Source organism: Opisthorchis viverrini (genome assembly GCF_000715545.1).
Source record: "Opisthorchis viverrini unplaced genomic scaffold opera_v5_40, whole genome shotgun sequence".
NCBI classification, from domain to species: Eukaryota; Metazoa; Platyhelminthes; class Trematoda; order Opisthorchiida; family Opisthorchiidae; genus Opisthorchis; species Opisthorchis viverrini.
This window is the reverse complement of record NW_008751694.1, coordinates 2,187,128-2,331,306: the sequence shown is the minus strand read 5'-3', so window position 1 is coordinate 2,331,306 and position 144,179 is coordinate 2,187,128. Positions and strand designations below refer to the sequence as shown.

The following is a 144,179-nucleotide window of genomic DNA, read 5'->3' as shown; positions in this document are numbered from 1 at the left end:
TCAATACCAAGCATTCGTACGAATGCGGATTAGGGATCAATCAACTAACAGGCACAAAACACACGCGCCGTTTGAAAATATTTTGATCCTCTTCAGTTGGGGTGCACAGTGAAGAAAATCCGATACATATCCATACCAGTGAAAGGAAGAAGACCTTCTGTGCGGAATTATTTATTAGAAAGCGTCAAGTGAACGGTTACAGACCATTGGACAGGGAAGCTAAACTCTCATATGCACCTTGTTTTCAGAAACTGAACATCCATCTTCCCCTTGATCGCGTCTTCCTGAAATTTCCTGGATATTCCTGACTGTTACTCAAATGCAAGCAAATGAGACTCCACAAATTCCGTAATAGATCTCACTTCCCAAGAGACGCGAAGCGGATTTACGGGAAAACACTAGTAGCCACCACAATATAACATAGATGAAATAATCCAAATTTAGGCATAGCACCAGATAAGAAGACTAGCAACGAAACATAATCTTACTTTCAACACAATTTCTGTGCGAACTAATGAACTTAATAAAAGTCGAGGGTTCAATCGGTTCTAGGAATATATGCATTGGTTGTAAGTGATGGTATGGTGTGCCTAGAATGCTTCTGTAGATTACTGGTTCCATGTTCTCATTGTTGATATCTGAGGGGTTTTCAATCCCGGTTTCCTCTGAGATATACACTATCAGCGGGTTCTTATAAGAAAAAAATAATTCCAACACTTCTCTCTTTATTGACCGTCTGCCGGGAAAGTTGTACCGAGACTAACAGAGGACTCCTATAGCGACAGCAATGTGAGTAGCCTTAAACTTTTGCCGGACAGGCGGCTGTGAATGTTCTTGCGTTGTGTCCGATTTGGGAAAATGGAGCGAAACAAACACTCCCACTTATGACATATTTTCAAGCACAGAAGAAGCTAATGTCCTCACATTCCGATAAGGTGTACTGAGTTTTGTAAATAGGACAAAAGCCACCTCCTAATTATGTGTCAACTGGACAGCAACAAGGTTTGAAGTACCCGCCCAAAAGCGTTCCTATTTCAAGTGGCTAGGTCTGGGCGCAGACGGTTAATACAGGTGCATTTTGCTGGTATTACATGGGTTGACGGGTAACAGACATAATCAGACCCTCAGTTTGGCGCACTGGTAAGTGTTGTTACAACGAAGTCGACAAGTGCAATTTTAGTGACAGCTTTCAGTATACTGAAACAGTCTTCAGGGAGCAAGTTGCGCCTAGATAGTTCCGGACATAAATGTATACTGTGGTCGGTGTGTACACCTGTGTGCCAAAATTTATGTTTGTAAGCTCTGGTGACAGTAGGAGTTTTTCAGCTAGAAGCATATTTTAGGCTCTTAGCTTATAAACGTCCATCACTCTGACCGGTACAAGTCTTTACAAGCGTTGGAATGCTCCTTTCAAACTGTCATACTATCACGGTGTGAGTGCATCCCCCATCGTATAGTTCTTCTCAGATTCGTGTCGTTGCAGCATCGATCCAAGATTGAACTGAAACCATTCAACATCGATAGTTATGACTTCCATGACAGGTTCTCTAGATGCCACTGTTCTTCGTACCCACTTCAGAGTTACAACCAAAGATCACCACTGTAAGACCATCCGTGGTATACAAATAGGAATTAAGATTGAATAAAAACGCATAGACAATGCTTTTACAAACTGCAAGGCAGACCTTCGACACTAATCACTGTGCGTTTGGAAATAGTGTTGCTCATAAAGGTAAATCAGTCATCAGTAAACCCCTAGATTTTTGTCCAAATTGTTTCTTGCCGTTATTAGACTTTAGCACGACCCAAGTGTTTGATAGCAGTTGAACCATATTTGACCACATTACCCTGTTTTGTCTTTAATCACGCACAGGTGTGCTCCCTTGTGGTCCTGAATTAACGCCACAACCCCAAACAGTGTAACCATCATAGGAGTGATGTTTACTTTGTTGGACCTCCAGAACCGCCATGCTGACGACAAAGCTAACAATTTCTTTTATTATAATGAGGTCCTAGAATTATTCACAGGATATGCTCTCTACACGCTTGAGATGACGCCAAAGTAGTACAGAAGGGCCCAGATGCATAGTTTAGAATTGTCTGTTGTACTGAAGACTAGTCAAGCCCCAAGCAGAAGCCAGAAATGTGATCATATCCTTCAGGACACATGGGCTTCGGACTTACCAGCTGATGGGTTCCATCAAGATGCAAATCACTTTCTGCATGAGCATATGGAAAGTATACTAGAATGTGTTATAAAACGATCCCCGAAGTTTTCAACTTGAAAAAAGTTGACAATAGCAGGAAAGACACCAGTTGGACGAATATTCGAGGAAAAGATGCGATGTATGCATATCGCGCATGTGAGGTCCACTGCAAAATGTGTCACGGCAAAAAATCATTTTAACTCTTGTAGTACATTTGAATGATTATGTAAGCTCCGGTGAAGCACCATGGGTCGACTGAGATCCTAGTCCAAGGGACATCCAGCTGTTTGTGTATAGTGACCCTTTTAGACCTCAATAAAGCTGCCGAAGGCGATCTCAACGCCAGTATCAACATCCAGGCTTCAGCTTCTGGAGATATGACACTTTTACCTAATAACAATAATAATGATGATCTCATGGCCATTATTTTGGATGGGAAGTCAAAAATATCCACTAGATAAAGATAAATGCGTGAATCAAGGTGTATGAACTATATACATTAGAAGTTTTATCAGAGCAGTCCCGTATAGTGCTTTCTATTATATAATGGTTCTCTCTTTAAATTACTCGAGTAGACCAAAGCAGGGCTTAACTGAACCGCACGCGATAATTCTGCCAAACATAATGGACAAGGAGCACCCACAAGCAATGAGTGCATAATTTGGACTGCAAAGCTTAATGGGAATCGCGAGTGATTTCGTAATACACTGAAACACAGCTACTACGTCATTCCCGCTGGAAAATACGAAAGGAAGTATATAAAATATCACTGGAAGACATATCGCTAAGACGCATTGACGTTCAGGGGTGAATGAGCCACTTGACAAAAAACTTTTTACTACGATAGCGCGATGGCTGATGTTTGTGACACTCGAGCGTATCAGAAAATGTCATCAGGCTGACATACTTATCAGATCCTGCCCGTGAGTTACTAATTTTATTCCTCAAAAAGCACAGAGTCACTTTCAATGAGAAATCGCTTCTCACTGTGTTGACCTATGGATTTTACGAGTGCTCTGTCTGATTTAAATAATGTTATTCTCTGAATTTGGACGAAATTTCTGGGAGGAATCATAAGCGCATCGCACTTTAGAATTTTGATCTTCTGGTCCTGAATTTCCCCTACCGACAAGTTGGTGATGTCTTTTTAGGCGTCTGCCGCATCAAAATTTTGGACTGGTAGATATATGACAGGGACCTTTTCATTCTGTCAGCACCACATCAAGCGATGGATACAAAGTTATTTGATAATAAAACATCATGACTCTGCCATAACTGGATATGCTCGTTACACTCCAGGAAGTGTACACCAGAAACAGTTTTACCGTAGTGCTCGACACCTTTACCAATCTCCCATGTTTCTAATGTGTAGATGGAGAGTTCACATGCAAGATGCGCAAAAACGGTTAATATGTGCCAATATATGCCTACTGCTCGGCGGAATCAAATGTTCCAAATGAAAATTAAGATGTCAAAACGTTAATTCCTTGGGACCTAACTGCGTTTTTAAATGTAAATAAGGAGCAAGCTACATTCTTAGGGCCAATATATCTGAAGGCTAAAATGAAGGTAAACGTGTCCCGAAGGTTATTTTCTATTCAGCATTTGGTGGCTTTGTAGGTTTCCGTTCGTAAATCGAAAAATTCATCTTGCGCTGGAAAAAAGAACGTATTACCCATCTGGGCAGGTTGTTGTTGCTAAAAGTTTGATTTTGTTATCTCAGAATGCCTAGTTGACTAGGCATATAACTGCTGATCTAGGAAGGTTCGTAGAAAATTTTTTGCCACTCGATGTGGCGTCATCACCGGATAGTAGGCCGGCGTTGGAAAGAATCTTAGTGGTGTGTCGATGTATAAGCAGATTAATGTAATATTTTGTTTTTTTGCCTCTATTTATAGACACAAAGTTAACCTGCTACTCATATGTCCGGTCAGTTAATTCGACGACCAATGAGTTGATGCAAAAACATTTAATTACTTGTTCACACCCATTTGTTTATTCAGATCTGCAAATGAAATTAATGTCGTAGTGCCATCAGAATGAAGAGAAAGAGTATGTGTCCTAGCTAGTAACCATTTGGACAATGACAATAAAAATTTGATAAATGCTTGTCGGACGTAGAAAACTATACATAGTTTAAGCGGTTAAAATTTGACGCGGAAGCAAAATATTCCAGCTGAACTAAACATGCTTGGAGTGGCGCTCTTTATCCTGCCTTTCGATGAAGAAAATGCAACGTCGCGACAGAAATACAACAAACGTTATCGTTGATTTCCATGCTAAAATAATTATTCTATTTCTGGACTTCAAGAAGATATATATAAGATATATATATATATATATATATATAGAAGATATATAGTTATATAGATATATATGGTCGTCAAGCTCCCCAAGTCCTATCAGCGTTCTTACGATTCTGACGACTCGGTGCTGGCACCTTTTTTGGCGGAAACAAACTACAGACGACGAATTTTCAGCAGCCGCATGAGTAATGCATTACGAACAGAACTTCCTGTATACGTCATATCTGAGTTATCTGAAGGCTACAGGTCTGTTCTGTTCAACCTTCGTAGAGAATCGCTGGAATATTTTTTGTCATCTACATTTAATTCTGACTGTGATGTCTGTTGTGTTGTTTCTGGTTACCAGACGAGAAGGTCTAGATCCATATTTGCGTAAATACTTTTTTGAGATAAGAACAACTTTTAATGGAATAGTCGTCAGTTGAACTGCACAGAAACGGACGGCGCGCTAGTTAGCTGGCCTTCATCGTGGCGTTAAATCTTCTCTGACTGAATGAGCTTTTAAAATTTTGCGTCATTCTTCGACCTATTTTATGTTCACTGTATTTAGAATTGATCCAATCCATTACTTTTCCCAGTCGATCACAAATTCCATTTTTGCAAGCATTAGTCATCTTAATATAGTGTCACTTCTCAGGGAAAGTGAATGTAGAAAACTAGAATGACATAAGCCGGCAAAATTCGCCAAATCTTCTTGGTTAGACTATCCTCTGACTTACCGCGTCTAACGTTACTTAGAGTTTTGTGAGTCGCACACTGCAGATGATTCACAGTAGCTGCAAATTGGTTCTAGGCTTTCAGCATAGATTGGCTCCATTTACTACTGATGTGCAAATCTGCACACATAACGATAAGTGGAATCATGTCTTCTTATGAGGTTTTTTTGTTGGGTGCTCCATATGTTCCTATCATGGGTTGCGATAGGCGGATGAGCGATTCCGTCATGATACTGCTCTATTCTTTATAATCGCAGATAGATAGGATCCTAAAATTTTATTCGCCAGTAAATTGTTCGGTAGGTTCACAGTTTCAGCTAAATAAATGTCCCTCAAATTTTCCTTGTAGCCTTTAGCAACCTACGCTTATAAGTTGTGCCCCCACACATGAATCTTTGATACCGTTACCGTGAACAGTTTTTACCTAGCAGTTTCGCATTTGCGGTCTACTTCTACGCTGTTGACCTTTTTACAAAAACAATAGTAGTTTGTTATTTGTAAAGCGGATTGCATGCCAATGTAGAGATTTTTCAGTGGATGGTGTTGAAGAAGAACGTTTATTACAATCGGCTTGTCATAATTTATTAGCTTGGGCAAATTGACCATAATGAGTATTCTCAAGTGAACATGAATGGGCAATTTAGCTCTGGTTGTAGTCATTTTCCTAACATACAGGAGACTTGGACAGCCAGGTAAGAAACAGTGACCTAGGGCAATTTTTTCTAGAACAGAATACCACTTTTATCGAACTATGAACATAAAATTCTCAGTCTACACAAACAAAAGGTCATTTTATTGAACTTTGAAATTTACGCAGGTGTGCAGCATGCTCGACGGGAAGCAACAGAAATAAACACGTAAGTTCATGTGTATGTACCGCGATTTTTCCCAGTAATCATGAAAATACCAAACGCATGATGTGTTTGCTGAAAACACGAAAAATGATTCGGCAAAATAGACTCTCCAGTGAGCCGGAAATCACAGAAAAATGTGAAGGCGGTGTATTCTATAAAATACGAATACCATTTATTGCCGCGTCCAAAAGACCTACCTACACAGTCACTGTCGCAGTGCCGCCTTACTGTTGGAAATCGTCTTTGATGGCATTCTGGGTGACTGGCTGGACTTTGACATGAGTAATTGCAAACAATTTTTTGTCAGATGGAGACATGAGTGCAGGAATGCACATAAATAAACGAAGATAGAAAGAACAGNCGCCTTACTGTTGGAAATCGTCTTTGATGGCATTCTGAGTGACTGGCTGGACTTTGACATGAATAATTGCAAACAATTTTTTGTCAGATGGAGACGTGAGTGCAGGAATGTACATAAATAAACGAAGATAGAAAGAACAGAATAATGCTTTACATTTATAAGATCGAATGTTTGATGCATCGTAACATTCATCTTTAGTCACATTTTAAATTTTCTAATTTTCCCGAGTTGGTGCACCAAATGCTCTCTACTACGACGTCATCAAGGGTAAACTTATTGGTTGCCCTCATTTAAGGGGTATGAACAAACTAACGAACGAATGCCAGACAAAGCTACAGGGTCATACAAGGAGAGAGGCAGAAGTCAGAAATATCGAATTGTGACTTCACCTTGTTAATGTACGTTGGGAACGAAAATGATCACATCTGGTATTTATGGCAATAGATACGTCAATATCAGAAATATTTAATCATATCCAAAACCGTTCTGAAAGCTATGATGTGTTCAACGAGAGCCGATGAGTAGTTTGCCCTCTGTGAACAAGCGCGAGTTTTTTGGTGCAAGTTCAAGATTATCTAGCAACTGGTTTTAGTCAGTGTTGAATAGGTGAAACCCAATCAAGTGCCAAACTAACCACCTTACAGACGGAAGACCGTTAGTTCTAGGCTTGGTAAAGTATACTGTACTGTTCAATGATAATGAGTCCCAATAAGAATGAACAGCTAAGCAGTACTTCTTGGTTCTAAGAACGTAATGGCTTCATCCGCAAACTGTAGTAGTGATTTGATCATCAGCGTGATTGCTTTATACTTGACAAAAGAAATTCCAAAGCGCCTTTGAAAGGCAGTTAGAACTTGGCTACTGAGGTTACCCTCTCCAAACTGGTGTGCAGAAATCCATCCCTGATCTAAGTTATCTAAGTCAACGTGATGAGATTTTTGTGGAAGAGACATGTTTCTACAAAAAAAGCACACTGTTATCGATGACGTTACGTTCGTTCTGGTTAACGTTTCATATCTGTGTAACATCCGTATTTGGACCAAACGTTGGACAAATATGTCATAGCTTGTCCGTACGGCATCCTAGTGAAAGCCCCAGTAATGATTAAAAAAATCTGTATACTTACTGTGACGACTCTACCCGGGTGTGCCATACCCGTCGTGTGTGCAATGAAGAAACTTGTCAATAATGATTATCTTCCCATTGCAATCGACTTGATTACCTTCGTACAGCTTTGTTCACATTACTGGATTTCCATCGTGGCTGATCACACCACTTGCAAAATGCACTTCAAAAAATTGACTCTGTTGTATTGGTATGTGAATCTGTAACTGGCATCAAATCATCTGTTCTAGTTCCTTTCGAGGCAGAGATAAACTATTCATTCCCAAACAAGCCAGGAATGCTGCATATGCTTTCTACAAGCAAAAAACCTGCGCAAATTAAATATTTACATTGAATGAGAATTGGGAAGAATTATAATCGTATAGCCCCAAAACGAGGGCGTAAGAAACACGGGTGAACTAAGACCGCTAACTGGGGGGGGGAGTAGTAACATCAATCGTTGTTCTGTCTCCATTAATCAGTACAATTACAGGAAATCGATCGTCTTCTTTTCAGCGTCTGTACGGCCATATTTAAAAATTTTCAAAAGTCTTATAAACCGGGTAAATTTTTGGCAGCATCAGTTGGCCTTTCAAGCCTGCTCAGATAGAAAAAAAGGCATGCAAAATACGAAACTTTTAATGCATAACTGCTTTATTGGAATGAAATACTCAAATCCCGTACTAAAGAAATCCTCCAATAAGGCATTTTTCGAACAGGTTGATATCTTAAATAGATGACATTTATCCTGAAACGAGGTATCCTCGTCCGCAGTTGCAATGACTAGAATTGATGCTTATTTTCAGAACGAAACTCATACTTTTCATTTATAAGCGGGTTTTCGACCCCACATTATATAAGCTGGAAAATTTCAACTGTTGTCTATCCATAAACGATACTCTCAAGAGATCTTTTTCTCAGACAACGCTCCACTTAGATGTTTAGTTGAAGCAAATGCTAGTCGCAAAGCCTTCGTCTAAGTGATTTTATCAGGTCACTATCTTTTCAGTGCTTTTGGGTGACTTTTTGGGAACAAGAAGCAGATCTGTGTTACTATATCCCAAAATTCTCATTGGCGAATTGCTTGTTTACCTAAAACCTAAAGAATATGGCATGTTTGAGGTAATGAATTTATTTCTCCTAAACAGTGATATTGTAAGTCCTTTTCTCTGTGTATTGTTCAATAAACCCTTAGTCGCACTGACCATAATCCGGTAGTTTGTTCCGTAAACAAAGAAAGGTATCCAGATTTATCAACAAGACTGCAAGTGATTTGTCAACGCGAATCCAACTTTATGCGTTAAGGTTCCATCAAGAATAATAGCTGCAATATGAATGCGAGATGGACATTCGCCGTACCATCCGTAGAGTTTGGCGAAAAGCTTTCCTGTCTCTTTTCATAACTGCAACCAAATCGCGGAATCACAACCTTGGAGGTGAACATGGAGTTGATTTAAACTTGAAGGGGTGTCCATCATTGTTGTCATCACTATCAACTGCGAGAACCGGGTACTTTCCGCACAGTGGTTGAAGCTGTTACAGTTTGGTTCACCGGTGATTTGAGGGAGTAGCTGCGCATTGGATGCAATTTCTGCAATAATTAATTCGTAAGTACACTTGCGTCGATGGAATTTTGGTGAAGAGAGTGGAAGAGGAATGTTGCGAGAGGACTACTGGGCTGCTGACTGGAATATGCCTAACAATGACCCTAAGAATTGATGTGTCCCATCTCAGGGTTCCCTTCCATGAAGACGGCAACGAGCAGCACAACTGCGTTGGTTGGTAATGACATTCAAACTTCATTTTCAAGTCAGTTGTTGACAACCTCAGACTTGATTCCACCTTTTGCCTGGTTGTGAGAAAACAGCTCTTTGAGGTAGTTGGTCGACTTGCGTATGAGCACGCGACCAGGCCAGTGTGATCCGTACAGCGTAATCAGTTTATCCACCGTGAATGAGTTTTTCTTCCGCAAAACATCCGATGTAGTTTGTTATTATATATCCCATATTCCTACCAAGCTATGAAGATCCTCCCGAGATATCGATAGTAAAACAGTGAAGATTTTTAACGTCCCAGAAGCGTGACAGCCAAGTTTTTGACCCAAAAATATGGAAAAGAGCGCACCGTAGCAACCCTTGACGCATAAGCTGATGTCACGCATACGCCACAGGCGATGCAGATTCACAAAAGCTGCTCTTGCCTCCTCAATCCGGATGAAAATATCATCTTTCGCAAGACCACCGCTAGTGATAAAGCTGTCAAGGTACATAAAGTTGCCCAGTACCTCAACCGGCACATCAGCAAGCATGAGGTTTGGTTCTGAGCCCACCCAATCTTGCAATAGTACTTTACACTTTGCAGGTATGAAGCGCATGCCGAACCATGAAGCAGAATTATTTAGGTTATTTAACGTTATCTCCATTATACTGACCTCAGATACAAAGAGAGCTACTTCATTTGCATGCTCGATATCCCTAAGCGAATGCCATAAAACATTTCAACCTCACGAGTACTAGAGGCTGGCAGCAAGTGTTTCGTAATCAGGCGATTGAAGAAGTCGAAGAGGAAACGCAAGGGAGAATAGCCTTGCCTGACACCACTTGGTCTAGTAGATTTAATTTAGAGCTTCCCGTAAGCCCTCACACATCCGCGGTAGCAGGCTCGAATCCACTTAAAGACGGTCATGAATTTGCGGAGAACACGTTTACTCTAGAGATACTGCCATAATTTCCGGTAGTCCGCATTGTTAGAGAGGTCTTTAAAGTCAAGGAATACCACCATTGTTAGTTGTCGGTGTTCGAGAATCTGTTGGAAGATGAAAATATGATCATTGCGTCCTCTCGTGTGACAGAAGGCCACTTGGTTTCCGTGGACATGTCTCCTCCTCTGATCAGTCAATTTTAGAGAGATGAGACAAAAGAACCGTTTTGATGCCACAGACAACAGGCTGATGCCACGGCGGTTTAACGCAACATCAACATACCATCGCCCAAGATGGGGATGACTGTCCCATTCTGCAGGCACTTTAGCTGCGTTCCACACTGTGCTAATAAGTTTTGTTAGACAAGTCACAAGTCATTTCAGTCGGCATTTTTACTAGTGTGTCAAGGAGCATCTTCGGCCTTAGCCGCAAAGACTAAATCTAGTTTTGGATAACCAGTGACTGCAAACGAACATTGCAAAACCTTTAGTCTATTTTGTAAAGGTTCAAAAGAGCACATTTTTATGACCTGTTCAGTTAGAAAACTTACAAGAGTTTGTTTTTTGTCTGAGCGAAACAAAACAGAAAATAAAATTAATCGGCTCGTTGATGCCTGAGTTCCCGATTCTTCAAGCTAAATACCGACATGCTGCATCACATAGGTGTGGACAACATAATGATGTAGTTGGTTGTTGAGCGTGTGTTCCAAATAAAAGTGTATATTAGGGTAAATTGAGTTGATGGACCTCGGGACCCTTGCGGAATAGATATTACCTTTTTTATCACGAAAATTTAGTTGATGTAGTGGCAGTTGCATACAAATTATCTGATTACTGAACATAGTGGCCAGGTCTACAGTTGGCGCCTGAATAATTACCCAAGAAAGGCGGGAATTCCGTTGGGATGCTCATTGTTAGACCTAAATTGGACAGTGTAATTCTAGGTTAAGAAAAGTGGTGCCAGAGTTTTCGCCACTATAATTAATCGAGGTGCGTATCTTTCTCCAACGCGTAACGTTTATCGGACTGTCGGTGATGTTGAGGAAGTATTGTTTGGGTAAGTGAAACAAAGTCTAATTTTAATCATAGTTATATGCTGTAAACTTCATTAGATATCTCACAACATCAATATATCTCCAGTTTCATATACGGGGTAATTGACCTGCGCTTCCCGCAAGCTGAGCACAGGTGCATGTCATTCTTTAAAAAACAGTATTTATTTTGCTATTCAGAGCTGTTAGCCCTTTTAAAAACAGATTTTTCTCCACCAAACTCAAATGTGAGTTTCACATATGGCCGTCCAGAAGCTTAAAAAACACGAAATGTTACAATAAACTGTGAATGTCTATATTGTGGATTGTCTGAAGGAGTGGCCTTTGTTCAGACGTTTCTCTCTGTCTGGACCCAACACCCTCCAGAAGGACACAATTTATACTTCTTAATTGAGGCATTCCACTGTGCAAGAAGCACATTATATCCCACCTTATTATTTAGACTGTTGTAGCGGATAATAAAAAAACGAATTCGCAAAGTATTGGTTGACGCAAATGAAGTCTATGGTATGAATTGCGTCATAGAATATGTTGCTTGCAATTGGCAATAAACTGAACTTTGAGCACCTCAACAAAAGTGACATTGTTTTCCCGCCATCCGGTGAATAAGTTGTCATTACTTTATAGTTTCTCTCGCGACATGGCAACATCAAACTGTTTTTGAAAATTTATTACCTAAACGCGACTGTTTACGCTCCAACAGGAAATCAAGTGAAGTAGAAAGGAATGAATACTCAGGGAGGTTAGGATGTGCGTAAACTGTTCACAGTCACTTCATCGGTTTCTTCAAATATTTCCCAATGAATGAATCTTCCCTTTTATCAGAAGTTCTAGGTCTTCTGTATCACTGCACACGAAAAATCCTCAAATATTGTTTGATGTACAAAGAGAGGATTGGCACAGCCATTTTCTGTTTGACTGGCTTGCTAGTACAATAGACCGTCAACGGTGATAATCCGACTGAACACACAGGTCAGATAAAAGCTTGTTGCTGACTGTTGTAGAGTCTGGTGTTTCATCTGTCACATCAGTAATTTCTGGAGCCACAGGGTGGACCACGGATGCACAAAAATACACCGTCAAAGAACATATGAACGACTCGACGTTTCTTTAATGAATTAAAACAGTAAATAACGAACAAATTAAACAGAAAATTTGATGGCATTTTTGGGGGATTTGAAAAGTTTCAATTGAGTTTTTGTCCCTAAGATGAAGCCATTCCTTACTGGAATGCCCAGAAGCACTGTACAGATATTTCGTTTTTAGTGCAAATAATTAGCAGCGCGCACCGCATGAAAATCCAAGAATCCGCGGCGTCCCCGTTTTCAGTTTAATACTTGAACGATTGACTAAAAGCGGCTGATCAGCGTTGTGATTGATTTCAGTTTAGACTGGATAGCAACTCATTCTTCAGTCACTAAATCCACGTCATATGGTCATCTACGGACAGTTCGTCGGATGACATAATGTGGCAAATTACGTTAGGCCCGGAGAATTTCGACCATAAACTTTCGAGCCGACTGATTTGTGCTTGAAACCTCAACCTTTGCGACTTACGTTACCAAGCTCTGGATTATATGTAAGTAGCAAACGCTACACCGCATCCGAAATTAATTTTTGATTATTGTAGTGCAACTGCGTGCTTTGTGCGAAATACTGACAAATCAATCTTAATTTAAAGACGATCTAGGCACCAGGTTAAGTGAGTAAAAACACTGAAAAACATCAATGAGTTTAATTAAGGGTACGTGATGAACTAAGCAACTAAGGCTGAATAGAAGAAAAACGGTTGGCTGTCGGCGCAGTCTAAAGGGCGTTGATGAATTCAATCTGTAGATTCAATTTACATCACCGAGCCAGACAGCATTCGCACGAATCAACTTTGACACCACAGTACTCTGTATGCTGCTTAGTAAGCTTTCAAAAGTGGTCTGTAAATGCACCAAAAAACGATTTTTTAATAAAAAAGAAGCATTAAATAGTCATCTGACTTTTATGTAACAATCTACGGTCTGGGTGAGAAACTCGCACAAGGCTATAGTATCGTTAACCAGGAAAAAACACTGTTTTGGGGGATTCTAACAACTGTCTCTGTTTGTTGTCATTCAAAACAAACCTCAAATTTCAAAGCATACTTGACACAGGATTAAACATCTTCATAATTATCCTTTGTATGTAAGAAATACACTGATATCCCAAACTGAAGCTTGTTTTGTTTCAACCTTTTCTACACATCTAATATCGAGGTTGCAAAGGCCGCGATTATATACCCATAAAAGTACTACAAGATGTAAGGTGTTTTTATTACAGTCCACTACGTTCCTGAACCGCATGTTGTTAAATATATACATAATTACATACATACATACATACATAATACATAATTACTTCCCAACGTCTGCGCGCTTTTTCTCATCCGATAAGAATAGGGAAATTTAGGAACTACAAATAGTTTTGTTTTCTGTGGATTTCTTGGGGATTGCGAACAGCTAATCACAGTTTCCACGCATCCCAAGATAAATTCGAAACCCATAAAATCACAATGCTTTGGTTTCAGCTGTTTCTGGTCGATTTTTATGACCAAGTAGAGAGAATAGTAGAAAATGAATGAATAATTTACTGACTGTTAAGAGTTTGTGTTAAAACGTGAAAAAAGTTGGAAAACATTATCTCAGCACATTTTATTGTACATTCTTGGATTCGAGTACCATTTAGAGATGTCCATTTGTTATTAAAGTGCATCGGTTCATTTCCTAAAATTTGGCATCCACTTATGAAAGTGCTAATGAATTCTGCTTTCTTGAGTCGAATGTGTGCTCGAGGGATAAATCCAACGGGGCAGGCTTAATGGATTAAATGAGGAGGAATTTTAGGACAATGATGGCTAATAAATTACCCGTCAGGCGTAATCGCCCCAATGTCCCCTGACCTGGTTTTTCAACCTAATCGATTCCCCAATCAAATTTCTTTTTAAGTTTTTGCTTTTCAGATTTTTTTGGACATTGATACATGCATTTGAGAAGGTCGCTTGAGGTTTTATTGATCACCCACTACGAAAACTATTATCTATTGATTGGAGGACGTTTCGTCACAACCAATCGTCCATGAGCAATGTATATTCCTGGAGCGGAAGATCTGAAAATTAATTTCGCAAGTTTTGGTGACGACGTGGTAAGTCCTTTGAATGTTTCGAACATGAGTTATAAAGTAACATTTTTAGTTAACTAGGACATCGAGAAAAAGTGCACATCAGCTACCCGAGGCTTTTAAGTAGATTATAAATGTGTTTCATGTGCAATGATATCAAGGATGGTGTTTTCACTGGAATCAAGGGTTTCGTTTTGATAAAAGTTCAACACTTATTAGCTTTTCCATTTGATTTAGGTAGGCGCAGTGCTCTGGAATATAATTTTCCGGAGTATAGTGATTACGATCAGCAAGAGCCACATACTTCATTAACTAGTATGCATGTCTACCGACTTTCCTGGATCGGGGATGCCAATCCAGATGTTGATTACAGCCTACTATTCATTCACTACCCAACGATCAGATCTCTTTTTGTTAGGGACGAGCCGATTTCGCATGACTGCCTGAATGAAACGAACTTACCTACTGGTGCAGCAACGGAGTTTGAACATCGAAAATTCCAGGAAATTATGGAGTATACCGGATGGGCAAATTTATGTCTGCTTGAGTCCTCGATCGCCTTCAGAAAATGCATGAACATACCCAAGAAACCGACCGCCGGAAGAACTCTTAAGGGGATATATTGAAACTGTTGAGATGCTTCGTGAAACTGATTTGTTTTAAAAAAACTAAAGACGAATTGACTGAGATAAATACCACCCACCAAGGACAGTGGAGGTGATTCTATCTTGGTCTACACAGTTCGAAATGTGTTAAATAACACATGGAAAGTCACAAACTTAGAAGATACTTTTGAGTTTACAGACATCGATTTATCAACAGTGAAATTCTTGCGGTTTTTCAGCATGAATTTCACTATAATCTACTAAAATTTGACGGATCCCCCAACGTACTAAGAACACTGAAAAGATAGTCCCACTTATCCTTACAAAGCTTACTGTTGTTTCCTCAGTACATAGTCATTCCAAACGCTAAGGACACTAATAGGTTCCTCAATGTTTTGAAATCTGTCGGCCAATTTTTCTATTTAGCCATCGTTCGTGCCCAAACACTATGAATTCTTTAAGTAGTGTTTTTTCGCCACCGCAGGTGGCCTTGTTCACTGAACCGCAGTACGACGTTTTGAAACCACTCACCTTATCACTCCCGAATGAGTCAAACAAACAGATCAACCAGTATCGGCTTAAGAGTAAATTCTCATTTCACCAAAACGACTGTTTTTGCTCGTTTACCCAAACAACCTTTCAGTCATGAAGGAGATCACTAGGTCAACCACGAAAGCCTTTCATATGCAGTGTAGGTTACGTCAAGCAATTGAATCTAAGCGTGTCCAGTGGCAACATAGCCTAAATGTTTCCACGAATGACCGCCCGATGGCAACCGCTTGCTGTGTTTTGAAAACGTTGAAGTTTTTTTTCGCGTCCGCAAATACGAATTCCACTGTGGCTACAAATGCTACCACTAAATCATAGGCATACTTTCATCGGATGCAGTAGATTGCGAGCTGTTGCACTCCAAACTCTGGCTACAGATCTCAGTATTTTCTTAGTTTTAGCGACATGTTTTGTTCGTATTTATGTGTTTCTTTATGTGGTTTCTTTCTTAGTATTTTGTGCGCCTTATAGACCCCTTTTCCGGTCGTGCTGTTGTTGACATGACTACCCCATGCTCCTGATGTGTCAGTAGGCCCATTTTGTCATTTGATCATGCCGTTTTAATTGTGACACAAACCAACTTGAAGTCCGGGAACTGGTAACTATACTGAGCTCCAGTAGCAACTCGAACCTTTAACTGTTTTTCTTCACAATTCTTTTCACGAAACCAATGACTTTGGAGGTATCACAAAATTTATTATTTCTTTTGTTGCAACCACATTCAACCGGGCAGATCGAACCGACCACCCTTACCCCGGGAAGAGAACAAATGGACATACAAATCGCACACTTGCTAAATGACATCTGTCACCTTAAATTATATCGAGAACTTGTGTAAACTAAAAACTGTCTCGAAAGCAGGCGTCACCATTAGTGCTGTGATATAGGCTAATAAAATGTGAAGTAAGCGAAAACTTTCGAGTTTCATCCTATCGTTTTACGGCTTAAGTTTAATGCGTTCCTGGATAGAATTATATTGCTTACGTAAACACAGCATACCATATCGTCAACTATGCGGACATTTCGGATCACAGAGATCATACATCCTAACCTCAAAAAAGTCCTCAATGTGGAACATCACATTGTTTGTCTTGGAAACAGGCAAAGTTTTGTTCTCCGTTTGTCCACCATCTTGATTTAATTTGTGTTGTCGATCAGGATGTCTGGTTGTCTAGCAGTCTTTGAGAAAGAAGAATCACAAAGGTTGCGACAGCTTACCAAAAGTGTGTCCATTGGAAACATTGAGGAAAAATCAGTACAGTGTATCCATCTACTTCAGAATTGTGACCCGCGTGAACCAGTTAAGTACCAGTCGGCGGGTGGGTTTAGAATATTCGATGCTCTTTGTACGTTTTGCATAAATAATTTGCAAAATATTTCCGATGAGATTTGGAGAACTTTCTCGCGGCTAGTTTCCTGATGAGCGGCCAACTACATAATTTTCTTCGTCTCCTTTTTCCTTGCCTATACAGTCTATGATGTATAGCGGTGAAGCATTGCACATATGTTTGATTATTATTGAGAATCACCACCAGAAAGCGTCTCAAGATCTTCAGGGGAGATGAGAACTCGCTGGTGTGACTTATTCACACCACTAACCAGCCACATATTGTCCAGTGGATTGCCCTCCAACTAAAAGCAGGGCGATTTCGACCGTTACTTTCCATAGATATTTGTGAGATGCAAATGGCTGATGACTATCAACAAGGACAAAACAGCTATACACTGCTTTTCAATATTCCAGTATAGCTTGATCTCATTTACCGAGTGGACGCTCACTTGAGGTGTGTATTGGAAGTAGTTGCTCTAATTTAGGAAGTCTTTGTCGACTAGCTTCCCCAAGAATTGAGTAGGCCCATGTCGCGATCTCCAAGGGGAAATCAGGCAGGTGCAAAAGTGGCTGAATTATATAATAATGATGTCCTTGCTTTACTGCCAAATAACGAGCCTATATCTCATGGATCTTTTTATACAGTAAGTGAATGCTTGATACAGGATGCATAGTCCTCTTTGACGGAGTTTCGAGCCCACTAACCATATAGAATGTCGCTAGCGCACTCTTTCTTCACAAAATGTCATGACAAACTACGATCCTGATAGACCGGTGCTCTTATCGAAAGCTTGCTTTGCCCTGGAAACATCAATATTATCGTAAACAATACAACATAAAATGAGGTTGAAATATTCCAAGAAAGCAGGCTTGGCTTGGATTTGAAGACAATGCCGTATAGCTGGGATTATGGTCTCTTTCGTGCAACAAAGTGAGTTGTGCTGCAATGCACCGGGGGAAAACTTGTGCGGTTCTACATAGTCTTGCTGTGGATGTTCTACGAAATTTAAGGCTTGCTGTAGCCTACACAAAACCTAAGAGCAAATGCTTGTTTGTTTACGATTACACGTGTTTTTGGTAGCATTGGCGAAGTAGGTTTACTGAAATGCTTCCAATGAATGCAATGAGTGAATAATACAGTAACCAGATGATGATCGCTACATGAAACACAAACAACGATGGTCGCTCCTATTGCTGACTGAAAGGTGTGCCAGCTAAGGTAGCGTACTGCTATTTTGTCTGCCCCTTGTATGTAATGCATATGCACATTCCTGATTCTTGCATTTAATGTGTTTATATTGGTTGTATGGGGATTGGTGCCGGATATTGCGTGCCTACAGTCAATTTTTACAAATTCTACTAATATGGCCACCAGAAATGTTCTCAAATGGTAAGAATTTCCCCATGCTGTTACCTCTGGTGAAAATAAGGATGACCGATTCATCCCTTATTAGCCCTGTCAGCTGCTTCGCGTTCTCCCTCTTTCCATGGGAAACCATCTCGGTTGGATCCTATCAGGTAATCTTGATGGATGCGACCCTAAATCAAACGCTTCCAGGAGAGCGAAACATCAAGTTTTTATGATTTTAGACCCAAGAATATGCTTGTTACTTTCGATGCTATTTGCAGAGTGGCAACTACTTGCCCATACTCCTCTTATATTTACAGATTCCATGCTGCGCCTTTCAGGAATTCCTCGATGAAACACTAATTTTCCAATATTTTGCACGCGGGCTGAAAAAATAAGAAACAACCCTGCTGACTCCGAGGTTGCCAACTTCACCGTACGAGTTATTTTTACCGTACACTTCTGAAAGCCACGTCTTCCCCGAGTAAACATTCCTAAGGAAAGTGCACACCCGGCTGTTTCCGTATACCGTAATACACTGATGATCACTTCTGATCGGATTCGTGACGACTGCACTACCCAGGTAACTAACTTGAGACCGGTTCACGGATGAACCCAACCTTTGATGGGTTTTCTAGGTAGCGACATACCGAAACATGTGGTCAATGTCGATTTGCATTAAGTGAACTGGGTGCCAATGAAACCAATAAAACATACATTTAATTATTGCACGTAAGCGGGGTCCACTTAGTTTTGTGTGCAATGTAAAAATAAGTCACCCTTGAAGGAATCTTCATGTTTACAAATCCACTCATAACGCTTAAGTCTCGCCATAAGTATGTGAAAAATGCAATCATTACGACGCGTTCACTAAATGGCTCCTGAAACTGCGAGAAACGCAAAATGACTACCAAACAACGCCATAACGTTATAGGATTTTGATCACACAAAACGGTAGAATACACAAACTGTTTACAAGGGAGAAGGAGAGATACATTTGGTAAACTCAACACAGTCGCGTGCGTCTGACTCCGCAGTCATGTTTGCCTACCAACCACCGTGTTATTACCGGTATGTATGGTTGTTATTTGCCGTTAATTAACAGCAAGACCCTACATGTTCTCCTAAAGAACGAGCAAGTTTACACCTATAGCCTCAATTGCATTAGCATCCTTCGTCTGCATGCATTTGACTGGTGCAGCAGCACATGGCATGTGATTTTCAGAGTGGTTGGGTGGCCAACTTGCCCATCAGTGTCCATGTAGACAATGCTTATCGACCCAATCAGTATGTATTCCTTCATTGCTGCTGTATCAACTCGTGTTGCTTTTCAGTCAGAAAGTCTCAATTTCAAATCTTTTGTAGATGGCACACTCCAAATTTGTGCTCCGAATTTATTGCTGAAGCTTGAATTATCACCTGTCTGAAGGCTGAAAGGATTCATCTTTATCGTTTGTTAACTAGTATCTTTTGGCTCATTCTAGATGATCAAAAACACCTGATAACTTGAATTTATTAGTTTGTAGTTCGCTTATGAAATCTAGGTTGTCGCTCTGCATAAACCCTAGAGTTGGGCTATATTTTTTGCAAGACCGTAGCCCGATTGTGCTTTGCCTAGTGGTTCCTGATTATTTCTTTGTTTAAATAGAGCATACTTGCCTCTATCACAATTCGTCCCACATTTTGTTTCACGCGCCACAATTCTTGGGATTAACATACTGACACCGAAAATGTGCACCATAACTCTGACAGGAATCGGACCAGATGATTTGATGTCTTCATGAGCATGTCGTTTTGTCCCTGATCAGCTTAGGTAAACAGATGCCATATATTTTCCTCATTATACTTTGCTAATGTCATCGAGTGCTCTTTTTCCAGATAAACCACCAGATGGCACGGTTTTGATGCGTGTAACGCTATAATGATTTTGAATATTGAACGACGAGCTGAAATATATGGATTATATTTGATGAGGAATTCCGGAACTGGTAGGCGAATTTGACAACTGAAGTGAAACAAAACCAAATGCTCAGATACCTAGTATACAATAGAGGAGTAGCCCCGGAGTGTAACGATTCTCTCAACCATGTCGAAGTAGTTCTATGTTAAGCCATTAGGCAGACCGGAATTAAGTATGCCGAGATTATTCCACTTGCTGGATGAAAGCTCATTTGACAATTAGATTCAAAAATTTTATCATTAATTTCAGAGGCCTCTTTGTTGCGGTCACGGCAGTATGCTAGTTATGATTACCTCTTGGAAATGCTGCGACCAGAGTTAAATAATCTGCTTTCCCAAGCGTATTACAGTACGACTGTTCAAAGAATAGCCCTATCTAGTACGATCCCTGGGGGGGATATCATCTGATCACGATGGGATATATGAGAAAATCGCTCCATCTCGGTTGATGTTCAGGGAAACCTGGGGTCACATTGATTACGACGAGGTTGCCCTGACAAAATCTATTCTGGTGGAAGTCGGTCGGAAAACAACCGAGGCTGCTCCACCTTCCCGTGAACTATTCCAACCCACATTACCAAAATGGACAATGCATGCAGCCTACCTAGACGAAGCCGTACATCCTATTTTTGGATTTCTTTGATCTGCTTCGGTCTAATCTATAATAATCCCCTCGACTGGGGAGATAAATGGAGCATTGTGTGAAATACGTGTTGTAATATCTCGGGGCCACTAGCGGTTTCAACAGTACCCCGTGCAGCGAAAACGTTTACCAGCCGACTAAAATGCCTCAGCGCAATGTAGAAATACTTAATGAATAACAAACATGAAGATAGATTAACAAAAAAGTACCAGCAGGTCCACTGGAGGTGACTTAAAGAAGAAAGGCGCCTCCATCCACCAACCTTCCAATGTTTTGGCACTGAATACCGGAAAAATGTTCTCCCTGAAATTGCATGAATTAAGCCGTAAAAGAAAAAACCACAGCCAATACACGTTTGCGTATGAGCATGGGTAGGAGTTTGTTTTCATTGCGGCATTTTCGTGAAAACGGCACAACATCATCTTCAACTGAATCATCAAATTTGCAGTAGTATGTAGAATTCAAGGAAGACGAAGAGAAACTCGGTATTTCCAATGTTACTGATGGCATCTAAAGAAAAAAGCATCATGTTTAATGTGTTCATTGCCGTAATAATTTGTTTAAACCTTAGGCCACAAACTATTAATGATGTGGGGAAAAGGAGTCGAAATAAGTAATTTTGGGAGTGCCAGAGAAGAACACTGTAAATAAATAAAGATTTTGTGATTCAAACGTGTAAGTCAGTTAAGAACAAAGATCTCAAAATAGACGTGTGGTATAATTCATCAGTATAGCTATAAACAGATATAAATCAATACAAATAAGTACCCGAATGTTTTAATAAAATTAGCCAATGGTAAAAAAAAACTAAGTGACAAACATTACTAGAATGTTTTCATAAATTTTATTATGCTTAAATAAATACAAAAGTATTAACGCGAAAATATGAATAAATATTCCATCTATTAATACCATTTGAAGAAACAGCCACGCCACATTGGGGTGCCATAAAGAGCGTTGTACCTGGATAATCACTTCTCTTCTCACTATATGATGAAACATACTTATCCCGCTCAATACAAAAAAGCAGAATTGTGAATTCGTAGAAATTGTGTTTATTGTTAGTCTTTGTTGGGACGTAATGGTCTACAAAAACCACTTTCCGCGGCTCAGAAGTCTTTCTTTCAAGTATGCATATTTCGCTTGCGCAATTTTTATGGTTAAGAACTTGTAAGAAAATACTTAAACTTCGTGCCATTTTTCTACTTGCAGTTTCATCGGACTGTTTCACAACTCACACAGTTATATTCGTCAACCCAAATGCGCTCGTCTCAAGGATATGTTCATAAAAGCAGGATAGTAATCAAGATGCACGGAATCTCCCAACAAAACACAATGGGTGCTCTTCTATGAGCACGGAGAGCTATTTGCAATATCTTTTACATTTTGCTTTCAGCGCACTCCTGGATGGGCAATTGCGGATCGCCAGAAAAATCAAAGAACATATTTTGGAGTAGATGGTTTTTATTTATACAATCTGCCCTATTCCCCTCAGGCAGTTTTGCGCAATTAGTGAGATGAAGTCAACAATGAGCATATAAGAAATTTTTCGGCTGCGCTATTTCATGGTGACATCTGCAGGACAGTAAATGTTTTATTCCCTTTATGATAGATACATCTGATTCAAGAAGAGGAGCGGCATTTCCCTGCTTCAGAAAGCAGACATACTAGTCTAATTACCGAGCACATGAATATGGTCATGAGAAGGAGAGAAAACAGCAGTATTCTTGCCATAAGTTATTGTCCGAATGTTGTTTGATGTATTTCCAAACGACTGTTTATGTAGAATGTGGAAATTTGGTTCAGGTTGACTGATCGCGTGTCATTTACAAGCTCTTATGTAAATGACTACTAACAGCAGGAATGACCACTTTTCCATGTGTTTCGTAGTCAGCGAAGATGTTAGCGATACTTCCCTCCAGATATTAGTTTGAAAATCTCACACACAGGTGAGTTTTTTTGGTTTTTGTCCTTCTAACGGTATGAGATTAAAGTGTAATTTTAATAAACAATACGGAGCTGCTTCCTCAATTTTCAAAGTTACCTGAAGTATGCATCTTTACGAGAGCTTGTTAGCTCGCAAAACAATAACTGCCTTTGAACCAAAACATCAACGTCATATCCGTTTTTTTAAGTTTTATCACATACCCCATCTGTTGTGCTGACATCTTCGAGAAACAGAGCCATTAAACAAGCCATGTTGCACTGGACACCGCTAACTCGTCGATATGTTTTTAAAAAATTGCACGGCAACCCAGAAATAAAAATAATGAATCAAATTTTACAAAAGAATCTGTAGACAGGCTCGTGGGCAACTGCGACCTGATGCTCTGTAGCAAATAGCTAAAGCAATATAAGCCTTCGTCCGTTTAACTTGTACTAGATAACCTGCTTGCTGCTATCTTGTTTGTGAGGTGTCCATTGGGCATTCGATCCCATGCTAAGATGTTTGCTCCATATGATCTAAAGAGACTGCCTAGGTATGCCTTTTCTGAATAGCCCCGTTAGCTGCTCTGAACCTAGGCCTTGTAAGTCATGCAGAACAGCTGTTGGGCATCAACATTTATTTGCCACCTTTAGTGCTTACCAAGAGCACCACAACTATCGACTGCTCTATAGTTAATCCGTGATTTTCAATCCGTATGACAAGGGTGATAGGGTCTCATCGGTTGTATCAAGATTCGCGTCATTTCCGGTTACAGTAAGACCTAGAGACGGTGTGCTAAATCCAAACAGCAATTTAAGTCATGGTGACAAGTGGTTACGACAACGTCGCGCAGCAAATACTGGTTAAATTCAAAAGGCACTTCCACGAGATTACTCCTCCTGTGAAGAAAATCAGCCGTTTTCCGAAATAAAACCTGTTTCATGCAATTTAGGTTCAAGTAGGACAAAGTTGGCAGAACCTCAGGTACAGCGCCTATCTGATGGGCCTCAAGAAAGGCAAAACCGGCCGTGGGCCGTCGAAGAGTTTTCAGCAGACTTCTGAGTAGTTCCCTTTATGAAAACAAAACCTGTTTTGTTTTGAGGATCGGCAAATAGAGGCGATTGTTTTTAAAAAGTCGTTCCGTCAACAGAAGAAAACCTTCCCGTACATTTTTGAATAGGATAGTTTTTCCGGCATTTTTGGTATTCCCAAAATATTCATAAAACTCTTCTCAAGACAATATTTTACTGACACATCCATATCTGGTTATTTTTTCTTTCTAAATGCTTTTAAACCCGAATATGATGAACCCTGGCAGTCAGCCAGTTGCACAGGAATTCCGAGATTATTAAGAATGCTTTTTTCACGCATTGTTCCAGTGAGCTGTTTGTATGAGAAAGCCATGTAGAATAAAGTAGACAGCCCTCTTTTTCTGGGTTCGGTTCATGTGAATGTTTGCTGATGAGGAATTATTGTCCAAGGAAACGTCCTTCACATCCATCGAGAAAGTACGTTGCCTTTAAACAGTCCTCTCTGGGTTCGGTTCATGTGAACGTTTGCTGATGAGGAATTATTGTCCAAGGAAACGTCATTCACGTCCATCGAGAAAGTACGTTGCCTTTAAATCGAGCTTATTCACCTGTTGCTATTGGACTAGTTGAAGGAATGCTACCGTAAAACAATGTTTTTAGACAGGGAAGCTGCTGGGTGCTAAAGTTTTCCAAATGGCAACCATGTGATAAACATTGGTGTGCTGTGATGCATGTAAGCTTTGTCCAGCTTTGTGTCTCGCCTACTTGTCTGGCGTGGAAATTTTGTTTTGATCCACTAGACACGTAAAAATGCATGGGTAGAATGTAAATCAGGTGGATGTGTTTTGTGTTCTCTCCGAGGTAGAACTTGTCAGCCGAGGGTAGATGTAAGCTTGCTCACATCCACTCATCAAGCGCATGTCACGTTTATCGACATGGATGATCAACTTTGTCTCACCCCGAACTTCAGTTTATGAATTCACCTTGTCAACCTGAAGTGAGCGGAAAAATCTGATTTCGCTCTGATGATATTTGGCCAACATTTTAACAGCATCCTTCCTCAAAACAGCTTTCAGGACTCGTCAAACACACATTTGCACATCAATCCAGCTTTAGCAGGGAACTAAAATCACTTCCAAGTTAACCTCCCGTTTATTGTTTTCAAGCAGATCATAAGGATGACGCAAAACTGAGGCTATAAATTATATGCGGTGCCTGGAGAAGGGCTAATTTCCTAAATTTTTCTGCAACCGTGAGAGTGACTTCTTTCCAGTTAAATAGCTTGGATAGAGTCGTTTTGGATATCATGATTGTCTTAGATTCCATAGGCAGGGTGATCACTGTACTCAAATTTAGCTGCTTAGTGTGATTTACATTGGCCAATAGAACATCCCGCTTACTACGGTTTTAAACGATAGTTTCTGACAAACTCTGTTCACTCTAGAAGCTTAGAGAGAACTGGTAAAACTCCACGTTTTTATGGTGATATTGTGGTGAAATATGCTCATAGACAGAATGCGTGGAAGAAATGAATATTATTTCAAAGCGCATTAAATAGAATGGTTACGTTTTTTAACGTGGGCCATTCTGTCAGCATCGTATTTCTCTTGCCAACAGAGGTTGGGATCATTTTCACGATGATTGCTATGTTTAGATATGAAGAAGTGCCATCATTACCTGTCCGTTTGGAATGCAGTGTCTTACATAAGGAAGAATATTTGGAAGCTAACTTGCAAACTGATGTTTGAGGACAGAGATCGATTTTGAAGCTTTGATTGCAGTAGAAGCACAAAATTTCTTCAGATACCTATTTCCTGTTTGTGAGCAAAAGATATCGAAGTACGTAATATAGGTTTCACATTCCTTTAGTGATAAAACCTGCAGCAAAGTTTATAACAAAAGTCACTATGAAACATTTCATGTACGTGGAAAATCTGAAGGATGGTTGTGTACCCAACTAAAAAGTGCTGACAGGGGGTCAGTCGACCGATATAATCAAGACATTTTGAGACGCCGAGCAAACCGATCACATTGCTCAAGTTGGAACGCTTCAGGGTTTTCATACTCAATACTCTAATTCAGCTGAGCCTGCGCCGGTGGAGTAACACGCTTGCTTTACATGTAATATGTCCAGAGTTCAAAACCGTGCACGGTCAAGTACATGCATTATTGATTATCTTAAGCGTTCCCTGTGCTTTGTGTGAACTAGATAAAATGACTGCTTCAGGAAATGAGGATTTCACGAACTGGAACGCTATGAAGAACGATTGTGCCGTAGATGACACGGATTCATATGTGCTCACACAATGAGCTCCTAAGTTCTTAAGTACCTCTATGGTGCATAAGGATTCAACATTCAGTGTTTTCCTTCTAGGATACAGACAAATCGATTCCTCCTCAGGTGAAAACATTCTTTTTGGAGAGGACCGACCAAACTATGCTATGACTTTGAGATCCTATTCGAGACCATAAGATTACTCTTTAACTAAGTATTGTAAATTGAGACAAAGTTACCATAAATCCTATTCTCTTCGCCACACTTTGATATTCGTAATGTTATTATTCCTGAAGTTAATCGAACGGCCAAACACGGACAAGACACAACAAGAAGTGAAATGTATCGAAGCGCCATCGGGACCTCAAACTTGGCCTGAGTACGACTTTTAGTGACACTTATCCGGTGACTGGGATAAGATTATCATATATTCATAAACCCAGCCCTTTTGTAAATCGTCCCCAAGCTTTTACCAGTTAGCCTGTTTCCCACCTTATGTAGCAATTAATTTACAGTTCTTTTGGCGCGCGCGCTGGCTGGATAGGTCGGCATCAGCCGGAGCTTTAGACCTCTGTGAGCGTCGCGATAGCAGGCATGCAAGTGCTTAACCTGACTCTTGTCACAGGGAAACACTATGACGGAATGTTAGGCCAGGGTAGGCAATTACCAAGCGTTTTCTCGCACCCACGACAACACGCATTTGCCTTCAAGGATGCGTAGGTGGTCAAAAAGCTTCTAACTAATTTGTGTACACAGAAATTATTGGAGATGTCTCTAGGCCTACCCTGCGCCCGAGCCATCTTTGAGCGTTTATGTGCAAACACCTTTGCATTTCGTCGAGTGTTTCCACTGTTTCTAAGCGTATATAGCTAAAGCGATTTGCATTATGGGCTGATGAAATTAAACCTAATGCTCAACTTTCTGGATTGCATTCTCAGTTTTATTCTTCTCAAACGGATGTGAACTTCATCCTTCTAGGTGTTTATTTCTTATGATGAGCGAAATAATCGCTTTTCTCCCGGTAACATAAGTTTACATGTCGATTACTACCACCTTTATGGTTACAATTACAAAAAAATCAAGTGATCTTCAGCGTCATGTCCTTCTCGTTCCTGTCGCTCTGACTGGATTCGTATGTAGCATGATGGTTAAGGGTGGCCGTCACCAATGGTGACCGAGCTCCAGTGAACTCTGATGAGGCACCGGCGCTGTAGTCGAAACGGCGAATTTGTCACAAAATCTTCCGGTGTAGCGAGACACATGAAGTGGCACAACACGTCAACGAGACGCGAGCGGAGCCTTAAGTCCTGTTACTCCAGTTGATGTAACCGCCCCTACCGTGTAGGCGGACACCATCGCTTACTTGAATGTTGCCGCCGCTGATTTCTCTACACCACTTCAGGTGGATAGTGTAATCTCGTGCTATTCAATCGTTGATATAAGTTTCTGAATGCCAAATGCGCACTATCGTGGCTGAGTGTTGCAAATTTAACAGTAGCCGACAATCCTGCCTAAGGTTAACAATGCAGATAGATACTCAGCATTTTTTATCCCTCACACACCCAGGTACCTGAATGAATGAAAGGTGGGTACACATCTTAGTTATCGTCTCTTTAATCGACTGCTTATATTTTGCTTCAGAATATGCCAAACTTGCTCAGTGCTATTTTTCAAACCATATTTGTCGCAGAGTTGACTAGAAGAGTTACTATTTAATTCTTTTTCGGTTTTGAATGTCACACTAAAAGCTGCTTAGTCGTTGCAAAGTTATGTTGGTCTTGTACATTAATGCTTCACTGAATGTTCACCGCAACTAAGTAGGTTTCACAATACATAGAGTTTATCCCTTCTCTTCCAACCCGCAGTGTCAATAATTGAGGTTCGTGAACTTATCTGCACAATTCAATATTACATTTAGAAAGCGTTTCACCTTCGAATCAGAGTTCATCGCTGTCACATGGAATAAAGCGAATATATCGCCCTTCATGAAAAAAATCAGGGCATCCAGGTAGAAAAAGCATTTAAAAACAAGTTTTGAAGAATATATCACCACATTTCACACTTAGCCCCGAATGACAACAGTCTCATTACCTTTATCTTTTGAATAGCATGGTGTGGGAAACCCTGAAGATGTCCCAAGAGCTCGTTGGGTCAAAATGTACAAACTGTTTCATCACAATAAGGTGAAAATAAATTTCAGACTCTTTTCCCTGAATGTGATGCATCTACTGGTTTTCCATCGAGTGATCGAACGACCTTTTTCAGTGAAAAGCTTGAATACTTCGCCTTCAACCGTAAGCCCGATAACGGCGTTTCTCGGGAAGACAACGATTTAGACTGCTATTAGTTCAGTCGTTTTCCGCGAATTAGACGTAGCATGGAAGCACTATTCAATAAGCTGAAGATTAAAGCAGAGTGCTTGGCTGTGGTAAAAATTGGGAAATTTCAGAATAAAACGTTGCAACATACTCAGCTGACCGGTCTTCTGTCTACCGATCAATCGATGGATAAATTAATGAATCAATGAATCAAACGACTGGCCGATCAATCAATCATTCAATCAGTCAGTAGGCCAGTTAGCCAGCCAATCAGTCAATAAATCATTTAATCAACAACCTATACAAATATATATACATATATACATATATCCATCTATCGGTTTATCTGTCCGATTCAAACCTATCTGCAAAGCATTTTGTTCATATTTCACATTTTCACGTCTTTTTATTCAGGGTGCACTGTAGAAACAATTGTTTATTATCCAGTATACTTTGCTTCAACTCAACATTTCAGGAGCCCCACTCTCTTAAATATATCCGAATCTATATCTATTGGAGGTCCATCCAACCTCAGTGAAATTCGCCAATTGAGCTGACAGACCGACAGATAGCTCGTGCCCGGTAGGCAAAAATCGAAGGTTTGCGGCCCTTAAAAGGGATTTTGTATTTTGTGCGCAGTGAATATGCTTTGGGAGAAAGAATATTGTCGACTCGAGCCATGGAGGTGAGAGTGTGCTTAAAAGTTTGAGCAAGCAAGCCACTACAAGTTCTTCAAGCTTCTACACTGATGACTTCCACCCGATTAAGTTTTCGATATCGCAGTTGCGGCAGCCCTTACCTAGACTGATTTTATCAACTTTGAGTTATTTCTAATACCCAGTCTTGTTTAGTGAAATCCTGGACAAATAGACATCCAGGGTTTTTTTGACATGACTTGCTTGCGAGAAAACAGGATAGTAAATTCGGTACATGTTGTGCAAGGCAAATATGTCACGGCAAATTGAACAGACTGGAAGGAGGTGATCAGTAAGATGTTTTGACATTGTTCTGCAAAAAAGGCCATAACAACTTAATGTGTCTAGTAGAAAACAGACTTATAATTTATGGATGAAAACATTGAATTTCCCGTTTGTCACAGCTCTAGCTGATAAATGAGGCTAGTAATGCTTACTCGAAGTAGTGGACAGTGTTACAGTCTAATACTGTCTTTTGAGCGGATATATTAGTTTATTATAAAGAATGTATGACTAGAAGAAAAAAACGATTGGTGCTCTTGCGATTGAGAAAACCCCGTTAACCTTCCATATTTTTTCTCATTTTAATACTACTTGTGAAGTTGATGGAAACCCTCAAAAAGTCCATTGAGTTTCCATCGTTTGTAAACCTGGTCCTAAACAAGAAATCCCCGAAATTTCACTGGATTTTACTTAAACAACAGATTTTGCTCCTTCACGGTTTAGCATCCACTTGTAAAAACATAAATATTCGATGTTTGGATGAGCATTCACACTAGTTTCTTATTCAGACACGAAACAAACTGAAATAAATTTCGATATCTGGAGCTTTCCAACAAGCCACAAGAAGGGTGAAACTGATGATTTCTTCACGAGCTTCCATCTGTTCTTATTGTTGGTGCCATACCAAATAGAATTGCTCGAATTTTTGACTAGCGCCTCAACTGAAATAGGCACAACCGTGAAATCTTCAAAACTACCGATTTGGCTGACTCTCGCGTAAGTATTATCCAGATTGCTTATGCATACTTATCTTCACACCTGCGGGTTTGTTTGGGGACTCTTTGATGCTTGAAGTTCCTTATCAACCAAAAATTATGCCCTAGAATGTTTTGTGGAGTTGATAACATAACCGTCAGTCTTTCAGCGATGAAGCTAAAAGCTTCATGGTATTAGTTAGAGTGAAAGAGCAGACCATTAGAATGGGGACCCGTAAGGTAAATTAACTTTCCCTTGAAGATAGCTCCAAATGTACGGGGCAGTCTATGTTACGACAAAATTTTAAAGCAAAACCTTTCTATTTTAGGATTGTTCCGTTATTCCTCGCGCCTTGTTTAAGATAGGATGGGCAAAGTTTGGTTCTTGCCGGATGCAAGAAGTGCCGGCAAACCATCAAAGCATGTGCATTCTCTAGTTAATTGACAGTTTCGACAACACTGACCATGTAATGTCTACGCAAGATCCAGTTAGGAAGGGGTACATTGTTGTTGGGGTTTGTGTAGATTGATAAGCAATCGCTCATCAGTCTTTGAATGTGGGAAACGTAGAATGCAAAACATAGGCCTTTCAACGTAAAACAACCAACGCAAATTGAGTCATTTATGGTGTTGCCGAAGTCCGACACTTTTACATTCGTCCTCTCTCAAAGGACGAACTTAACAAGGATACTTCCTTTGTGTTACTTCGACAGAATGGCGAGCGTGTAAGCTTATACACTTCTGAGAGACTAGGTCACCAGTTTTATTGCAGTTTAACAATTAAGCTGTTTCATTTATATCCCCGTCAATAAAAATGCATCCAGATATTAGAAACGTTGGGAGAATAAAGCGCAGAAGCGAAATAACATAACCAAAAGCAAGAACAACTCGAAGAAAGTCATTTTTACGTGGAAGACTGAATGTCACAACAAGCATAATTTTGCTTTACCAAGAAATAGCTACTTTGTTTTATTCACTCCTGTTGTTTGAAAAGGTAGCCATGCAGAAGAACACATACCATTCCATTATGCAACAAGTGCAACAAGTTAGTTATGGCAAACTCTGGTCGAAGTCAGTCTGTAACTGTCTGTGCATGGTCAAATGATTCAGTGCGCGTTTGCAGTTCTTCGTTGTGGGAGTCTAGGTTGTTTTCCATCAAGTGTTTCAACATGATTTTCAGCTTATCAGGTTTCAATTCGGGCTGGAGTATAACGTTTATTTTAACTACAGAAACAAAACAAGAGTGTAAAAGTTATTCTTCAGCTTATGGTGCCCCTGTTGATCCTAGTCAATAGATTAGACACAAATAAAGGACTCATGGAAGCTTGCTTACAAAACTTGATCAGCAACTCTGCCTACGATAGCTCTAAAGCACAATATTTCTATGTAGTTTTGAGAAGTACGGGTTACGCCGCTCAATGAGGGATGACATTTATCAATCCAAAAATAGTAAGGCATTAGAAAATGACAGAATGAGCTATTTGAGTGTATCCTTTTTGAATGTTAAGGGAACGTAAGCAGAACGGATCACTTGCAGTTTGGAGTGTAATTATGCACATGTTCAAAAACAAATGAATTGCTAGAATGTAGTAAACGGATCTTTTCAATGTTAACAACGGTCAAAAGTTTTTCTGAAAGCCCAACACGATTTTCTGCACTAGATTTCTAATTGAACAAAATAGGAATTCCAAGTCACTATCCATCTGGCAAAATTCTTGTCTCGGACAGTCTCAAAGTTGTTTGGCCGAACCTGGTATACGAGCCCTGTCTAAACTCCAGGGGGAAGCTTTTTAGGACTTTCAGGTTCATTTGAATGCGCTACAACGTTCTCTGTACCAGTGTTGAAAAATTGTTAGTGCGAATGATTGGCATAGCTAATATGAATGATAAACTGAGACATCGATAGCCTGATATATCATTATCACAGACAATTAAAATATTCAGTTTCTCTCTTGTCAATGCACACACATTAGGTTAACGAAAAAGCTCTTCGGTGTGATTAACTACATTTCGGAAGCCCATAGAACTGCATGTAGGATATTTGTGTTGGAATGGTACCAAATTTCATTTCAAAGCGTCTTTTTGAACAGAATCTAGTTATCAGTGGTTTGGAAAATATCGTATTTTAACCAGAAAGGTCTATAGGTATATTATTGAACAGCATAGTCATCTCCTAAACCTCCGTCTGCCAAACCAATGAGAAAGAACACGGGTAAAGTTGTGTTACAATAGTTTGTCAACCATGTCACCAGTAATACTGAAAGAAATAGTTTTTGAAGGTCACGAAGGGGAAAGTCACGGAATAAAGGCAACAGTCATCTCAGTAGATCGGTCGCAGTCAAAGTTTATCCCATATTAAAAAGTTCGCCCTTCTGAGAATTCGAACTACGCAGACTGGATATGACCATAGTGGGTTTCATGTTGTATAGGACAACCTAGGACGCTGACGTTCATTTGCTCCATTGGCCTTTAACCTGAATGGGTTTTGCTGTATTCCGTCTTATGGATATGATCATTCTGACTCAGATCCGAGTCAGATCTTTGGACATTCCGTTGGTAAAATCCTTGATTTTCAATTCAACGAAGCAGTAAAAAAACTGAAGTCGAGAACTGAATTCGCAGACTACGACTCGATTTGAACAGGTCGAACAGAAGACCACTCATCACTGTCAACTTAGATTCTGCCTTCCAATAAATGTTGTGTTTCCGAGATTATTTTCACATGGCTTACTAAAACACGATATATCGAGTCCCATATGTTACGATTTAGCTGGGATATCATCTGAGTATTTTCCGGTGTACTGGTTCCCTTGCTAATTTGAGCTGATACCCAATCCTTATTTGAATTACGTTGCGGTCATGAAGGGACACGAGATCTCGCGTCGGGAAAGGGTAGTGAATATCCTAAGATCTAATGATTAGTAGTGTACGCAACAAAATAACACAAGCCAAGTTTCCGCTTAAGCGCACAGGCATGCAGCGATAGTGTCTCCACAAATCTGCCGCTAATTTGGAAGAACCAATCATGGGCCACCTGATTAGTTACTGAAAATGCATTCAAGCCATTCGTTGTTTGAACACATTGCCACAGTTTTGTGTTCCGACTGATTCCAGTCTTCATGGAAACGGAGAGACGAACATCAGTGAGGTGACGCTGTGCCAGTATACAATCAAATAAGGAAGACCCCATTTACCAAAAGGATTACGCCAAAATCGGGAAAACCCTATGTAGGGGTTCATTTTTCACCTAAAGTTTATGATCGATAGTATCCATAGATTTACTATGTTGTCAAATCAGTTGATGTTAATTGTTGGTTTATACAGATGTTAGAAATGCACCAAGCGTCTATCTGTACAGCAGCAAAGGAGATCATAGGTGCTGCTTTTTACCCTTGCTCAACTGTATGAACATCATCACTGCAATGAAACGAGTGTACAGCGTCTGATTAAGCACACGGTGACGAAAGATTTGAAATGTTGTGTGCAGTTGATCAGCCCATCCCGCTTCAAGTGGACGTCCTTACAAATGTTTCATGAAAAGGTGATCATCAAACTGGATGAATAGAAATCCAGGGAGAATAGTGAAGGAAGATGTGAGCGATCACCAGCTACATGCTTTCGCTTTTCCGCTCTACTGCATGCATCTAATAAGCTCAGGCGGCTGATTTCACCATGTAGCTGCTCACTTGCATGTCAGCAGGCAGCCCCACCACAACATGGTCCAGTCTCGTCGTAGTGATACAAGCTATTCGACAGTTGCAATCCACAATTATACGTGCACTATGTACTGTATAGCTAACTATTCCACTAATGTCATGGAGGTAGCAGAATGTCCGATGCTTTTGTTTCTCTCTCAAGAGGTCCATCCGTTCATCTGGCACAAACCTAGCTACTGTATAAAACAAAGCTTAGAGGCAAGTTGTAAGTGACTGATTTTTAATTTGAGGAAGTAAGTAATGTCGCAACATCAGGTAATCGAAAATAACCGCGTTTGAAATTGACGCATGGATGGCCGTATGTCTGACTGTCTGTTAGCACTCCTTGATTGCAATTGCTTCCTTAGTTCGTAGAAATAAAGCTTAAAAACGTTCTGCATTTCGGTCCGCTCGTTGCAGATATATGGTTGTGATGAGAACTGAATACGCTGTCACTACGCTCTTACCACTCCGCTGGCTTCAAAGCACTGTGAACGGGTTCCTAAACTAATTAAGCCCTACTCGTTGAACCGCGACCGGATGCACAAAGTTCAGAACACCCGAGATCTACCAAAGAGCGTCATGCAGGAGGAATCTATTTTGTGTATGTGCCAGTGGGGGAGTATTGCCATCTGATCGATATCAACCTTTAGCACTCCGCTATACGCTTAACATGCTATCGCCTGCTTTTTCTCCAAAATCTATATCAAATTGAGGAAAATAAGGCTTTTATCCATCATCTTATATGTGCCAACAAATATCAGCTAAGTGGATATTGGGTGCATATGGCAAAAATCTTCTGTTGCACTAAAAATACAACTTTATGCAGTGTACCAATGGTCTCGAATTACGGAAACATGTCGACAATGGATATGTACAGCTATCAGCGAATGAACCGTAATTTCCATAATCCTCTCCGAATTTGCTGGAAGGGTAGCCCATTCATCATTATTAGGTTATATTTTCCTATATTTAGTCGTCGTTGGAAGTTGCAATCAAGGCCAAGTTGAAAAATGCTGGTTGAAAAAATCCTGGTCCTCATAACGGGTTGGGCTTCATCTGAAGGAAACCACAAAGGGATGATAGTCTCATATCCTCAGTACAATATCTTGGGGTACCTATAGGTTTGATGGTTATCTGACTGCCAATAAGATCGAATGATGATGATGATGTACACTACTTACTAGGTACGTTTTACTATGAACTGGGTTTGAGAACATTCTAGACCAAAATATACCATAAATGAGTCCAGAACTAGACAACTCAGGGCCGATCGCTTAAATACAGTACTCAGTTGAAATGCATCACTTTAGCGACGCACAATATCGTACTCGATCCGGCTCCCGTTGCCCTGTTGCATCTATCACTTTTCTGCTTATTTATTATGAACTCGCAAGATTGGCAAATCATTCGCCATGGGTGCAACTATTCGTTAATCGCCTTATTCCACACGCGCAGCTGCCATCTATTTTACGCTTGCTAAGGTCCCAACACATATTTTACTCTACGCAAGCATTACGTACTAGGGACCTAACATTATTCCGGTCAGCCGCGAAAATCCAGATTTTCTTTCAAATTATGATAAGCATGTATTTGTTAAAACTCATCTCCCATCTGGCGTAAGGATTATGGCAAAACGTACACCTTCTAAAAAGTCAGACATTCCTAATCAGCCTAATAAAACGATCGCCACTTGATAGCTCTTTGAGTTTGCTCAAAAACAAACCACTGACAATGTCTTCACCGTGACCTACATCACAATGAAAAAGAAAACTTCTTCGAAAATCATAATCTGTGATCGATTATATTCTGTATCGTACCAGTCGTGATCGGTTCAGAGTTATCCGACACATTATATGGAGACTTGATCATGTCGTTTCCCCGTTATCCATCTCACACGGATAAGTGGTAGAGTTCAATATCCACTGGTTGATGGCATACACAAACAGCTTGAATAAGTTGGCGTATAACTGAAGAAGTCATGCTGATGACCTCACAGACATCATAAGAACTGTCGCCCAAAAAAGATGTTCACCTGAATTCGTAAAGTACATATGGGAAGATGGGGACAAAAGGATGGTTACTTTTACCAGTCTTGCTACTTTACAGTCTCAGGAAATTCGAAAATGGAACTATGATTAGAATAGCTGGATGTGAGCCAAACCAGCTGAAAAAATTGAAGGAGTGCTTTGCGTGTTGGCGCAAAGTAACAGAGTGAAGGCCTCTTGGACCAACAGGCACACCATTAAGTCATTACCAAGGGCGATTGTCGGGCGAGATGATATAGCCACAATCGACTGCTTGCCAAGTTACCTTGTCTTTTGTGAGATAAAAGAGATACGGTAGTTCGCAGTACTGCTAGACAAAAATATGAATTCGGATTGTGGTCCCCATATAAAATTGCTGTTGCACCCTTTCTTTTGCCATGCCATCAGAAGGAAAAACAAGGTCTGAGATCCTGCCGAGTTTCTCAAGCCTAAACAGGAGAAATCAAGAGACCGCGGTCGGTCAAACGACAGACCTATCCTGACATTAAATAACGTAGAATGACTTCCCATCCGTGTAGAGAAATCAATCAGGGTTTCACAGTTACTTAGTTTGATTACCCGTCTATACTGATTCGTCGCTGAGCAGCACAAATGTGGTGGTTACTTGCTGAGAATTTTAGGTGGAATTCATCAGAGATTTGAAAGATGAAAAACTCCACGCTAAGACAACTCCTAATCAATGCATTTCGGGAAGGCACCACGAGTCGTAGGGCGAACTACATCACAATAATTTGTGGCATAGGCGAGATCCTCACTCTAAGGAATGGAATGGTTAGCGATTAGGGCTTCGGTGAATACTGCTGTGAAATGGAACGACCGGCTAAGTTTTAATGAGAGGCTTAATTCTAGTTAATTCATGGCGTTAAATTATGGGAGCGTCCCAAATTATTTGGATCATTTGGAGAAAAAACACCAAAATTGACAAGAACATTCATGTTTATATAAAAAACTGCCATTCAAAAACTCAGATCTGAACAGTTTGTTCAGATGCAATTAAATTCTGGTTACTTCAAATTAAAGACTATGAACGACGGGATCAAAACTTGAAACCAACTAAAAATAAAGTGGACATAACAGAATACCAAGTCAGACAAAGCAATCCCAACTTTAAGCATATTTTGTGCTCATATAGCTTATCAAATCCCCCGAAATCCGTCATCGCACTTCACCCAGTGCTTCATACCTGCGAATCTCTTATCAGAGTATTGTTTAGTGGACTAGTATGATTTTCATCCCCGCACATGTTTCCGCTCCAAATCATAGCCTTCGGTGAACAGTTGAATCCCCTGAATGTGCAACAGAGTAAGAGCCACAAACCAGAAAAATATTTTACTTTGAATATATTTTCATAAGTGATTTGCGTGCTATCGTATGGAAGCACATGCTTCACTGGCGGCTGCATCTCACTTAAGGCAAGTGCTATTGCTGAACTGATGAGTTGTTCAAGGTTACGCTCATAATAAAGAGCTAATTTGAAACACTGCGTTTGTTTTGGATAATTGGGTGGCGCATTCCTAAATCGTGATATATATATTAGAAATATTTCATGATCCTCACGTATGACGTTCACATATGAAAGTAAACAACAGGAGAGAGTGATATTGCTGATTGGTCAGATGGCAATACAAAATTTGTAGTTTACTGCAAGAAGTAGGAGAAAGGAGAAACAGTTATTTTCTTCGACTGCGTCTCGCTTAGAAACTGTTTGATAGAGCAACACAATTTTAAGCAAACAACATGATGCTAAATGAAACAGATCTCAGTGTATGCATTGTTTCTGACACCGGCCACAACAATATTCTTTTCAAAGCCAGTTTAAAATTACCTGAACTGAAAGCCTTCAGTCATAAGGTGCCAAAAAGACTGTCTCACAAAGGTGTTCTGAATTGTTCAAATACTTGCTCTAAGGATTGCTGAAGTGTTTCAACATACATTTGACCGGCATCGCCTTTTAGACCTTCCAGGACCTATCGGGTGCTTTATATTCGGATAGAAACCAGATAGAAGACCAAACATCTGTCCAGGCCACCTCTATGTCCATCTAACACTTGGCCTGATCCTGTCAGGATTGCTACTGTCTATAAGAAAGCTCCGTTGTATGAATTTATTAAGATATGCGTCCCTTCTCCTCTGCGGAAATTAGAAAATCTACCGGCAGTACGGTGCGGATAGATCTCCGAGAGACAGGTGGATGCGGCAACAGCAGTTATTGTGGCAGGATTTCACTACGGTGGGCATCACAATTCATGTAGTTAGACTGCGCATCTAAGAAAACTGGAATATACTCCTTTTTTATCAAGTCGTTAGGGATTCCACGTTGTCAGTATCAAGGAAGATGCACCAGAAATACTGCCAGTCATTTCAGGAGCCTCTTGTTTATCATTTAACGAGGCAACCTACCTAAACTATCCGGTCTTTGTAAGACCCTGTGCAATGTTTCCTAATTCTTTGAACAGTTAAGTGTTCGCAGGTTCTGATTTTCAGGCATACACGGAAGAACATATATCGGAAGAATTTGTTCGTCCAAATGCGCTTTCCCTTAAATGAAAGACGGACTATCTGCACAACAGACCAGTCCTGTTTCTCTAGAATTGGGGTATTCGCTTTGACATTCTACGGTATCTAAACGCAGTGTCAGCTGGATGAGAAAATTCACCCGGGAATGTTCATACCAAAAGTTATAGATAAGAAATCGTAGGATGGGAATAAGGTTTACATTTAAACCAAATTTAAGTGATCGGCATTTATTTTATATTTTGTCTTACTACCGTAATTTTGTTGCAAAATGTGGCTTGTAGTGCGCTTTCCTAATTTGTTTTTCCTGCAGCGTTATCGCTAGCTGTGCTCAAAAGACAAAAAGTTAAAATTTGCCTCAAAAAATTACCTAATAAAGGTTTTCTGTTTTCTTACTGTACAACAGTTTCAGCGACTTGGTCCTACCAGGTTCTCACTGGGAATGCAACATTAAATGTTATCTCTCCTGGGGTGATCGTAAGTGACAGACGAGGTTTTCCGTCTCACTGGAAAGACTTCCCTTACTCGCATTGGATTTTGTACCTCAATTACATCAAAATATTTTTTGCAAGCTTTAATTTGCGTTCACTCGGATAACAGTGAGTACCTCAGAAAAAACGAAAACAGATTTCTTTGGATTATTTTTTCTGCATTAAATCCGGATTCAGGAATCATTTATTAGTTTACACTGTGTTTAGGAAGAACGAAACGTCACAAGTAAAAATTCATTGCTTGTTCGTCTCTCCAAACGTTTCTTTTAAATAACGCGAATAACATAGAGTGGAGTCCTCTGCACCATTCACTAATCTCCATATGCTCAAGGCAATTGGCTAGTACTTCCCCTATCCGAACCTAATACTTATCTTATGTACTGGAAACCTTATTTAGCTTGGATGGTTGTCTACCTCCTTGTGAAACAATGTTTGCCCATAGGCCAAACAATCAGGTTAATGTGGTTTTGATTTTGTTCACTGACAATTCGCTAAGGTTACCTTTATAAAGTCCTCTAGGTTGGATCAAGAAAGTTCATTAGAATCTCAGAGCTTTCTTGCATCACGGAAAAATGAGCAGCCCAAACATGTCATGGAGTCACAAATGGCATTGTTTCCAATGATTGTAAAACCACGGAGCAATTCTCATCTGCTGGCATGTACGCGCACCCCAGACTAACAGATGGACCAAGCTTTTCGAAAAATGATTATGGTCAACCGACATAAACGTAGTTTGACGTTCCCGCGAATACAAACGACAGACAGCCAGACAAATGTCAATGAGGATCGGTTCCCATTATGCAAAGCAACCTGTGTAAAAGAGGGGAGGACTGCACAAATGCGTCATGTGTTCTAACGCAGCACCGCACACACGTCCTACGGTCTTGGTTTATTCCATAAGATGAACGGATACGTGCGATCAGCACCTGTTATACCCGTGTAGAGAGGGCAGACCACACAAATAAATAAGCGATCGGCAATCTGATCCTACATAACAGCACACACTAATGGATACAGGTTCGCAGTTCGTTTGACTGGGGAACTTCGTACAGGGGTTTCATCTTGTCACAGGGCGCAACACAACTCAGACCTTAAGGATCTTTTCCGGTCACGTAACACACAAAAAAATGAACAATACTGTTTACGGGATCCGAAAGGGTGCCTTCCACATTTTGTGACCAATACAGCAAAAAAGACTGAGACCAACCCATCGTTTATTTTCAAAACACCCGTGACAAAACACTGTTCTGCAATTTATTGTAAAAGATTGAAACGTACAAGTGAGAAACCTGCTATCAAACAAAAATCTGTCATGCGTTAGAGACTAACTCGGCTTCGAATGGCAACCAACGGTAGGCTCCGTCCAAGCATGAAAAGCTTTCGGATCCTACGTGAAGCTCAGTGGTAAACTCTTGAAGAATGTTGGAAACACCCTTGCAGATATAATATCGTTAAAGTTGCTACACCGTATGTTGCGGATTCTTGCTCCTAAGTCTTAAATCAATGAGGTTAAACCCTAGGACCAGATGATCAGTTGAACCGTGTGGTCTATATATCATCAGATGTTGATTCTGACTACTCAGTGTGCGTGGCTTACTCAATCGATTGGATTGCAATCAATTGAATAAGTGAATAATTTAAGTTCTTTGAAGGGCTACTTGCTTCATGAACGGAAGAAAAAATAAGGAATTGAGCACTGTACAGTTCTACAGGCTGGTGAAACTTTTGTCAGCTTTCGCGTCATAATAACTGATTCGGCTCATCGCCAATGCGAGTTAACATTATGGCAACAGAACGTATGCGGTTTAGGTTGCACCCTACTCTAAACAAAAATCGCCTAACAAACAATGAACATGACAAAATCATTCACTTTCTGTCCCTGAAACTGAGAAACCTTTGGCTTAATAAGCAATTCCTGGAATGCAAGAGTAACTGCTTATCTATTTATAGTTAGCCCGTCAACTAAACAGGGTAGTTAAACAACTGGTGGTTTTATAGTTCGACAGCTTCCCGCTCTTTGACACTTGAACTAAATTCGTTTACACTTCGGGTAGCCAATCACGTCAGAAGATCGCAGATAGCCTTCGAATACTATATAAGCGCACGCAGGCAAGGAAGAAGTACCCACCCAAATGCGCAGTGATGATGTCCCCTCGTATGGTGAAAAAACGTGTGTAAGCCAATTGCCAAGCACGGCGCACAGATGAACAGCCACATCCATTTGAACTTCACCAGAAAAACTGAGTAGTTTACCAAGGTGGTCGAATTTAAATACAGTCGGACAAGCAATCAGCAGGATCTCTTTTGATTAGCACACTGAACCACTGCGAACTGTCAGTTAAAAGTACTTTTCGGTTGTTCCGGATGTTTTAATCTTGCGTTAGACTAGTGGGTATAATTTCAAATAGTTTTGATTGGGTATGGGGCCTTGGTTCACGGCGTTTCAGCTGTTTCTTCCTCTGAGTTTCCACATGTAAATTTTGTCAGTTTGTTCGGGTTTGTAAGTTCTAAGACAAATTGGTGGGATGTAGTTAAGACTACGTAGAAACTTTGGTTGGATTGATTTGCGCACTTCAAATACAAGCTGATGCCGTTGGTGGCCTTATTTAGCTCATGACCGCACCTCACTAAAGAAGCTTTTGGCTTACGTTCATCGGCTCTGGTGTAGAGTTGTGTAACTGTCTCTACTACACATACGTTACTGCAGCCGTTGTATTTGCCTTAGTGTACACTTTCCCTGGTTCTGTTTAGCTAGTGCCGATCCCTAAGATATAAAATTGCGGAGCACCTTTTGAGTGAATTTTGTTGTCCTTGGTTTATGCGGAAAAATAAAAGTTCCCAAAAGTTTCCAGGTACCATGATTCTTCGTAGCTGACACCTAGTCAAACTAGCTGGATATCCGCCGCCCTGAATTTCTCTATTCACATCATTTTGAGCCGTTTTCTGACCAACTTCTGTAAACAAGTACCGTAATCAGCCAAACATTAATGAAGTAGTTCTAGCAAATGTTGACTTAGGATGACCAGCGAGTCAGCTGGCTTCTTACACACTGGATTTTAGTTTTACACCCACCTACGAAGTATAGCACGCCGAAGTTGACTCTGTCTTCATATTTAAAATCATATGAGGATTCAGGTTATTTATAAAGTTATAAAATTTACTGAACTTGTCTCGGTTCCTAAAGACAAAGTGAAAGACCGCACAAAGCCAAACTATCTTGAGTGGGTGCAAAAATCCGGATGGATCGATTCGAAATCATCCAAAGTTATGTGCCAAAATCAGAGATGTTGAAGAGCAAATGTTTAAACTGTGTTCTTGATAGTGAACCAAGGAGTCATATTTTGGTCCTTCTGCGTCCGAATATCACTCCTGCCTTTGTACTACAATTCTTTGAACAGTTTTAACAGACAGGTAAAATTAAACAATGAAATGACCGGAACAGAACTCTACCTTATTGGTTTACTATATTTCCATACACCAACATAACATGGATGTTCTGGTACCACTTGAGCACCCACAAACCTGAATAAGAACAATATCTGTCTATGTACAGAGTAGCTAATCTCCAAAAAGAACAATATTGTTCAAGTCCTTTACCCTAGTTTTACTAATTGTCCACCTCCAGGAAGAATTTGTTCAGAAATAAATAGGTTAAGCAGTTGAGTCAATCTTTCTGGATAGATAGCAGATACACAGATGAAATTCCACAGTGGATATGAGTAAAAAATTAGAAAATCCGTTAATCAAAAATAGGATTTCCCAAAAATGCGCAAATTTTGTGGTTTTAACAAACTCTGGACTACCTCGACAGGTCTTCCCAATACATTACTCGCTGAAGACAGAACTTTCAACAACTGCTGCAAACCATTTTCAGCCCCCTTGAAGCACGAACAAAATTCTGATTACCAGTTTGCTGAGTAACTGGAGAGATACCATGGGAATTGAAGAAAATGAGCTAATCATCAACAACTTACCCTTGTAAACTTATGGTTGCTTGGGCTATGTAAAATTTAGCCAGTCTCATGAAATCTTATTGAGGACATTTAGTTTAAGACAGACGGAAGATTTGTTTATACAGATATTGACTAGTAACTTTATTAGTTTGATTCCTTGCTTCCATTTGTCTACACTGATGGCGGTTTATAAATAGCTCTAGACATCATGAATGTACGTTACTGCGCGTCCAGAGGAAAGCTGCCTTGGATTATCTTGTTTTCGGATAGGTTAGTACCCGTGATTAACTTTGTAGTGTGACAAAGTTATGAGGAAACATGCTTCCTCTTGCAACACAACTGTTTTTTGTTGAAAGCAGCTGTCTCGGAGACCAGCTGCTTTTGAACTGTGTTTCTTTCCTTCTTTGAAAGACTGCATAAGCATTTTCTGTCACCTCTTCCAGTGGGAATCAACCAAACACTCGGAGACGCCCACCTCACTGCGCATTTCAGTATATGAACGAAGTGAGTAACTTTTAATTAAAGTATAGTCTTCTAAATGTTATTTTCATTCTGCTACCAACCGGGTAGAGGAGAAAATGCCTTCCTCTTATCGCGTCTCATGCCGGCATACATCGTCTGAAGGGATTTCTTTCATAGGTCAGCACATCTTCACACGTTATACGCTAAACCATAAATCCAGGCACATCATCAGAAAAGTGCACCTAACGTTTACATAATTTTTATTAACGGGTTGCTCGATAATTTTCCAGAAGCCACGTTTGAGCGTGTGATTTTGGATATTATCTAAACTAATGCCAACTCAGCATGGTGATGGGGACCTGGCATAGGCTTGCGAGAACCTTTGGATACTGGTGTGACTGTGATACTACTGATCGGGAGGCACGCGAGTAGTATGTGTTTTTCGTAGAATTTCGCTTTGCGTCGATTGAAAAAGGGGACTCTGTTGCGGAATTCGTGGGGCCACTTTGTAACATTTGTTTGCATTTGACCGACGAATGAGTGGAGGCAATGAATCTCTAGGAAGACTCGTTCGGGAGAAGATCTGTGTCCAGTTTTCGTAACTAAGATACAGATTAGAGTTTTCCTTCCCTGTTCAACGATCTGTAACCGGTCAGTTGGCGTTTCCGAATGAATAACTCCGCAGCGAAAGCCTTCTTCCTTTCACTGGTACCACTTTACGTTTTGTGATGAATTATTTCGTATTTTTAAGTTGTGTTTTTTATTCGAAAATCTTCGCTACTGCTATTAACATCGGCTAAAAATCTTCTGGATATCGTGCAAATCCTATGTTTTCCTGCCACTGATATCACAGGAAGAGAGTGCCCATCGAAGATTGTTTTTGTTTGTTTGGTATTCCAAGGAACAGTGAGACTTGAGGACTTCAATCTGATAAGTAGCTGGGTTCAGCAAGGCAGTATTACCGAAACAAGTGTGGCAAACTAAGAGCTACAAGCAGTGAAAGAGTCGTGACGCTGGGCTACCTGACTCTCAACTATTAGGCATGAACTCGCCCAAGGATAATACCGATGTTTGCAGATTTTGTACTCATTCGCAAATTGCTTACGTCTGACTGCGCTAGGAATTATCTTTCAAAACTCACCGTGTAGATGATTGGGTCCGGTGGGCCAAAATCACCTGCCTATTCAATTTTTCTAATAAGGTCAACTTGAAACGCGAGTTAAATGATAACATATTAGGTACAGTGAACAGCCGAAGACGGCAGAACCTAATAGAGGTGACCCAGGAAAGAGTTGTTTTGATCGTCATTTTCGGAAACGGATATTACTTATTAGTACATCTTGATATCAACTTCAGTGTAACTACAAGAGAATTCACACTATCCAAATATGTTCCAGAGACATCTGTCCAGTTTTCAGCTCATTTTTATTGAGGTACCCAGTGATCTGGTTAGTGAACTGAAGCCGGTAGGAAAGTTGATTGTGGCTAGCGGCATTGTGTAAAAAATACTGACCCACTCAAACACGAGAGCGACAGATAATAACTTTTCATGCAGAGTACTCAATAATTAATATGAAATGACCCTATTAGGTCTGTTTTATTTAATGGGTTATTTTGTGCGACCAGGCTCTACTTATTATCACTTCAGCATTTTTCTAGTATCTATCACTTGCTTATGTACTCGCGTTTGTTGACAAAATCATATTTGCACTCCTCCAAAAGAATGCCTCTGAAAGACCCAGTTGTTCAGGGCTTAATTAATTGTTTGCTTGTTATTACACTTGCCAAAATCTCCACTCAGGAGCTCGATTTATCCGATACACGTTCTACGTGCACTTTAGGTGTATTTCCATGAGACACTCGCATTTCAAGCTTCTCAGTGCTTGACAAGCTCGCGGAAACCATTTATATTTTGATATATAGGCATTCTCATTTGTGAAATAAAAGTGGACTTCCTTATCTTCTGTTGCCTTTTTATAATTCCCGTTTTATTTTAGTGCTTCGTATTATCCTGATTTCGTGATAAAGTGCTTGTACAGTAAGTATTCGGTTAATCAGCATATGGGGTTGTGTATATTGTCGTTTCTATGGTACCTACTTACAAGTCCTCATTACCACAAGTAGGCCAATGGATTGCTCTGACTTGTACCCGTCCAAACGGTCGTGATTATTACCATGGCGATCATCACTAAACCTGTCCTCTAATTCACTATACTTATTCACTACAGGCGTGCGTTTTATTACGTACCAACACTGGTAGAATGGCGATCTTTATATATATTCGCCCAGGCACTTTGACGAAAAACTAAATCTGGTGAGAGTAAGGGCTATTCAGCACGAGACCCCGTGATGCATACAATTCCACCAATCAGTCAGACATTTGGTATAGAAAGCTGCATCGATGACTCACTAGCTTTCGACACTTTCACCCAGGTGCGGAGTCAATTCATCTTAAATTTCAGATCATATCGGCCGCGACAGAACTGGGCTATCTCCTCACCAAAGGTTTGACTGACCAGATCATTTACAACTCAGGGACTTACAGAAGAAGGTAAGGAGAGCCTAAATGGCCTATTGATCAAGGGCCACAATTAAGTTGACCAAGTTTGAACTCTTCATGGGCGCCCTCAGGTATCCTACCTGCCCAGTCCGGATAAGCTATATGCATTCATTTTAAAGCTCTAAACGTGAAGTATGTCTTCGAACCCCCAATTTTATCTTTCAGCAAATGTAAAGTGTAACACCTTACCTTATACACGTATATACCAATCTTAATCATAACTAGCGCTCTTATTTATTTATTTATTTAAACAAGAGGAATTTTACAGTCAGACAATTTTCTTTTCCTGATACTGATAAAATATCCACAACAGTGACAGTAAAATGCATGACGGTAGGACAATAATAAAAAATGCATCGCTAAGCTGCTTGGAAACTGGATAACACTGTCTGCCTTGTAAAGGCTGTCACGGCGAAATAGTTCTGTAGGCTTTCTTTGAGTGCAGCGATCGCACGCCTGATGGCGAGTGTTGATGCTCTTGTTGAAAGCATTCCGCTTGATGAAATGACTGTGCTGTGCTGCTGTCACTAATGTAAATGAAAGGAGTTTGCTTATCCTCTGGGAAACGTGGGTGGCAGCTTTATGCTCTTCACGGCGTTTGTCATTCCCAAGCAAAAAATAAGACACCTACTAGGAAAAATTGTCGGAACATGTTATCCACTTATATTGTTGATGGACTTGAGCAACATGCTGTAACGTGATATGTCGTTATCTCTTATCTGACATGCGACTAACGAGACCTTGTAACTGTTTTGGCGGACGTCGAGTTCTGGACTGAGGGCTGAAAACCCTCAGTTGTCTGCTGTTTTGACAACGGAACCCTGGGACAAAAATCTGTTCGGTTTTGAATATATATATATATATATGTATATATATACATATATATATATATAGGTTGCCTGGCCTGCATTTAAATCCTTCGGGTACGTGACTAACAGTGGCAAAAATTCTGAAGAACAGACAGAAGTAAAACCTTGGATATTACACAGAATATAAGTTGTGAAAGAATTGTGTACAGAAATATTCTATACGTTATCTGTGGGTTGTAATATGAGAAAGTTATTCATAAAAGGACGCATTACGCCATTTTGCGTACCAGACCCGTTACCTATTATTGGATTCGCCGTAGAACCTTAGATGTAATCAAGAACTGGCTATTGTTCCTCCTCAACATCATCCATGTTCTAACTGTGGGTTGTAATATGAGAAAGTTATTCATAAAAGGACGCATTACGCCATTTTGCGTACCAGACCCGTTACCTATTATTGGATTCACCGTAGAACCTTAGATGTAATCAAGAACTGGCTATTGATCCTCCTCAACATCATCCATGTGCTAATCCTGGTTTTGATTGTCATCAGGATGATCAAGGTCCTCATTCTCCTGAACAAAGTTATCACGTGCATCAACATCACCAGCATTATCACCACCATATTCATCGTTTTATCAACGTCTTCTATAGCAAAAGCACTGATGTATTGGTTTCCCAATCGATGAGATTTGTAAAATGCTTTCAAGTAGCACATTTCGTTTTCGTCTTTGTGTAACAACCGTTGGTTTTGAAAAAAAATTGTAGGCGTTCCCGAGAGATGTGTAATGTTGAACCGTATTGGCAAAGCTACTCACTGTACACGTCGAAATCGTTTACGTTGTCAGACTAACAAATGGGTTTCCTCAATAGAATATTGCACAAACGACGTTAGCGGTGGATACTAGCCACTATGTACTATACTGTCAGTTTTGTTTTGCTTTGTGAAATAATATAGTATGATTTCGTATGCTTGTGACTAGGTTATCGTGGTTCATGGTGCTGCATTCAGAAAACCGTATAACCTCCATTGTCCAGCTCAAGATTGGTTTGATATAATTAACTCGTTGTTCCACCGGGTTCCTACAGCATACAGTACTCGTGTTTGAATTGAAAGGCCAAATGTTTATTAGGTCCTTCGCGTAGGCATTATTGAAACCAGCTGATATCACCATGAGGCTTCATACGACATATACTTCTGGCTTTAGTTATCCGAACGACAAGCGCTTGTACCCACTACCGACCATGTACCTTGTCGTTAAGTTGTACCGCATCACGTTTTTTTCATGATCCTTTAATGCCGACTCGGCCTATGGCAATGCATCAGCTTATTGTCAATGACTCACTTAAATCGTGCGCCAACTTTAGCTCAAGGGCAATACAACTTTATGACTTGTGTACACTTGACTTTCTTTTCTGTGACGCCAAAGGAGCAGGCGGACATGTCACCTCGACTGTCTGTATCACTAGACTACACTGTCAGATTGCCCGAGGGTCTTCAACACACACCAACCTAGTAACTGCCGTTCACCGAGGCCAACAGGGAGATAGCGTGACATTAGCAAACTAGACTCGGTGTGATAAAGCTACTTGTAAGGAAACATAGGAATTGAATATACTTAGGTTGCCGATCACCAATATTATAAATGGGACAACAGAGGTAAGCTGCATTGGAAATGTTCGTTTGCACGAGCGCGAGGCTGAGCAAAAGTTTGTGGATGTGAAGACGATACACCCTACATTAGCAGTTCGCGATCCACTGGTATTCGCATTTTGTGCAGCTAGGAGCCTCTTATTGGAGCTTGCGGTACAGTCAACACACATCAACAACCTGCCTTTACTGATCAAATGAGCTGGACCTTCGATTCGCACTTTCGCAGATATCAAGATTTGTAATGGAATGCTTTGAGTGTAAAATGACAAGACAGATATCTTGTACAGAACTTTAGGTGGGCTGAATGTTTTTTGATGTGCTTTATTGTTAACTAGTATTTACCTACTCCACAATTCAAACTCTCTTCATTCATCAGGTTAGAGGGCTGTGGTTTTGAAATTCCGTAAATTCTCGAACATGCACAACATTAAAAACTGAAAAAATTCTGGTACATAAGTGCCGCAACATATTATGTAAGCACCAGTAGGGGATAAACCCCGAAAGTTGTGCGAGATTCAATTTCATTTGGAACGCATACGAATTCCGTAAATGGTGTAAGTGGGTGGGGTGTAGAGTTCTGGAATCTGTCTCTGGATTTTGCGTCAAAGGCTGGGAAAACTAGTTTCGAATTTCCTCTACAACAGTGCACGTCTTCCACCAATCCGGGCTTTAAACCCCTAATATCTGGCATGTCAGGGGATATGTTACTGCTGCCTGAACACACGCGTTTGACCAACGTGGTACCACGCATATCAGATGTCCGCAATCCATGTCCAGTAGGGTCAGAAATCCACTGCTGAAGGTGAGTCGAACTGATTGCACCCAGACGTTTCATAAGCCATTTTATAACCACCTACCAAGTCAAGGTTGATTGCATCTCTGCTCCCACCACTCTGAACTTGGCGTGGACAACAGTACCGTCTCCAATAAAAGATGGTTTTGCGTAGTTCATAATCTCACCAACCAAGATTCTGGTGTTGGACATTCTTTGATGAAAGTCCCCTCTGCAGAACGGGAAACTCGCTTTCCGACTACTCCTTACGGATTCGCTGACATCAGCCTATATATGCAATAGTTTTGAAATAATGATTGTCGAGCAACTGAAGACTTCTCAGCTCGGCTGCACAAACAGGCCAAGCCTCCCAGATGTATAACAAAACAGCCCGTACTATAGCTTGGTTCACATGCATTGCATTTTGTCCTTCAATTACATAAAAATACATTTTGCACCCTTTAATTTGTGTTCACTCGGATAATGGCAAGTCTCCCGGAAAAAAGTAAAACAGATTTCTTGGGATTGTTTTTTCTACCAGCCACCTGGTTTACGCAACCAGTACGGACCCAAAGAGAGATGTTTGTACTAGTTATACCAACAGCAACTTGAAGGTTGTGCATCTCAGTTTCAAGTTATTATTTCGGTGTTTTAGTAATGTACCGTTGTTTTTGGGAAGCTGTCGTTGTCACCTGTCAAAGCATCACTATCAATTTTATTAGCCTGGCTTTGTAGTTGTCAACCCACCTGCAGCTTCGATAATATACATGCCGGAAGAAATAGTCTACAGAGGGGACGCGAGCCCCAAAATCTGAGTGCACTGTTCGCTGTCTCTAATATAAATTTCAATGATCTGAAAGCCAATTAATTCGTCAACAGGTAGCATCTACTCGGAACAGAAGAGATCTTAACCTATTCTTCACCCACTCTAATAGTGGAAAAATCGATACTTGAGGGATTGCTGCTTAATCTATCCTTGCATATTCTATGTGGGTTAGCAATGAGAGTGGCATATTCTATTATTAGTCAGAGATTTTTCAGCTCCATATGGACCATAACACTAGGTTCACACGAAGAATACCAAACGTACGTTGGGATTCCGTAGAGACTTAAAGAAATTTGGATGTGGATCGCGTTATGCAGTTAGAAGTGTTGTCACAAAAGGTGATGTAAATTGGCTCCAGAGGCCCGTGTCGAATCACGAGAGGAAAGTTTGGGCGAATATCATATAGTTTACTGACAAGAGGATCAACAAAACAGTATCTGAAATTCCAGTGCGTTGAATTCGCAATAAGTTAGGTTTTCACAAGTAGCCCAAAGAATACAGTAGAGGGAGAAGATTTTAATTTGGGAAACATATGCGGTTGTGAAACTCCCTATGAGGTTTCCTGGGTATCCTTATCTGAATAATTAAAAAAACTAGCCATTGAACTTTGGTGCAGACCGTTTGAAACAGAGGGTTATTGATAATTATATCCGCCAGCTTATCACGGTGTTGAATTCTGAAAGGTAAAATCCATTACCAATGAATGGTTGCAAATTACATAGTTTGTCCTCTAAACGCATGTCTAGACAGGAGGTAACGTCATTAAATTTGGGAGAACTGAGGGATAGACACAACTCTCGAAACCGGATAACGACTTGCTTTAAACCCTAATGAGAGTGCGACCAGGACATCCGAGCTCAGTGCTGTCAGGATGTTCACAGTGAATCAGAGATTCGCAAGCAGAAGTGCAGTTTACTTTGAAGAAATGAAAGCATTTGTAGAAAGTTCTTGAAGCACGTCGGTTTCACTGGAGAGGGGGATAGATTTTCGACCAGTGAGTCTCGTGCGTTTCGTCTGGTCGGTGGAGCAGTTCCGAATCCCCCGAATCCTCTCACCAGTGACGAGAGAAGTGCACCCCGTTCACAGTTGTCAAATGCGTTTGTGTAATCCAAAATCAACAGGCGCATAACCGTGACATTTGTGTCCACCAGAAAGGCGACAACCAGCCTACAGCATTACGAACGTTGAACAACCTGACCCGAATGTCCAGCAAGCAGACTAGCTCTTATTCCATTTAAGAATAACTCGAATAGTCTTACGAAACTATACGCTGTCCGTAAGTCTCCATTAGTTCCATAGGACGCCCGCGCACTTCTCAGATAGTTTTAGGTGGTTTGGCTTGCTTGAAAACTGTACATCGGCTGACAATAAGAATAACACATTCAAAAGAGGCCGATGTATTAGGAGCGATGGCTCTACAGTATCTCTTCTCAGCAGGATGACGCAGATTAAAGGAACCAGGCGCATTGAAATAAGCTGAGGGATAAGCTCTTATGCAGGATGCCGAAGTAGACACTTTCAAAAGTATACAACAGCTCGTCAACCGAGGGTTTAGCCCATTAGGTTCACCATCCTCGAGTCAGCCCAAAGTTGAATCTTTCCGATCCACTTGAGAGGGCCCGAGATGCCATCTGGAAAACAAGCGGTCTTTTGAGGTGTCCATTAGTCACAGATTGAAACTGGAAGACAGGTTTTTCCACTGGTTTCACAATCTACCAGGAGGGATCGAATTTGCCGAGTTCTTGTTTTTGAAGGAAATTGGAAACTCGCAGAAAGAGGCCATCTGCCAACGCTTCCCTTCACCGCAGGCAAAATGCTGGGAAATATCTTGCTCAGCTGGTAAGCTGCAACAAAATATCCCTGAAGAATGTCCCCAAAGAGAATGCAGAACACCTAACCCCTGCATCGGATTGGCTGCAGCAGAAATATCATTATTCGACATGTTATTTTTCTTATCACAAACCTGGACTCAAATAACAGCGATACGCTATGAACCATCCAGGTTGTTGTTGAGAAAAGGTGTACCCATTCATTCAATCCTACCCGCAGCCCAGAGTGCAAATTCGTGGAACTAGCCACAATGGACACACAATCGGTGCTTGGGTTATACAACTTTGTATTCTGACTCACTCTGCGGAAATATAGTTTATACAAAAATACTGCATGCTCTCATGTTTGACACTCAGTACCAATTGGGCAGCCGTTCCTACGAATCGAAACTACTCATGATCAAAACAACTTTCAAAATGTCCAACATTCCAGATGGCTTCAGTTTTCCCATTTGCGACAAGATTTTGGCCTGTCTAGCATCTCCCTTAACAGAATTTCCCTCTGCTCCCAATACCATTTCCATAAGACACGTTTATTCAACCAGACTGTCGGAGGTTCACAACAACGGACGCCATGTACTCAATAAATCCTCACCGTATGACACGCTGTGGAGAGGCTTGCCATATCCGCAACACGTGTTTTTCAATGATTATTGAACTATATACCATGATTGTCCAGGCAATTCTGCATGTTTTCGCTTACGCATATGCCTTTGAAGAAATCATGACTTATGCGCAACCACCAGAACCGCGATGTGCCGAGATGCCCTACTGTCCTATGCGGGCAAAAAATACCATACAGACGACGTTGTACCGTACCAGCTGGAGATCATTCAGGTGCGATATGCGGATCAGATGCGTAACAGGATCTTGGTTCAATGGTCCCGGTGTCGTCATGATGCACAAACTGATGATCCCCTAATAGGCTATGTGGAACGATCGGCCGCCCACGCCTGATATACGATCGATTGGAAAATTCTACTCAAATTCGAGAATATTCGAAACTCCTCTATTGTGGATGGCAGTCTTCAATCGGGTTACGAAACTGCACCCTCAGTTTCACATCTCGGAAAAGTGACTTCGTGAGCTGCTGACTGCAAGGGGTCCAGCACATGTCAATGCCGGATCACTAGAGAAGCCTCAATGCGACCGCTTAGATTTCCTCGATTTGTGGACGCCCTTGGCTGAATAGACTGGAACTATTTGTCAATGAAGAATTTGACCCGTAAGTAGAGTCATTCTACGGTGAAATCTTTCCTGCGAAATCTCAAACTGCGAACCAAGTATGGGTAACTTAGAAGAGAAAAATAATAAAGAAAACGAGTGAACACTAGTTTTGTTCGTACTGGAGGAACTTGTCGAAACATGGCTGCGTAGCATGAAACTCGTGAGTAAATGATGATGCTGAAGAGCACGCTGGTTAACAGCGTAGACATTATGTCACCGCTGAAGAAAAAATAGCTTTTCTGAAGCTGCATTTCTTTTGCTGCATTGCTTCCTTGACTTGAATGTCACACTAAGTAACCCATTCGACTTCACCCACTGAACCTTGTACGTACCTTAGGTTAAACGTTACACTGATGACGTAACTCAACTGGAGATAATCATATAGGTCACGTTAAGGTCCAGTTCTTCCGCCTACTTTCTTAAAACAAGATGCCCCGTCCTGTGCAACCAATCTGACTGGTAAGATGAATCATACGCATCGAGAACCATTAGAATCCGTTTAGTGACCAGTCGTCAAAAGGTTATTTTCATGCTAAGTTCAGATAGATTGGCAAACGAAGTGTTTTGAATAACCTCCACTCGACTATGTGTAAACTCTCACCCGACCAAGCCCATCGAGAACAGCACACCTACTGATTTCCAATCGTTTCACACGTTTTAACCCATACATAATGAAGAATACGTCTGGCTTCACCGTCCGGAAGGTCATTTCAGCAGTTCAAATCACGTTACCACAAGTAACCACGATTGGCCCAAATTTGGACCAATAAAAATTGATGCAAGATGACACCACCAAAGAATATCCTGGCTACTGCATTATTGTGTCCTAAAAAATCTAGCTTGGCAGACAAAAATGTCACCAAAACAATACATTACAGAAACCTGGATCTCATAAACTTGGATAACTTTGCACGATGCCCCAAAGGAAAGGCCTTGTTGCACCACAGAACACGTTTTTAGACACGATTGCCACACGTTTTGATGGAACACGTAAGCTTCTTCGAGTGTCCCTGATTTCTATTTACGCTTTTTGACCCTGTCTAAAAGTGACTTTTTTGTCGGTTAAGAAACCAACAGAGTAGTTTGGTTAACCAAAGAAAGGGGTTCAATATTGTGGATCATGCTGCATACTTTAGAGGAATTTTGGTCACATTCCTAGTATGGGCCATTGTGGCAAGAAAGATTGACTACAGTATTACCATCACTCAGTCAGCTGCACTCGGATTGTTGCAAACGCACCATTGGGGACGTTTAAACCTCAGGCCTCCTGGTGGATGCTATCATGCAACTTTATTGAAGGAAAAATACTGGAAGGCGTGCAACCCAAAAAGATGCCAATTCCAGTTAGTGCACTGTTGGCGTGATTTAGCTTCGCGGAGCTCCCACTAAATCGGCAAAGACAGATGAATTATTATTCGGACGAGGAGAGGTAGCTAGTTTGCAGCGAATCACTGCAAGCAAATATAGTTTTCATAGCATTTATTGGAGGAATCGGACTTGTATATTTATTGGGATTTGATATCTAAAGATACCCCTAAACTTCCGAAGGACCTTCAAAGTTGTTGCATGTGAGTTTTAGGATGTCATGACCCACTATGCTTTGCAAATTATTGTAGTGTGACTTTTAATGGCGTTTACTTTGCCTGATTTGCTATTTATTGTCATGTTACAAAACCCACTGAGCTTTGCAAACAAATATATCACATGCTAACGGCTCAGCAAGAATTTAAATATTTCATTATAAAACTGCAATATGTCTGGAAAACTGGTGGGCAACTTGGGGATAGTCAACAGGGACCGAAATAATCGACTAGACTTACAATAATAAAATTGACGCTAACCGACACTTGATTCGGCCATTTATGGTTGTTTACAGGGCCTGTATGTATGGCACTTTTAAAATATGTCTAGACTGTGAGACAGAGGAGAAGAATGAATTATTAATTTCATAGAATTAATCGTCCTTTTTGCCTGTCTGCCAGTGTTCTGTCTGATTCAAAGGTATCCAAACTTATTTTTCGCAATTTTTTTTATTATTATTATTAATACAGTCTACATAAATGCTCACCAAAATGGCTGGCGTTCATGGATGGCCAGCCGTAGGTTTCAAGTTTATCAATCAGACTTCAGCTTGTGAATCGACACTCGTTAGGTATTCATTTGCACACCGATGTACACTCACAAGGTCAGTCTCGTTAGAGACAACTGCGTTTTTCCTAGGAATTTCGCTTATATTCCACACCCCTTCACCGACAACTGTCTGCTAGTTATAAAAGACAGTGTAACACGACATCATCATTTTTGTTGTCTGGGTAAGTGTGCAACAATCTTTCTGGTTGTCCCAAAAAATCCATTCCCTTATGGGAAGCTGACGGAGAAACGCAGCACCACTTCAGAGTGCCGGTCAACTTATAGGTTGAGAGTAGATTAGGATGAATGCATGGGTGATAAGTCCACCATCCTATTTTGCGTAATCCTGGGCACCAGAAGAAAAAAAATTGCACAGTGTCTACCTGCCTCACAGCATAGAGGTGCCTCAGTTATAGGTTAAATTCTAATGTGTACTTTACCAAATCTCTTCAGACGATTATCAGTTCATCATTCTTATGAACCCATTTCTAGCCACCAATAATAATGTTAGTACAATTCTCTATATCTTTATTTTTCCTACTGTCGTCAGGGGAATTAAAATAATCGGCAGAGCCACCTACTATATTGAGAGGGAAAACTAAACCAGTACTAGAATCCGAAACCTCCGAAAGGGAAAATTCATCAGCTTATGCGTGAAAAAGTACAACAACGTTCCTTTATAACATTTGGAAATTGATTTGCTGTAAACCCACTCCCACGGCTGCAATAGTACAGAGAACTAATTTTTCTAACGCAACCCCAGAGGAAGTAGCCTAATTTGTCGGGAAAGCATAAATATCCACGTAGCACGTACGTGGAAAATTGTACTGCACTAAAAAACGTTTTAATTTTTTATCTACCGTTGCGCGGTGTGCGACTGACCTAAAGGGAAGGTTTGATTTTTCCGTGGTACGGGATCACCTTCTGTTGGTACGAGGTCGATTAACGCACGTACATAATAATCAATCAGGAGTAGACTGCTAAACATAGTCGCCACCTTTGACTGAAAGTGTACGAGAGACCTTCACCTGAATTAATTTTTTCGTTACCTCTTTGAGAAATATCGATCACAGAGATCGGAAAGATTGCATTGAACGCAAAATAGTTGTCAGTCATTTCAGATCATTGATTTTACGTTCACAAAAACGGACATTGTCAGTTTGTCCTTGAAGGGATGGAGTTTTATAAACTATGCTAGACTGCAGAAATATCTCTGAGCACGATCTGAGGACCAAAGCAATCCTAATCTTGCAAATCTGAATGTACATCGAACTGCGCGAACCTAGGATTGCTCGCAGTTTCTGAGACAGTTACACTACTACGTTTCTTTTACGGTCGAAATTTGCATGGATGTGTCGGTTGGCCTAAAATTCAACACTACAGTATGAGCATCGTTGAAAGTCTACTAAAGCAGTTGACCTCAAAATTTCAAGTTGTTTTGCAGAATGTGTTGCTTTTTCGGACAGACAAGCAGCACAGAATTAGAGTGCTGCTATTTATTCCTGTTTCCACATATTTTTATGGCATCGCGATATTCTATCTTTATTTAAAACCTGAATTCTACAGAGCTCACCAATACTGATGTACTTTGTCCAGAAAGTGATATTTCGGCACACGTCCCTTTAAACACGCTGTTTACGGTTGAAATGAATTTCATTTGATACGTTACAGCTTTGCACTTCACTACATATTGCATAGAACTACACAAAGGGGCTGTAGAAGTGATTTCTTTTCGTTTTGAAGGATATGCCTCATGTATTTCAAACTGTGCTTTAGTTTATGTGCTAGATGGATAATAAAGGTGGTCCGGCTGACACTTCGAGATAAACTATTCCGAAGTAATATCGGCTAAAGACCAAAAGGCCCGCTTCATTGTTGGATCACAGTAATAAAAGTTCTGATAATCCGTTTTCAGGCTGAGTGCTAACATGGAGTACAAGCATTTGTTAGCGGGAACAAACTTGGAGAATGATGCATCCAGTAGTCATTGAAAGATGTAGACGGACTGCTCGGTGCGCGCGTGTTATTGTGTGAAACAGCCTCGAGTTGCCAACACAATTTTCAAATTCAAGCTGAGGCTTTCAGCTATCAGCCTTTCAGCGAAGATCGTTCACTACCGCAATGAAATATACCGACCCATCAGTGGCACCCAGGCGTTCATCTCATTACGTACTAGAGCAGTTCGATCAGTCGGATACACGTTAAGAAGCTACAAAAAATCTAACGTCTCCAAAACAAAATCGAACGCAGTTTTTTAATGAATGTCCTGACATAGGCTAGTTGTGCAAGTAAGCTATCATAAGCTGACCGTCACTTATACGTGATGAATTGAGGCCGGACCGCTCTTGGTGCTTCCTGGTTGGATCCACCTGGGGAAGATGGCTTCTAAGATAGACCCATCGTCCCACGATGCGACGTAGTTGGGGGCCACAAAATGTGTGTACAGCCATATCTTATAGGACCATATGGTTAACGCATTCACAGTGATAGTATTCTTGCTTCCAACTGACAACCTAATAAAGGGAAAAACAAGAATATTCCCGGCCATTACAAGCATAGGGTCACATCCCATGAACTGATCTGACAGGGTGGCCAAAGCAAGCCATTTTAAAGGACACTGGTCCAACGGAAAAAGCCAGTGGGTACTGATCCTCACTATATTGATAGACTTCTAAAAATGCATTATATTTTTTTACATAAGGTAAACATTGTGTACACTCGCTGTACAGTCACTGGCTCCAGAAATATGGATAAAAAAATTAGAAGCCTCGGTAGCTGGTGAACGATCAAGCCTCACGCAAAACATAACCATAGAAACGAACTATTTTTGTTCGTGTTTGACGTATAAACGCACAACTGAGTGTCAGGGAGGAAATGATTTAGAAAGGACTCACCAATCTGAAACTGGCTGATGAATGATTACATAAGAATTCACCTAGACGGTAGTCTATAAGCCATTCTAGTAGATTCACATGCCATTTTAAAAAAATATGCACTATACAGTCCCTTCAATTGAACGGTATAAACATCTTTAAATCGCCTTTTCGTCGACTGATGGGCTTGCAGCGCTCCATGAAATGGAAGTGACTCGGCAACATAAGATTTCACGGATGTTTGGAGAATAGCATGTTGACAGACCCAGAGTACGTCTGAATACAATATCTTCAAACGTAAATGCTAAGCTGATTTTGGAGTCAGGAAAGTTTGGAACCATTTATTTAGATAATGGTCGGGCGATCTCTCCCTGCTGTTGTGTAAGAAACATCTGGATTATGCTGTTTTTTTCATAATAACAGAATTTCTGCCCACTGTTAACACACGGAAACTGGCAGTGTTGAACTTTCTGCATCTCAAATGATGCATCTCACAAATGACAAGACAGAACCTGAAGGGTAAAAACCGTTACTGGATTGAGGATAAATTTCAGCAGTCTGGTAACTAGTGCTGTGTCGAAAAAGACAACTAGGTATCCCAGACGTCGTGCCAGCTGAAACATGGGACAATTTTGTGGAGCGCATTTCATTGGAAAAGATCATAACCAAAGGATTTACCCATAGTCCCTCAATGACATGCATATACTTTCCAAACAAATATACACGACATTTAATTTAGCACGCAATGGAATTGTATCAAATCAACTTTGATCCTGAGTAGGGGGACTGCTTGCAAACCTCAAAAATCTTTATTGCACACACAGAAGTGCCCTAGCCGTTCGAGCTTTGAAAAACTTCTTTTTATTTATCTATGGCTGTGCATTTGTATCTACAACAAATGGCTTTAGTTACGTTCTGCAGTGTGATAAGTTAGCTGATAGAAACTTCAGAGGTATTCATCCACCCTTTTCCTACCCGTGTTCCCGTGTTTGATTGGTAGGGAATTTTCTTAAGTATGGTCACGTGTTCCTTCCGGTTTTCAGTGTCCTGAACATGCACTTTTAGTGTGCGCTCTAATCCCAACCAAAAATATCCTTCTCATTTTTGGCGTGGTCATACACCTGCTAGAACTTACCTATGTTTTAGATGCAGCGAAGTAGAAGATGTGTTTTCACAACTTGACCAATATTGTTGTCTCCGTCTTTTACTTTGATTTTTAAGTGGTGTAAATCAACTGGTACTTTTTCGCACCCCAAGTTAGCACTGTTATCTTTACCGAACACCTGACTCGTGTGGTTGGTGAAAGCTTTTTGACATTATGAGCAGCATCTTAAAGTAGTAGAGATGCATTCGTCATGAAGGTCTTCGCCGACAGTTGTTCATCTGAATGATCCATATAATAGAGGTAAGGTTTCTATCAACAATTGCGTCCTGAATAAAGCATGTTTCTTACTTCCGGTTTTTACTCTGGCCTAGTCCAACGGGTTTTGTGATCTCCGATATTTATCTGTTTGGGCGTGGAGATAAAATTTGATACCAGCGGAAGACTTCATTAGTGTGAAATGAATAGGAATGTCGTTACTGTCCGACTTTTTCAATTGTCTGCTGCAGAAGTCGGTAGACAGGGCTGAAAAAAATGAACACGTGACACATGACAGAAAGCAACTTGTTTCCAAGTTCGTAATCTGTCAGAAACGATGCAGATGATCGAAGACAAATGTTCTTAGCTATTGGCAGAGGTTGAGAAGACGTCTTTGTGGTACATTCTCTCTGCTTTTCATGCACGACCCTCTCAAGTCCAACAGTCACCACATCAGAGACAAGCTGTTTTTCGGATAATGCTTCACTCTGTCCGTCGTTGTATTTACTCAACCAAACGCAAATGATCACAATATTTGCTAACATCCAGCCATTTGTTTGCTCGTAATTTTTTGCACGTAATATGCCGCTGATTTTTTGAAGAAAAAACTCAGGCGTGTTGTTCTTCTCAGACTGAAAACCTTTACGAAAGGAGTATAACTGTTGAGACACTGATTGATTTCGTACTGGCAAACAGTGAAATGTCATAACAGTGAATGTCATAACTGGGATTGAAATAACAGCCAAAATGTACTTCAAGTCACAGATTATGAAGTGCGCTAACAGGCTTACCATACAAGTATATTGACCTGGGGTGAACTGATTTTTGGATGCCGACTTGATGTGGAAATTACAACACTCCCTCAGTTCATTTACTAAGTTGGTGGTGCACAATCTAGTTGGCAAGACGGATACACGCCCCCTGTCACAGTACGGGTGCGAGATGCCACACTCGTATCTAAATTTTCAACTGAGACTTCGCCGGAAAAGAAACGAGCAAGTCATCACCCCCCGTACACGTCAAGTTACGTTCCTCTATTTGAATATTACTGCAATTAGCTGATGTGATTACACCCGTACCCGAATTAATCAAAGTTCAAATGTTCTGGTACTCACAGTAATTACTGGCGCCATTGACGATGATGGCAAAGCTCATTATGCAAGCCGGAGGTTTGATGTACCCCGTTTCATTTCGTGGTTTGAAGGCACTCAGCTCTTATCAACTGACACGTGCCGGACACCGATAGCCTTCTTAACTGTGAGAGGGGATACTGTTAAAGTCACATGGGTACTTCTCTATGAGTCTTCATTTAACAAACCGTTAAGCATTGAATCGAATGATATGAACCTTGTGGCTATGCGAACGTTGAGACCACATCTGTGGTCAACTAATTGTGTTTAAAGCTTTACAGTCTTGCGCTCAGTACAAACTACTGATCGGTCCTAAACAGATAGCGATCTACACACTCAGTGACATTCACAAACGCCGTTGGTGATTTACAATCATACTGTTATCGATCAAACAACTTTTTAAACAGAACCTCATATTAGTAGTAGTTACAATGATGGGCCAGTTGGTTTACTGAGGAAGTCAAGGTGAGGAGGCATACCAAACTACCGCGGTGAAGATGTTTGGAAACTCGAGGTTCGAGGGCCGATAAAAGTAGTCAAGGTAATCCGAGTTAAACATCCAATTGATCAGAGGACTTTTCTATCTAATGGACTCGAAAATGGTTGTACGGCTTTATCAGTTTGGCGATTCAGCTCTTTTCTACCCACGGTTTTAGGTAATATTATACGTTGTGTAAAATATCCCTGTTAGGAGAAACTAATGTTGGGAAGTAGGTTATTCGCCCCCTGATACGTATGGCTTTTATCTGAGAGTAAACCATAGAAATTGTGGCTAACGGAAAAGCCTATTCTGCCATCTCCAGAATAGAAGGATCTTTGTATGGTTTCTATTGTTGCCAGTCATATTAACCAAGACTTCACCTCGATAACAAGAACTGATTCGCTTATGAATTCAATATTCCCTATGATTCATTTAATAAATCCATGAATATACTTAAAAACCGATCAGTTCTTTATGAGGATTCATGATGAAACCAGTGATATTACATAAGCAAATAGTTCTCCGAAGCAATGGAAGATCGGTATGATGTTTTGATATTCTGACGTCCGTCTGCCCCCCATGCAGAAATGGGTGGTATTTTTGCACTTATTACAACTGGTGGCTACCTATAGCTGATGTGAAGATGGACAGAAATAGTAGTGCCCAAGCATAATTCTTCTGAACTGTGTGGTCTCTAGTACGACTGCATCATTTTCAGTTGAGGAGCAGTAGCATGAAGAAGACTGAAACCTATGCAAGCAGATTCCCTTTTTTAGCATTAACTGACCAGAATAATCGTACCAAGACAGGTGGAGGAATGTTTATCTTCAAGACAAAGTCACATTTAGCCCTGCTTGTAAAGCCTTCGTTTTACGCTCGGAAGAAATTGTTTTCCTTCGATGAGAGACATACAAAATAGACCTATTTACGAGCACGGTGTATGTCCAAGTGACCAAGGAGTAGTTTGGCCATAAAATAGACTTGCATGCATGAACAATGTACAGCGAAATCCAACATTCACAAATGTGGTGCGTTCTGATGATAAAGTCAACGCTATCCACCTAAAATGTGGTGTCTTTGAGGTTTGGAGTCCAAATGCTGTCTTTTTAAGTGACGTAGATTGCATGTCAAGCAATGACACCTCGAGTTCACGAGTTATCCAGAAAATTGTATGTGCTCTCTCTCAACTCAAAAACCAGCGAAGATTTATCCGTTTCCAGCCTACCGTTCTTCAGGTTAACGGTTTGTAATCCCAGGTGTCGCACAATTGTGTCGTAAGTGACAAGCTCATCGTTTTGCTTGGTTAAGTTTCTTAGACATCAAAGACAAAGCCGTGTTTTTTAAAAAAATCACTGTGTTTATGATGTAACCGTGCTGTGTTTACAACAGTCATAAACAGCACTCATCGGAATAAGTAGTGTGCATAAATCACGTCGGGTAATGACACAGTTCCAAGGGGGATGCGTTAAAAACCTACTGGTCGTTAAGCTCAGCTTTCAAAGATTTTGGGCAGTAAACATAGTAATAATAACAAACATAAAACAGCGAAAACCTAGGAACATGGTACCAGTAAACCTAGATTAAAAAGGCATACCCGAAGGGTAAAAATGGAAAGACGTTGTTTTCCATTCTATTTACAAGCGTTCCTATGCGTCGCACAGCAGTGGGAAATGAGGTAAATGACATCTTCCCACTGTGTTCATTAGGACATAATAGATTCTGGTCACGTAACCACGACTTTTCGCCAAATTCGGTCACTTTTGTGCAACTTGAAATTTTGTCTCTAGGATTTTTCCAGAGAAGCCTAAATATAACATCAAACTGAGAAGTGAGTGTAACTTTGGTCCACATACCTTGTAGTCTGCCATTTGTTAAAGCAGCTAAACTGTCGACCTACGCTCTCAATCGCTGGAGGAACTGTGGCAAGCGAAATTGAAGTGATGATTTTTGCTTGCTTTTGAATGTGTGGTAAAACGCGAGAATTTTATTATTTTTTATATTTAATGCTTTACTTACAAAAGTGACACTTTTTCGGAGTGACATATTTAAGAATCAAAATCTTCTTTTTCCTTTCGCAAACATATGAGTTTGCTTCGAGTGGAATTTGCAGGCGGCATATCCAAGTGAAGGAGATTATCAAACATCAGGCCTGAAGTTGGACAGAAGCATGCGTAGAAGGAAAATGGAAGCTAGTACAAGCGATCTATGCAGCCCACATATATTTCGTAATTTCACCTTCAAACGAGGTTGACTTGGCTTCCAGGATAGGAATAATAAACCAAAAAAACAAGGAAACACGATCATCCTGCTGGTTGTTTTAAATGATACCCGATCATCTCATTTATGAGCGTGATACATGCATGGCACTTGCTTGAGAACAAGCAGATAATGAGACGGAAAATCAACACACGACATTACAGCCACACACCCCAAACTGCGTTACGCCAAAGCGATTCAATAGTACTTATGCACCAGTCATTGTTTAGAGATGTTCACTAGGCGAATAGCCAAGACAGAACATGTAAATGAATCGAATGTTCGCTGGACCACACTATAAACTGCACGTTCTAGAGTCAACAGTAGATCATCCGACCACTGGATCAGTATCTTGCTCACCTTTATGCAGATCTGTGGGTATAAGGTAATGGACATTGTTAAGTGATTCTATTGGATGTACACCAGAATGACATCGCACATCGATTGGATTATTCACCTTCAGGGATACATAATTTATTTTCCGATGTGTCGAAAAGCTACACTGGGCGTCACCTTTTCCCGAGTCGATCGAAAATTTCCAACACAAAAGCAGTCAGCGGGAATGAAGGATTTCCATATTGCCCGTATTGTCTAACCTTCTCATACACCTACTTCAGGAGGCACATAAGTCCACCTTCCCGGGAACACTTCACCTGACTGTGACTGATTGTACACCGGAGACCTGCTGTTGCTCGATGTGACCACATACATTTTTCGCGTTTTGTCTGATATGTCCTCCGCTTTGTGGCGTCATCATCCTACATTGTATAAACAGAAACAAAACGGTCACCTCAACCGTTTGAAGTCGGATGCTAACCTGATCTATGCAGATGGTAGATTTCTTGAGAAGCTCAGTGACTGGATAGAAGCATTCGTCGTAGACTCAGCTCTAGTGTCTGCTTTAACAAACCCACAAATGCGGAATTTGAGAACGGTCCGCCAACGACGGACATCGTTCCTGCAGTCTTACCGCAGCACGTTGATAAGGTTGACACCTACTCTTACTTTTTAATTTGTTTACTGGTTGGAGCGCGGTGTACAAAGAACATTTTTTAACACAGTTAAACCAAGTCAGCCCCTATGAGCATCAGCTATCGTTGATTAGAGATTTGTTGTCATCGGTTGACAATAATTCAGACGTCGGCAAATGGTTGAAAAGAGAAAAGACTTGTGACCACTTTCACTCAGATGGGGGATAATCCGCTCAGAATAGGTAGTATGCAATCTGATTCTCACATTCTGAAAATCCAAGAAGCACGCTCATATCTATCTATGCACATGAGCGATTCTGCGTGCGACCATCTGAATCTTTAGTGCGGTGTTGCTTACGGCGATAGCTGAGGATTTGCAATACCGGGTCTATAGCCTGTAATATCATTTTGAAATGCTTTTCTGGGACGCAACCGAAATAAAAGCGGAACAGCGTCAGTGAGAGGATCACCAAAAAGCATCTATATTGGAAATTCTCAAATCCCTTTGCACTTCCAGTAATGAATTTCCGTAGCTGATTAAGGGTAAGGTGAAGTGGGTGAACCGCAAGAAAATACGTTTAGTTTATCCCAGCTATATATTTCGTTCGTTAACAAATGCATTGTAACCGATCACTGAGCATCAGACCTTGCATAAGTGAATTTAAGCTTTCTGATGAAGAAAACATCTGACTTATTCAAAATCAGTGACCATCGGACAGTACACGGCCGCCAACTAAATTTGAATATGGTGCCTATTGCATCACTGTACATTTTGTGAGTCGGTGTTTCCTACACGTTTCCCTCGTGTGTGAGGGTGGGGTTTTCGCAATGGCCATTCCACTTCACAATACAATGCATCACAGCAAACAGCTTTTAATGAAAAGTATCTGAAAACCATTGAGCTTCCTGACAGAAATACCTTACCACTTTGTAATATTCCGGAAAGTACACAGCAATTATACGTATACTGATGTCCAAAAGTTTCTATCGGGATAGTGGACCTGGATGGGTTTATTGATTCTTTACTATAGCAGGCTAAGAATTATGGCCATCGGAATCACCAAAACCCTACCCAAAGCTAACCCGTGGAACAGAACTCGTTCCGCCTCTCCCTGATTTCCGATGCCAAAGTTGGTGAAGGCAATGCTTGTTTATCTTCCTGAGTGGTCATGAAAATCGGCTCACATTCAGATCATCAGTCACACGGAAGAAATTATAAAAATAATTCAGTCTACTGGCCATAGTCACACTTCCCTGAAGCCATGCTGCACATGAGATGAAAATAGCACTGTGTAATGTCTCCGTCGTTATTTTGGTCTGACATACAAAAGCCGTGATAGAAGTGTGATCGTTTCAGAAGGACGTTATGTTGAGTGAGATTTTCATACGTTGAAACGGTTTGATTAAAACTTTTTCAAGTGAAATCAGTTGCAAAAGCTCTAAGCTTCATTTCAGAGTATTATCGTGCACTATATAAGACGGCTGTCTGATTATTCGATAGAACCATGGCCAACATCGGTACACATCGGAAAGAAAAACATTGGAAAAAGTGCAACTCTCGTGACATCTGCATTCCGGCAGTAATTATGAAAAGTCTCATTCGTTTTGAATGGATGTGAGTTGACATTTAAAAACTTTATTCAATTGTGGTTGTGTTCGTAAAGCCAGTTCATTTGAGACAGTATGGGCTTCTAGTAGATCGTTATTTTTCAGAATTCAGGTCTGGTATGATAGGTCACACAACTGAGTCGAAATATTTTTTGTTGCAAGCATTAGCTGGAAGAATGCTACATCCACCCGAAAGCCTCAAGTTAAGCAGATTTTTGTCTGAGTAGGATGGACAAGCTCATATAATATTTACTGACTTCCTACTGACTCAGAGAGCAATTCCTGAGCAAATTCAGCGGACTTTTCAAGATCTTGGAATGAGCGTGGTGTTGGCATTTCACTGTGCCTTCCTTATCTTTTAGGCTTCCTAAGTCAACGTCAAAGCTAAACGTATTGGGATTTCTGTAGACGGATGACTGAAAGCAGTCTAGGATTCTTCGCGTTTGAGAAAGAGGTGTGTGAGCCGCGTAAGAGGTTTTTGCTTGCAATCGGAGACAAAACACAAACACGGAACAAGAAAACGCATTCATTCGTCGAGACAAATGATTCTGTTGGAAAAAATCATTTCGGGCTTCTGAAAAATAAAATCCTAACTACCTACCATTTGCTAGCCCAATTTTCCCCTTTCCTATGAGGCTCTTAATCCTCAATCTATGAGGCACGTGGCATCGTCCGTTTATCTCGGATTCAGGTGACTTAAGAGTCTCATGGACGTTGATAATGTTTGTTTGTGTTTTGTTTCGATCTGTTTATATCTTTTCATTAGATTATTCTGCATCTCATTTAGTGGAAAAAGGTTTGTTCTTGAAGACGCACAATAGTTGTGAGAAATAAATGCTTGTGTAATGGCCAAACAGTGATTTAGATTTTCGCTCGCATCTTTTCTGCGCCAGCCCGTGATCAAGGAAACCACTTACGCTTAGACTGATATCGTTTAGGAGAAACGGATTTGATGCAGGTTTCGTTGTGTAAGTAAAGCCGTTCTACGATAAAAAGCCAAAGAGTGCAAAAATTTCAAAGTATCCTCACCTCCCTCAAATATATATTTCACAAACAGCCTTTGCTTTAAGATGCCTGGTCGTACAGCACTAACATATTTTTAGCAGTACTAGCAAAAGAAGTACAGCTTACAGCATAAACCCCACGTGCAGAGTTGTAGGAAAACCGAATCATTCTAACATCCGTAGACTTAAACGTCATACAAGGACGGGTACAATAAATTCGGTGGAAGTTCCTCTTGACTGGTTCTATGTCCAGTGATAATTAAATATGCAAAATGCTGGGATATAAAGCACCGAAGCTGTAGCGCTGAGAAATATGAAATAGTAATACTCGGAAATTCCAGAAACTCGTGGCCTCCAATGCCTGCCTTAAAGAACGATTCCGATTTGTGACAAACTTCGAGTTTGACAGTTTTTCATAAACCCGTCATTACAGATTGGCATGAGGCCGATAAAGTTAAAAAATCAAGGGTCTTTGTTTCGCCATTTGACTCGAGGATCAATGTTGTCTCTAAAGACATTTTTCGAGAAAACGGGACATATTTTACTTGGAAAAGTGAGCCACTTTTTGTCCACATGGGTAGATTTTTGGTGCTTCTACTTTGGATAAATGAATAAATTAAACCTTAGCAAAATTGTTGCGGTTATATGTAGTGACAGTGAGTAACCATGATGGCTCTGAGGTCCTTTGGAACCATTTTACCTTCTCTATTTCAAAACTGTCTTGCGTATTTTTTACACCACGTAAGTGTACAGCAACGAAACGGAGCTCAAGTTTGGGAAATTCGCTTCCGGAGTTAATGCAACGACTGCCAAAATCTTTTCCACGGACGTGCATTTTAATGGCACAGGGATTTGCAGTCCCGTGAAGTCGTTGTATTTACTTCGAGCTGTCTTATCTGATTACTCAAATGTGATTTACTGCAGGGGGGACACATGCTTTTAGGTTAGCAATATGAACGAACAACATGTTTCTCTCGGCGACTGCAATCTTACGTTTTTGAACACTGATTTTGCCGTAAGTTTTGGCAACGATGTATCATGTTCTTGCAATAAGAAACGTACATGCAAAGTTAACAAAAGTTGGCGAACTAAAGTCAACTAAACAGTTAGGCAGCCGTTGAGAGAGAGATGGATTACTACAACATTGTCCCCTAGAGTCATGCTGAGTAGCGCAACGGTTTCTTCTGACAAGAGAGCCGATAAAGAAACATTTCAAAACATCCACCGCGTGAGTGCGTTTCAATGGCTTAAATTATTTGCGCAGAGGCTCAGTACTTCCCTCACAACAACCGGTAACATACAATGGAAAGAAAAGCCGCCGGGGAAAACCTTCATACCATGGCTAAGCAGTGGTGAGGTCATCAGGGTCATATCATCAAAGACGATCAGTCGATGTTTTTGAAAACTTTGTACTCAAAGCAGATGCCCCCTACTGGTAAAGACTGTCCACTGTTGCAAAGACCAGATCTCATCTGCATATATTACGTGGGAATTGCCAACTGCTTCACTGTCGAACCCACTTAAGCCACTTTTCCTTGATGATTAATTTCAGACAGCAACTTTGTTCTTGGTAACGCTCAAGTTCGTGACCACCCGATTGTCTACTGTTCGGATGGCCTGATTGATTTGACGGGATTCAGCCGTTCACAGATAATGTCCCGCTGCTGTTCGTGCAGTTTTCTTTGGGGAGAGCGGACGACCGAGGAGGCCAAACAACTGATCATGGACGCCCTACACAACAAACGAGAACTACAGATAAAAGTATATTTTCATAAACAAACTGGTAAGTGTGCTTTGGTAGTTTATTAAATTTTGATACAAGGTGTAAAACAATTTTGTGCTTAACTTCTTTAAGGACTATTGCGCAGACTTCTAAACGAGTGTTGAACGCTGTTTCACTACACCGGTTCATCGTTAACTCGAGAGTGGCGACACGCAGCAGGCAGAATTAGATGAGACTCATCGATTGATTCGCGACAGAAAAATGTCGGCGACGTGCGTACGTCGGCTCGATCCGATGTGAACATTTCTATTCCACCTTATGTCACCTTCGAAACTATCATACAGTGCCAAAGGGAATTGAGGGCAAATGATCCGAATCTCTGACGCACGCACAGACTTCAATCCAGCTGATATCTTATTGCTGCGTCACCAACTGAACGAAAGTTTGCGAGGCAGACTATCATGTGTCAGTTGTCGAATCGATTCTAAGATAAACAGAAAACCGGGAAGTTCCGATACGTTGACACTATACGTTTCGGTGAACGTTAGAACTCGAAAATAAGTCACTAATAATCTTCACTCTTGTTTAAAGTTGGAAAACTCTGTCATTTTCTGGTGGTATTTCATACGTCTCCTAGATAAGCAGCTCTATGTTAACTAACGGAAGAATTGAGAGTTGGCGGAATGTCCGATTGACCTGAAAAATATGAGTGATCTGCCAGTGCACATATCGGCTCAGACCATTTGCGAAATCTTAATTAGCTTGTTTACCAAACAGTATGGTGTGCCTTAGGGCTTGTTCGCATCGTGACTATTATCAGTGAAAAGTTGGACTAAATTTTCCGCCATACGGGACGTGGGAATTCCAGGGGAGTGAGCACTGTGAGCGAAAAATTGCACTTAATCGTCAATCGTGGCGCGTAATTTTGGGCCCTATCCAAAAGTCCCGCGGCCTTTACACGCTATGAAGGCTGTATTCATATCACGGGTCTGGAGCAGAACCCACCACATCCATTACATACTCCGGTAGATTTTTTCTTATTACATGCCCTCCTGTTGGTGCATTCCCGACGTGAAGGCTGCATATTCTATCCCGCGTGCACGTGTTTAAAATGTTGCTAAAGGGGACGAACTGGGATTGAGTACACCAAACTCGTATCGTTCATGAAACTAGGTCAATTGCAAATTATTTTGTATCAACCGGGTGCTCACGGAAATTGGTGTGGCTGCGTGTTATTTTAGATGAAACCGTTGAAGGTTGTAGCGACCGGTCACACATTCAAGTTACACCAGTTCAAACCAGCAAAGGAACCATAAGTGCCAGTTCATTTCGAGTCATTATGGAACATCAATCTTTCATGCAACTGATGGACGTGAAGCTGGAATTAGTTGATAACCAGGTAAATTCTTGGTCACGCGATTTTCAGCAGAAAATTGCTAATGCATGTGAGCATGAGATCACAGGAACATAGTAGTTAGCCTGTGAGATGATACGAATTTAATTGGGCCCCCAACTTCCGTCTAGAAAAGTGGAAGACAGCACCTACCAGTATACCTAGAAAAGCTGAGATCATTCCATTAAAACGCTAAAAGGACCGCTTGAATTGACGTTAATGACTAACTTATATACATAGTTATCCAGAAACGGAAACAGTGACTTTAGTGCCTGACGCAAAATCTCACGGTAGCCCGGACTGTAAAGATCAACTAAGGCAACTTCCGGGCTTTTGTGTTTTTTGATAAAACGCGGTTCTTATATTTCAGTGTTCATATTTTTTACCAGACAAAAACACGCAACACACAGCTGCCACGTCTCAGTAAAGGAGTTTAGTCCTGTGAGTTTTTATCAGCTAGAAAACGCGTGAACTTGATAGGGGACACATGTGTGTAAACCTAACGGTTAATCGGGGATAGTTAGAATGCCTAGGATTTATGAACCATGAATTCAGACGTTGCACTATTGCACTAGTCAATATTTTCGCTTTAATTCGCTTCACTCCCCAATGTGTTCAGTGTCTGACAAATTTTACAACGGTTCTCCTCCCATGCAGTTGCGTAAAGCTTCTAAGTTGTAAAAAGTCTGGGTTTATTTTTTCCTCAATTAATCACCTGGCACACCTTGTACTCTACATATGTTCTCCCAACCAAAGTGTGGTAGGTTCCATCTGGAACAAATTACACTGAATTCACGGGCTTAAGTTTTACAACGCTCGTTCCAACACTGTAAGTAGCAGCTGTTACCCTGGACCAGCCCATTACAAGGACACATCTGGATCCGTTGAATTGGAAGTTTGAAAAGAACCACCACCGATTTCGATGACAGATCTATTTTTGTGATGAAATTTCCTGGGAAAGACGAACAGTACGTTTCGGGAGAAAAACACGCTGATGTTCTTCTGACAAAGGAAAATGGACTCTCCTTGAATAAACTTGAAGACAGAACACACCCGCGGTCTAATTTTGTAACCAGACAGGTATTAAAGACTGCGACTAAAAATAAATTTTGCAAGGGGAAACAGACCAATAGAATAAAGGCATCTACAGTAAACGACATAATAACTGTGTAACCTAAATCTGGTTTTGGTTCGCAAATAGCAGAAGGCTCAGCAAATTTCAGGTCTCCGGTCTTTACACTACTGATCACAAAACCAAGTCCCATTACCGGATTGACTCAATGCTCGTTCTGTCGAAGGCGTGAAATGACGCCGGAATGTATCCAAACATCGTGGAATCCTTCGTGATGCGCATATAAGTTATTGTCAGTAGCATGAGGCAGTCATGGTGTTCCAGTTTTCATTCGATGCTGGGAATTTCTGAAGTCACCTTAGTTATATCTCATTTCTCAACAATTTAAAAACACGTACGCCTGTGATTAGGGCCCACAATCTTACCTATAGTACCATAATTCCATCATTTTTCAATTACGTCTTTTATATTCACCACTAAGTCCTACCCTGCTGAGATGTAATTAAGTTCATCAAAGCTGAGATTGCCGCTTATTAAATACGGTCCGTTGAAATTAACTGTGTTAACTTGTATGCGCATCGTACAGCAAGCTGAAAGTGTGTTAAAAGCTACTGAGGCCAAAAATAAAAACATTTCATGGTAACAAAATCCATTCATCGACAGTGCGCAGATACAGGTTTATTCCGGATGGCAAGTTTTATGCTTTAATTTAACTGGTGGTCATAACAGCTGCTCGAAGAATATTCTAAAGTTGCTGGATACCGCGATCTCTGCCAAAAGTTTATCAGAGCGGAATTGCATCAAATTAGTGACAAATAACAAACAAATTGGTTGGATAAAAATCAAGATTTACTAAACTGTATTGTTCGGGATATAAAATACCGAACCCAGAGAAGAGATCTTTAAAAACGAAGGGACGACTACTAAATTCCTCATGTATTTTGGTGGGCGTATTCAAATTGCTGTAAGCATCCAGCGAGTTCGAGGGCCATTTGGTCCTTATCAATTACATCAGCAGCATCTAACTGTGCCAGTTAGATGCAACCATGAGAAAAAAATACAATGATCTACTGGAGGACTCAAGGTAAAAGCTTATGATAATTGAACATGCGTCCTGCATATCCATAGAAAGTAAAAAGTATTTATTGGTGGGTTTCATCAGTGCATTTTCGTTTTCCTTTTTGGGTTAACTTTGTTCCACTTCCTGATAGACGTTGTATGCCAGAAGAATACTTTCTGACTCGGATAAATTACATTTATCAAGTGTTCTAGACATTTTGGATGATGATTGGATTTTCAGGGAAATACACCCCTACCACCGACTGCATTACGTGCAGTCGAACGTTATTCTACGTTATCCACTTATTCAATTGGCCTGCCTATTGAAAACTTAGCGACTATTATGGAGTAAATGTGTTTTTCACTGCCTTTTGCGCTGCCGGGAAATTAATGACGAACAAACTGGAAGAATCAAGAGAACCATTTGGCAAATATCTAGTAACTTAAGGGCAATAAGCTTCACTTATCAAATAAATAGGTGTTTTGTTTTCCCGAGAATTAGAACGTGGTACAACGCTCCTCATATTTCAGCGTTAGGCAGCAAAACCAAAAACACCGTTTTTGCGGACAAACAACCTAAGAACTCTGAAGTTGATTATGTTAGTCTGTTTATTAATACTGCAGTGAATTGCTTTGGAGATATGATATGCGAACAGGTTCGAGATGCTACAAAACATGGAGTTGAATCAACTAGGGCCCAGTGGCTAAAAGTTCGCATATACGGGATTCTGGGATGTGAATTGGAGTTCCATCATCCTACTAATTAATGGCGTCGCGCTCACCTATTTTCGGTATTATGATCGAGTGTAAATTATACGGCAAAATGTTCACGTTTGTTTGCGCTACAGTAAGTTGGATTCGGGTTAATACACAGTAAACTCTTAAGGTATTGAAAATTACATACAAGTGGCCCCAAATGCGCTTTCAGATGCATATTTTCCGCAAAATATCCACTGGATTGAATGTTTACTTTAACTACATAAATTTTACATGTCGTCAGTGGAGTGGTCGAAATTGTGTTTCCTGGCGAATACCCCTTCGAAAGTGGTGACAAATATTAGACATCTAACTTGTACATGGCCTAGTTGGGAACAACGATATGGTTAGTCTCGCCGACCCGCTGCCATCTGCGGGTTTGGGGCAAAATGTTAAAGGCGCAAAACCGGACAATATTAATTTAGCCCCACTACCAAAACTTTGAATCAATGACCAACAAAAATTACAAGATGAGACCCATGAATGTGGATCACTTCTTTGGTGATTCCACAACAAGCGATCATAACATGCCTTTTTAAGTCTTCTTACATGTGGAAAAGCTGTCGTCTTTCTTTCTGAAAAGAGAATTTAACTGGAAGTATGAAAAATAGGCAAAAATGTACAAAGGGTCACATAAAATGGTACAAAATGTTCAGCATCTTGAAACACTCTGCAAACGTTGGTTTAAATTTCAAAGCAAGAAAGACAACATGGCCTGAAAAGCCTCAAATGTTATCACACGACAACGAACAATGTCAAGCTTGACAACCTCTTCCGAGTGCATCTTTGTCCGTGCCATTAGCGTATTTTTTGCTCGCCGCCGGGGAGCCAGGAAATAAGTCAGTGGCCCACGAAATATGGGCACGTTCCTGGGAGAATCCAAGTTTGTAATTGTTTGGTTAAAAACTACATAAAATATTGCTCCAGCAGCCTTGATTGTGCATTGCACTTCAAAATATGGCGATAATATTTTCTGGTCCTATAACGAGGGCAAATACTGCTATTTATTCAATACATTTCTCGGGTTTCCTCGAAGTTATTTCGGATTACTGGGATATAACTCAGAGTAATTGCAAAAGTTTGATAAGCGAAAACCGGAAAACTAGGTGGGTGCAGGTATCATCCGAAAAAAATGCCGTATCAAGCAGATGTTGTTCATCTATTATCGGCGAATTTTGCTTTAGGGCAATGAGCATGGCATTTTCAAATGATGAGATGAATTTAGCGTGAGTTTCTGTTTAACCGCGCCAAAAACACGAACAAACTACTCACTGTAAGTTTTTGCCCGTCATTTCTCACTTAGTTTTGCTGCTCACCAGGCTAGTAAACTCATGTTTGATCAGACCTGTTACCCAAAAATTGAACGGGGAGAATGATCCTCGTTTGTTTTCATGAGCATTTATAGGTGTATATGCAAAATCAGTGGTGGTGTAGGATTATCGGCAGTGTTTTTGGGATAACCGTATTTCCGAATACTGGTGGCACCCGGAGTATACAGTAGTCTGTTGTCTCATCGAAATAAGAAACATACTCATTGGCTTTGTTCATATCGCTTGCTATCAACTGTAATTTTCTAAGTAGCAAATGGTCGCACTTTAGGTGACAAGATTGCGCTGCATACTACCCTTATGAGCGGGTGGGGTTAATCGTGTTTAACTACACATTAAATCACGCAAATTTCTTCCAGTTATCGCAATAATCCACTTTTTCCGCAATCAAGTGAAAAAACTAAGTTTTTTGTGTGGTATGTTTGTCTAAGTCTGTTTATCTTCCTGTGTGAAAATATAGGAGTTTGTGATCCAAGCAAATCTTTGGAATGTCTGAATGTTCGCGTGTACAATTTTTTTAAATTAGAAACAAAGACCAAAGTTGAAACTCATTTGCTCTAGGAGAAGCATAGTACACATATGTTGGGGAGAAATTTCTCTGAAAAACCGCACACGGTTTCTCTACACATGGATCCCTATGTGAAAGCGTAATCTCAGAGATTCCATCAAGCTTATGTTTTACTAAACACCAAGTACGACTTTATGAGGAATTCTACTGAATTCCGTTGTCTTATGAATATCAGGTCTTGTGTGAAAATGATAAAAATTTGAGACACTCACTCTCCCTTCTCGATGGTTTTTTTACGATGCTTGCTGTTCATGAAAAAGAAACTGTTTGGGTCCACCAACACTATTCCTATTTTGGACATACTGCAATCCATTACAATCTAAAGGAGATGGAAAAACATGTTTTCAGGCCACTTCTAGCGTACACAATAACCATACAAAAGGAACAGCTAATAAAGATTGCTTCATATTTGGATTGCCACAGATATTTTCGAGACTTCTCAGGTTCGCTCCTTGAGACAATTCATTTTAAAATGCATCGTCCGTACAGCCAGAACTTTTAATCGCGCAATTCACTACTTAGCCGTGAGATGTTCCATGAGAAATGAACATATTCACATTTCTAATGCACCTGTAATCCTAAAAAAACCAGAGCCATCGCTCAGGTTTGTTCTTGCTTCAAAACCAACTTCGTTCGGTACAGTGATCTGGTCAATGGCCAAACGGTGAAATCGCTGACCCGATGGCTAGATCCGCTTTACCCTACTTTTTGATCTTCTAATAGGAACCGCGTGTAACTGAAATTTTGGGGAACTTACCATACTGTCCGCAACATTAACCGGATGGAATCCTAATTGCACAGTTTTGCGACCCTGGAACTTCGAGAAGGTGAACTCCAGCTAGACAGACACGGTCTGGTTCCACGTTAGTACGTAAACACCCGACTCGTCAGCAAACTAGAAAGACTGATGTTCGTCGAATGAAGCCGACGGAATGGCAGTTCACGTTTAACTAAATTCATATTTACACGTCCAGTAATTCAGCTAGACAGCGATTTGATTTATCACCAACTTGCTATTACAAAAGCACTTGAAGTCGCAGTTTCACCTCAGAGTCACAGGGATAGAACGGCTTCAATGACTTATTGCCCTTGAAGTCGTTCACCTCTCATATCGAGTGGCAACGGAACAAGAAGCTTCAATTGGATTGGAATAAGTCGTTGGTTACTTGAACGAATGTCCACATCCATGTTCGACAAACGGTTCGAACAGTAACTAAAATAAGGGAAAAAATGTCACAGATTAAAGCGTATGAAAGTAAATGTGTAGGCACAGTAACTAAAAAAAGCTTGTAGTTTTCTTCGCCTACCCTCAACTCTTTGTTTTATATGAGACTCGTTACCTATTAACACTATGCAGTTAATTTTCATCTCTGGTGACACCTTAACAGGAGCTCTGATTACCGGATGAGTTTGCTGCCTTCAATGAAGTCGTTTGCGAAATTGGATATGGATTAGAATAGCATCTACATTCTATAATCCGCCGGGTTTCCTTTCGAACGCAGCAAGTTCATTGTTCCCGGAAATAATGCACAAGTCGAACGTCATCTATCGTTGTATTCTGTTCATAAGTTCTCAATCCTGTCTCATAAACTGAGCGAACAACTTCAGTGGCCTTGAAAAATCTAATAACTCAGGAGTTGTGTCCACTGGAAATCATCTCCTCAATCGTACAACCCCTAATTAGCATTTTTTAGTCAAAACAAAAGTTGGCGAGGAGAATCTCACTGTACTCGGAAAGCGTACTCCACTGGGAATAGACATTCTTCAAACGCTTATTAGCGGCGCATATGTATGAACACAGCGTTCCGATATAATGAAGATATTTTGAAAAATATTTATGAAACACGTAAAAAGTTTTCAGGAGTTAGCACACCAATGCTCTTTACTGAGTTATGCTAATTGCAGACGTTGTTAGTTCTAAAAAATAAGAGGAAAGTGTACTTCAACTAATCGCATGTGTGTACTGAGTTTGTTACAAAGATGAGCTTGGAACTGACACCACATGTGATCAAGTATGTTGTATGGGGTATCGTTTTCACTCTCACTAATAATAACGCAGCAGCGGGGGATTAAACACAAGCAATATAAGCTCATTGTTTAACTGTTCCTCTGGGAGCTCCGGCGGTGTGAGGGGTCCCACCGTTTCCTTACGTCAGAGTGTATATCTGTTTCTATTGTAAGTCCTTTTAAATATATCATAATCCATCAACCAGTAAGTGCTGACAATGGCTCAAACGCTGTACAAACGCTCTGTGCCTACGTGTATGGGTATCAGCGTTGATCGTGAACAAGCAAGTACGAAACAAAATGTAAGACCTCATTCATCACATTTTACAACCTTTTCTTTCCATTTTCCACCTCATCAGGCGAGGCGTTTCTTTGCTTGCTGGATATTGTACCAATCAAAAATGATAAGAGTCAGGTGGTACTCTTTCTGGTATCCCATAAGGACATCACATCGGAGCGGCAGGTTAAAGGTACGTTCATTTGTCCGCGTCGTGCTTAAGCACTCTTGAAATACAGTTCTACTGATACAAAGACCCATGGTTCTATTCGTTCTTTACCTGTTGATCATCTTTTGATTTTGAATGCTACCATTGCTATTGGGGATACGGATGTTGCCAGACATATTTTCAAGACAATTCAAAATGGTCGCTACAACTGCAAATTAATGAGTAAGCAAGCGAAATTAGAAAGCAGAAATGCGGAACCAGTTATCAGGCAGCCGAAAATAGGAAGTAGTAATCAGACGAAAGGATTAACTTTTAGTCTTGCTCGGTTGACCAATGCCGAGTTCATTTGGCTCACTAGGTCAGTCCTTGCATATCCAAGGAGTTGGATTCAGTAGTTTGCTATTGATCGATTTGGCAAAGTTGAGCGTCAACTACAGATCAACCGTTTTGGATCGGATAGACGGTGTTAAGTAAGTGGGTCGGATTGACCCGGTGACTTGAGTTTGGGAACGCAATGTATTCTGACTTCTTTCCACTGAGAGATATTTTGATCATGTGTTTTGATTCTGTGTGATACATATTTAATCAACTGACATTCAACAAGGCGAACTAGCAACCATAGCAGAAGCAGGTCACCAGGTCAACACGACCCAGTTACTTAGCACCGTTCATCCGATTCAAAACGGTAGATCCAAATAAAGCTCGGCAATGGACGCTCAACGCGGTCAAAGCGATCAGTATCAAACTACTGAATCTAACGCTAACGACTGATCAGTGATCCCGATTGAACTCGGTATTGGTCGACCAAGCAACACCAAACCTCAGTCCCAATACCTGATTACTGGTTTCGCATTTCTGCAATTCTGATTTCGTCCGTTTATTCATTAATTCGCAGTTGTAAAAATCGTTGAGAATTACCGTAAAATGCTTGCTGAACTCCGTTCTTCTATCTCGTCAGCGGTATTGAGGTATTTTACAATGACACGAAACGGTAATCTGGAATTTCGCATTTGGTGCATGAGTAACCCGAAGGTAGATGCACCTGACTAGAAGCCAGACTACTCATATTAGTACAATTTGGAGGTTCCACAGTTTCTGCTCACATAACATACAGTAATAGTTTATGTGAAAACATGCAGCAACAAAATCTGGAACTTCGAAAACATCGGGTTAAACCGAATATATTGTTGTATATCTTCCGCCTGGAAATGATGGCAAACGTCTCGTGGCTATGAACAATGGGCCTAAACATAAACGTGTTTGCCCACCTGCAAGCTCGTGTCATGTGCCTCAAATATGTGTGGAGGCAACACTGTTGTCGGAGATTTTTAATGAGGAACTGTGAATACTAAAACAGTAGAAATGTGTTCTTTCAGCCCCGGGCCAATTATCTGTTTCATTCAAATGTTCTACCTAATGCGTAGAACTTTTGACTGTGGAATGTAGCTTCAACTTCCGTCATGACATAAAAAGCGATTGCGACATTCTAGTTTAACCAGTAAATCAGAGTCAAATTATTATTTGAACTTATTTTCTCTGTACCTTCACCTATCTTCAAAGGAAATATAGTGTTCTACATGTTTTTGTCAAGGATGAACCGGAAATCAAGGGGAAATCTAAAAAGAACGGCTTTAAGCTGGTCATGTGATGGGTTGGCATTTGCCTCCTGTCAGCCAGTAAATATGCAAAGGGCACGTTCGGTTAAAGATCGGTTGCACAAGTCTATGTTGCTTGCGCAGAACAGAACGACAGCGAACCTTCCTAATGACTTGTTTCAGTTGCAGGATGAGCTGTGCATGTCCCCAAAATTCTTACGCTGGTATTTATAATCAGTCCACAGGTCCGGCGTCGGTTGATTCCATGGTCGAAAATTTGCAATGAAGACTTCAAACATTTATTTAGACGGCTGGTGCTGGTTTTGTACCAGACTGCCTTTGAGCTCGACAGAGCTTGCTCCCTAGATGATCTTCAGTGTTAGACAGTCGATCGGTCCGGTTCATCCAAAAGATTTCGCGCTGTCATTATAGGCAAAGTTTATCGGTCTTGTCGGTCCTATGACAGTTCAATAATCAATGAAGTCCTCGATGTGATATTGTGTGGTTTTCAGTATACTGCAAAACCAGTAGCACTACGCACACTTAAGCATGACACTCTAATCTAGAAAGACTACCACTGTGATAAACGCGGCGAATCACCCGTCTTTCGTCACTAACGAAAGACAGGCAACTATCGCATTCTGGCGCTCAAGTATTAGGTTGTTTGTTGCGAAACTGTTTTGTCTCGAAACTGCTTTGTCAAATTCAGTAGGTTGTAAGTCTTTCTCCCCACACACAAAAGGTCCTTCAAACTGATAGCATGAGTCCAGTGCTGAGCTGCAGCGACTTGTTGGATGCACGGACTTTCACATATTCGTATTCAGAAATAAGTGAGCTCACTGTACCAAAACCCTTCAGTTATGCGAAATGTTGTTTCGAGTGTCTCAAACCCTACTGTAGAACTCTCGGGCATAAGGCAAGTTTATGCACATTGATGGCGCAAAAGCCAGCGTTTTTCAACTCGTCTGTATGAACAAGATGAGCCATAGGTCAACGAAAAGTAGTTAAAACAGTAATTAATAAGTAATTAAAAAGCTTTAAGGTATGGCCACCTATGTGATTATGTCTTCGTGTGATATCACATTTAACGGTTACCAGGGAAGTTGCCTCTATCTATCCGTATCTTGACAAAACGGATGGATAGTTTTTTTGGTAGTTTTCCTTAGTACTGTGATCCTGAGTTTTTCATAAGTATTTCTGTAGGGTTCTGATATACCATGCGGACGAGGATAGTTTTTTGAGGCCCAAAGTCCTACAGAAAATTAGACGGTAATTACAACTACTAAATGAGTTCGGAATTCTCGTTTTTATTGTGGATAAGGAATGGCAAATATGGAGCATTTTACATTCTCGCTTGAAGGCTACCATAATCGAGCTAAGTCAACCAGACAGCAATAGGTTATTTTGGCTGAAGTGTTTCTATCTTGAAGTCAAGCACGGGCCGATAAGGAGCTGTCGAAAATCTGAAATAGAACGTCTGGGTCTGGTAAGAAGACAAGGTGTTTGAAACATGAAAGTCACCGATACTCGTACTTTGAAGTCCATTGGAGTTTATCCATCTGGTAGTTCATTGGCCAACGAGCGACAAATTCTCTTAGTCTCATACTAAGCAAAGAAGTGGGAATTTGAATATTCATGAAACTTACGAAAAAACCGCACAATAGTACAGTGTTTGAGATAAGTTTAGAACGTTTGTACAGAAAGGGAAGTACCCAACTGTAATCTTTTCTCCTCTTAAGAACAGTGTTGCATTATTGGTCGCTACCCAGGACCTATAAAGAAATCGCAAATCGGTCTGAAATTAAAGGGCCGAAAGTTGTCCACGGGATTTGTTTAGGTACGTAACCACGAACAGGTACATTAAAAAGCTTAGGTAGCACAACACAACACGAAAATTTATGACAGACTCCTTCGAATGTGATAAAAATCCGGAACTTGCACTAATGCATTTCAACATTCGACTTACAGGGGCGCTGTCCTGTTCAAGGTAGAATCCCTAAACCTAAACGACCCTTTCAAACTCCATCGATGATGCAGATTGCTTACTTCAAGAGTAAACTTTGAACAGAGGTATTCGAACTAGGATGATTAACAAAACTTCGAACTGCCATCAGTCGTAGGCCTAAGGTATTGTGTGTCAACAAAACACAATGAGGCGATAAGAGTGTGTCCGCATTTTGAAAGATCATTGGACCAGCTGAAAAACGTTAAGTTGACCCCAGAGGGAAAAAGTTTCGGGGGTTATTGGACAATATGATTAAAAAACACAACTTGGTTTTTTTGGTGACTATACACAATTTCACCCAACCTAAAATAATTCGAAAATGCTCGTTCGTTTATTCTACTGGTGGAAATGAAATACGACACTCACTCCGCCGGACTGAGATATTCCCGGTAGATTTGCAGCAGACTGATATGGTTCAGAACGTCCACTGAAAAATTTGCACCTCTTTAAAACAGCTACCTATGACGAGATATTTTAGGAAGTGCGCACTACATGACTCTTCAATACCGGACTCTCTTACATTATTTGTATGCAGCCCATTGAGGTGGTACGACCGCGGCCAGTTATGTGATGTAATAACGGATCCCTGAAGATAAACATGATCAGTCTTCACTGGAGTTACACTAGCTTTTACGATAGGGACTGATTTCATTCAGTCTCCTCGGCAAATTCGATTTGGTGGAAACTCCGCATGGCAGCAAGATGAAAACCAGGCAGAGCATTCGATATTGCCAGGACTATTAAGTAACACTACTACTCGTAAGTACCTATTTCACAATTGTGAGGTTACAAAACAAACCGGTTTTCCACCAGGAGTACCACTAGAACAAATATTTGGTATGTTGCTAATTTTAGTCAAAAATGTGTAGTCCACTTGTACGTACACCAGGAAGGTGTACGCACCCAGGAAGGCGAAATTAATTTTGGGAATCATCAGGCCAGCCTCTGGCGGACAAATAATTATGAATCCATGAACACTACATGTAAAATTTCTTTCGCATATGTGCAGAGTGATATGGGAAAGCCTATACTAGCCTCATGTAGTAAAATAGGCTAAAAGTATCTTCACTCTGAAGCAGAGACGGCAGAATCGGATGTCGTTTTCCTCCTAGAGTCAAGCTGATCAAACAGCATAGTAAGTCACTATTTTCAGGCACCAGGAAGAAATCTGCTTGAACAGAAAAGTATACATATTTCATAAGGTTCGCGTCAACGGGACGGAATGGGGTCTACCTCAATAGACTACACACAACAGCCGTGGTAAAATGGTGGATCAAGAGAAACAACCCCTTAGGTACACGATTCTGAAAACAGGTGCTTCGGATATCAATAGACTGGTGACAACGCTCAGGCTATTCTTGAAGGTCTGCCTACCTGTTTTACTTTTAAGAGGTAATGATGGGTTCACTGGTGTTATTTGCATCTTATGCTTAACAAATTTACAGCGTACCGAAAATGATGTTTGCTGAGGGACCTAAAAATCCCAGTACCAATATATACACTATCCATGTTTCCCAAATTCATCTTCATCAGCCAGTTCACTTTGTCCGCCGGTTTGCGTACACGGAACATATTTTAAAGATTCATGATACAGGACTGGGTAAACACAATCAAGAGTTGCTCCGGTTTGGGTTTTGAGTGAGTCCTCTAAAGGAGTACCCATCGCAGGACGGCTACAATGCAGACATGAAGGTATCCCAAACACAGAAGCAAAATCCACATTTCGGAGGCCTTTAGACCCCACTAAGGAAGCAGTTTCTTCCAGAGCTTGCCTTGTCTCAGTAGCCTCAGGCGTCAAAACATTTGTGCACAAGTGATTTTACACCAAACATGTATCATATTCATCCATAAATGTTAGACAGAGCTCAGTACTGCCTGCAAAATTCACAAAAAACCGCACGGTTGATACTCGTTTGCAGGTTTGAGGAGCTCCATTAGGTAGCTGGCAAACAATTCATTAACAACTTTTTGCAACACGTTAGGTATCTCCCTATACGCTGAAAGTATCTTACTACTTCAAGGTTCATCTGAGTTCCCATCACCATCTTTGAAATGCTCACCATAGTTCATCCGTATTAATTTTAAGTACGCGTCTACCTTTCGTCAGGCTTTGTTGACTGTACACGTCGTGCACTAGATGTTCGTAATCAGATATATTTTGCTCAATTTTTCAAAAGTGGCGTCATCGGTAAATGCACAAGGACCAAGTCATGGGTTACTCCACGGTCTTGGTCTCAAACATTCACTAGTGCCTTCAGGATTCAAAAAGCCAACGAGTTTCCTTACTGCCGGCCTGGCAACCACAATCACTGCAGCTGCATTGGGCACACCGTCGTTTCGGAAAAACAAGTTGCTCGATTACATACATGCACACAAATCCCAAATGCCCACCTCTCTATTCGGATCCGGACCAAATTTCCCCAATACTTTCCAGAGCATGGGCACATCAGACTACAGAAATGAACTGAGGTCTGGCAACCAGTCCCCAAAGAAGCGATTTTCGGCTATACCAGAACTATCATCGTCAACAAATTTACGATCACAGTCTGCGAATCACCGGAAGTTTAGTGCGCCGGAGTTGAGTGAGTGTGAGCAAGCTTTGATAAACAAGGTTGACTCATCTGATAAACCTACGAATTTGGCCGCACAGACTATATATGTCTCAGACTCGGAAGGGGAACAGGAAGAAGAGGAGGAATGCCAAGATTCGGGTGCATCTGACAGGCTGAGTACAGACGAACCATCAACTACGTACAAGTACGAACGGCGGCGTAGTCGGGCAGTACTGTTTCATCTGTCTGGACGGTTTGATCAAAATGCAAAAAGGAAAAACCACTTAAAGAAAGTAAGTCACTTTTCACATTTGAGACACTATAGAGCAAACGACCGTAAACGTGGCAGTCTGAAACAGCCAGCCGAAGGTATCACATCATAACTTATCATGTGACCGCAAGCGAACATCCTTGTGATTTAACATGAGAAAAGCCTCAGCACTTCTGAGGCGATCACAACACTTGACTTTCGCTAGGTTACTTACTGGACGCCTACACCAAGCGTTAGCAAATATATAACAATTTCAAGCACTTTCAACCGCGCACTTTCTCTAGGTTTGTTGACCAGGTTATCTACCGAAAGAGCGCTTTTCGCAGGTCCCAACAACGTTCCGTATATTACTCAATAGGGCTTTTTCGTATGGGTCCTGCACTAGTGGAAAGTATGTGGATACTGCTGCACTTGTGAGTGAACGATGGTCTTTCCGTCTCGAATGTACAAACTGTCGCGTGACCAATACTTGAGTCGACGTTCGATATCAGTCACAATGATTATTAGATATATTTGTTCATAGCCACACCACTCTCGTTTGAACGGCCGTGTTCTTCTTCTGGCGTAATTATTCCGGTGAGTCCACCCCAAAGGGAAGCACTGGCCTCGAGCTTTGTTCTTATTAGAGCTCATCAGCAGTGCAATCGATCGTCACAACCAGGGCAGTTACTGGGTCGTCGTTCAATGAGTCGGGCACACCAATCACATCGCTCAAGTGTGAACACGTTCGCCTGTTCAGATGTGATAATTCAGATCCGTCCAACGTGCGTTGGTGGAGTAGTGGTTATACGCCCGCGTCGCATGTCAGATGTCCGGGGTTCAAATCCCGGCACAGCCATTGTATATGCAAAGCTGATGAGCTCCAATAAGAGCGAGACTCGAGTCCAGTGCTCCCCTTTGGTATGGACTCACCGTAACAGGAATATGGCCGTTCAAACAATAGTGTGGCTATGAACAAACATACCTATCCCGCAAAACCCCCAATTGCAATTATTAGATACAGTGTCCGATATCCTGATTCCTGTTCACGGCTGTTTGACCCGCTCTAAATTTGCCCCTTTACATATGTCATCCATGGAGAAGCAAGAGAAATGCCCTCCAAAAACGGACAAAAGGCTGTTGACAACTCCGGTTTCGTTGCTCTGAAAATGACCATGTTTCGTATGAATTATTATATTGGAAGCGATACGTGGAATAAGTTAATCTTGTTTAGCTACGAAGGATGAGGGTGTCCTGAACATTAGTTACCTACAATCTGTACTCCTGCTGCTGGCAAACGAACTCGCCGCACACTGGTGTGAATTAAAGCCGTGTGCGTAATTCCAGAAATGCTTCCAGAGGTTCGGTTTCTTTCGGTATCTCAGTAAGGGCTGAGGAGGTTTGAGATCCGGCTGGATTTAGTGAACGCGAACAATAACTGCGTTGCTGGTGCGTCTGCAACTACATACAAATGGTTAGTAACTTGCATAGAAGTGTATCGAATGCTTGGTTTAAGCGGCTTCTTTTCATGATAAATATACGGCTTGGCTACACAAAGACTGCCTCTGGAAGCGTTGTTTATCAGAATATCCTTAACACGATGAAGCCTACCGGCCCGCACGCATTAACCGAGATAGTGATAACCTATCAAATGATGCTTACGACGACCGTCCCTATTATCTTTGCTTGGATACGTGAATATTCCGGAGCAGCTGCGAACTTTATTTTTTTAAGTCTCAGCTAATTAGCTGAGATACCCGGAAATTAAGATCCCGAACGGATAAGAAAGGTAGCAAAATGTGAGTGTAGGAACTCAAGCATACATTGGGAAACTTACAGTGTTTGATCGTACGTATAGCAGAAACTGCCATGTCCAGGGTACCTTTCCAGAACAAGCCAGAGCTAGGGGGTCAGAAGAGATACATCGATTTCGCGGGCATTAGAGGCTGGATCTGCGTTATGAAACCTGAGGTAATCGGTGACATAGTAAATAGGATAAAGTATGCATCAACTTACTGGGTTGCTAGGAAGCAAGGCTAAAGTCTCACAACCTACAGTTACAGAAATAGGTTATCCCTAGAAATATTTTTCTTGGTTTCATATCGCAACCAAAGCACTTATGATGTCACTTCGCTTGGTACTGAAACGTCTGCAGTCAGATTGCCCAACTCAGCTGACAAATCGACAACCATCCACACTGCCTGAGTTAACAACATTCTTTTCAATAGCGAACGCTTCCGAATGCTGGGTTGTGGTACTTACATGACTGACTTAATCGCAATTAGTTAGTCTGCCAAAAATGTGAGCTTACAGTGCGCCAAAGCTTTGCACATTATGGGAGAAGTTTTTATTATTTATTAGACAAAGTACTGTTGCAGGTACTTCATTAAAATGTTAACAAAGCAAGGATAAAGCATCTCGACAGAATAAACCCGATATGCAAACGAGTGTATTTGTTGAGATCTATCCATTTTGGCTTCAAGTGAAATGTAGGGTTGACGGGAACTCGAGGACGGCACCTACACGATGAGCTTCAAGGAGGGTGTAACCGGTCGTGGGCTGTCAAAGAGTTTTCGGCAATTTTTTGCCTCTCAATCGGTTCCAGACGTTTTCCAATTGACTGAAATCTTGTGAGCAGTGTTCTATTTGAAAGTAGATTTAAGTTTTCGATGTAGTATCACCCCATTTTCAAGGTTACGCAAGCTAAACACGGAAGGGCTTGGGGCGCACCATCCTTCTGGGATCAGTCCTCAAAGCATGAGGTAATAAGACGGCAAATTAGGGTCACAAAGGAGGAACATTCGACCCACAGATGAAGGATAGGAGTGAGGGAAACTTGAATTAACCATCCTAAATCAAATGAAAGATTACAGGGTGGTCGATAAGAATATGGTTAGGGATGATGTAAACCCAAGCGCATGCGTCAATGTTCTCCTCAAAAACAATTCCAGATCTCGCAGGCTCGATTCTTTCTCGAAAATCGTGAGGTCCGCCTCGCTGATCGTCAATACGAAAGTACCACTGAAACATTCTAAAATATCCTCGAGGTTTTAACCAGCCTCATAATTCTCGAGGAAAATTGTGTGTTGTTCCAAAAGTTTGTTTTACACAACTAAGTTCTATCACAAGGTAGGATTATGCAGATATTAAAAAAACGAGCAGTTAACCCATAGCTTACATGGCTAGCACACATTGGTGCTCTTGAAATAAAGCAGAAGTTACGGTTCCTATGTAGTCCGAGTTGAAATAAGAGTAACCGAGGAGATTTGAATAACAGTCTTCATGAGAATTTGAAAAATTACATTTGCATTATACTCGTAATTAACTTAGCTACACGAAAAAATTATTTCACAACCGTAGGTTCAGTGTGGGAAGAAACCAATCACACTTGATGTTGCCATGGCTGCATCCCGTACGCACCCTCACAGAAACACAATGACACTGGTAAACCGATGTCAAAAAAAACAGAACAAGCGCGCAATAACTGAGCCGCCTAAACCGATCAAAAAAAAAACAAGCACGCAATAACTGAGCCGCCACCTACTTCTCAACTTGAAGTGGCTTCCCGCTGACGTATCATTTCCTGTCCGCACCCAGTGTGGTAACCGTAAATTTACAGTTTTCTGATTTTCTTCACAAAGTGTTGACCAACAATGTGGTTCATGCCAAAGTGATTTTTTGATTTCTGGGTACACAAACGTAGTTGTCATTCACTGGTAGCCGAATTCTACAGCCGCTAACTTTGAAAAACATCGTCTTTCTACTCCCCACGCAGTTCCGGACAATACCCGAATACAAAGTGCAGGACGTTCAAGCATCACGATTCATTCTACTGCATTACAGCATCTTCAAAATCATTTGGGATTGGATGATCTTGATTTGTACTTTTTATATCGCCATCATGGTCCCCTACAACGCGGCGTTTCGTCTCGGGTCTCGTGCAAAGAACTTGCTCATCTGTGATATAATTGTAGAGTTACTCTTTATTATTGGTGAGTTATACAAACAATTGACTCATTTGCATTTTAATTTAGGTACCGAGTAGCCACGTCTCTTTGATTTTTTCACTTCGTGTGATTACTTATTTCGTAGCAATATTACGGGAACAATTTAGATTATAATTCAGATGGAGAGGGTATCGCCAACATGATTTCCACAAAATACACACCCTTGATTATTTTTACGTTAAGAAAGTTTAGGCCTCCTAAAAAATTTTTAGAAATAAGATACATGTAACTCACATTTTTATGTTCAATACATACGACAAGCTGCAAAAGTGTCCCCAAATTGAAATATATAGATGTTGTATGTTGTTTCCGAAGAAGGGCTGTAATAGTCGTGTGAGCTGCATTGGCATGAACTTCGTTTCTTAACCAAGTCAGGAAGGCTGACAGATAGTAGAGGAGCAAATAGAACCAGATCACCGTACGACAGGCATTTCTAGTGCAGAGGGTAGGTGTGCTGCTGATTCTAAACACTGCGTCCCATTTTTACCAAAACGACAGCAGCAGGCATTTGCAGACAGCACTTTCACTATTATTTGTTTGATAGTATAGAAGTGTTACATTGAAAGTCGAAGGGATCGATGGATGAACTCGCTTTTATTTAACAGAATTACTAACCCACCACTGTGCACAACTACGCTCCCCAATAACGCACTGATCATGTCACCTCGATTGGTGATGAAACGTTTGTATTCAAATTGCCCAGCTCAGCGAACAAGCCGACGACCATTTACGCTACCTGAGCTACCGACATTTTCCTCCATAGAAAACTAAGTATGTATGTCTGTTGAGCATATTTACTTGGGTTTGAACTGCCTGAGCCCGCTTAGGTGCAACACCACGTGTGGTTTACTTACTAGCAGCAGGCCTTCAGAAGCTCCGCCGCGGATAATGAACAGACCCGTTTTGTATTCTAGGTGATCCGGAAAAGGGACAGGCGTCCTATAAGCTAGAACAGTTTTGTCCAGCTCATTAGAATTATGTCAGAACTAATGCTCTGTGCGACACAATACCGACAAACGAGAGCCGGCGTGAAGTCTCCTCGTAACGAAAGGCAGGATGTACAAGTTGTTTATGGTATTTTATATTCCTCTATCGTGTGACTGTTTAGCTCAACACATTGGAGACATGTATGTTCCCAAGGCGGTCGAAGGTCTAAAGTATGACTCTTTCTATGCAGGCTCTGTTTACTCACTCCAGAGGCACTGGGTGAGGGGAATGACCAAACCTGGCGCCAGTCGACTGTATCCTATACGTGAACTGAGATACCAAGGGATCAGCCGAAAATGGCCGCATTTTACAAGTGGTTTCCCGTAATCTAGAAGATATATCTGGGATCACTAAATGTAGAATCCAACTTGAGCACCCACACACTGGGGTAACACAATTAATATAATATTTTGAAAATAGTAGTTGCCAATTCACAGTAGTCACGGTACAGTTATCTGCCGTTTGACAAATCACTGCTTAGAGGGATTACCCCTGTTGGCGTCCACGTCATTCCTGACGAGGCCACATTTTAGTCTCTCCAAGCCTGAAACCCATAGTGGGTTTCAATTTTTACCCAAGATATACGAACATCCAAAAACGCTTCTGTTCTCCAGACTACCGTGTCTTCACTACAGTAAAGAGAACTAAGCAACAGCCGTTTGTGGACAAAGCGATGGATTTGGTTTATCGTTGGTCCTAGTTCAGGCCTTCCACTATGAGTGTCGTGTAGCTTGACGCTTGTCTTTCATTAGCATCCAACAGGAATTGTGCGTCGACAGTAAACAAATCACTGGACGCCTGCGCATTGTAGGAAGGCAGCGGTGGTTTGTGCGGAGCCGACTGTGGTGCAACTCGCAAGCATATGCAGATGCTTGAGAGAGAGAGAAGTGCGAACATCCCGGCACCTGTCACAAAACACCAGTCGGCCTAAGCATCAAGTTATAACAATGGGCAGCGCCATTAGCTGTCAGTCTACCGTCGAGGTACACGCCGGAAACTCCCACATACTTGGTATAAGGTATAGCTGAAGTCACCGTGGTTCCAGGTTACAGCAATTAGACGCATCAGCTACGTCAAGGGTTTTGGTAGAGTTGGTCACAGTGGACCGAAAAGATTTCATTCGTTGATTGAATATACGACTATCGTCTCCGTAATGACGAATTCCAAAAACTCCTGCTGACTCCTTTTGTCGGCATGCCCAGTGGATAAATTTATTGGTCTCCAGAATGATTCCTCCAATAGAGTTCTTAGAGTCTTCTGAGACTGTGTGATCCCTTCTCATTTAGCTGTGTCTTCAAGTGCTGATTAATCCAGTCGCCTAGGTTCAGCCCTGTGTGTGCGTAAAGGTTTCACATATAATGATTCCAGTAATTGGGAATCACTTCATCAAGTCAATCGTGATACTCGCTTCTCTTTTTGAGTTGCTCAGTGTTGTACGCAACATTTAATTACAGAAGCTACGTGGGGTACTATTCGACATTTCTTTTTTTAATGGTGTCTCGTTTTGTTTCCAACTGGGCGTTGCCGGAATCTCTGAAAACGGAAGCAGTATTAAATTTACACACAAAAGTTTACACATTTTACCTGAGTTGCCGTATAAGCCGTTTTTATGCAGCGTGCGTTGTTTTTTTTGCACTATTCCGGCAAGATTTGAACCACGCCGCTTCAGGTCCTTCTAAGGCAGATAGTTTGCGCGAGGCTCCCCAAACTGATGACCACATACAATGAAAAGTGTTGTTCTTGGAACTCCTTTTGTTTAAATGTTTTTTTAAACTATATGCAATAAAGACAAACTGGGTTCTTATGGTTTCCAGCTAGCAGTTGATCGAACTACACCAACAAACCTTCAATGAATATCTGTGGAGAAAGTTTTATGGTTAAGTTCCAGCGTACATTTCATTGGTACCGACAATGGCTTATTCACTTTAAAAAACAAAGACCAGGAACTGTATGCATCATCTTAAGCTGGATATTTATTAGCGGTTGGATAATTTTTTTGTTCACATATAATACTGAAGTGAGCCATTTGGACATCGAAAGAAATATTTCTATGTACCAATGCGTGCACGCACTTTGCGGCTGATAGTGCTTTTGAAAACGAGCTAGTGCATTAGAACCGGAGGCCGTTCGGCAACACGTAGATGGATCCATTTAATTTACCGTTCCAAGGAGACCAAAGTGAAGTTTGTACAGAAAAATCCAAGTTGATACCGCATTAGTCGACATCAAGCTCGGTGTTCACTTATGGCTTGAGTTTAACGGGCATTTTCGGTCGAACGACTCGTTACTGAAATCTCCAATACCGTTCAAAAATTTGCGGAGATTACTCTGTCGAAATGAGGGGCTGACTAGAGGTAGTTTAATTCAGTCTTAGGTTTGTTGGGGAAGTCAAAAGTAGTTTTTCGGACTGACATTTGTGTCCTGTGTACCTTTTTCTTTTGATGGCTATTCGGCAAGAACTGCCTTTCAGCCAACACATCATGGTCCCACGTCATCAGATTATTCGTGCTAAAATTTTCCATTATCACTTTAGTTATAACATTGACGAGCACATCTAAGAGGACGCCTGATTTGTTTGGATATTCTTACCGCAATTTTCAGATATCCTGCTCAATTTCGCTACAACATATGTGAGTAAGAGTGGACAGGTAGTTTATCAAATTAGAGAGATCGCAATCCATTACCTTCGCGGCTGGTTCTTCCTCGATCTGATTGCAGCAATTCCATTTGATTTCATCGACACCGTGGACGTTCGAGAGAGTGATGGATTTCGAAATGGTGTGGTGAGTTAAATCGTGGAAATTGTGCAAAACAACGTTAATGTCTGTCTTTTGATGTAAACATCTCTCTGGGTAGGGTCCTGGTTTTGGAAAAATATGGTTCGTTTATTGATCACATTGTACATTTAGGTGTTTCCGCTCACATCAGTTGACTTCGAAACAAGCAGTTCCTCTCCGTCCATTTAACTGAACTCTTTGTGGGCATACAAATGTGATCTACGATGTACGAAGCCGAAAAGTATTTCTCAGGAGGATGGTTCCGTAAGCACCATTTAAATGCAGCTCTTTTAATTTGCCCCACGTTGTTATTTTTGTAAAGGCGTAGAATCATGAAAGTGGATTTGAATGCAAGTGAACATAAATTTGCTCGTAACAAATACGCTTGAAACGACTGCGTCCGAAACTGCGGAATAACCAGAGCAGCTCTAATGAAAGCAAGTCCTACAGTTCAGGTCGATATTTAGTAGGGTGAATGATATGCAACCAGGACGCTATAGTGATAATCCTGCCTCCGTAGACATAAGAAAACAAAGAGTTCGTAAACGGTGAAAGAAGAACAGGATAAATAGCTAAAACGGTTCAGAAACCTGCAGGTTTTCACGAGCCATATTATTATTGACAATGCATTGTACCCAGGGGAAAGCGTCCTTTGGACAACGTATTTCCTGAAGAATAAAGTGATCTACAAGATACCACTTTATCCTTTTGCTGTGATGGTGACTATTTTTTACTTAAACCCTGTTTACTCACTGCTTTATTAAGCGCTGGCTGGAATTTCCCATTAATTCTAAATGAATGTGCCAGATATTCAATAATATCGCGAATCCGTCATACACACTCGCTAACGCAGCTAAGGAACTTAAAGTCACTTGCCCCAGTCATCGTAATCATCTAGAAATAGTGGTTTTTCCCCAAAGCTAAACTTGAATAGTGACAATGCATTATGTTATGGAATAACACCAGCTGTAGCAGGTTCGTGGTTCTGCTGTAAATATAATGAACTAATGAGCTGGATCAATAGTATAGGCCAGTTCCCTGGAGTGTCTCCGACTGTGCGGCAAATAGTCAATTTGAGGAATAAGAATTTATTTGTTCCAGAATTCAAGTGGACTTATCTCACCAAGCAGAGATGGTTAAGGAACTGGCTCTCCACGTTTGGAAGGGTAATGCCTCTACTTCGAGCCTTTTTTCGACACTGGTTTCTTTTGAGCTACATGCTTAGTTTTACATACTTCATCGGTTCACCGTAGCAATTTAAAATCGTCAAGGATAAAGACTCCATAAAATTTCCAATTGAGCAGTCACAAATTTTTCCTAACAATTCTTAAATTAAGTGTGTCTAAAATAGTTGTAATCTGAGTGCTCCATTTATTTAGCATGTGCTAAATTCGTTTAGTTGCGTTAGTTTACTCACTGTAGTACCGAAATCAGGAGACCTTTTGTAGGAAAAAAGAGACGCAGCTGAAAATTCCTAACTTTGAGCTTGACTTCTCCAATTGAAGCGCACTTTGAAGCCTGACTCCTCAAACTCTATCAATCGATTTATACCGCAGTACATTCTTATAGAATCCCTATTTTCTGAGCCGCGATTATATATTCTGCTCAAAACTGTCTGCTTTGAACAGTAGAGCATTTGAATAATAGTTGCAAATAATCGTTTAGTTCAGGAAAACTAGTTCTAATGAAATTTTCCCAAGGAGCACTTGCAAGTACACAGGCAACCTGTTTGCGCCTATTATCAATTTGTTTCAAAAACTGACACCCAATAGGATAAAACCGATATGCCAAAATACTTTAAAGTGTACACTATGTCGAGGATTTTCCAGTTTCATATCCCCAATGTTAAACTGATGTCGCCGGATGTGCATTAATTTTATGCACGTAGTCTTATCCTGAAAAGCCTTGTTGTACCTCACTGGAATTGACTAAACGTAATGGACTAATGGTGTGCTTTAGAAATAAAATATAAAATTGGTGTGTTTCTTTTCTTCTGCTATGAACTACAAATATAGCAACTCACATTAACAGGTTTCTAAAAATCGAGGTAAGTGGCTTTGAAAACCGTTCATATGTTGAAGACAGAAATGCACAATGCTCTCCTTCCATTGTGTAGCAGTTCGGAGGTGCGTGAAACGAATATTTAAAACCCCAAAAGGTATTTAAATTAACCAGTGAGCAAACTGATGATGGTAAGAAAATATGTTTACTTGAACTAAAATTATGGTTATATTATGCGAATATTGACAACGAAAGTTGTTGTCACGTAGCGCAATTGTAAGTTAGTACAGACAGTTCTTCACTGTCACTAGACCATGGTGAGGGACAAATGGGAAAAAAATTATGATCAACCTTGGTATAAAACGAAGTAATCCATTGCGTGGACATTAGTGGTTAGCTCCCTAAAAACACTTATTCAAGAACCCTTCCTAAGCAGAAGAAACTTTGCCGTCGGAAAATGACCAGACGTATTTGATTAGATGACCAGAACTGTTAAGTCGCAGATGGTCAATGGCTTGTCAATTTCTGGAAGAATAATTTCCAAACAGTCTGAATACACATGTAAACAAGCATTACGCTTGGTAAAAGTAAGCCTGATTTTCTAGATCACTACGGATCCTACCCATAATCCGCTTACAGCATTCGCATGTTTTCTCGCTTTGTGCTTTGTGCAATCAAAGGCATCCTTTGCCACTGGGCATTGGTTTTTCAACTTGTTTTCGTGCCAACTTTTCATCACAGTCCTCATCTCCTTAAAAAGTGTAATTAATAAGAGGTTAGAAACATCTGATTGAGCAATCGAATCTTGTAATTTTAGTTCAGCGCCAAAAAGCTGTAATAGTTGTGAAACACTTCCGGTGACGATAGTCAGGGTCTATAATTAAATGAAAGTTCCGGTGCAACAAGATTGAGGCATTTTGTGAGCAAATTGAGAGGGGATGCTTGTAGGTTGTACTATTTAGTCTTCAAACCTGGTGGGACACGACTAGAGTTAGAAAGTGATAACAAGCTCGTAAGAAATAATCGCATTGTTCCGAAAGGTTGCATAATCGCACCCTTGATGAATTTCTTGAGTTTGTTTCACACACACGATAATTAGTTGCAGCAGCCATTACAGTATTAGCTCCTTTCAAGCAAGCGCATCTAATGTGGTGTCATATGTCGTACACAGTGATAAATAGTATGGATAAAAGAGCGTCCGTATACTATCACCTATGGGTAATCCCTTCTGCTTTATGATGACGTTAGATTTATTCTTCAGATCCGCACACTCAGACGGGCTTTGCAGGTGATTTGACTTTCATCAGTTCTTTGTTACCCTTGAGCACCCATTACTTCTATTTTACATTTCGCACTGCATTTTACAATTAGTCATGTCTCGTAGACACTAGTTTGTCTAAACGTGCAACAGCAGTGGGAAATAAACCGTGTGTTATATCAGCTCCCTGGACAAGTCCAGTGACGTCAGAAATGATTAGTGATACAGTTGCCAATGTCAAGAAAAACTTCGTGATAACTAATTCGGTCAAACCACCCTCCGTAATTTCGACGAATGGTCTCTTACTTGCATCATAATTCTAGCCTATTCACGGAACGTTCTGAAGTGTGAAGTATCTTCCCTCTTCGGCTTCACACTTATACAAATAAATCAATTCTTATACCCCAGGGCAACTTCAACTAGTAAACGGCTGGGATTCAGTAATTCTTTTTAAGTTTTCCAACTTATGAAAGAGGTGAGAATAAATCTAGGAACATTCCATCGCTTAATCTGGTTCCATGTTTTGCAGAACGTGTACGCCAACCTGAATGACATTTGCCTTTCGTAAAACTGATGACCGGATTACTGAAAGGTACCCCATCAGCATGTTCACTGGCCACTACAAATGTTGGTCACTGTTGTGATTCTGAAGCGATATCGCGGTCTTAACAGCGTGCAGTTGCGTCCCTTTATCTTCTGAGAATGGAGCAAACGTACTTAAGCGGTCAATCCCATAAAACGGTATCTGAGTTTTCAGCATATTTCAAGGCTTTCCCATCACTACACGTGCTTCCGTCAATGATGGTTCCTGTGAAGAAAGCTGACATTGTTAGATGCAGGGCTCCAATAGAAATCCGGCCACAACACCAGAAATAAGCGGAACACGGTAGTTCGGTACACTAAGCGGTCCATCAAGAGACCACGAAAAAATAATTCATAGTCTTTCCAGTGACTCGAATTAACTATGCAACCACCCATAATGTCCGGTGTTAACGAATGTTTGTGGCGAACATAATCCTGTTATTAGTCCCATCTTATAACCAGGGTTCCATGGTGTGTTCCATCTCAAATGAGGCTCGGTCACAAGAACAATGCCCAGCAGAATCGAGCTATCTCACTGTTCCAAGAAAAAACGGTTATGCTTGAGGAGCGGTTAGTGTTCATCCGAAGATCCACTACCTTACGATGACCTTACACAACATAACCCCTGACCGAACTGACCTTGATGACTGTCTAGCGGTGCTCAAGAAAATGACTTACTATAGATTATTTATTACTAGAGTCTCTATTGACCCGAGAAAACAACACCGAATAGATTCACAAGCCTCTAAAAACCAAGTATACCACACTGCGCAATGTGCAAATAATGCGGGTATCCTGAGAACGACAACTGTCAACGCAGTCTGTCAGTTCACCACGACACTATTTTTGTCCCAACCTATCGTCACATAACTGTGTATGTGGTCTCCACATTGTTGCTTTAAATTCATCTAGAAATGTTTTCCGCTGGCGGCTGATAAAATAAATTAAACAATAAGACTCACCATTTGCGTCTTCTCATTATACTTGCCAACGAGTTCCCATACCATTCGACTGTACGTTGGTGCACCTAAACGACAGGAGCATGGTTCTTTGTTCATTTACAATGGTATGACCACATTTATGAAAAAGAATATGCCTAGTCTACCGGAAGGAGCCAGGAGTTATAAATGTCCTAAGGTGGCTGTTTTTATAATGGGATATGGGCATTTCTCTTCGTTTTGTAACGCGCGACCCAGTAAGCTATCACAGTGGTTTGGTATAATCTTATGCACGAGTGTTGGCACCCGATATTCTGGTTACTATAGATTATAGGTTAATGTTAGGAATACCGGCTGATTTTGTTGCCTGGTTCATCCAAACTTTATACAAAATAAATACATCCATTTCTTATCAGCTGGAAATTGAATTATATTTTCAGCTGCACACGATTCCGTCCTGGATGTGATTGCAAGTGAATTGTAGTCACTCCTTTCAACATAAGTGTATTCTAATTTTAGTTATGTCACATCTTTTTCCCTGCCGAGCTTAATTTGCTAAAAGGCACTGCTTTGGCTTTCCCCAGCTTCGAAAGCTTTCCTGAGAGTTTTAGTAGGGGCAATCTACCGGTTTCTGATCTAAATTGTGCAAAATCACTTACTGACTTTACAGCGGATCAGTTGGTTGTGCATTCACTGACGGGATTATATAGAAGAACTGACCAGAGAATTTCAATAATGTTGATAAAAGTAAACGAGCGTCCCAAATGCACCAAACTCACCATATCACCAGAAACAATTTGAACAACCCGGCTGTCAAACGCAGTTGGCTGCTTAGTAATATCATCAATGTATATTGAGGTAAGGAGTATTCAACCTCTTCCTTCTGGCGTCTCCCGTCTTCAATTTTCATTAGTTAGGCGCAGCTATCATCCAGTCAACTTATTCAGCAGTAAAAACTGACGAAATTGAGTTTTTTTACAAGCGTCCCAGAGATTCAGTAATTTTAAACATATCATTTTGCAGAGCCTCGACCTAATAACTCCTTCAAATATAAGGTTCCAGTCAGAAAATCGGAATTCACCTTGGCTTATGCTATTGGTTTGCATTTGAGATCAAACAAATATCCTTATAACAAATGGACAACCGACAGAAAACCCACATCCCAAACAACCATTTCAACATTGCTCTCGAACTACACCGTAATCCCATACTCTGAAGGCATAGAAAGATCAAACGAAGTGCTGGCCTATGTAGTTTCCACCTTGAGCAACTACGAGAACTTCGGTCACAAAATTTGTGGTCAGTCGTAAAACGTTAACCTCTGGAACGTTCATTTCCAAGTAGCTTTCCACTATGCAGAATTTAAACGGATATAATATCGCGCTCAGCGCAGAAAAGTTTTGTTTGCCACTTTGCTGATACTCATTTCTGTACCCACTGATATGCTTCGCCAGTATATTGCTAATAAATCGTGTTGTACAAATAATCCTAAAGGTGAAACTGACGAAAAAACACACGACTATTATCATATAATGTATGAAGATACGGCAGCTAAATTATCTTCATTTTTCTAGAGCTGTTGTGTAGACGGACCTGGAATTTCCGAGTAGTCTCTAAGCATTATGGTCCACGAAATCAATCATGTCGTAATACTTAAAAAAGGAGTTAGACTCAAGTCGAACCCGTTCATCCACCAAATTCCTTTAATTCATGCAACGGTATTTGCATTTGTTGAACGAATGGTTTTACCTTGTAATAGCATGGAAAATTTTTTGTTGCTTTTGTCCGTTGCTTGAGGTTACGTGTATTTGACGTCCATCCAATTGTGTGACTTTGAATCATTGTGGCTAGATTGGGTAAAAGGAGCCAGTCATGAGATTATTCCATCCGCCCCGAAACCACTAATATAAATACTGCGTTGCCTGCTCCGTTGTCCTGTGTGCGTCCAGCCTTTGCTCGTCTAAAATCACCCAGCATGTCGCTCACCATAGATGATACAACTCGCCGTTCTATTGCTTAATCCACAACCCCGGTGACTGAAGGCCCTAGCAACCGACACCAAAAATCGTATGCAGGACGTTTCACAGACCCATCTGAAGTGATGGTCTATGAAACAGTGAATACTACGTGCGGCTGACTTGATGTGACTTGTGAACCAGAACCCGCTGGACCAGTGCCAAACAAAAGCAAGAAAAACCAAAATGCTTGATCCTTTTGTTTGGGGCCTCGGCTTATAAGCTGACTTCATTTTATTGGCCCAAAAGCAGTCTTGCGCACGTATTTACAAATTGGTCTTTCTACACATCTGATGCGTGAAATCACGCTGTATCATTTCTGAAATCGAAATCTTGTAGGAGTCAAAGTGAAAAAAGACCATTTTATATAAAACATTTCAATGCAGAAGATCGAGATGTTCGTATTGCTTGTCCTCACAGAGGTAATCAACTATCCGATCGCTTTAGCACTGCTGGGTTGCAGTTAAAGTTTTACGTGCAACCGTAGCGAGGTTAATAAGATCACAACATCCTTGCGGCTTTAGAATGACCAAAATTATGTATGAGTGTTGACGACAACTAAATCTAACACAGTGATCCCTAATACTTTAAGGGCATATGGGCCAAAACCAACGTGAACTGCTTCGTTAGTCAGTGCTATTGCGTACCGATTCTACATGAACTGTAGGAAGAGCCGCGTATTCGTATTCATTATATTACCTAAAGCCCACAAATCTTTGTCGCTAATTTGACTTTTGGCTCACTCGGGGTGTTGTGCGAGCAATTCATGTGTTTCTTCTGGTCTTGCAAAGCCACAGGAAACGTAGCATCATGATTCGTTTCGTTTACTTATATTACGAAGCTTTTCACTAATTTCAAGTACTTGGCACATATACTTACATTTTGTACCTATGTGACCCTTGTTTAGGACGCGAGAATAAACCGAATCTGATCACTGAAGGTCATATTTGCGATCGTATTGAAATGGAGCGATTATACCAAGCAAGAACTGCAGCATAGTTTCCACTAATTAATTCAGTTAGGTGCAAAGAATACTCTCTACTTAAACGAAAATACTTCACGAGGTTTTTCATACTTTCAATAGGATGGAATTTGTGCCAGAAATGTTAGCACTTTATTCATGAGGTGGTACTTTGACTGTTCATGTCATCCAAAGCCTTCATAAGATAAGCTGCATCTTTGGCCGCTTTTTCTCCTCTACAGGGTCAGTGGATCCAATTGCTCAAAATGGCCAGGTTGCTTCGACTGGCACGACTTTTTCAGAAGATTGAACGTTATTCACAGTACAGCACAATTATTCTTGGATTGCTTATGTGCATGTTCTTCCTGATAGCACACTGGTTTGCTTGCGGATGGTACTGGATTGGTCGGTTGGAACAGGAGTCTTCGACTCATAGGGAGCACAGTGAGTATGCTTTTTCACTCATCTCTCTACCAACAAATTATCTAGAATATAATCACAATACGTGTTAGTAAAATATCACAGTAGGCCCACAGAAATTGTTTGGCGCCACGCAAAAACGCACTGGTGTCTCGAAATAATCTCATGAACGGCGTAGGTGCTTCGCAGATTAGATGTAGCTTAAGACGACTGTCTGGTATTCTAAAGAATACTTCGAGACATCCTATGATCTAGAAACATTGAAAGGTGTAGATCTCTGTTCCTTGTGAATACAAACCACACGTGACAACTCCCGATCCACTGAAAGCCTGTAATTTGAAAGTGAAGTGAAATATAATCGCGAGTACTTACGATTGTTCTACTGCCCTCCACATGAGCACAATAATCACGTTTTCCTGCACGGTGAAATGTAGACACGCCACACCGATATGAGACTCAAGATACCCGGAATATACCTAGGTTGGAAACTTTCCTTCTAATAAAATATCAACTACTAACCGATTTTCTCAACCGCATTTAGGACGTGTGCTTAGGACGTTTTATGAGTGCTTGGTCGTGTGTGACGAAACTGGCGAGATTTTTGGTATTTTAATGGTTACTCAACATTTTACATGCCAGGCTGGTTGATGGAGCTCAGCAAACGGATGCACATGGCCAGCATGAATGTTAGTGACCCGCAAGCACAACAGGCCTTTTACGTGTCCAGTTTGTATTTCACAACGACCAGCCTCACTTCCGTTGGATTTGGAAACGTGTCTCCGAACACAGTCAATGAGAAAATATTTTCAATCATCACAATGTTGATTGGAGGTAAGTGGTGCCTGTATCTTGCTTGGCTGGTAAAATTCAATACCACTCACCTACATTGCGCATGTCAGTTGCTCAAACTAAGGCGTCCAGCGCACCATGTTTAGCAGAGTGGTATTTTCTCTTGTTCCGACCAGTAGGCTGCAAATCTGCTGTGCAGCTTTTACCCAAATCAAGCATTTGGCATGCGACGGTTGTGCTACAAAACTTCGCCAATCACAGCACTAACCTGCAAATGGAAAACAAACTATGGTGCTCTGGCGATATTGGTCCCACAGATAAGATTACGAGCTTTAAGTTTCCACTTTTCATGAGTTATTCTAACGTCCTCGCTCCATACAATAATTATTACATAGCTACTATTTCATGCAAGACGAACAGCCAATACACGCCTTCGGTACTGCGTCGGCAAAGTATAGTGAATTCTGACAATTTTTCACAAAAGCGTAGAGGTTCAGAGAACAAACGACCTGAAATTCCTCCAGTTCACCCGCGATAAGTTTACCGTTTTTTTTCAAAGCATGTCAAACCTGTGTTATTCAGGATTCGATAATGGAAGGTTTTTTCATGGAATTTTCTGTTTTCTATCCAACAAATACGTAAATTAAAGTGAATCGAGGAATGCTTGTGAGTTGTATCCAAACCCAACTGAATTCCAACCCAAGTCTGGTATTTTAGGCTGTCTAAACGAAATTGATGAAAAATCATTCCCAATAAATATCAGCTGGCAATTACGTTTATGAATGTAGATGAGACATGGAAAAAATGGAGCTAAGACCACCGTTCAAAATCATCAAAATACGAGTTATTTATATCACTAAAAACGGACTGCTTGTAGAGGAGTAATTACTTGACGAAGGCAACGTCAATGTACTTACATTTTTATATATGTGCATATAATCATATATCCTTTTTTATCGCACATTCACCTCTATTTGCGTGCGCGTTTTTTGAGTAATATGAAATCAGTCCACTCACAAAAAATATTAAATTAATTGACAAATGCAGCACGTTGAGGAAAAATACTGTTAAGTCAAGGTTGCCACTGATGCCGCTCATCACGGCGTTTTTGGTGCCGGTCTCGTAATAAACTGAGCTATTGCCGGAGATGTGCAAAAATGCTTCGCGTTTTTTACTGGTTTTAGTGCGGAGCTGTCCTGGTCACGCCACTGGCCTTCCAAACACTGGGTTGGGGTAATGCGCTAAATGAACATGTTGAAAAGAGTAACTACATTTTTGGCTCCAATAGAAGCAATTTTAGCCCTGAACAGGTTAATTGACGTGCCGGGATATCGACTGCCTGGAAATGTATGCATAACCTCTGAGTGACAGAATCCTGAAGATAGATGAATATTCACAGAGCATCATTACCAGGAATGTTTAATTCAAGATGGATGTTGTGGAGGAGGCCCAATGTTAGTTTTTAATTCCGTTAGGTACGCAAATTTGACAAAAATTATGTTTGTTGCAGACGGCTTTTAAAGGATTGGAGATTCATTCCTTATTTCCATGAAAACCGCTGTGTGTGTGATAGATGAGACGCATAAAATTGTATTTCATCTTTTTTGGGGGAACATCAGAAACTCACGAATCCATGAGATGAGAGACTTTGGGAAGGGTGTGATACATGGATGCATTTCTTGATTCGAATCTCATCTCGTTCGGTCCCAATACACGAAGTAACTGGAAAATACTTGAATAGCACAAATCACATTACTTGAAAAGACAACTAACCAAGGAAGTAAACCGTTCTTATGCGAATACCAACATGGTATTTTGGCAAATTGGCGCACTCCCGCAAACTGGGTTTCAAACGTGATGGGGATTTCAAAGTTTTGAGCCAGTTTGTACCTTACAGCCTATTATGAGACTAGTGCGTCCACTGTCTAATGCAAGTACACTTAACCCTTTATAGAGCGACCACAAAATACGGCTGCAGCATGGACGGAAAGCATTGTAAAGTAGTTTGTATTTCGGCGCACTGGAATTCAAATGGTAGGGAACGCTTACTTTCCATCAACTTGGTGCTATTGTGCGACTTAATTGAAATCCAAATAAGTTATTTATGATATTTTCTAAAGTGAACGCACAAATTTGTATGTATAATACAATAAAAACGTTATGGTATTCAAGTGCGAAATAAGGATGGCTGGCCACACTTGAGCACCGAGTAAAGCGAAAGCGGCTGTGGTTGATCGAGAGTTTTCTTCGGTTTTACGACTAGTATCCTATTAGGAGAAACAACTTGACTGAATTACCATTGCCAATGCGCAGCCGAAGGCATCGTGAATGGGAAATGCAGTTGAATTTTACTTGAGTTCCTTGTCAAGACCAGCTTACTTTGCAAAAGCCTGCAGAACATGCACGTAATGCACTGCTCATAAGGTTACCGAAACCCCTTCGTCTATCCCTTCTTGGTGCCAATCAGGCGGGCGCAGTTCCCGAGAACCTTATGTCCTACTTGAGCCAAAATTGCACACATTTGCTGTTAACGGTAGATTTACCTGGAACCCAGCAGCTGAAAAATATTCTAAACGAGAGATTCAGCTGGGTTCAAGGTGAGTCGCTTGTTATAACAAAATTGGTATGCACATATTAAGTTCTTTAATCTGGTTAGGAGCCCGCCTGGTTATCACCCGCCGTGATTACCCGGTAAAAGCAACTCTTTGCTTGACGTTGGAAATAATACAAGAGCCCCGGTGAGGCACTATAAATCTCGGTCCCAAGGTGAAAAATCCTGAATCAACCGTGACATAAGAATGAGCCATTCCAGGTAATATCAACAAATCTGATATGTAAATCCATCTGTCAGGCTTATGGTGCGGACCTCCATGGTACTAAGCGTTTGATACAGTAGCAAGTAGAAACAATGTAATGAGCAACCCTGCCGTACTTCCTACATAGATCGAGACCGAGTGATTCGCAAGGTTTCACTCTTACATAGACTATGTTTTCGTGGTTAGAATGCCTTATCTAGTTGATGAGCATGGGCAGCGCTCAATCACATAGCGTGTCGAAGCAAAATCAAACACAGAGCAAAATATTTTGACCACGTGCTGTTAGGATGTCGTACACATACAGAGTATGATGGTAGTCAATCCGAAATATCTTGTATCTGGGAGGAGACAGTGGCAGTGATATGGACTGTGGTGTCGCAAATATCTTGATCAGTGTGATTTCACTAGTGTTTGTGTGCTTAAATAAAATGCGCAACTGGTCAAACCCTAGTTCAGATGCAAGGTGATCCGAATTCTAAACTGAGCAAGTTGCATTTTGGATGAACTAATCAACACAGAATCCAAAACCTATTCCATTACTTTCGAAAGTAGCTGCAGCCGTTCAACCGAGTCCCTTGGTTGAATTATAGAATTCGATAGCCTTCAGAGAATTTCAACCGAATCCACCGGACATCTAGTCATATAAATATTGTTTTTACGTTGGTCTTTTCGATAGATCTAGCCTGATAATTGTATAAGTTTACGCTGGTATTACTAATTATTCATGGTCTGACCAGTAGCAAGTCAATAAACATGTCCTCGCTATGAAATTTTCTACTAGACACGCAACAGGGGCCCATAGCTTTGATGAATTCGTCCCAGTCAAAAGAAAAAGGATAGGGTATGTTTCTCGGGGCTGATTGTATCCTGTATTTGAACTTTTTAAAAAATCAATCATAGACCCAATCTGGTTGGATACACATTTTTTCAATTTGATGTACTTGCTTCATTTTTTCTCGGACGCCGGAGAATTCCATGTAGCAGATTTTAGCGTTTTTGTTACCTCCAGCCGCACAAATTATTTCCGAGATTGTCCGACTGTGCACGTGATTAATCAACATTAGGAACCACTTGTGTCATGAAACTGGTTAACATGCAGTTGCCTGCTATTTAGCGTTTTGTGTTCCCGACAAGAGGAACCAGCAATCGATGTCATAGCCACAAGTGCAGACGTTGTGAAAACAGCTATCATTTTGGGGGTTGCTATGCGTTTATAAAAGGAGAGTAGACGAAACTCAGTGATAGAATTGACGGCACTGTAGTTTTTACAATTTCCAGAACAAAGAAATTTCGTTATATCGATCCCAGAAAACACTGTGACATTGAACTAGTGCTCCGTGGGTTGTGAAAAGCTAGTCAATAGCAAGTTATGCGTAGATGCATGCCTAGCACATAACGTCTGAACCCAGCTTACCGTGTAGCAAGGAATAGGAAATCCACTGCGAGAACTTAACAACATGACAGATAGTGTTCAGAGCACAAGCTGTATCAAGTTGCTTCCAGTCAACAAATCTGATACCTAGTCAATTATTCGCATCAGTTAATAAATAACCGATCACGTAACTGCACTGAACAGATGATGTTTCCTGTAATTAACCGTATCCGATGTTCGCAGCTTGCTAACAGTACGCCAAATTACAACGACTTTCTTAAAGTTCATTTGGCTGACATATCTGGTTCGTAATCCCGGCTTGGTTAGTCCCCTTTTTTTATCCTAGTGGATCGCAATTGAAATTGGCTCTTCAGGAAGCCTAAAGGAACGTCAAGGCAACGACAAACATTTTATTCCAACCAGGATGAAATTGTATACAGTCTAATTTGACCACTGGTGCTTTTAATAACGCCAACCTTCAGCTATCTGACATGCTTCTTTTCCGAGCACTTAAATGTGCTGACCTACTATACTTTACACGATCGTCCGTCGTATACTGTTATCAACAAGACTTTCTCAAGATAACTCACCCAAGTATCTTAGCCAATGGAACTCCAAAGTCCGTCGCACCTACATCATCTTCGAAAAAACCGCTCTCACTAACCTGTCATACAGCTAATTCCTTGCTTATTAGAAAAGTGTTGATTAAAATGAATCAGGCCTAACAACCAGGTTGATCGGTCCCGACAACACAACACAATCTCCACCCATGATCATGAAGTACTCACTTCAGAAACAATAAGATTCATCTTAAGCACAAACCATGTCTACCTTGGGCTTGTCAGTTTCATAACATAAAGGTCACAAATTTGCATTCACTTAAAGATGGAAGAATCGGACTACCGGAAACTTTTCTTCCTGAGTACTTTTATTTCAGCTGAACGTCCTTATCTAACCACCGATTTTCTAGATAATTTAATCATTTGAAACAGACTGAAATACTTTTTAAGCCTAAACTATCCAGTTTCGATTCCGCTGCACTAACAATCAAGATATTCTGAGCTGCGATCAATTACTACCCCATTTCATATCCGTTCAAACCTGGAGCTCATTCGAATATTTGCTCGGTTCACCCAGTTTAGTATGAAAATCGATAATGTCTATGTTCGTGAAGGTTGGATGCTCCAATAAACACTGAAGAGAAAATCGTCAAGATCGTACTCGATAAACTCTAGAGAGACATACTGCGCGTTCTGATACAATTAGTCAAGTGATGATATCATTCCACTTCCGGATGTGCACATTTGTAGCATACTAAAGCCTACGGTTATCCATTTGTGCTCTACCTAAGAGTTGTGGTAATCATTTTACTATGCTGGGTTTATTATTTGGAACCGTTTGGTTCCATTCCGAACTATTCCCTAATTGTAAACACGTTTGTCACAGCCTTTCGGCATAATTTATTCAAAACCGTGCATTGCCCCGTACATCCTTAACACTAAAACGTTGCCTATTTGAACTTACCCAAAATGATGAGTTGCTGGTTTTATACACGTTTAGCTTGTTTCCACATCAAGTATCTAATTTAAACTAAGTATGCCTGAAGCGTAGACGGGAGTTGTGCATCTCATTGGGGTTATACTTCAAAACAATTTTAATCTAGCACTTAGATGAAAACGAATATCTGATCGTTGGCCAAAACTGACTGCTATTTTTCAAACGGTTCACCATATGGCGTATAATACGATGTCCCGTAATTTTCGTTAAAAGAGAAGGTGGTGAACTGTGAAGTTTTTCTTTGAAGAGTTCGTGTAAATTTCCGCTTTCTTGTGTGACATAAAATTGATCGACACATAATTAATTCTGACCCGCACCTTTGCGTTATTATAGACTGTTTAGACGAATTTTATCCGACACGTAAACTAGTTAGAAGATTGCTCACTATGCAGTATAAGGTTCCTTTGCTTCAAGAAATATTGGTAAAAAAATACAACATCAACGATTCTCATCGCCTTTGGCTGCCTTCTTTTTTATTCTTGTACCTTATTCCGAAGCAGATTCATAGTTGTCCACTTAACCCAAAGCGACCCATTTGTCTGCGTACTGATGGCAGTTTCAAATGAAGTTTTATCAGAAACTGACATGTAGGTCGGTAACACTGGACTTCACTTTATATATAAATATATATGTATTAGTAGGCACAGTATGAAAAATTACTCTATACGCCATTTTCTGGATGAAGGATGGTAGCTGTATGGACTATGGCACTCAAAAGTCCAAGTGTGTGCTTTCCCTTGTCTAGAGTCATAAGGGTTTTTGTTTGCTTTTATAAAGCATCTCTGGAACAAAGTGGAGATGCGTCGTTTGAAACACATTTTTAGCAATGGGAAGTTAGTTAGGGATAATCTAATTGCTCTAATAAGAGCGAAACTCGAGTCCAGTGCTTCCCTTTAGTGTGGACTCAGCGGAATAATTACGCCCAGAACAGGAACCCGGCCGTTCAAACGGGAGTGGTGCGCTATGAACAAAAATATCTATCCCGCGAAACCCCAGTAGTCAACGAGCTTCCTACGGCTTTTCGAAAACACACCGATCTTGCTAGTTGCACCTTGGTGACGGGCCACAGACAGTACTACCCTCAAAACAACAATATCACATAAACCGTAGTGCTTAATGGTAGACGTTTGAGGCTATTTATATCAGCCTGCGCACTGAAGAAAAGAGATAAAGTCCGCTGTAATGTGAACTCCGCAAGCTACCTTTGTTCTTGAAGAGACGCTACGTAGGAGGTTGCTGCAAACGCCTAGAACAGCTTTCAGCTAATTCTTGAGTATAGTGCTTTTTGAATGAAACTGTTGTATCTCTTCACTTTCCCTGACGCTACTGAGTTATAGTCAGAAGACAAGAAGGCGACCAGAAGTAACTGTGTGTTAACGCAATTACAACTTTCTATATATGTGATTCACTTGTGACCGTATATGATGGTCGATCCACTGTCTACCAACCAGTGTCTCCTGCACGCCCACATCGGTTCTCCGGCGGTTGTTCCTTTGTCTCGGTTGATCACAGATGGCCGTCTGTGTGCTTGTGTACGGGGTGCCTTTGCCTTGGAGTGGGCGTGAACTTTGTGTCCCTTTTTGACCTTTCTCCGGCACATGATCCAATCCGACGTGATTCAGACGTACAGGCGTAATCGCACGGCTCTGTTTCACATGATTGTTCCACTGCGTAGTAGGCTGATGCGCAGCCGTATTAGAAACACATTGTGACATCTCAAAGAACGTCTCCATATTAATAGCACCTGGTGGTTTTGCGACACATTAACTTGAAGGATATCATACACGATATATTCAGAGGCTCTCTATATAAAAATAAACTGGTTTGCAAGGTGGTGTGCCTTGCAAAATTTTCAGCCTGCTGAGGAAAATTCGCAGTTTGTCGATGCATCGAAACATGATTCCCACGCCGATGCCTATCAGTGAGATTGACTACTGGGAATGACATTAAAAATAGTCTGTGGGCCACAGAGAGGATGACCAATAGGTGGGGTCAAGATGGACATGTCTGAGTGAATGACGAATGCCGCGGCCTGATTTGGTGAACCTTGAAATGGCAACGTTAATTACAGAGGGACGATCGTAATCATAAAAATATGTTATGGCTCGACTGAAAAGGTACCGAAAATTCGGGAACAAGCCCACTAGAACCCAAGTCAGTTCAATAAATACGCGTCATTCCACCGCAAATTTATCCAATCTACGTGACATAAACAGGCCTCCTGAAATACATCCCTGATTTTCTCTGCTTTCATCGTGTCAAAAATACTGTGCGATTTGACCGGGATGATTCCACCGTTCGCGTTGAATTTGACAAGGGGGCGTGCTTTCGGTTGGAGGTGGGATTGGTTTCCGGTTGGTAGTGGATTTGGATTTGTGGCTGATGAGCCTGGCAACCCCACGCTTCCGAAACGAAAGCACGAGTCCTCTCCCTGAGTCAGTTGGTAGAACTGAAAATCATGATCGTAACTCACGAGGCATTTTCAAACAACCTGTTGTCGAGCTAACCGCAACATACGCTCGGTGCCTTCTCATTAAAAAAAACCAGAAATATATAAATCGGTTAAACGAATTTACCCTTATCGACTGTGGTTATGGGCCCGTTTTGTGAGTAAAGAAAATCCAGCCACCTGGCTCGTGATTTGAGTACATGCGCCCAACACTATTTTCTCATTTACTTTCGAAAAAAGTGCTTTTTCTTAGGGTGCATATAACAAGGTAAAAAATGTTGACATTTTCCAGTTTGCGCATACTTAGTTTTCTAAAAACGAAATGGGAAGATCCACGTTTTTCGATTTTTAAACGGAATGCAACGAGGTGATATCGCATACGGAAGTAGGCCGAGATGGGAAAAAACCTTATTTGTTACTAAATTTTGAATAAAGGCCGTCTATTCTATTAGTGGGTCCAAAGGATCAAATTTGTCTTCTACAAAACACAATTTTTTTTCATGATGCCAAAGGAAAATGTGACAAATGTGAGGCCTATGTGCGAATTTGTGCAAATATGCTTTTTCTGTTTCCTAATAGTTAAATCCCAAACTCATGGATGCTGCGGTGACACAGCAGTACGCTAACAGTACAGCGATGACTTTGTGGAGAAACCAATGCTCACCCAACAAGCGCACAGAAATGGTCACCTAGCGTGCCAACTGATCAGGTTTTATCACTTATTGTGTGCAGCTTCTTTACCACTCAGTCTCTTCGAGTCGCCCTTTTATTTGTAGGGAACCGCACAAAACGGGTATCACAACATGGTCACATGTAACTCTGTGTTAACCGAATCAGAGTAGTTTCAGAGAGGGGTGAAATGGAGCTTGAAATGTTTGAAATGCACCTAACGTTCTGACAGTCATGGGGAACAAGGACATTTTTGTTAAGTCTTCCCTGATCATTTATAAATGGTGTGTTCACAACTTACCTAACGGCAGCATACAGTTTAGTGGCTGCATCGGGAGGTCACATTATTTCTGGGCTCAAGTGAACTGATCTGAACGGATGCAACTGCAAAGCAAACGGAGCCGCCAATAACAGGCGCACTCATGGACTGTCAATATCACACGTTAGTTTCCGGATCTCCCTCCACGTGCTATGGTAACCGTGACTGTTTGATGTTCGCCATTATAGACAATAACAAGTTATGCTGTCTGTCGATTTCAGCACTTATGCACGCCGCCGTTTTTGGAAATGTCACCACACTGATTCAGCGGATGTATGCCAGACGATCAGCCTATCAGACAAAAAATCAGGATTTAAAAGACTTCACTCGGGCACATCACATTCCAAAACCACTCAAACAAAGAATGCTGGAGTTTTTTCAGGCCATGTGGGCCATCAATCGTGGAATCGACAAAGAAGCAGTGAGTTATTTTATCATGCTATGCTAGTTATAACTGATTTTTTGGCCTCTTCTCATTACATCACAGCCGCAGATCAATTTGGTTAGGCTTAACAATTAAGAAAACACCCATCCAGCATGCACCAATAAGTGTAGATTCGTTACAATACAGATGTACAGTTTAGACCTGAATGACTTCAGCCGAGAGTGTTCTATCATAACCTAGCACAATATGGTTAGATTGTTAACCTCTTCTCTGGGTGATGTGAGAGTAATCCTACCTTTAAGTGTGATGTTTGACTCAGCATTTTATCACATACAAAAAGAGCAACCACATCCTGCCCCAGTAAATCTGATTGTTAATTGCGCATTGTCTACATGGTCAGTATTCCTCAAATGTTTTAAACCATAACACAGTGAAACTTGAAGAATACCTCGGTCTGTTATGCTCTGTCTCCGAATAGTTTTCTGGTGACAGTTGAAAAAAGTCAAAAGTTACCCGGGAAAGCCAGGTAATGTTTGCTGGTTGACAGAAAATGACTGATTGGTTGTGGGATTACACGCCTTCAGCCAGAAATCAACAAGATATCAGACAGACTGGTCTGTTTTTGACAGGCCCAGCTCATCATAACTTTCCTGTTAACTGAGCCGTAGTAACATTACACTTGTGCAAATCTTGCTTCCATTGTGTCATAATACACTTTACGGCAGCAAAACCCAAGCATAAGCGTACTGCTGGTAGTTAATAGATCAAGTAAAAACGAAAAACCTAAAGACCAGAAAACTCATTCCTCTACCTCACCTAGTGTATGTCGGTCTTTCTGATTGCATGGTTCTGGTGGGACAAGATGTTTTTTCATTGCACAATACTTCTTCCTTTCCCGGTGTCAAGACAAACCAGTTAGGGTTTTCGTCATCGTCCATGAACACTCCTTTGGTGTTCAAGTAGAAGAACGGTTGAGAATTTTTGAGAACGATGTCTAAACCCCAAGTAGGGCGAAGCCGACTGCTGCGGAGTTTTCAGCACTCTTATGCGTAGCGTGTTCCTATGTTCCTCCATGTCCCTCATCACTCAACGTTAGATATCCTACTTCACTACTAACCTATTTTGCGTCTGAAAGATCAGGATTTTATCTTTAATTTGGTCTAGTAGTAGTTTTGCCCCATAACACAACGTCGTTAATTCACCCTGAGTTCAGGCCAATTACGATAACGAACAGCATCACTATCTAGAATGACACCATACTATTTGATAAGTTCTTGTGGATTTCCGCGATTTCCGGCTCGTCAGTCTTCCAGCTTGATATCAATTGATGCATGTGATAAACCTTTGACCGAATTTTCCAAGATATCGCCTTATTCAGGGAAAATACATGAGCTAACCTACTAAAGTCTAATTATATATGCAGGGAACAAAAATACGACAATGATAAATTTTGCTGTCTGATGTGCAATTGGTTTTTAAGTCCTGTTAAATGCTATGGGTTATATATGCGCGTTTTCGGTCGATCAGTAGACTATTTGAAGGCGAACATCAAAGTAGTCATGTGATGTTATCACAGTTGCGATTCGAGCGTTCTACAATTATGCGCTACCGAAAAGATTTCGAAACTGAAATGTGAAAGATATATAAATCTTGCAGTGTTTTTTCAGTGTGCTCCTATGAATATTGCTCCAATTGTTCGCAGAACATGTAGCGATAACATATTTTCTTCAGGTTTTATATAATAGGAAAACTGACGGTTGTTGAGTCAAGTTTTGTACAAGTTTCTGATTCTGGACTGTCTGTTGTTTGTGTTATCGAGAAAGTGCAGTTTGACACCTATGTGTATGATCAAAGCACCTGCCCGTATCCAAACTTTGAACACATGATAATGAACTCTTGGTCAATTTTGTCCCCTGAGCATGGCGACGAATACATATCCAACCGACATTCGTTCAAAGTTTTCGGGTGGTTCACTGACAACTGATAACTGATACTGATAACTGATAACTGGTAACTGATACTATCTTTACATACTGCTTCTACTTAAAACATTATACAGCGCAACATTCTGAAAGTCTATGCACCCATAAAATTCGTGTTATCAGATCTACGTAATCAAAACAAGCTGCACAATTAAGCGGACTCAGAAGTAGATATTCCATTCGCTAACGTGGCCAGGTTGTCACCTCAAGTTGCCGTATTTGGACCACGTTTGTCCGACACATTGTCTAAATTTAACGGGAGCTTACTTACCTACACTTCTGTGTGCCCACGTCATCTGCAATGGTAGTCGAATATGCTGCGATGAAAATTCGCCCTCCCTGGAAATCATAAACGGTCCTAATAATTCAGGGTACATTTTTCTTGTGTTTGCACCCCACCACGTAATAGAGATGGTTATGCGCAATCCTGCATTTTAAAAATGGCCAACGGAGTTTCCAGCAAAGAATATTCCTAAACAGTGGTCCAAAATCACACCAGCCAAACCTTTGAACAAAGCACTCCTTCGCACACCGACAATCAATGAGTTTCGTTGACAAACGAAGCGTCTGTCTCTCAAAACTGTCTACAGAGAGGCATAGCATCTAGTGGATTATGTTTCAAATCGGAGATGAGCTTATTTGCACCTTTCCAAAATATAGCGGATTGTCCTTTAGAGGAAAGCCACTGCGATGTATGTTTTCTGGGAACCAGAAGAAAGCATGAGACGATATTAGCATTACAATGAAATTGTTGACCAAACACAAAAGGTTCATTATGAAACGTTTGAAAAAGGAAATCGGAATCCAGACTGGTTGTTAGTTCGCTCAAGATGGTACTCTCCCGGAAGCAGCTAAACTATGAAAAACGTGCCGGCCTTTGTCTCGCCATTCATCGGGGAAAGAAAACTTAGGCTGCTACGTGCATTTTCTAATCCTTAACAAAGTCTGGTTGAAGGAACGTTGTACGGTGTGTTATACACTGACGCCGTTAAGACAGGTAGTAACGTTAACATTGACGTCGCTGTGACTTCTGCTTGAAATCTCTCAGGAAATTAGAAAGGCAAATACTGATCACTCTAAAAGTGCACATTAGATTTTCTTTCATTCTGAAACCAGAGGGATATTCTGTCGCTCTCAACAAGCACACATTCGTTCTTAAAGAGATCATAAAAGATTAAGAATACGAGTTTCAGTACTAAAGTTAAACACACAGTAGATTTATGTCTTCTGGTCTGATAGAGGCTTCGCCACTGTGCTTCAGGCAACAAAACAATGAGCATTTTCTCTGAGCATGCCTTGTTTTGAAAGCAACTCAACCTGAGGGTGTCCCTTCCAATGGTCTCCCGGCAATTTGTAAGTTAGGCACGCTACAAAACGTTAACAAAAAATGCATGAAAAAGGTAAAGTCTCCGCTGAGTTTTGCGACACAAACGTGCTACAGTAAATAATGATTCGCAAATCATATTCCACAAGTAACTTAAAAGTTGAGTAGCTCAGCCAGCTGAGAAACCAGAAATTCACTATGAACTATCGTGAGAAAGTGCATTTTACACTGCCCTTAGAGTAATTGGTGAAATGCAGAAACATTTGTAGAAAAACAACTTGCCGAAATATTCAGTTCCAGTGAATTTTTCTCACTACACTTAGAATTCATCCGATATCCACTACCCAAATCTCTAGACATTATTTCAGAAAATCTGAACAGAAAGTAACAACAAGAGCGACACTGACAACCACATCTTGCGGTGTCTAGAAATATACATAGTGAGGATTAAGCGGACGACATATTGGAAGATAATTCGCCGCGACCCACGCAAATTTCCATACACTTCTGTCATATCAAACATTGGCCACCTCTCTGCTTCCGCCAATCTGAAATGTGCACGGAAAATAAAACACTTTTAGTCAATGGACCATTTGGCATGCATAGCACATAAACTGATTACTGCAGTTTTCGCTGCAATACACAGAGCTCATTCAGAAAGATCGAAAGATCCCAAATCGCTAAGTTTACAGAAGTTGCCTACATTTGCACCACCGGTTTATAGCTTGTCTCACACCAGTTTTTCATCGAGTGTATGAAGATAGTCGTCCATTTCCTTCGATCCAAAATGACCGATACCACAAGTTAGGGTGCGTCATACTATGTGCCTACTGAGTTGTTCATGTCTGAGACCATCAGTAAAGTATTTCATTTAGAAATCCTGGTAGAACCGTATATTTTATAGAACGTGTTGATTTAATTAATTTCCTACGGACCAACCAATCAAACCCAGTCTTGTCATCCAGGAGTTTTTAGTCGGTTTCAACAAACAATCCAGCGAACTCACAAACCGGGTGGGAAATACTAATTTAGGCGACCTCGTTAAAACCAAAACATAACAAGTTACATCTTGGACAAATCAGGAGCGCAAAGTGCACGTAAAAAGGAACCTAACGCAGAATCTTAACACATGGACATTTATCTTGATCCCGATATTTGAAGAATAAGTAAATCAAAATCGTAGCACATGCAAGCTAGAGATAGGGAAGGGAATCTGTGGTGGGGATGATCAACCGGCATGTTGAACTCAATTCAATTTATGCACCGCCGCAGCACTCCAAATGGACAACTCATAAATAGCCGGGCACAGAAACTAAGAAATAGGAAACATCTTGAAGTCACCTTAACGAAGGTCACAAAAACACAAAACCCAGATAGGTCAAGGATGGAGGTCAGTCGAACAATAACTAGTGAACGACAGCAAGGGAAGCCAAGCCGAATGGTCACATTGTCAGTAAACCTCAAAAGACTTTATTGTTGTATTTTGATGGACAAAATTATACACGGATGCATGTTTTAACCAGATTGTTAACTTCCACCATGGTTGCTAATCGCATAATGCAAGTGTTTGTTTTCAACCACGGAGCACTTATCTTACCAGTAAAGGATAATTATTAAAAGGTGGGAACAGCGCACGGTAGGAAAACACAGGTCGCCAAGAAGTGGGCATAATTTTGATCTGGTTTTTTTTAATGTATATGATATCACTATTGGATTTCTTGCTTTGTGAAACTCAAAGCGGTGCATTCTGGTTACTTGAAGATAATTTGTGAAGGACAACCAAGTTGAGTCCTGCTTGGTTTGGGACGTGCCTTTCCAGGTGGCACGTTTTTCAGTAAAAAAGTGATTACAAAAATAAACAAGTTGGAACTGACATGGGAGAACCTTCTCGTATCACTGAAAGTGAAGGAACAGTAAAAGTCCTCTACCGTGCCGGTCCGTGTATTGTTGATGACTTCAGAGTTGTTGTTGACTTCAGAGTGCTTATGAAATGCCAATAAATGATGTAGAGGTGTGGTACCCTCCGCAAAATCAACATCTGCAGAGGAAACTGTCGGTAGCTCACGTAGCCTGGATGGTCGTTGGTTTGTTCGCTGAGCCGATTTAGTGTGCCGCGAGGCAACAACACAGCACCGCAAGCAACACAGCATCCTGTACGTAATCAGTTCCCAATTGAAAATTTCATACTTTTAGTAAATAAGCAAAAAGGAGTCAATTGATAGGTGCGTGAATGATACAAATGATACTGGTGCACAGTCTCATGGGTAAGACCTTAAATCATGTCAAAATTAAAAAGCATTACAACGTTTTTAGCAGCACAGTGACAACAAAACGCTAGACCACTTTGCAGAATCTTCAACAGTCAGAGGTCTTTCGTTATCAATGAAAACAAACTGGCATCCTTGAGTTAATCTTTTGGCTGTCCGTTTAAAGCTGTCGATATGGGAACCATATGACCGCCGGTGGTCCAGGGATTTCAATTTATCGTTAAATTAGCGTGGCCACTTGACCAATATTTAATGATGGAATCACCATCACTTGATAGTCCCTAATCTTTCGGTAGTCTTGGCTATTTCGAATTTTTGGAGTTTGACCTCATGTTCTTTAGTCCTGCGGTTAGTTTCCAAAACGCTTGCTTGTTTGAGGCAAATAAATGTTCTTAGTTCACCTTAGCAGCAGTCAGGCCACTTCTAAATTCTAGTTTCACATGGGATTTCCAATTTTGGGTTTATGCACTGAGCTAAAGCACATTATTTACTGTAGCTGGGACCTCTTAGCATGGACTCTCAAATAGCATGATAGGAAAACAGTACACAGCTGTGTATGTGTTCATTTAAATTTCTATGCAGCGAGTCGGCTACTTTTCATTATCTATAAACGGCTGGTGGAACGTCTCTGGCTATTAATTGGTGAACCTTTTTTTCGGATTTTTAGATTATGCAATCATTTCCGGAGAATGTCAGAGGGGATATTGCTTTGCATTTGAATCGAGAAATGCTATCACTCTCCATGTTCAAAACAGCCAGCCCCGGATGTCGGAAATGTCTAGCCCAACTGATCAAAACCCGATTCGCTACACCAGGCGAATATCTGGTAAATCGTGGGGATCTCCTGCGTCATATTTATCTTGTGTGCAGCGGATCACTGGAAATATTGGATGTACAAGGAACTGTGGTTGGTCTGTTAGGTAGGCTGAATATTTCGTTCTATTTCGCATGACAGCGCCTCCTAAAATCTCCATATAAAATCAACAACATACGACACCGTAATTTTAATGAAGCATAAAATGCCGTCAGCCACAAGGGGTCAAACGACAAACCATACTTTTTACATTCAAATATACTGCTCTGACGGCCACGTATGTCGACGCAGGAGCCCAGCTCCTGTTGAACAGCAACACCAAACCGCGGAGCCTCGTGTTACACTTTAAAAAAATGGCACAATGTAGAGTCAGCGAAAGCCATCTCCTAGTGGTAGTAAAACTAGCCCCCTAGATAGACGATCTAATAATACTGAAGCTTATGGTCAGATAAAAGTAGCACACTGACACGATTTTTGCAACACCTTTGTTTGTGTGAAGCTCCAGCTTTCTCCATGTTTTTATCTGTGGCCAAAATAATTTGATCAATGGTAAGAAATATGCCGTCTTGTGAAATCACCTGGAAATTGTGGTTGCTCAGTGCGTAATATCTTCAACTTAATTTTTAGATAGCTACCTGGAAGTTCGCTCAGTTCTCGTCAGCCATCTCATCCACATTCTAATTACCAATAAAGTTAAGTTCAGCTTTAGAGTACAAGCTAGAAGAATGTCTAGGATGCCTTCTGTAGCGAAACACAATCAAACGTTTTGTGGCCGAAGGCGAGCAGTTGACGGAAGTTTACGTGTGATAAATAAAATGGAGAAGTGATAGGTAAGACATCACTCGTCATGAACACTAAGCAACAGGCTGGACACCTGAGTTATGTTTTTAACACTGCATCAGAACACTTTATCTACTAGCAAATTCCAAAGGTGACAGCAAAGCTTCTTTTTTAAACTCCATTTTATAATTTCCAAATATCAAAACAATTACGTCGTGTCCTGTGTAAGTGAAAGCTGCACACTGTAGACGACGGATGAACTTCAAAACTGTCTATTTCGTTTCACGAGGACCGTGTTGTGGGCCTTGAACTAGACAAATATGCGTATCGGATTTATTCGCGCAAGGAGTATAAGTAGCTCCCAGATGCGCCCTGATCGAATCATAGGAAACGTCCTTTTGAGAGATGAACCGGAGATCCTACGACAGTATCAAAAACTAAATTTATGATCATTTCCTCTAAGTTTGTGCTCATACTTGATAAGTCATCTGGGCCCGGATTTATAATGCAGCAGGATTGCGTGCAAATAAATACACACACCTGTCAAACTGCCAACTTCGGTTTCATGAACGGTTCATCCAGCTTTCAAAGTCGCCTGCAAATCGCTGTGACACATATGGGAAAAGCTGACAAGATGACCTCAAATCAACTCCGCTCAGTAAGTCGATTGCCAGGAATCGGATCGACATTTAACGCACCCTGTCCTATGTAGTCAAAAAAGCCTGAGATTTACTCCGAAACTGCCTTGGACCAATTGGCTTGTTTCGTAATTTTAGAATAAGAATGTAAACTGTGATACCTCATCTCTGTTACTTGTTTTATGGAGGAACAAATCGTGCCCTCCCGTAACTTTGGTGCTCCTTCTCCTTTGCTTATTAGAGGTCTGGGAGCAAATGCTCAACAATTAGATTGATCTTTTCATTGCATACCGAAACAGGAATATTGGTGCTGAAGCATCCTGTGGTTGAAGGATCACCTAGAACAGACAAAACAAAGTTTATGACCTGACGTTTGTGGGTATAGCGACTAAACTTATTTGGCTACACCATGAGGTTGGTGTGAACAGCCACAAGAGTTATGCGTAAACGAAGGAATTTTCGATCCACAGAATCAATCTCTCCATCTCCTGGATAATGCGCCAATTCAACTACTAAGGTCCCGGAAGTCTTGAACTCCGTAGTTCGTGGTACACTGACAAAAGGCGGAATTTCCAACTTAGATGCATGTCATGCAACGAAAGTCTCATTTTTTGTAATTTTTTTCATATTATTCTTTGTAATAATGTCAACTCCATCGTCGTTTTTCCGCATGTTTCGGAAACGTTCCTCGCTTGGAGTTTCCTGGCTTCGGAATTCGATGTGTCGCTCCGCTATCAGGTGACGTTGTTTTGTCAAAGGATATCATATTGCACTGTCACAACCAAGGTTTAGGCGATAAGGCATGGCACCGAAAAATAGCAATTGATCAAAGTGAGGCGGAGATTCTAGCGTGTCGTTAGCGCTTACCACTGAAGGTACTGTCTGCGATCATCCACATTTTCCACAATATCGACCTACACATCACCCACAAAAGTCCAGGTTTAGGCGGCATGGCACCGAAAAATAGCAATTGATCAAAGTGAGGCGGAGATTCTAGCGTGTCGTTAGCGCTTACCACTGAAGGTACTGTCTGCGATCATCCACATTTTCCACAATATCGACCTACACATCACCCACAAAAGTCCACACTAGAATTAATGTGCTGCACCACAGTCCTGCAAACAAACACCTTCAGAGGTTTGGAAGAACAGCGTTGTAGAACACAAATTATACCACAAACGGAGTATTAGACTTTCCAATCTCAATTGGATTTGAATGTAAAAGTGTCTCAGAAATTTCGAGCAGTCCTATATTAATCTCGTAGAACTGAGGCTTACCGTTTAGAAAGTCCGATTAAGCAGTTCTGTGAGTTCAATCCTCCAGAATTCTACGGAAGCAAAGGTTCTCATCGATCTGTGTAGTACTACAAATAACTTCCCTTTGGGAAACCTGACAATCTTTAATAAGAATGCTGGAGAAATGAAGTCGATTCGCAGTGAGAATTTGGGCTACATTCGTTTAACTGAATCCATTCTGCGGTAATTTTTTTTGTACGAAGAATTTCATCACTCTCTTATTTTTTTCCTGTTGGATGCCAGTATAGCTCGCCAAACTGTTCTTCCAAACTTGATTGATCTTACATTGTACTTTGAACAGGAAATCATCTACCGAAAATGGCCACCGCAATAAACATCGACGCGATTTCTCATCAAGTTTTCAAAATAAAAGAGTTGTACACTATTGTGTTCTCTTACAGTTCAGGAAATACAATTTTATTTGACATAAAGCAATTAGACCATTGTTTATATTCTCCCTGGATAACCGTTATTTTAGGAAAATGTGATATATTTGGAACGGATATCGATGAATTTCCAAAAATGGGCTTTTCTGCTTATGATGTCAAATCACTCACTTACTGCGAACTCCAGTGTGTTGCTCTGGACCCACCGTTCCATCAACTCCTTGAACAATATCCAGTATTTCAAAAAGAGTTTGCGGCAGCACTACACACAGAATTGTCTTTCAATATCAGAGAAGGCTACGAGGCTGTGGTAAGTTTCTCCCGATTACTCCTTCGTGATTACCTTGGATGTTGTATCATAATTCTAATTTTTGTACAGAGTAGGCATTTTATTACAATAATATGGCACAATTCCCACCTGAACACAATATTCCGCGATGATCCTATATCCATTTCAGTTTTTTTTTTTTTAAAAGACAGTATTAACATTAAGTGAATCCTCTATGTTGATCAGTTCCTGATTGGCTGTGATCAATATTCCACTACCAGGTATGTGTGAAAATATTCATCTACCCCGGCTTGCAGTCTATTTTTGTGGACTATTCTTACGTCAGTATGTGTCGGTCGATCGTCCTCCGTGATCCTATTCTCCGATCTAGGTATATCCCGCATTGATTACTTTTCCCTGTACAATAATTAGTGTTAGCTTTCCTAATAATCAATGCCTGTGACAGTTTTGCATTGTATGATTGCTCAAAGGCTGTGCGCTTGACTTACATAGGCATTGTACTTTTGTCCAAGAAAAGCATGCTAATTAGCTCGCTTTTTTGCTTGCTCGAGACAATCAAAAGTCCTAGGTAGAACCCAGATTCAAATCATCCAAAGGTGAATTCGTTGCTTGCACTGGCGGTGGGACTAGGTGTTATCCACCTATCCAATCAAACAGTTGCCTTTACTTAGCAGTTTTAAATAGCCTGATACGACGATGGAGCGTAAGAAGCGTTTTAGAATTTCGCATGTATATGATGTCTTTTTTGAATGTAAAACATAATGCAGTTTTCTATGCAGCTTTTTTCTACGTTCTTTTCTATGCAGCAGTGTTCTAATATATCTCAAAAAACAAGCCAACTAACATAATGCAGTAGCTGAATATGTGAACAAACTTCAATGACTATCTCCATCTAGCTGAAACAGGTGGTCTGTCTGGCTTCAGAGATATTAAAAAATCTGCTTGGTTCCTTCTTCACTTAGCAACCGGCCTGTTCAGATGACATTCTTTCCCTACTCACTAAAAACGCCCACCGGTTGCTCAGCATTAGTATGCGAGTGAGGTTTCACAAGAGGATTAGAAAACCTGTATCTGGTAGTGTGCTCTATTTGACCTGTAATCCTGTCCAACCAGATAATTGGCACCTTTAAACTGAGGACAATTAGACACAATAAAATTTGTTCATCCCATTATTTAATCGATCGTTCCAACCGGAGTTATTTCGTGCTTTCCGGATACACCGTCCACCTTGCCAGTTTTGGTGCTGCTGATGTTGTACGCCTTCTGCGATCATTCAAGCCGCACCATCATTGGGAATTCTTCTTTGTGAGAATGGAATGAGTTGGTATGACGACTTATTGTAGGTAGCGGTCAAGTGACAACAGATGGAATAACAGGCGCTGGTTTTCCTTGATATTGGTGACCAACTACCAGACAGTCATTGCACTGTTTATTCTGCTTGAATTAAACGCTAAACGCTGAATCTGCCCATTAGTAGCAAACACACTGGTTCAACGGGTGTACTATTCCTCATCATTCGGCACATTAGAGCTTCATGGATTTTTAACCTAGCCAGACTTGAATGAGACATACTAAACACATCGGGTTATAGTAAACACAAATTCTGAGATAACAACGAAATCAGTGATGACCGCTCATCCAACCTTTTAGCCATACGTCCTCAATTTTGTACATCAAATAAGTGGTTTTATATTCATATCATAACCTACTTTACTGGTCTAGTCAAATCAGGTTGGATTTCGGCAATAAAGGTTGTTGATGCATCCGCTGTGGATATGACAGGCTATCTGGAGTGATAGTCAAACGTGAGGACACTCACTTTAAAGGTAAAACAGGCAACTGGGGTGGGGACAGAATATATCTTGCTTTAGTTTCAATATTAGAAGGAATACTGTACTGGGTAAGATCTCCATGATTCCGGGGGCACAATTGTCTCTAACACTGTCTTTACAGTTTAACACTGCACATCAAATGGCACAACAGTTAGCGACTAAATTACTCATGAGATTCAGTTCTGCTCTCAATCGTTTATTCCTTTTATATTTCAGTCGCCCAGTGAGGTACTCCCCGCAATCACTTTGAAAGCAAACGGGGCAGAGCAACAGGACCACAAATCGGTCGAGTCAACACAGTCTACTGAAATATTTCAGCGACCAATTAGTAGAAAAGGAGCAGAAGGTGTACGTCACTTTGCAAATATGCGCGCTGATTCAGTTTACAGTTCCGGAAACTCCAGCAATCAGAGTCTCACCAGTAAAGGCTTGCGTGATTCGACTAGTGAAACATACCTGCAGCGTTTATCAACTTGCAAAGGATCCCAGGATCAAAACCCACCTACGTGTCGTAGAACAAGTGGAACGTCGGTGTGTGTGGACCCGTTTTATTACAACCCCCATTTATATGAAACTTTAGATTTTATCGATGATACAACTCGTCCACCTGTTTTGCCGACCACCGGAAGTTCGTGGGATGCTTCACAAACATTTGGTATAAATGGACCCAATAACATGCGAAAAACCTACTCCAATAACGCTAAACCCACTGAATTAATTACCACATCCTGTCCGAATCTATATGAAATTTGTGAAACAAACACCTCGGTACCCTCCAGCAGACTACAATCTCTAAATGAGTGAGTTTTGCTTTTGTTAGGCAGGTTGTACAGCAATGAAACTGACCGTAACTTTTACTTGATCAAAATTCGTGCATCAGTGGGTATCGTCTTCTGTCCTGACCAAATGTTTATCATTCTAAGAGATTTCATCTAATGTCGCCAACTATACAAACGGTTCTTGCTGGTCGTCGGCTCGTTCGCTGAGCTGGGCAATTTGATTGCAAACGTTTCATCACCAATCGAGGTGACATGATCAGATGGGGTGCGTAGTTGTGCGTAGCGGTGGGCTAGTGATTGTGCGTTGGGTAGTGTTACGTGTGTGTTGATATACGTGCTTGTAGCCGGGGATGACCTTTGATCGCGACTAGTTGTTCGCTCGGGCGGTTCCATCGGTTGTTCAACAGCAAGAACAAGCCTCTAGGCGGGTAGTCTTACCTTACATCAAGAACATATCAGAACTCACAACCAGATTATTGGCTCAAAAAGGAATCTTCGTGGCCCACAAACCGAATGTTATTCTAAGGAAATTAACCTCTAGACCGAAGGACAACCGGGACAAAACCAAGAGAAACAATTTGATATGCCACCTCAACTGCAGCAACTGCAACAAATTCTATGTTGGACAAACTGGGAGGAGATGATGCACACGAATAAAGGAACACAACGCGGCTGTCAGGAGAAATGACCCCCTGTCAGATAATCTATAAACAGGACCAAGAAGGCGACAAGTTCAATCTGGAAAACTCGAAAATTTTGGCATACGGAGACACGCGACACGGAAAAGAATTTCTGGAAGCATGGTACTCCACGGTAGTCTTGATCAACCGGTGCATCGAACAGGATTCAATTTACGCACCTCTACGTGCAAAAGACCAACATCTCAACCGGAACACTCAAGGAGGACCGAATTTTGGATTCACCAGCAAAGAAACAAGGAACTCCTCGGAGTCAAATCAATAAAGCTCACAAGCCGGAACTCGGATGGAAAAAAGGTCAGTCCAACATCGACCGGACTACGGCGGCGAGGGATGCCAAGCTCAAAGGTCACGAGGGCATTGGGGAATGAGGACATTGGATAACGGAACAACCAATGGAACCGCCCGAGCGAACAACTAGTCGCGATCAAAGGTCATCCCCGGCTACAAGCACGTACATCAACACACACGTAACACTACCCAACGCACAATCACTAACCCACCGCTACGCACAACTACGCTCCCCAATAACGCACTGATCATGTCATCTCGATTGGTGATGAAATGTTTGCAATCAAACTGCCCAGTTTAGTTAACAAGCCGACGACCATCTACGCTACCGACATTTTCCTCCATAGGTTCTTCTGTTATTTGTTTGGCTTTGGTCACAGTACTTCTGCTAACAACATTGCTTTAACTGCTTCCTGCGCACTATTCAGCAGAGATTGAAGTATTATTCCAAATGGTCAATTGAGGACAAACTTTCATGCTCCATATTCGGTGCATACCAATTTATATACTTTTTCATGATAACAAGGTGCATTTTAGCGTTAAAAATCAAGGTGATCAATATTATCAGATTCCTATGGTGTGGACTGCGCTGCCAATGGTCGCACAAAAAACAGGGATTGCATCAAAACAACTGCGAAATGGAGACAAATGAACGGATGATTGATGAACAAATGTCCACGCGTATTTGAAAAGTCCAACGCTGAAGTATTACAGTTCTTCTCGAGGAGCAGATATTCCGTTCCAATCGATTGAGAATATAGATCTACACTAATTATTCTCCGTGTCAGCCCCTTTTTCTGACTAAATGGGTCACTGAATTTGACAGTTTCCTTTTTTATCACTTTATATGATTATTAGAGGACTTGGTGTTTGTTACTGGTCACAATCGTGAAAACGTCACCTCAACTGGAGTTGATATGTTGCGAAATCCTGACCTCATTACCTACCTTCTGTATTTCAGAGTCTCTCCAATCAACGTCAGACGCAATGAAACAAAACGGCAGCTATCTCCTTGGCGCGTCAGTCGAACGCGATGCAGATGGCCGTCAACCAAAATTACTGTTCAGGAGAACGGATTTCTCCCAGATGACGTGACATCGTTCACGAACTTCCTGTGGCATATACAACGAGAACTTCGATTACTGCAGCTTGAGGTGCGACATCTCTCACACAACCTAACAAAATGTCAGACAGATTTAGGACACACTCACAAGAATAAAAACGACAAAAGTACCACTGTCGAATTTCCAACCGAACCAAACTACAATAACTCCAGTACCCGTTCTGAGATAAGCTCTCATCAGACGCACAGTCTGCCTTCAGTCAAATGCTCAACTTACACAGAATTATACAAGCCTGCTCACAACTATGTGACCTCCCCTGTTGGCTTTGCAGAAAAAGTTAGCTCTCCCAAGGGACCAAACGAACATCGTGTAGTTAAGTTCAGTCTGCCACCTCAAAAGCCCACACTGAAGCGTCAGTTTGGAAGCGAAATGGGAGTATCAACAAATAAATCCATAAAGAGCTATGCAAGAAGACGAAATGTAACCCAGGTCTCCACAGAATCTGGTCTCACATCACCACAAGCTGAAATCAAACATGCAGATACAAATTCCTGTTTTTGTTTTCCTCAAATGGAGGATGTATAAATTATTTCACAGTTATTTTCTTGTAAAAATAGTTACTTAAACATTTTGCATGATATTCTTGATTCTAAATATCATAGGTTCTTCTGTTATTTGTTTGGCTTTGGTCACAGTACTTCTGCTAACAACATTGCTTTAACTGCTTCCTGCGCACTATTCAGCAGAGATTGAAGTATTATTCCAAATGGTCAATTGAGGACAAACTTTCATGCTCCATATTCGGTGCATACCAATTTATATACTTTTTCATGATAACAAGGTGCATTTTAGCGTTAAAAATCAAGGTGATCAATATTATCAGATTCCTATGGTGTGGACTGCGCTGCCAATGGTCGCACAAAAAACAGGGATTGCATCAAAACAACTGCGAAATGGAGACAAATGAACGGATGATTGATGAACAAATGTCCACGCGTATTTGAAAAGTCCAACGCTGAAGTATTACAGTTCTTCTCGAGGAGCAGATATTCCGTTCCAATCGATTGAGAATATAGATCTACACTAATTATTCTCCGTGTCAGCCCCTTTTTCTGACTAAATGGGTCACTGAATTTGACAGTTTCCTTTTTTATCACTTTATATGATTATTAGAGGACTTGGTGTTTGTTACTGGTCACAATCGTGAAAACGTCACCTCAACTGGAGTTGATATGTTGCGAAATCCTGACCTCATTACCTACCTTCTGTATTTCAGAGTCTCTCCAATCAACGTCAGACGCAATGAAACAAAACGGCAGCTATCTCCTTGGCGCGTCAGTCGAACGCGATGCAGATGGCCGTCAACCAAAATTACTGTTCAGGAGAACGGATTTCTCCCAGATGACGTGACATCGTTCACGAACTTCCTGTGGCATATACAACGAGAACTTCGATTACTGCAGCTTGAGGTGCGACATCTCTCACACAACCTAACAAAATGTCAGACAGATTTAGGACACACTCACAAGAATAAAAACGACAAAAGTACCACTGTCGAATTTCCAACCGAACCAAACTACAATAACTCCAGTACCCGTTCTGAGATAAGCTCTCATCAGACGCACAGTCTGCCTTCAGTCAAATGCTCAACTTACACAGAATTATACAAGCCTGCTCACAACTATGTGACCTCCCCTGTTGGCTTTGCAGAAAAAGTTAGCTCTCCCAAGGGACCAAACGAACATCGTGTAGTTAAGTTCAGTCTGCCACCTCAAAAGCCCACACTGAAGCGTCAGTTTGGAAGCGAAATGGGAGTATCAACAAATAAATCCATAAAGAGCTATGCAAGAAGACGAAATGTAACCCAGGTCTCCACAGAATCTGGTCTCACATCACCACAAGCTGAAATCAAACATGCAGATACAAATTCCTGTTTTTGTTTTCCTCAAATGGAGGATGTATAAATTATTTCACAGTTATTTTCTTGTAAAAATAGTTACTTAAACATTTTGCATGATATTCTTGATTCTAAATATCTAGGGGATGGACAGATTGAACTGGTTTCAACGCCGGCGAGAAATGTGCAAGCTTGTGCTCTATGAACAACTGATGATCATCAGAGGCGCAAACCAAAACTCTCAACTGGACACTTTGTGTTCCATCGAACTTTGGCTTTGAAAGACGCTAGATGTCAAATCGTACTATCAGGACACCAAAGGTTCGAAAGTAACGTTTGACCAGCTACTAGTTTAATGCTTAGGAAAATAGTTAGAAACAGAGTGGGATTTATTGCAGAGTCAGTGCTAAACAAATGGTGAGTTGCACCTGGCAAGTTGATGATCGGCCTCATACAGTATTTTGCTCATGTCAAAGTATCAATATGACAGATGATCCTAATGGCTATGATCTTGGCTGTTTGCAAAAAATAATTTGTAATGAAAAATTGTACGTGGGGGTACCAACACTTAGTCGTAGCTAGTACATTGACAGACAAAGCACAAAAGTATCTGCCAGAAATTTGAATGTACCAATTACCTCATCCATTTATCCGATATCAGTAGTGATAAGTTCCACCTGAACTTCTTAAACGTTGGATCTGAGCTGTCAGCTGACAATAACCGAGATATATGTATGACAGCCATGCGTTATTCAGTAAACTGGCACAAAAGTCCAGTAAGAAGTGAGTTCAACCGTACCCCTCACACATACAACATGTATCCGTGATCAAGATCACGACAAAGACAGCCTCAGAGAAGTACTTTGGCCCTATTTGACAAGCTCCAAAACGCTGGCTGCAAAGAGCAAAGAAGAACAGCACATCGAACATCCTGACTGTTGAAGTATAAAAAAGTAATCTTCCGGCTGTAGTACCCTTTCGGTGCCCAGCTCATGGGTGTCCTAGATTTACCGGTTGAGCGATTTTGCAGTTTAAACCAATCTGTTTCTGTAAATTGCATCGATCCTACATCTTGAGTGGGTGCAAGATCTTCTGGGTATTCGAGTGAAGTGCTCTGAAAGTGAAAAATAATGAACGATGCCTCATATCTGTATGCATGACGGGCCACCAACACTGATTGCAGTTTCAGAGCATTCCATAAATTCACTGGAGATGGTACTCGGAGGGTTACAAACGGTCATCGTAAACAGAGTGGATTGCAAGGGAATTGGCTGTCGTGTGAATAACACATTTCATGTCATAGTAGACCTAAGAATGTCAATAAAGAAATATTCCTTTCGACGTAAAGCATTATTTATCACCGCCATCCTAATCGGAAGCGTTGCATCACAGACAAAAACGAGGAAGAACTGCACGTGCCTGTTTTTTCTGAATAAGTTACTTTTCACTCTGCAAATTTACTACGTTCCAGTCTTCACGAAGCCCCCTGGAAGAGCGCGCGTTTTAGGTGCAATTTTTTGCCCAGAAATTTCTGTTGGATATTGAAGAACCTGAAAGAACTACAAGTCATTTTTGTCCTTGTTGGAATGATAAACGATGCGCATTTTGCTAGTCTCTGAAGACTCAAAATTGTGGGTGAGTTCCACACGTGTCAATCGCGAGTAGTTATTCAGTGATGTGATTTTCTGAGGAGATAAGATATGGCCTATACATAGTCAAATTTCTTGTTAACCTCATCCCCACAGGTGAGTTAATTCTGCGGTGGAAAACCCGAGAAATCTTGCGCAGCTTTTTCAATCTAACTCTGTGTTCAGTTTGGCCACGTTCTGACTGAAAATCACGAACCATCAGTTAGTTGCCGACTCTTGCAAAACTCCACCATTCGACCTGACCAGCAGAATGGTCAGTCACAACTCAGGCAGGATAAATTTACCTTGGTTGTACAGATGATTGCAAATCACCAGGTGTTGGGAATTACCTGTATTTTTTTAAACTCAAAACTTCACCGGAAACCTGTCTTGCATCTTCTGGATTGACAAGCTTCTGTCAGCAACCGTGTAAACTCTCTGACTTTGAAGAATTTTGATGATGTTCTCCTTATTTCGTTGATTGTCATGTAGGCGTGAAATACAGAGAAGCAGCATTACTACAAAAAACGGTCTTCTCCACGAAATACTCCTGAAGAAGTTCCCGCCTCCCACAGGTCCATATCCATGAGGTATAAAGTATCATGAAACATCCAGAAAGTAAAGGTCGTAAGAGGTCAAAAGTTTTCTGTAGTTCCTGAGAACAAATCAACTTCTAGAGGGCCAAAATCTTACCACTTACGAGCCACTTCTTCACTGGCCTTCATTAGATAACAATGGACAGCTGACTTCGAGGATGCCACAGAGCTGTAGGCAAAGTCGGTCCAAAGTTGGCTGTCACATCTATTTTGGAGGTCTTTTTCGGATGAGCGCGGTGTTAGTGATTCTTTATGATGATCTACATCTTCTTACTGGCAAACGGACTAGACGCCAAATGAGGACTGCAACCTCGTCGTCAAGCGATGTGGCCGAAAATTCGACTGAAACGGGAGGTCGGTGATGTTTGAGAGCAGAAATTTGGTCATTAACTCCAGGTGGCGACGAGATTCCAAAGTGTTGTTTACAGCTTTTCAACTAGAAACCGACCGAATGACAGCTGGCGTCCAAACTAAGCTTTGCGAAAATACTGGTCAGTAGATCATTACAGTCTCAATGGTCGGGCGATTTTTTTCGGTTAGCCTTTGTGAATGATTGCAGTCCGGATCGTTGCTCTAGTGACCTAGTCTAGTAATTGAAGGACGGATTTCCTTCACTTTAGGTGAGGATTTTCTGCTAAATTGTATATGAAGCAAAACTTTTTTCTATCGTTAGTCAGTATGACTGGATTATGTGTGCTGTCGAATGAACATCTTGACCCGCAGCCGGTATATGTTGCTGGACACAGGTATGTGATTGAATGGATAAAAGTTCTGGCGCTAAATTTTGACGGTTTGTACTTCAAATAGATTATGATTATGGGATGGAGCTGAAATATTTGCAATGGTTACATTCTATGTTCACCTTTTCAATGAAGCCCTTTAATCCACAGGAAAATTTTCCTGGAATCGAGTCATCTTTGAATGGGACACTTATATACATATGCTGTTTCTAAACAAACTACTGCTGAGTTTTTGTTTGGCTGGCTGCATAGTTCTCAGGTGAATTGCTTACTATATGCTTTGTACAGAAGAGTGTTCTTAATTTTCTTACTTCCTCCTTCGTAGCATATGCGTTTATTGTTCTTCTAGTCAAGTATCTATTATTTCCGATGTAACCTCATGGGTTAGTGTACTGTGAGTGTACTGTCCATTCCAAGTATATTGTATTGCCTCATCGTTCTTCATTAGAATAGCTATTCTGAAGAGCTCTATGTTCAGAATGTGGTGGCATTTTGCTCGCAAAAGAGAATAAGCCCTCAAGTCATTCGGAAAATAAACCGGAAAAATCAGAACTCTAGAAAGGGTCAACACCGGATCACGTAAACTGGAGTGTGCGACTGAGGGATGTTGTCATATCGTGGTAGCATGTAGTGCCTCGTTGGAGTTTATTCACGTCGCCGCCGAGATTTTAAAGGTTGAACAAAGAAGTGCTCAGCTACTGGTCGAAACCCGTAATAGCCTGTCGTCCTTAAGGATCTTTTACGTCTGTATTTGTGTTGATTCACAATAGGACAGCAGGAGAATCCTACAGCGGTTGGGAGAATTTGGTAATGAGAATGGAGATAGAAGCTAGGCTACGAAGAATGAATCCACTCAGAAAATAATCTTTCGCTCAGTTTCACTCAGAATTTAACTTCATCACTTCTGCCGTCCGTAGTACACAGACACCATAGTCTTTTATATTTCGAGTGGCATCGTGTTTTGGGCTCCCAAGCTAAGCACTCACTGGGAAAACAGTTGGTAGAACGTTTTACGGTCAAACAAGTATTTAGGTTTCTGTATGTACATTGGCCCAAAACGTTCACGTGCTGAACCCCCGCAATGATTTTTATGGATGCTGTTCTCATCATATAATTACACCGAGGTAACAAAGGTTCATTTAAACAAAAAGGTAGTTTTGAGGAGTAAGCAACTAAGGCAGCCAAAGAATAAAATTATGTCTCAGTTCTGACAGAATGAAGTGATGATGCATTGCCTCCCGGGATCCGTGGATGAACTTGGTTATACCCCAGCCATTTGTTCACCCCACTTTTGGTTTTTAAATCAAATCATTGTTCTTTACCGTTTTGCATTTGACAAATTTATTTGCCGTGTAAAGACTGCCCAACGCAAGAAAGCTGGTATCATTTATTTCTTTAATGCTTCCTTCCATACTTTCCTATCCTGTGTCTGATTAGTTGAAACTGAGACCACGTCAGATTCACAAGAGGACAATCAAACTACGTGAAGACCGCTTTTAGAACTACCAGGTACTGTTTGGATGCTATATGATCACAGGCAGAAGAGGAGGAATTCATCCACTCAATCCTGCACTGACGATGTCACCTCGATTGGTGATAAAACGTTTGCAACCCAACTGCCAAGCTTGGCGGACAGACCAACAACCAAACTCCGGATTCTCTTCACGTTTCTATTTTGTCGCTTTACCTGAGTGATTCGTTGAAACTTGTGTGGCTCAAAATACACGGCAGCAAAATGGTGGTGCAGGAGTACCAAAAGCTGCAGATAAAATAAAATTTGCGCTTTTGTTCAATACTCATTTGCTAGTTTTCATTTACCATTTACTTGGAACAACTCGTTCCATGAACCATCAGCCTTGGAGCCGCTCTCGATCCATATCTGTCCCGGATAATGCAGTGCTCAGAAGCGGCTGTGTCATAACAGGCCTAGCCGCTGCTCTCACAACGATGACCTGCGTGAATTCAACGGTTTGTTTATCTGCACAGCTTATTGATCCAACGCTTTCGCCCGTTTTCCGGAACGCTGAAGGGAATATCATGTACAAGCAACCTGGCAAATTTGCGTCCAGAAAACAGGCGGTCTTGGTTTCCTACCATATACGCTCCAGTGATAAAATCTCAACCCTCCAACAACTGTTTTGTTCAGCTAATGTCTTGCTACCGGTAAAACTTCCTCGAGGTACCGAACCGCTGATAGCACACCCACGTTTTTGGAGTAAGTAAATGTTCCTCGTGTTGTCTGGTGACTTTTATAAGCTTGATGTTACGTGCCACTGTTAACTAAGTAAACTGGATTGATTATTTTCTCGAAGGCAACTATAAGGTATTTTCGATGATTTCCCTTCAATTCTTGATGTTTTTGCAGCTTCCCTCTAAAGATAGGTACAATGTTTATTTTCACACTCTCACAAACCGAACTCGTTTTACGAGATGGTGCCGCCAAAAGCTCGCACCCATCTGGGCACATGAGGACGTTCTCCAAAGGCCTACTTGTTTCCGCCCCTCTTTGCTCACTTAAGGTAAGTCGCGTTCTAATTTTTGACTTCACACGAAACACGGAAACTGGTGTTATTCTCCGACCGGATATAATAAGATCACAAAGTCGAATCAGAAGTCTTAGGTAGCCTGAAGGATTGAGTGTCGAATTTTTGTGCTTTTGGGTGGACTTCGCATCTGAGGGTCACAATCTATCAAGTAACTAATAACCTCATCCCTAAAATGTTTTGGTCCATTTGTTTGGCACACTTGAGTTGACATTCCCCTTTTGTGTTTCTCGCCTCCCTGGCCAATCTCTGAGGCATATTTCTAAGTTGACTGGAATGTGAACGGATATACTTGTCAGTCTTGTAGGCACAAACCGGTAAAACCTGGTGCAGAACATCGAGTGTTCAAATGAGAGCAGTCGTAGAGCTGTAATGGCAGGTAAAATCCTATTTGTATTTAAGACCAAATTCGGAGCGAAAATAACATAACTGGTCTTTTCTTGCGAAGGTTCCATCAAAGGGAGTATTTTAACACGATGGATTGCTTACGTTCGGTCCCAACAATTTCATCCTTGACTTCCTGCTCAACGGAAAACGGTGTGGAAAATGCTGACAGACGAGCGAATTAGTCCAATATGATTATAACGGATTGTCGTGGAGGTTACAACTGTCCAAGCATGACAACTGCGTCTGAGAAGATCGTTAGTCCTTACTTCGACAAACAGCTGGAGTTATCAATAACTCCAAAAGATGCAACATATTGAACTTAGTAAAAAGTCTGGGATAAAAAGAATGCCCACATCTGATCTACTCTTATCAGAACGCGCCAACCAAGTAATGATAGATGTGGGTCTTACTCAAGACTCTGTGGCACTTGAAAACATATTTTATTAATAGAAAGCTTGTTATAACATGATAAACTATGGCTTTGCGTATAAACGCGTGCACGCAACGAAGAGCAAATTTTGTTGGTTCTCGGTCTGTTTAAACTTTCTGATCCACACGAGTGGCTGAGACTGAATACTGACCAACAGAATGGTTCCCAAGCTGTCAGCGAATCCCCTTGTTAAAGTTTCAAGGGTTCGGTCGTTAGATGAGATGTTTTCAGATTTTAGTACACCCGTTAATGAAAAGACTGTTGTAGGACATCTGAAGGAGCCGGCGTTTGTCTCTACGGTTTTCACTCAACAACATTCGATGTTCAGTAACTACCGAGCATTGCGTGTTATTAATTTCAGATTCTTCGATCATTTTCCGTATGCACACGTTGCGATAAGCGCTCAAAACTGCATGGGGTTTATTAGGGAATGTTGACAATAATTCGACACAATTCTGGGATAACATGTTGCGGGAATGACACTGCAGTTTAAGTACACATAACGATAGTCATAACACAGCACTCTGATGGTGAGTAAAATCTTTTCGATAGCTCACGACTGGTTTCACCCTTTGTACAGGTTTTCTAGTATTTTCTGATATTATATCAACCTTGTCTGCTATTTTGACACAAAAGTGTACATCCTACATAGTTTTCTGGTATATTTTTCTCGAGGTCATGGGTAGTGAGTGCGCGTGTTACCAGTAAGTTTTCTATAGAAATCACCCATGACAGTATCCACCACTCATTGACAGAAGCACTTCAGGAAGTCACAACCGTAAAACAAACACCTGCGGCTAACCATAGCCTGTTCTGCAGGTTTAAAGCGTCAGTGCACCCAATTGACTGGGAAGTCCTGAAAAGCGGGTCACTCGATCGACAACCAAGATACTTACTGATTCATACCTTGAGGTATCCGGGAAAACCAGTTATTTCTCTGAAATGCCCCTCCAGAAGTCAAATGGATCTATTATGCGTTGGTGGAGGAACCATAAAACACACCTTGCGTGTCGTCTATCTTGGCCAGGAGGGGGAGAGGGCTGTGAACAAGCCGAGGATGTGAATATGAAGACAGACATCTAGCAGCACGCACAGCAAAACATTTTCAGAAGCACTTGATCTAGATTGTGTCAGGATAACGGCTGGGTCAGAAATCGCAATAGTATAAAATCTCCGTTAAATTCATGCCCCTGAACTAACCTGGTTAACTTATTTCGAATACGGTTGCATGACGCAACCCCCAAAGTTGTACCATTGGGCGAAGCGTCACTGTCCAGATTAAGGCAACTTCAGCTGTGTTTATATAACTTTTCTACACTATGAGTTCCTCCGCTTGACCAATCACTTCCTGCTTCATTCCCTTGCAAACTGCGTCATGTGATGAACCTGTTATTATTGGTGTCAAGATCATCCTTCCCCTGCGAGCTTTTCCACTGTAAACGCACCCCGTTTGTGGTAGTTGCCTCGATTTTCGTGGGATGGGTGGACATGGAAAACGCTCAAATATCATTTACTCCCCATCCTGAGTTGCAATATCATTTATCAGATTGATTTCAACGCCGCTCGAGTAATATGAATAAGCCCGTTTCAGCGCTTTTGGTTGTTCCTGAGGTTTGGAACGGGCAAATAATCTCAGACTTCTCGTCAACAGTCTACGGAACTGTGAAGTGGTTTCAGATTCCTCAGAATGTCGACAGCAAACTTGATACAAACAGTTCTTGTGATCTTACCGATAATACCATTCATATCCAATTTTGGTCCTGAGCCGTGTATCTTATTCAACAAGTTGTGTTATAGCTGACAACAAAGAGGATTTCAAGCCTTAACGGGTATTAAGCAGAAGCCTTTAATCAGTTTTGCACTCCTCTCGTCTGTTTTGATAAGTCCGCGCAAGCCAACATGATGGAATCATTTGCACGGCTAAGTCAAGAAACGAACATAACTGGAAGTTTACACGAAGTGTTCTGTTTTGTCCGCTGACCTCATCTCCAGATGTTCCGACAAAATTTAACGAGCACTCCAATGGTTTTTATCTTTTACAACATAAACAAAGTTATTACATTCACATCAAGGCCTATTTCTTCTTTTGAGAGCACTCGTAAAACATGAATAAATAAGGAACAGAGACATATTTTTTCGTTTCTTACATTTCGTGTAGCATTTGAAATTATCCAGTGCAGCAAAAACAAAAGTAGAAAAACAACGTGTTGCGTGATACGGAGTGTTAATTGGCGAGAAACTTGGTGAGAGTGGTATTTTCCGAGCATCACGTTTGGAAGTGAACGAGAACATCACTAAAGACATAAATCAAGGTAAATCAAGGCAAATCAAGGTTATATTGGTCTAAAAAGCTTTTTGCTTTACAATGACCAAAGGATATTGGTGTGTGTGTATGTATACAGATAAACGGAATGATATGACATATATGTTCTATTGTTTGTAATCTGCATCTCAAATGTTGATGAGGGAAGTTGGGTGAGATCTTATGTATTCGTCAAGCGAATGTTTGAAAGTCTCGAGGTTACCACAATCCACAACAGATGTTGGTAGCTTGTTCCACGTGAGGGATACGCGGACTGAAAAAAAGTAGCGCCGACAGTTAATGCGGGAACATGGAATGTCAACGGCCAATGGATTCCGTCGGGTCTGTCGGGCCAAATTAACTGTGAACAAATGTTTTAAAGGGTGATTAGGGGTGTTTATTATCTTGAACATCAGGATGAGGTCTCCTCGTATACGCCGATAAGTTAAATCAAACAAATCGAGTTTACGTAGCCTTTCACTGTAGGGAACGTTTCGGAGGCCAATGACCAGCTTGGTCGCGCGGTGGTAGATACGCTCTAGGCAGTTGTGTTCCTTTTGCAGCCATGGAGACCAGGCTTGGATCGCGTATTCCATCTCTAGCATGCCATACATTGTGCGTTTGTTTAGCGGTTATGCCTCTGATAAGGACAGAACCACAAACCACAAGTGTACCGACTCCGTTCATCCTTCACCAATTCAGCAGCAATGGAAGTACATCAATCAGATGTCCACGTTCGATTTATTCTGCTGATTGATGCCGATAGATCCATCAGTCTCCCTCACAGCAGACATCCATCATAAAGTGACTGGGCAATGTTCACAGGGCATAATTACTCCAAACAAGAGCAAATTATCAACCTGACTAATATACGGATTAACGGCGCTAAACATACTGTTGGCAATGAATAGTTTTCTCGCACCGTTTAGCCATTTGAAGGCCCACGGATTCTAAAAGATCTGTAATCCAAAGTTGGGAGCGACCCCCCGTTTGATGCACCATAATAACTACAAATTTTGCAACTATTCTTATGATTTCATCAACGAAAGACGAATAAACTGTCTTACAATGATGCAACAAGTGAGCACAAGTATAAACCGTTCAGAATACGCCTGAGCGATTCAAGTGGAAATCGTTGCAGCTTTGTTAGGATTGGCTAGGATAGTAAAATGAAACAAACGCATCACGGAATAATTTACAAAAAAGCATTTTAAAATGGGAACAAATCGATAATGAGTGTGCGCGAGCTCAGTTAAAGCTTCCAACGTTAGAAAATACTTCAAGTTTTTTTTAAATATAGAATTATGCCTATTTTGATTGAATGAAGGACGTTAGAAAACGAACAGGATTATTTTGCCAATGGTGCTAAATATGTTAAAGTATCTCTCAGCTCGGACACCGTAGGTTTAACAGGATTGTTTGAGTGGATTGCACGGGTTTGTGCAACAAACTGAATTAGTAAGATCGAAAGTCTAAAAAACAACCTCTTTCCTACTGTTTCAAATATTTTGCGCGTTTGCTGTGTCAAAGGACGATGGATGCTACCCTGTGGATGAGATCTTCATTGTATGCTAGGAGATATATGAATGTTGTGATGAGTAGGACTACTTGCTAGCGATTTAAAGGGAATCAGAGGTTGTGCTGAAAATCGTGTGAAATCAACCACAGCAGCGTCTACATTAGAACCGTTACTTATTAGATTTACTTTGTGTTTTTTGGTTCCGACCGTGTTTTGGATCAGACAGAATTGTTTTGCCAAACACAAACCAAATTTTGAGGGATTTGACAGACTGTGTCTTGTACACATATGCCTCACCAAAAGGACAAAACAATCGATGCATTTTGAATTACTGCCTAGTTTACACAATCCAAAGTGGTATTCAGTCTTTGGTCAGATCAGACAAGAGATATTATCATTCAGTATTACACATTTCAGCAACTAACTTGATGTAAGCGGCTGGTGGATCGTCCACCAATCTAACGAGGATGTTGCTAAATGAGAGAAATAATTTAACAAAGTTCATAAATATTCCAGGTGGTTCCGGGCAACCATACAAGATTTTTACGCTCCGCAAATGCAGAACTGTACATATATGCTACATTCGTCTATCAATAGCGGATGACCGAATTAGTCGGGTAAAATCGGCAAATCGTTTGTTCTTCACGGGACCCAATCAAAATCTTGACAGCGGCACCAACTTTTATGAAGTCAAATTGTCTGTAACTGGGGTTGGAATGTAAGGCGTCATTGCACAACATTGTTGCGTACTCATTCTACCGGCAATGAGGATTGCATGATAGGGTAAACTATTTTTCCCACCCAACGGAAAAGAGTCCCACAAGTTTTACGGGCCATCCTATTGGGAATTCACTATCATGTAACAGCGATGGATGGTCAGCCGCTGGTGGTCAAAATGTGCAGCTATCATCATCGATAGTAGCAGAATGGTTGACAGAAACACCAGATGAGAACACCGACGCTCCACTTAAATAAGCTAAATTCAATGTTGTTCAGTTACAAATTGCGGGTTCTAATTGCCAAGGATTTTCGTGGGACGAGTACTGTTTATTATACTCGTTGAGGTTCAAACACCTCTGCGATGTCACCCAATTTCTAGCATAGACAGACTTTACGTGCAGGTTTGAATTTCGCTAGAAAAATGGGAGGCTCTTGGGCGTCGGTAAACCCAAAGCAGCAAAATAATTTAGCCCTGATTGATATGTTTGATTAAGTATCTGACTCCAATGATCTGTATATACTGATCGTACGGTTGGTCTCCAAAAAGCAAGCTTGTGTTGCTAAAATAAGCACAAGCAACGAAGTGTAGAATTAAGCAAACGAAATGCGGCGCAATTTCAAATCCGCATGACTACTTCGGTGATATTGTCTCGGATGGTAAAGATTAATCCAGTCCAATCAATTTGTGCAATAGCATCTCCGAATTATTATCAAACTTAGAACACCTTTTATTTTGCTAAATATAAGCTCAATAAATACAAGCCACTGTCATTACTTTGGGATAAACATTCCTCAATTGACGTGCAAAACGTGTCAAACAGGCTTGGTGATATTTTGCGTCTAAAACAACTGAAGTTGATTGAATAAGGACAAGTTTTCACAACTGGATCCCCATTTTTGGTACAACTGCCAGCACCAACCTAAAGACTGATTTTCCAATCCACTCCATAATCAGGATCCTATACATCTGGAGGCGGGTTGAAGTATACTCCGCCATACTCGGTTGTCCCAATGATTTATCTAGGACCGATATCTTTATCATTCTCTTTCGAGGCTTTCGCAAACGGTGTGACGGCTGATGGAACAGTAATCTACTGATTTCAAGTCATTTAGCATTACTACGCCCTGAGTTTCATCTACGTTACCTCGCCATTGCGCGATTTGATTGTCTAGTCTTCAGTAACAGACTGACATTAGTATAAACAACTGACTGCATTTATAACTGTCTCCGTAATCCAGAATTCATATTACCCGGGACATTCCAACCCCCTCAGATGGACAGTATCAAGCGATTTGTTTGATGTGTGTGGGCACAGACCAAATTAGGGGCATAATCGGAACAACTGAACAAAAAGGATGAAGAGAGGTGGCATCAGTTGTGCATCAGGGTAGATAAACTAGTTTAGAATTTTCATGAGAGTGGGTATTCAAGTTGGGTACTTGCAAGTGTAGAAAACTGAAATCGTGTTGGGTCTGCACATGTACTGGAGGTTCGTGTCAGTTTTAGACCAGTAGATGAGTGAAATATCGAGGTGCATTGTCTCAACCCAGTAGGCTTTGCCTGATGGGTGATGTGTCTGCATCACTTGGCAGGCAGTCTAAGGTCACCCACAACTGGATGAGATTTAGCTTGCAGTCAGTGTGAACCGCAGGCACGGAACAGTTCTTAAATTTGTCTGGATGTGTTACACTACTAGGTTGTTCCCCGCAAAATTCTCACTGTTGTTTCGTCATCGGCTTTGGATTTCTCTACGTATAGACATTAGAAACTGCATCCGAGTCGTCATTTTTACTACGCACTGCCGTTCGTTGCGGTGCCCTAATTTAGGCATCCTCGGTGTATTGATTGATTAGTGATTAAACGCTAGTTTCGAGTGTTATATACCCGGATTTGAACTCCAAGGAGGTAGAACAAATGTTGCTCCTAAGTTTGTTATAGACAAACCAGAACAACTTAATAAGGACAAGGATAAGACTATTGACCGAGCGAAGTAACTATAATCACCGGTGGCCCCGCAACCACCTGGATGTAACAGTCTGACCTAATGGCAACCAGAGAGACTCATTCGTGCTATACCAATGGGTTTATAAGCCCGGAGACCCCCCCCCCGACAAAACGAGTGATTCAATTTCCGAGAAATACACTCATTTGCATATCAATTTGGTTTTTACAATAAACTCAACTGAATCCCTTGTTTAGGATATTCTACAACTAAATGTGCTACCTGAGTGGTACCTGATAGGCCCCAAGAAGGGCGAAACTTGTCATGGGTTGTCGAAGAGATTTCAGCAACCTTCTAAGTGGTTTCTGTTATGAAAAGTGGTTCAATTTATTTGTTAATTCAGGAAATATTTTCCAGACAAGTCACTTAACGGGTTTGTGAAAATGTACAAACGCCTAGAAGTGTTTATTTATAAAGGTTGCAGCATTGGAACAGAGATACATGCACATGAATTGAAAGGTAATGTAAACCAAAACGGAGCATACAAGGGAAAATTCCTGAGTCCGCTCAAATACTGGACTATGGAGTTTTGTAGGCTTAGTTTCCGGTGTGCAGGAGTACGCCAGTGCTCCTTGTGCGGCAAGTGGGAACAGAGTTTTGAATTACGGCACGCGATTGTTGAATAAATCGTGTAATATTGTCTCAGGTAAATGTATGCGAATTTTGAAAAGTCGGTTATCTAGATGCAAGTAAGAAAATTAAGGACTACATTGCCATAGGGGTTCAGTATTCCAATACGACTACGGCAGTCGATTCAACATCCGAAAGTCCAAAAATTAGTGGGTCGACCGCATGGTTCTGTAGGTAGGGCAGATGAAAAAATAAACGATATGATAACCTGAGGGGAAATAATATAACACAAACAGTCGTCTGAGGAAATACAGCCACCACGCCTTATAAGTGATTATACCAGGACGGTTCAGGTGGTAACTTGACGATAACTCAACGTTAGTTCACCTTAGTTGATCTGCAAATCAACCGTTTATGAGGTTAGTTTTAAATAACCCTAATAATGGCTGCTGTGTTGAGGTGTAGACGCGGTCTCCGTGCACTTAACAGAATTCAAACTGAGGAAGATGCTTTGAAATCAACAGGAGGTAGCATGCATGTCCTGCTCAGTCTCCTCGGAATTTTCGGCAAAATTACACCACATACGAAATGCGACATCATCTGTCGTGCAATAAACTCAACTGAATCCCTTGTTTAGGATATTCTACAACTAAATGTGCTACCTGAGTGGTACCTGATAGGCCCCAAGAAGGGCGAAACTTGTCATGGGTTGTCGAAGAGATTTCAGCAACCTTCTAAGTGGTTTCTGTTATGAAAAGTGGTTCAATTTATTTGTTAATTCAGGAAATATTTTCCAGACAAGTCACTTAACGGGTTTGTGAAAATGTACAAACGCCTAGAAGTGTTTATTTATAAAGGTTGCAGCATTGGAACAGAGATACATGCACATGAATTGAAAGGTAATGTAAACCAAAACGGAGCATACAAGGGAAAATTCCTGAGTCCGCTCAAATACTGGACTATGGAGTTTTGTAGGCTTAGTTTCCGGTGTGCAGGAGTACGCCAGTGCTCCTTGTGCGGCAAGTGGGAACAGAGTTTTGAATTACGGCACGCGATTGTTGAATAAATCGTGTAATATTGTCTCAGGTAAATGTATGCGAATTTTGAAAAGTCGGTTATCTAGATGCAAGTAAGAAAATTAAGGACTACATTGCCATAGGGGTTCAGTATTCCAATACGACTACGGCAGTCGATTCAACATCCGAAAGTCCAAAAATTAGTGGGTCGACCGCATGGTTCTGTAGGTAGGGCAGATGAAAAAATAAACGATATGATAACCTGAGGGGAAATAATATAACACAAACAGTCGTCTGAGGAAATACAGCCACCACGCCTTATAAGTGATTATACCAGGACGGTTCAGGTGGTAACTTGACGATAACTCAACGTTAGTTCACCTTAGTTGATCTGCAAATCAACCGTTTATGAGGTTAGTTTTAAATAACCCTAATAATGGCTGCTGTGTTGAGGTGTAGACGCGGTCTCCGTGCACTTAACAGAATTCAAACTGAGGAAGATGCTTTGAAATCAACAGGAGGTAGCATGCATGTCCTGCTCAGTCTCCTCGGAATTTTCGGCAAAATTACACCACATACGAAATGCGACATCATCTGTCGTGCTTGGTTAATTAATAAGTAAAGAGTCCGCGTGAAATTCGAGAAGTGTTTGGGCGCCCCCCCCCCCCGCCGAGATTCATGCACTCGGGAAAACTGTGATTGAAAAGTTTTGGGCCCCCCCCCCCCGCCGCCGAGATTCATGCACTCGGGAAAACTGTGATTGATCTTCTGCCACCATTCTGAACCTATGGTTTGCAATCCGTGAAGTAATCGCATAAAAGTGAGGAGATAGGTCTATACATTTCAGTTTTTAAGCCTCTGAGGGATGAAAGTCTGTGAAACAACCGGAAACACGTTTAACAACCAACACAGGATCTCAAACTTCGATGCATTAGACAAGCAGCGGCGTCCGTGGTTAATCTTTTGTAAACAGACCGATGATGAGCCTTAGAGATGTCAAGTTGGGTTGCATGATTATAGACTGCTGGCAATCTAACAACTTAAGTGAGACAGGAACGCTTGAAATGGGACCACTAGGTGACATTATATAAGTGTTGCAATATTGGTCCTCTAGTTTTGACGATAAAAAACGTTCAAATGATATCAACAAAAAGAAGGCAGATGAAAATATTTTCAGGCCAAATGGCCTTACTTGCAGACAGGTGTTGCATTTGGACGTTCAAGTCTTCAGTGGATTCAGGGGTGAGCTGTGTAATCACACCAACGTCATCAGGAAGATATTTGTTGGTGTTTCCTAGCACTAGACGCTTCTTGTCGCCCTGAGCAATTTGACCCCTTGGCCACTATTTGAAACCTATACGAAGACCGTTCAGTCTAGAAATTTCGTCCTCAATAGGGGTAGAATGATGCCTTGTCTTTGTCTTTCTCCTCACTTCTGTGCTCTTTCTCCGTGGAGACGAAAGCGCCCAAGAGAAATAAAACCTCTAGACTGGTAAATACGGTATCCAAGTTGCGGCAAAAATCAAAGCGGAATTCCCGAAGGCTTAGAAACATTATAATATGTGGGTAGGTTTTGGGCTCCATTATCAAAGGATAAAAACTATGCAGTCATTCGTGCAAAACGGAAGTATTTTAAGTTGTAGCAAGGATATCTCGTCTTCAAATAAAGTCCTTCATAGCGTGAGTCATAAATCGGTTGCTGTCCTTTACGTGTACTTTGGGGAGAATTCTGATTACGTACTCATCAGACACCCACAAGAGTACTTTACGTCGACGAGAGTAAACAACTAGGTCGTTTACAATCGAAGCCGACATGCTCTAAACTTGGAAATTTCATAATTTCAAGGTGATCAAACAGCCTGACAAGAGATTTGATTCGTTCTTTGGAGTCGCCGAAGACGAAGGAGAAGCAAGTGGTTCCCACAGAAGACTATTATTCCAAACCGACGTGAAAAAAAATCTGTGCATGGAAGGTCAGCGGAATACACATATTCGCTATAATGACGAATCCCCAGTGGTTGAGGAATTTCGATTTACAAACGATGGTGATAAAATCTATGTGGAAATGACCTCTCATCTCATTGCCCAGTGAAGAGCCACATAGGTGAGTACAGCCTGTGAACATTATAAACAGGAGATTAGTTTGGGTTTCAGGTGATTCTCCCAATAAAAACCAACTTGGTATGCGAATAAGTGTATGAGGAAATTCTGTTTAGCTGTGAGTCGCAATCAGCTCGCAAAATGGTCAGTCAGAAATGTCTAACTCTGTTGCGCTCTCCAAAAACGCAACTATAATGGAACCCTTTTTGTAAGTCAAAGATTTGCAAAAAGACCGTATAGTTCATCTTTTATTACGAAGCGATACCTGTTTGGATCTCCAGTGAAATGGGCGCGAACAAACTAAGTTATTCAGGTCCTGTCAGTTTTATTCGAACGCTTGGTATTTAAGCCGTGACAACCGAGCAGCAAAAATGTTCATCCATGCTCTAATTATGGAAGTTGGGAGAGGAGGGCTGCTGAGTCCATCGTTACAGAAGATGGACGGCAAACACGTGTTGTACTGGAATATGTGTAACTCATCTTCCTGGTTTGAGTAGAGGAATAATTGTAAGCAAAGAATAAATAAAATTTGGAATAGTGATGAGTTGTTTCTTTTGGGGTTGGGATTAAGGGCTCCATAGTTTGATATAATTACCCCGTTGGATGCTTATTATTATCTTCCTGAATGATAAATTTTCCGAGAGTGAGGGGTTTGTCGACACATTTGGATAATAACGAAGTAATACAAAACAGAATTTTATTATTTATCAGGGATAGCGTGCTTACTAATTTGTACTGGAAGCCGGGGGTAAGCAACCTTCTATAGACTGCTATGCCTTTCCCGATTAGTTCTCAAATGCTTATGTCTTCCCATACTTAGTTAGTCAAATATGAACTACCGTTCTTAATCTTATCATGCTTCAAAACTGCCAGTAATAATTGGCGTGCTAAACTGTCTGTTTCTAGGCCGAAAGAAAACAGTTCAACATCTCCACTCATGTTCAGTAGACATGGATCATGAAATGCTTGTGAATAACGTGATTACCGACCTATCCCAGCTGTGTAAGCCTGCTTCCGACAAACTGGCCTGAGCTAACATCGCCTTTATGCCTATTCTACAAAATATGATAAAGATATGTTTTGTTGATGATTGCTGGTTTCATCAGATATATCAATTACTGAGTGCGTGAGAAGCTGTCATTCGAGGAGCCACTCGCCAGCTGGCCACGTGGATTCCGGGACTGATATGTAAGTGGCGCTATTTTCCTCCTACGTGCAACTTCATCACATTGCTGATTAACTGCTCGTGATCAAGCTACTAATTGTTCAAACTACTGCGCAGAAGCTTGCGCGCTTGAATATTTTTGCAGTTTCGTGAGATGCATGCAGCTGATTATTCCTTAAAAGATGGAAGCAATCGTATACTGCTTCTTGAAGTTTCAATATGGAGTGATTTTACTTAGTGGATAAAGCTTTCATCGGAAATACTCTACAGCTTGCCTGACAAACTTTGCCTTCCCAATCCACCAAAAAGAT

At 41.0% G+C, this 144,179-nt stretch overlaps 1 protein-coding gene across 1 annotated transcript; it reads left to right on the top strand.

Annotated features, from left to right (window-relative positions):
* Nucleotides 1-53,793: 53,793 nt before the first annotated feature.
* T265_13120 (hypothetical protein) lies at nucleotides 53,794-126,036 on the top strand (the record flags this gene model as incomplete). Its single annotated transcript, XM_009167273.1, has 12 exons — nucleotides 53,794-53,934; nucleotides 68,310-68,540; nucleotides 82,968-83,554; nucleotides 87,245-87,503; nucleotides 91,107-91,288; nucleotides 99,280-99,481; nucleotides 100,097-100,288; nucleotides 109,650-109,849; nucleotides 116,054-116,306; nucleotides 119,392-119,609; nucleotides 121,637-122,220; nucleotides 125,529-126,036. Coding segments are annotated over 12 exons (3,492 nt in total), but the record flags the coding sequence as incomplete, so codon positions are not given.
* Nucleotides 126,037-144,179: the final 18,143 nt, after the last annotated feature.